The sequence below is a fragment of the Bolinopsis microptera genome, chromosome 7 (genome assembly GCF_026151205.1).
Source record: "Bolinopsis microptera isolate Bmic1 chromosome 7, MBARI_Bmic_1.0, whole genome shotgun sequence".
Classification (NCBI taxonomy): Eukaryota; Metazoa; Ctenophora; class Tentaculata; order Lobata; family Bolinopsidae; genus Bolinopsis; species Bolinopsis microptera.
Window position 1 is genome coordinate 233,086 of NC_087078.1, and position 144,179 is coordinate 377,264.

At 39.4% G+C, this 144,179-nt stretch overlaps 7 protein-coding genes across 13 annotated transcripts in view; 5 read left to right on the plus strand and 2 right to left on the minus strand.

Moving 5' to 3' along the window:
* Positions 1-3,276, plus strand: part of LOC134818061 (adenosine receptor A2a-like) — a 4,837-nt gene extending 1,561 nt beyond the window's left edge. The window contains exons 3-7 of the mRNA XM_063827474.1: positions 195-396; positions 573-645; positions 875-977; positions 1,750-1,991; positions 3,162-3,276. Coding sequence (XP_063683544.1) covers positions 195-396; positions 573-645; positions 875-977; positions 1,750-1,991; positions 3,162-3,276 — 735 coding nt within the window. The remainder of the gene's footprint in view (positions 1-194; positions 397-572; positions 646-874; positions 978-1,749; positions 1,992-3,161) is intronic.
* A 15,467-nt stretch (positions 3,277-18,743) lies between these two features.
* On the plus strand, positions 18,744-59,896 carry LOC134817892 (rho GTPase-activating protein 6-like). Of its 4 annotated transcripts, XM_063827255.1 has the most exons (20): positions 18,744-18,846; positions 20,523-20,612; positions 24,252-24,381; positions 24,634-24,707; positions 25,263-25,407; positions 43,519-43,678; positions 46,655-46,723; positions 46,881-47,072; positions 47,279-47,368; positions 47,608-47,784; positions 47,956-48,048; positions 48,664-48,870; positions 49,689-49,840; positions 50,341-50,520; positions 53,296-53,427; positions 55,254-55,417; positions 55,678-55,786; positions 56,160-56,289; positions 57,613-57,737; positions 58,079-59,895. In XM_063827255.1, exons 3-20 carry the CDS (start codon positions 24,331-24,333, stop codon positions 58,226-58,228), a joined length of 2,400 nt encoding a protein of 799 aa, XP_063683325.1. In that variant the 5' UTR covers positions 18,744-18,846; positions 20,523-20,612; positions 24,252-24,330; the 3' UTR covers positions 58,229-59,895. The 4 variants fall into 4 exon arrangements, with proteins under 4 accessions (XP_063683325.1, XP_063683326.1, XP_063683328.1 ...); XM_063827256.1 differs by lacking the exons at positions 18,744-18,846; positions 20,523-20,612; positions 24,252-24,381; positions 24,634-24,707; positions 25,263-25,407 and adding an exon at positions 43,027-43,185; XM_063827258.1 differs by lacking the exons at positions 18,744-18,846; positions 20,523-20,612; positions 24,252-24,381; positions 24,634-24,707; positions 25,263-25,407 and adding an exon at positions 43,031-43,185 and having other exon boundaries at positions 57,622-57,737; positions 58,079-59,896.
* On the plus strand, positions 35,683-80,689 carry LOC134817894 (uncharacterized). 2 transcript variants are annotated; one of them, XM_063827261.1, is made up of 4 exons: positions 35,683-35,700; positions 77,395-77,458; positions 78,335-78,463; positions 79,225-79,430. In XM_063827261.1, the coding sequence occupies exons 2-4, from the start codon at positions 77,413-77,415 to the stop codon at positions 79,386-79,388; spliced, it is 339 nt and encodes a 112-aa protein (XP_063683331.1). In that variant the 5' UTR covers positions 35,683-35,700; positions 77,395-77,412; the 3' UTR covers positions 79,389-79,430. The 2 variants fall into 2 exon arrangements, with proteins under 2 accessions (XP_063683331.1, XP_063683332.1); XM_063827262.1 differs by lacking the exons at positions 35,683-35,700; positions 77,395-77,458 and adding an exon at positions 68,147-68,257 and having other exon boundaries at positions 79,225-80,689.
* LOC134817893 (uncharacterized) lies at positions 80,222-90,648 on the minus strand. Of its 2 annotated transcripts, none has more exons than XM_063827260.1 (6): positions 90,385-90,648; positions 85,640-85,723; positions 85,369-85,472; positions 81,744-81,937; positions 81,427-81,594; positions 80,222-81,157 (listed from the first exon to the last, which is right to left on the minus strand). In XM_063827260.1, the coding sequence occupies exons 1-6, from the start codon at positions 90,523-90,525 to the stop codon at positions 80,991-80,993; spliced, it is 858 nt and encodes a 285-aa protein (XP_063683330.1). In that variant the 5' UTR covers positions 90,526-90,648; the 3' UTR covers positions 80,222-80,990. The 2 variants fall into 2 exon arrangements, 1 of the variants encoding a protein (XP_063683330.1); XR_010160580.1 differs by having other exon boundaries at positions 81,086-81,157; positions 81,333-81,594; positions 90,385-90,568.
* A 25,697-nt stretch (positions 90,649-116,345) lies between these two features.
* On the plus strand, positions 116,346-121,169 carry LOC134818317 (uncharacterized). Of its 2 annotated transcripts, XR_010160626.1 has the most exons (7): positions 116,346-116,645; positions 117,659-117,908; positions 118,047-118,183; positions 118,379-118,799; positions 119,628-119,896; positions 120,102-120,204; positions 120,519-121,169. XR_010160626.1 is itself a non-coding variant. In XM_063827830.1 (4 exons), exons 1-4 carry the CDS (start codon positions 116,424-116,426, stop codon positions 118,898-118,900), a joined length of 1,131 nt encoding a protein of 376 aa, XP_063683900.1. In that variant the 5' UTR covers positions 116,346-116,423; the 3' UTR covers positions 118,901-118,989. The 2 variants fall into 2 exon arrangements, 1 of the variants encoding a protein (XP_063683900.1); XM_063827830.1 differs by lacking the exons at positions 119,628-119,896; positions 120,102-120,204; positions 120,519-121,169 and having other exon boundaries at positions 118,379-118,989.
* Positions 121,170-122,525: 1,356 nt separating this feature from the next.
* On the plus strand, positions 122,526-126,134 carry LOC134818246 (uncharacterized). Its single transcript, XM_063827732.1, has 5 exons — positions 122,526-122,652; positions 123,449-123,655; positions 123,924-124,046; positions 125,422-125,582; positions 125,683-126,134. The coding sequence occupies exons 1-5, from the start codon at positions 122,613-122,615 to the stop codon at positions 125,803-125,805; spliced, it is 654 nt and encodes a 217-aa protein (XP_063683802.1). The 5' UTR covers positions 122,526-122,612; the 3' UTR covers positions 125,806-126,134.
* Positions 126,135-126,922: 788 nt separating this feature from the next.
* On the minus strand, positions 126,923-139,250 carry LOC134818217 (G-protein coupled receptor family C group 6 member A-like). Its single transcript, XM_063827664.1, has 17 exons — positions 139,044-139,250; positions 135,210-135,326; positions 134,748-134,907; positions 134,194-134,316; positions 133,662-133,828; positions 133,170-133,325; positions 132,285-132,543; positions 131,944-132,174; positions 131,704-131,766; positions 131,383-131,504; positions 131,071-131,256; positions 130,825-130,947; positions 129,791-129,923; positions 129,467-129,562; positions 128,003-128,177; positions 127,602-127,694; positions 126,923-127,284 (listed from the first exon to the last, which is right to left on the minus strand). Exons 1-17 carry the CDS (start codon positions 139,138-139,140, stop codon positions 127,093-127,095), a joined length of 2,493 nt encoding a protein of 830 aa, XP_063683734.1. The 5' UTR covers positions 139,141-139,250; the 3' UTR covers positions 126,923-127,092.
* Positions 139,251-144,179: the final 4,929 nt, after the last annotated feature.

Sequence of the window (144,179 nt, forward strand, 5' to 3'; positions counted from 1 at the left end):
CAATTGATAATTTGGCTATAGCTTGCAGGTAACCTAGTAACAATTAATAATTTGGCTATAGCTTGCAGGTAACCTAGCAACAATTGATAATTTGGCTATAGCTTGCAGGTAACCTAGTAACCAGTCAAAAACCTTGTTACTGGTTAGTTACTTACAATCACTATGTTATTACCATGGTAGCTTACTGAATACAGTTAGATATGGAGAACTTAGAGCAGCAAATTATTGAATGTTTTACCCTCAGTTTGTGGACACTGGCAGCCTCCGCAGTTGACCGGTGTTTTGCGATACTCCGCCCCTTTAAATACAACAGATTAATGAACAAGAACAAAGCCAGGTGCATGTTGGGGGCGGTATGGTTACTGTCTCTAGGACTTGCTCTCTGTCCTGTCATAGGTACTGTTACAGTGTTACCTAGCAACGTTCCCTTACTTAGCAACCCACAGTCTTTAAACTTGTAACCTAGCAACTATAGCTAGTTACTAGCTAAAAAACCTAGCAACCAGGTATGTACCAACTGCTAACTAAATAAAACTAAATAAAACTGTAAACATTAAAACGGCTTCCCTCAGGTTGGGACAGCTATGTTTACTCTTGGTTCAGTTTTAGTTGTGGAATTAACCCAGCAGCTCAAGGCCGAGATAGGTAGTAACCTAGCAACCTATATACTTAGCAACCTATATACCTAGCATCTTGCTTAGTGATAGACTGAGAGATACAAAACAAGTTGTTGAAGTTTATAAATAACACAATATGTTTTATCACTGTGAATATAACACTACTAGGCTAGTACTACTAGAGTACTAGGGGGAGTACTACACTATAACACTACTTCCCAGTTAATACAGCTATAATAACAGTGTACAACTGTCAGGTACTTCTTCTTGTTCTACACCCTACTAGCGCTGATAATGCCACTGGTAGTAGTTGTAGCCTGCTACATTCCCATCTACATAGTCTCCCGCCGTGCTAACAAGGTGAGAACTTAACCAGGTAACCAGGTAACCAGATAACCAGGTAACCAGGTAACCAGGTGACCAGGTAATCAGGTGACCAAGTAACCAGGTGACCAGGTAACCAGGTAACCAGGTAACCAGGTAACCAGGTGACCAGGTAACCAGGTAACCAGGTAACCAGGTGACCAGGTAACCAGGTAACCAGGTAACCAGGTAACCAGGTATCCAGGTAACCAGGTAACCAGGTAACCAGGTATCCAGGTAACCAGGTGACCAGGTAATCAGGTGACCAGGTGACCAGGTGACCAGGTGACCAGGTAACCAGGTAACCAGGTAACCAGGTAACCAGGTATCCAGGTGACCAGGTAACCAGGTAACCAGGTAACCAGGTAACCAGGTAACCAGGTATCCAGGTAACCAGGTAACCAGGTAACCAGGTGACCAGGTAACCAGGTAACCAGGTAACCAGGTAACCAGGTATCCAGGTGACCAGGTGACCAGGTAACCAGGTGACCAGGTGACCAGGTGACCAGGTAACCAGGTGACCAGGTAACCAGGTAACCAGGTAACCAGGTAACCAGGTAACCAGGTAACCAGGTAACCAGGTAACCAGGTAACCAGGTAACCAGCTAACCAGGTAACCAGGTAACCAGGTAACCATGTAACCAGGTAACCAGGTAACCAGGTGACCAGGTAACCAGGTAACCAGGTGACCAGGTAACCAGGTAACCAGGTAACCAGGTAACCAGGAAACCAGGTAACCAGGTAACCAGGTAACCAGGTAATTCCGCAGATACACGCCTCTCAGACACAGCCAGGTCACTCCAAACGACAGATGCAGGCAGCGTTCCTAGTGATAATAATAGTGAGCGTGTTCACTCTAACTACCCTCCCCATCATGACTGTGGGTATGTTGAACTGGCTGAGAGTTATTGACTCTATTCCTCTCCTCGCTGCTATCGTGTTCCATATTATGCTCTACTCCAACTCAGCTCTCAACCCTATCTTGTATGGGGTCTTCAATACTAGTTTTAGGTGAGTAACCAGGTAACCAGGTAACCAGGCTCGAAATTGCTTGAAAGTAATGGACTTTGTTCAGGGAGGTGTATAAAAGTAATGGACTTTGTTCAGGGAGGTGTATAAAAGTATGCTGAACTGTGAGTGGGGGGAAAAGAGACGGACACTAATGGCGAGACGTCGAGCTAGCAGCCTCAGGTACAGTTTCCGTGACAACAGTTTCCGGAGCTGAAATTCAACATCTAGCGTCATTTAGCGTCATCTAGCGTCATTTAGCGTCATCTAGCGTCATCTAGCGTCATATAGCGTCATGTAGCGTCATCTAGCGTCATCTAGCGTCATCTAGCGTCATTTAGCGTCATCTAGCGTCATCTAGCGTCATTTAGCGTCATCTAGCGTCATCTAGCGTCATTTAGCGTCATTTAGCGTCATTTAGCGTCATCTAGCGTCATCTAGCGTCATTTAGCGTCATCTAGCGTCATCTAGCGTCATATAGCGTCATGTAGCGTCATGTAGCGTAATCTAGCGTCATTTAGCGTCATTTAGCGTCATCTAGCGTCATCTAGCGTGAAATGACGCTAGATGACGTGAAATGACGCTAGATGACGCTAGATGACGCTAAATGACGCTAGATGACTCTAGATGTCGAATTTCAACAATCGGTAAAGGTTCCAGTTTCCATGATAGCATGATATGGATATTTACAATCTCAATTTGAGTCCAAATCACCAATATGTATATTTGTATTGGATATGATCTTTCTATCTTTCGGTAAAGTCTACATTACTCAGGGACCCCTCGTTTGTAAGCAATTGTAAAAGGAAAGATAAGCTGACTGAGAGGTAAGTTATAAGAATATTGTAACAATATCATTACCATGGTTACTAGAGTAACTTTACCACTCTAGCTCTAACCCTAACACGTCTCTAGGTTCTGAACCGTTCGTGGCCCAGATGCCAAAATTATCCAAAATTGCCTTTCTTTGCAAAGATTTCCAAAATTAATGTATAAAATGTATAACTTTGTTTTGCAAATAACCTTGTTTTACTGGCGAACAGTTGACAACAAAATTTTGATTTACCACTATATATAATTCTTAAATATCAACAAAATATAACTGCTTCGGAATATATAGGCTTCAATACAACAGTTTGTACAGCAGTAAACTAATAATTTAATTCCATTCAGGCGGATGTTTTCATTAAAACGAACATCGAGCAAAGAGCAGAACAGACGAAGTGTGCTAACCCTTCCGATACAAGAAGAGAGTAGACCTCCCAGTACTAACGGGAGTATGCTGTAAAACTACCATATAAGGTTATGTTACCATGACAACACTACCATATAAGGTTATGTTACCATGACAACATAGTATTAACTACGATGCAGAAAGTAGATCTTCCTTTACTGATGTGAGATACAAGTCTGAGAACCTGTAAGGGGCCTCCTGATGAGGTTAACATTTCTCATTAGTAATGAGTTGTAGTAGTAATTAGTAATGATACCAGGACTTTAAAACAATAAGACTTTTCTCGTGTTTTGAAACAAACAATCGATAATTCATGGACTGTGAACCTCATGTAGAAAATCTTATTTTATGTCTATTCAAATTGATGCTTCTGTTATCAACGGAAATTCAAATTACATAACGTTATTTTTAACATCAAAATCAATGTTTCCCGCAATCAAAGAACGAATGAGTTCTAAAAATTTCCAACAAAATCTTTACAGCATCGGTAAAATATTTTCGCCCATCCTCAGTACCTATAAAGATAATATGAGGTTAAAACTCCAATAAAAATTTAAACCATGAAACTTTTAACATGTTTGAGTAAAAAATTATAAAGTTATAGCACAACACAAAACTGGGATATAAAGCTTAAATATAAAATATTATATTTAATAAAACACCCTCATTTTTAGAAAATAATCACTACAATCAATATCAATAGCATGTGACAAACACGGATCATCAAATCTTTGATGTACGTGACAACTTGTTTTGGTAATTTGTCGATGAAAGAATTTAATTTCCTCCTCGCTTGCGTTGTGCCAAGTAATAGTTAATTTGTGCTGATGTGATTGTTCATCAGCACAAATACACGTTATACACACATCATATTTATAGTAATTGTTTGTAGTAATGAGTGTGTGTGTCAATATACCATGTACACTTTCTGATTAACAGTATTAACGATATATTTGTTTGTTTCACTGTATTTTGCAATGTGAATCTGTTTATTGAGACAAAACTAGTTAAAGATGGAATTCTGTGTTTAAATTTTTTGATATAATGTACATTCAACTTTTCAAAGAGTAAGAATGATACAATTTTACAAAATAAATGCATTGCTACGAGAATATTTATCAATGTTAGTTTATTCACCAAAATAATAAATCAATAGTTCTGGAGTGTTATAAAGTTGTTGTAAACAAGTTTATTTAATCTTTTTATATCCTTTAAGCGTTTCGATCGTTGCTTGGAGTGCGGACGTACAGCTCCGTTAGAATTGCCGGCTCTTGTTTTAATATACTGGTAATCTGGTAACCTGGTAACCTGGTAACCTGGTTACCTGGTTACCTGGTTACCTGGTTACCTGGTTACCTGGTTACCTGGTTACCTGGTTACATTGACTAGAGTCTAGACCATATTTACGAGAGATTAGTATCGTTTATTTCATTTTATATTTCAAAATGATCCTAAAGATACAAACAATTCATGCAGCAATTTACTTAATACTGAAGTGCTCAACTGGATATAGGACACGTGATGCCCATATAAGGATATAAGACACGTGATGCCCATATAAGGATATAAGACAATTTTAGTGCTGCAATCATTTGATGTTCAAAATTTGGAAGGGTTAAAATGATCACGGTGATCATATCACGGTTAAAGTTATGCACGTTTTTTTATTTTATTGAAATCTTTTAAATCAATCAATTACTATACATACAAATTACACAATGGAATAAGCTACAAAATATACCTTGAGAGAAAGTGTAAATTTGCAAGCTAATTTACTATGCAAAATACTTAAAATGTATGTAATCAAATGACTTGTGGGTCACCAAAACACAAATATCGAGTGCAGATGCAACTCCTGTACAAGCATCAAGCATGGGCCCACCCAAAATCAGAATATACCCCACAATAAATTACTAATCAAGTTAACCATCAATAAAATAAATTACCAATCCAGTCAATTAACAATCAAATCTTATGATATTTATTATTATTATTAAGAAACTGTTTCAAAACCCCTAAAAGAAATCAAGTCATCCTAAAATGGTGATCAGTACAGATCAATACAGCTAGAGTTAAAATTTGTTTCTCCAAGCAACTCTATCATCGGCTAATATCTTAAGCTTATTAAGATCATGGATGATATTTATGAATTATGAAAATAATGGAATGAGATGAGATGAAATGCAGCTAAAATTTTTAAGTTTAGTACAAAATGTTTTGTTTTGCAAATTATAGTCATGTAAGATGGTTTAAACGACCAACGGACCAAATGTTCAGTGAACGCCTTTGTGAGGTAATAACTACAATTAATAGTAGTACTGTGAATATCTAAGAAGCTGGTAAGTGTAAGTTCATAGTTTTAAACGCTTTGTCCCACGTAAAGCTCTGTTCTCTAATAATCATCCTTTGAAACTGCACCCGAAACAAATTATCCGGTAAGATATTTAGGGTTTCGTGAAAAGGTGTCCTAATGATAACCTATTTAAAGCAAGGCTTGTTGAAATGGCAACAACTGTCCGAATATGTTTTTTGACGTATGTCGATTGTCGGGGGTTTATAAATAAAGTGTTTATAAGTAAAGAGTTCATAAGTAAAGTTTACTTATAAACACTTAACTTATAAACACTTTACTTATAAACACTTTACTTATAAACACTTAACTTATAAACACCTTAATTATAAACACTTTACTTATAAACACTTTACTTATAAACGCCTTACTTATAAACGCCTTACTTATATAAAGTAAAGTGTTTATAAGTTAAGTGTTTATAAGTAAGGTGTTTATAAGTAAGGTGTTTATAAGTAAAGTGTTTATAAGTAAAGTGTTTATAAGTAAAGTGTTTATAAGTAAGGTGTTTATAAGTAAAGTTTTTATAAGTAAGGTGTTTATAAGTAAGGTGTTTATAAGTAAAGTGTTTATAAGTAAAGTGTTTATAAGTAAAGTGTTTATAAGTAAAGTGTTTATAAGTAAAGTGTTTATAAGTAAAGTGTTTATAAGTAAAGTGTTTATAAGTAAAGTGTTTATAAGTAAAGTGTTTATAAGTAAGGTGTTTATAAGTAAGGTGTTTATAAGTAAAGTGATGACATGTTCTTAAATAATCGGAACCATCAGAAGTAGAACATATTTCCCATTATTATTTCGTTTTCAATAGCCTCTTATGACACATCTCATGTATTAATATTTGCCATGCTCTATGACTCTATTTAGCCTTCAATATTGTGTTGAGAGCACTGAGCATGTGATCTATATTTGGAGTGAAATAAGTACTCATGTAATACGTATAAAATCATCGTTAACTGAAACTACGAAACCTTACAGTTGCATTTTTGATTCTTTAACCGTCTCAGTTCTCACGGCGGGAGATAATGAACAAATAGAAGAGACGAAAAAAAGTTAGCTAGTCAGTTAGTCAGTAAATAATACAGCGAGCGGGAGATTAAATCAGTCAGTCATTCCCTCTCTGTTCGGGAGATTAAATCAGTCAGTCATTCCCTCTCTGTTCGGGAGATTAAATCAGTCAGTCATTCCCTCTCTGTTCGGGAGATTAAATCAGTCAGTCATTCCCTCTCTGCTCGGGAGATTAAATCAGTCAGTCATTCCCTCTCTGTTCGGGAGATTAAATCAGTCAGTCATTCCCTCTCTGTTCGGGAGATTAAATCAGTCAGTCATTCCCTCTCTGTTCGGGAGATTAAATCAGTCAGTCATTCCCTCTCTGTTCGGGAGATTAAATCAGTCAGTCATTCCCTCTCTGTTCGGGAGATTAAATCAGTCAGTCATTCCCTCTCTGTTCGGGAGATTAAATCAGTCAGTCATTCCCTCTCTGTTCGGGAGATTAAATCAGTCAGTCATTCCCTCTCTGTTCGGGAGATTAAATCAGTCAGTCATTCCCTCTCTGTTCGGGAGATTAAATCAGTCAGTCATTCCCTTTCTGTTCGGGAGATTAAATCAGTCAGTCATTCCATCTCTGTTCGGGAGATTAAATCAGTCAGTCATTCCCTCTCTGTTCGGGAGATTAAATCAGTCAGTCATTCCCTCTCTGTTCGGGAGATTAAATCAGTCAGTCATTCCATATCTGTTCGGGAGATTAAATCAGTCAGTCATTCCCTCTCTGTTCGGGAGATTAAATTAGTCAGTCATTCCCTCTCTGTTCGGGAGATTAAATCAGTCAGTCATTCCCTCTCTGTTCGGGAGATTAAATCAGTCAGTCATTCCCTCTCTGTTCGGGAGATTAAATCAGTCAGTCATTCCCTCTCTGTTCGGGAGATTAAATCAGTCAGTCATTCCCTCTCTGTTCGGGAGATTAAATCAGTCAGTCATTCCTTCTCTGTTCGGGAGATTAAATCAGTCAGTCATTCCCTCTCTGTTCGGGAGATTAAATCAGACAGTCATTCCCTCTCTGTTCAGGAGATTAAATCAGTCAGTCATTCCCTCTCTGTTCGGGAGATTAAATCAGTCAGTCATTCCCTCTCTGTTCGGGAGATTAAATCAGTCAGTCATTCCCTCTCTGTTCGGGAGATTAAATCAGTCAGTCATTCCCTCTCTGTTCGGGAGATTAAATCAGTCAGTCATTCCCTCTCTGTTCGGGAGATTAAATCAGTCAGTCATTCCCTCTCTGTTCGGGAGATTAAATCAGTCAGTCATTCCCTTTCTGTTCGGGAGATTAAATCAGTCAGTCATTCCATCTCTGTTCGGGAGATTAAATCAGTCAGTCATTCCCTCTCTGTTCGGGAGATTAAATCAGTCAGTCATTCCCTCTCTGTTCGGGAGATTAAATCAGTCAGTCATTCCCTCTCTGTTCGGGAGATTAAATCAGTCAGTCATTCCATATCTGTTCGGGAGATTAAATCAGTCAGTCATTCCCTCTCTGTTCGGGAGATTAAATTAGTCAGTCATTCCCTCTCTGTTCGGGAGATTAAATCAGTCAGTCATTCCCTCTCTGTTCGGGAGATTAAATCAGTCAGTCATTCCCTCTCTGTTCGGGAGATTAAATCAGTCAGTCATTCCCTCTCTGTTCGGGAGATTAAATCAGTCAGTCATTCCCTTTCTGTTCGGGAGGTTAAATCAGTCAGTCATTCCCTCTCTGTTCGGGAGATTAAATCAGACAGTCATTCCCTCTCTGTTCAGGAGATTAAATCAGTCAGTCATTCCCTCTCTGTTCGGGAAATTAAATCAGTCAGTCATTCCCTCTCTGTTCGGGAGATTAAATCAGTCAGTCATTCCCTCTCTGTTCGGGAGATTAAATCAGTCAGTCATTCCCTCTCTGTTCGGGAGATTAAATCAGACAGTCATTCCCTCTCTGTTCAGGAGATTAAATCAGTCAGTCATTCCCTCTCTGTTCGGGAAATTAAATCAGTCAGTCATTCCCTCTCTGTTCGGGAGATTAAATCAGTCAGTCATTCCCTCTCTGTTCGGGAGATTAAATCAGTCAGTCATTCCCTCTCTGTTCGGGAGATTAAATCAGTCAGTCATTCCCTCTCTGTTCGGGAGATTAAATCAGTCAGTCATTCCATATCTGTTCGGGAGATTAAATCAGTCAGTCATTCCCTCTCTGTTCGGGAGATTAAATTAGTCAGTCATTCCCTCTCTGTTCGGGAGATTAAATCAGTCAGTCATTCCCTCTCTGTTCGGGAGATTAAATCAGTCAGTCATTCCCTCTCTGTTCGGGAGATTAAATCAGTCAGTCATTCCCTCTCTGTTCGGGAGATTAAATCAGTCAGTCATTCCCTTTCTGTTCGGGAGGTTAAATCAGTCAGTCATTCCCTCTCTGTTCGGGAGATTAAATCAGACAGTCATTCCCTCTCTGTTCAGGAGATTAAATCAGTCAGTCATTCCCTCTCTGTTCGGGAAATTAAATCAGTCAGTCATTCCCTCTCTGTTCGGGAGATTAAATCAGTTAGTCATTCCCTCTCTGTTCGGGAGATTAAATCAGTCAGTCATTCCCTCTCTGTTCGGGAGATTAAATCAGACAGTCATTCCCTCTCTGTTCAGGAGATTAAATCAGTCAGTCATTCCCTCTCTGTTCGGGAAATTAAATCAGTCAGTCATTCCCTCTCTGTTCGGGAGATTAAATCAGTCAGTCATTCCCTCTCTGTTCGGGAGATTAAATCAGTCAGTCATTCCCTCTCTGTTCGGGAGATTAAATCAGTCAATCATTCCCTCTCTGTTCGGGAGATTAAATCAGTCAGTCATTCCCTCTCTGTTCGGGAGATTAAATCAGTCAGTCATTCCCTATCTGTTCGGGAGATTAAATTAGTCAGTCATTCCCTCTCTGTTCGGGAGATTAAATCAGTCAGTCATTCCCTCTCTGTTCGGGAGATTAAATCAGTCAGTCATTCCCTCTCTGTTCGGGAGATTAAATCAGTCAGTCATTCCTTCTCTGTTCGGGAGATTAAATCAGTCAGTCATTCCCTCTCTGTTCGGGAGATTAAATCAGTCAGTCATTCCCTCTCTGTTCGGGAGATTAAATCAGTCAGTCATTCCCTCTCTGTTCGGGAGATTAAATCAGTCAGTCATTCCCTCTCTGTTCGGGAGATTAAATCAGTCAGTCATTCCCTCTCTGTTCGGGAGATTAAATCAGTCAGTCATTCCATATCTGTTCGGGAGATTAAATCAGTCAGTCATTCCCTCTCTGTTCGGGAGATTAAATTAGTCAGTCATTCCCTCTCTGTTCGGGAGATTAAATCAGTCAGTCATTCCCTCTCTGTTCGGGAGATTAAATCAGTCAGTCATTCCCTCTCTGTTCGGGAGATTAAATCAGTCAGTCATTCCCTCTCTGTTCGGGAGATTAAATCAGTCAGTCATTCCCTTTCTGTTCGGGAGGTTAAATCAGTCAGTCATTCCCTCTCTGTTCGGGAGATTAAATCAGACAGTCATTCCCTCTCTGTTCAGGAGATTAAATCAGTCAGTCATTCCCTCTCTGTTCGGGAAATTAAATCAGTCAGTCATTCCCTCTCTGTTCGGGAGATTAAATCAGTCAGTCATTCCCTCTCTGTTCGGGAGATTAAATCAGTCAGTCATTCCCTCTCTGTTCGGGAGATTAAATCAGACAGTCATTCCCTCTCTGTTCAGGAGATTAAATCAGTCAGTCATTCCCTCTCTGTTCGGGAAATTAAATCAGTCAGTCATTCCCTATCTGTTCGGGAGATTAAATCAGTCAGTCATTCCCTCTCTATTCGGGAGATTAAATCAGTCAATCATTCCCTCTCTGTTCGGGAGATTAAATCAGTCAATCATTCCCTCTCTGTTCGGGAGATTAAATCAGTCAGTCATTCCCTCTCTGTTCGGGAGATTAAATCAGTCAGTCATTCCCTCTCTGTTCGGGAGATTAAATTAGTCAGTCATTCCCTCTCTGTTCGGGAGATTAAATCAGTCAGTCATTCCCTCTCTGTTCGGGAGATTAAATCAGTCAGTCATTCCCTCTCTGTTCGGGAGATTAAATCAGTCAATCATTCCCTCTCTGTTCGGGAAATTAAATCAGTCAGTCATTCCCTATCTGTTCGGGAGATTAAATCAGTCAGTCATTCCCTCTCTGTTCGGGAGATTAAATCAGTCAGTCATTCCCTCTCTGTTCGGGAGATTAAATCAGTCAGTCATTCCCTCTCTGTTCGGGAGATTAAATCAGTCAATCATTCCCTCTCTGTTCGGGAGATTAAATCAGTCAGTCATTCCCTCTCTGTTCGGGAGATTAAATCAGTCAGTCATTCCCTATCTGTTCGGGAGATTAAATTAGTCAGTCATTCCCTCTCTGTTCGGGAGATTAAATCAGTCAGTCATTCCCTCTCTGTTCGGGAGATTAAATCAGTCAGTCATTCCCTCTCTGTTCGGGAGATTAAATCAGTCAATCATTCCCTCTCTGTTCGGGAGATTAAATCAGTCAGTCATTCCCTCTCTGTTCGGGAGATTAAATCAGTCAGTCATTCCCTCTCTGTTCGGGAGATTAAATCAGTCAGTCATTCCCTCTCTGTTCGGGAGATTAAATCAGTCAGTCATTCCCTCTCTGTTCGGGAGATTAAATCAGTCAGCCATTCCCTCTCTGTTCGGGAGATTAAATCAGTCAGTCATTCCCTCTCTGTTCGGGAGATTAAATCAGTCAGTCATTCCCTCTCTGTTCGGGAGATTAAATCAGTCAGTCATTCCCTCTCTGTTCGGGAGATTAAATCAGTCAGTCATTCCCTCTCTGTTCGGGAGATTAAATCAGTCAGTCATTCCCTATCTGTTCGGGAGATTAAATTAGTCAGTCATTCCCTCTCTGTTCGGGAGATTAAATCAGTCAGTCATTCCCTCTCTGTTCGGGAGATTAAATCAGTCAGTCATTCCCTCTCTGTTCGGGAGATTAAATCAGTCAATCATTCCCTCTCTAATCGGGAGATTAAATCAGTCAGTCATTCCCTCTCTGTTCGGGAGATTAAATCAGTCAGTCATTCCCTATCTGTTCGGGAGATTAAATCAGTCAGTCATTCCCTCTCTGTTCGGGAGATTAAATCAGTCAGTCATTCCCTCTCTGTTCGGGAGATTAAATCAGTCAGTCATTCCCTCTCTGTTCGGGAGATTAAATCAGTCAGCCATTCCCTCTCTGTTCGGGAGATTAAATCAGTCAGTCATTCCCTCTCTGTTCGGGAGATTAAATCAGTCAGTCATTCCCTCTCTGTTCGGGAGATTAAATCAGTCAGTCATTCCCTCTCTGTTCGGGAGATTAAATCAGTCAGTCATTCCCTCTCTGTTCGGGAGATTAAATCAGTCAGTCATTCCCTCTCTGTTCGGGAGATTAAATCAGTCAGTCATTCCCTCTCTGTTCGGGAGATTAAATCAGTCAGTCATTCCCTCTCTGTTCGGGAGATTAAATCAGTCAGTCATTCCCTATCTGTTCGGGAGATTAAATTAGTCAGTCATTCCCTCTCTGTTCGGGAGATTAAATCAGTCAGTCATTCCCTCTCTGTTCGGGAGATTAAATCAGTCAGTCATTCCCTCTCTGTTCGGGAGATTAAATCAGTCAATCATTCCCTCTCTGTTCGGGAGATTAAATCAGTCAGTCATTCCCTCTCTGTTCGGGAGATTAAATCAGTCAGTCATTCCCTATCTGTTCGGGAGATTAAATCAGTCAGTCATTCCCTCTCTGTTCGGGAGATTAAATCAGTCAGTCATTCCCTCTCTGTTCGGGAGATTAAATCAGTCAGTCATTCCCTCTCTGTTCGGGAGATTAAATCAGTCAGCCATTCCCTCTCTGTTCGGGAGATTAAATCAGTCAGTCATTCCCTCTCTGTTCGGGAGATTAAATCAGTCAGTCATTCCCTCTCTGTTCGGGAGATTAAATCAGTCAGTCATTCCCTCTCTGTTCGGGAGATTAAATCAGTCAGTCATTCCCTCTCTGTTCGGGAGATTAAATCAGTCAGTCATTCCCTCTCTGTTCGGACGATCAGTCGATCAATAAGTCACTGTCACTCCGTCAATCCTATATTAGTGAGTAATCGCAGCAGACGAAATCAGAAATAGAGCCACTGTGTGATAAAAGTCTCCCATCTAATTCTTCCCTTTTTGAACGGCTTCTAGGACTTGTCACTTTACTGCTATATAACGTTCAGTGTATACTATATATACAGTGATCTACATCCCTAGACAGAAGCTGCAGTTTAAGATTTATTTTTTGTTGCTCTCACAAACTTTTATAGACACAGTTGAACTACTCCGGTAGCAGGGAGGGGTTTCGTGTGCAGTTCAGCATGGTGTGGCATTTAACCACTGGCAGTATTCTTGGAGTATGAATTTTAACCGTTTGACTGTGCTCCTTCTTAAGTTCACTGAATTAGCACCTGAGGCCCTTATTAACACAGCATTGATAATATTAAACTTTATTGCAAGTATTATTGATCTAACTGATCTTTTAACCTTGTTCATGTGTTTGTTATAACTTCATCATTGTGTCCCTGATTCGTCCACCTTTCTACGTTCATATGAGTTCACATTTTTATTTTGGTTCTATCATAATACACATTATTAACAGCTGTAAACTTTTTTTTATTCGTCATAGTAGCCACAAAAACAACTTCATTATATATATGCCCATGTGTTACCATGACAACACTACCACACATGCCCATATGTAGGCGTTTTGTTTAGCAGAGTTCAGATTGGGGCCAATCAGGTTATTGCTCCGTTTTGTAAATTTCAAATATGAATTGAAAATGTTACCATGAGTGGTTGCATCTGCAGTGGTTACTTAGATAAAGTTGTATACAGGCAGCACTGAGTTGCTAGGTTACTTAGATAAAGTTGTATACAGGCAGCACTGAGTTGCTAGGTAACTTAGATAAAGTTGTATACAGGCAGCACTGAGTTGCTAGGTTACTTAGATAAAGTAGTATACAGGCAGCACTGAGTGGTTGCACCTACACTAGTTACTTAGATAAAGTTGTATACAGGCAGCACTGAGTTGCTAGGTTACTAGGTAGTTGCTAGGTTACTAGAGAGAGTGGGTAGACGTGCTATATAACACTTAGCAATTCAGGGTTATTCAATTATACTATTTTTGACGAAGCACTTCACAGAAGGCTGCTGGCGCCAGTGGTCAGCCAAAACAGCGGATACGACTAGTGGGCAACTAGTAGTATACACTACACTGATGTCTAGCTTGTGTCGATATTAGCTGGTGTGAAATACTGTAGTGCGGACCAAAGGACCCATTACACAGCGTTGCTTTTCAACACGACTATTTTTATCCTATTTCTTCATCTGATCCAATTTTCTTTGAATAATGTCATTAAACTCTAAATAGTGAATTGCCGCTGCTTTTTGACAATGTTACCTGTAGTATACAACTTTACAACGTGCGCTGCGTATCTTATTTTACATTTCTTTGTTGTTTTCGCCGAACGAGAAGACTGCCTTGCACCAAATTTTACTTCGATTTTTATTTTTAGACTTGGATTAAAGCATTTTTACTGATTAACTAAAGTTCTTACCTAAGTAGTAGTACTAGTAGTAGTTAACCCACCTTACCCTGAGTGATACCTGTTTTTACCTAAATAGTAGTACTAGTAGTAGTTAACCCACCTTACCCTGAGTGATACCTGTTTTTACCTAAATAGTAGTACTAGTAGTAGTTAACCCACCTTACCCTGAGTGATACCTGTTCTTACCTAAGTATAGATAAGGTAAGTAAACTCTGCCCTGCTACTAAAGTAAGTAAAGTTGCCTTTAACACGACTAAATCCTCCACTTCGAAACTCGCTATTATTTAACGGTCCCTATAGTTATTATAGGCCTTGTATAGGTAGGTGTTGTATAGTTACTAGCAGGAACCCGTCTAATCCTATAGTTATTACTACTTACACTTGAAGGAGTTTCTGCAAATAGACAATTGAAAACCTTTTTTTTGCTCTATAGAATCTAAGTCGTTTATGATTCTATTCTTCAGATGGTGCGGTCTTTTTAGTTCTTGACTTGTATCATTATTCATTAATGTACGAATTTATGAATTTACTTATTTAAGCTTTTATTTTTAAGGACTGCCAGTACAGCATGATATAATAGTAGGTTTAAAAAATAACTCAGCATTAATACCGTGTACATTATCGAGTATTTATTTAGATTAGCAAGGTAATTAGCTAATTAGCAAGGTAATTAGCAAGGTAATTAGCTAATTAGGTAATTAGTTTTACTGTCATTGATTTGTATTCGACAAGTCCACATATTTTTGAGAAAGTAATTATATTTCTTGGAATTTGTACCCCTAGTCGTACAAGTAAGAAATTTGAAGGGTTTGAATTTGATTTGTTCCTTTTATTCTAAAATATCATCATCAAGAGGATAAGAATTGAAAATAGAGTAATGGTTATTTCGTTTTTGGGTGTCCCCATTTTCATGTCTGTGAACTTTGGTATCCTTGAAGTTGGTTAAGGTATAATTACCCAAACCAACAGTATATTTGAAGATGACTAATTTTGTAATATTATATCAGTACCTTTAGTTGTTTGAGATTGAGTCATATTATCTTCATGCATACGGTATATGTCGTTAAAAAAAGCGTCTATTTCGAGTTTGGGGAACGAGTGTTAAGACAAACTATTTATACCAGTGATTCCAAATACTAATTAAACGTCTCTGATGGCCCCTGTTTCCTCCAGAATAAGGGAGAACGGGCCGACAAGTTTGACAAGTATGACCCTCTGTGATCTTTGCTTCTCTTTGCTCCAAAGTCTGGCTATGAGACAAAGGCCCGTTTGGTAGGCGGCAAATGAAAAATCACACGATCCCCTTACTTTTGAACTGTTATCAAATTTAAAGTCTACTGAAGTCTAGTGATGACTAGTTAACACTAGTAGGCTAGTGGAGAATCTTTGATCGGCGTTTTATTGAAGATACAGATTGCTCTAACCTACATAATTATACATAATTATACATAATTATACTGCATTATATAATGAGCTCGTAGTAGAAAGACTGCTGCTCCATTGATCACTAAAGGGAGGGAGTTAGTAGTAACGCTCCTGAGATGCAAATAGGGCTAGTTAGTTTTGATAAAAGGAGAAAACAATTACTTTGAGGCGTTCAGGTGACCTGAGGATTAAGATTCAGTTATAAGTGAAAGTAACATAACACACATAACGCCGGTACGCACAGAGATTATATTTCTTGAACTTATCCCGAATTAGTGGATAACAAGCTGAAGTGCGAAGGGTTATTTGTGTGGCGTTTTTTATACTTTTATAACATAGAGTTTATAAACTCCTCCGGGATATATATATGGGTAAACTAGACCTGCAGAAGCCAGGGGAACGGCCCATAGCAGGGTAACCAGGATGGCCCGGTTCCCAAAAACCTGATTAACTAGCAAAGATAAAAAATAACAATAGGTAATAAATAGATACCAATACTATACCGATATAAGATGCATAGTTCAGAAAGATCAAACCGGGATGTTCCTTCTGTTAGTCTTTTGTAAGAGTCCATGGCTGTCGTAATCTTGTCTCTATTTCTTTTCTTCTCCGTGTTGTATTAGTCTTGCTGTAACGAGGAGTTAAAGAAATGTCTAGTATGGTATACTATGGTCCTGGGAGGTATCATGTTAAAGATATAGAGGGCTGGGGAAGTCACTGAATCATGTGATTGAGAAATAAAAGGAAACTGTGTAAGTAACGTGGTTGTCCCTTCCACAATCAAGAAAGAAGAGGGGAGGGAGAGAGAGAGACACGCATTGGGTCAAGCTAGAAGTGCCGACTGTCCTGTGGACTAATGAGCCCTTAGAACTGGCTGGCTAGCAGGACCTGTTGCAAGTCTGGGAACAATCTGGGGAGGGGAGGGTGATCGTGTAAGAGGGACAATTACGAATACTAAGGCTAATATAAAAGAGACTAAGGAGGTTCTTAGAAATCTAGATACTTGGTAGCTCTAGCGATCCCCACAGTGTTACTGATAGAGAAGGTGTGATGGAAGGTATCCTCTCTGATGGTATAGTTACCAACGTAGTATTTCCTGTGTAAGGAGAATGCTGCTCCGGGATACTACTAGGATTAATTCATTTCAAAATTTGCCTTTCATTATCGTTATTTGGGATCCTATGGCAAATGGAATTGGAGAAGTAAGAAAAGTTTGAAGTTTGAAGTTACAGGCGTTCTATTTCAAAATAGTTCCTCGATCTGAACGTTGAATGAAGATGGGGCAAGAAAAACAAATCAACTGAAGTTGATCGACGTACTAAATACGACGATACGCGGCGGCTCATATTAAACTGGGCATTTATAATATAAAAATCTTACCCTAGGTGTGTTATCACATGATCGGGAGAGACAATAAGTTGAAATGTTGCCATGGTAACATGGTAGTAAGATAGCATGTCGGGAGAGAGGAAGAAGCAGCCCCTGCAGTCCAGAAAGAGTGTGAGAGATCTTCAGAACTCTCAGCGTGTCCGGGACCTCAGGAGAACATTCAGTGCAGGAGCACCTCATGAGTTAGTGCTTATTTTCCTTTTATATCAATATCATGGTAACAATTCCTTGTTGTCATGGTAACAATTCCTTATACAGTTATGTAATATGTTATCATGGTAACAATTCCTTATACAGTTATGTAATATGTTATCAAGGTAATATTACCTTGGCCTTAACAATAAACAAGCTCGAAATATCAAGACTTTTTGGCGAAAACTATCAGCAGTTGTGTTGTTCATGATTTTGTTCCAGAAAAGGTATTATTTGTCAGTTGCTATGGTAACATTAGAAAAGGTATTATTTGTTCCAGGAGTGACTGTAACCACAGAAAAGTAGGAAATCCAAAAAAAGAAACTTACAGTTACCATAGCTACAGGAGGGCTAGTTACGATCATGGGTCTGTTTCAAAATACTGTTTTTAATATGCAATAATAGCTGCATGTGTTGATGCACTGATCGTCATCGATGAGTCTATTTAAGCTTTTAAGCGGATCATACAAAAGGAAATTCGAGAATAATGGTACATTCTTCGATAACCTACGTTTAAAGCCATAAATCCATAAGATCCTATCCTGGTGTGGCAACAATGTTTTGTAAAATTCCACAACTCCGTGAACTGAGAGATTGTTGAGTCATAAAAAGTTTATATTGTCACAACTTATACCAACCAAACAGCATGAATAGATTTCCATACGATATATCCTTGCATTATCATTTCAACTTTATTATTCTGATCATCAATAAAGGAAAAATGTAAGATTAAGAAAACTTTTTTCAAAAGTATTTGATAAAAATATATAACCTTAAAGAAAATTGTTTCACCATGAAAACAGGATATGCCCGCTTAAAAATGTGTGATACCGAGTGTTCTCCTGGTTAAGAATTTGCAAACTAAAATAATACTTTGGACAATATGTCATTCTAAGCAAATAGCGAAACAGTAGTCGGGGTGGCCGTAAATATTTAGATAATTCAACCAATGAATATTCAAATCAATAAATTTTTATTATTCTTTAAGAGTTTAAGGACTGCTATTAGTTCAATATTTATTTGTTCGCCGTAATTTACAGAGTACAAAGATTCGCATTTCGCATTTCGATTTTAGCATGTTTTATCATTTATAATAATATTGCAATATTAAAACATTAATTTTTATTCGAAATGGAATGTTTTACCAAGAAATACTCAAAAAAACAGTTTATCCCTATCATTAAAGCTGATGATCGAGAGGACAATCATTACGTAATCATAAACAGAGGGCCATTCACATTTTTCGTTGCACAAATTTGTGGGAACTAAGGTATGTTTAAAGCTGTTAGTTACGGAATTACTCATACCCTCCCTCAAACAGAGCGGCGACCAGAGTGAAGAGCAGCGAGACCAGGTAACCAGGTAACCAGGTAACCAGGTAACCAGGTAACCAGGTAACCAGGTAACCAGGTAACCAGGTAACCAGGTAACCAGGTAACCGATACCCTCCCTCAAACAGAGCGGCGACCAGAGTGAAGAGCAGCGAGACCAGGTAACCAGGTAACCAGGTAACCAGGTAACCAGGTAACCAGGTAACCAGGTAACTGATACCCTCCCTCAAACAGAGCGGCGACCAGAGTGAAGAGCAGCGAGACCCCAACTCCTGATGATGTGTTAGAGGAACTCGCAAAACACAAACAGCTCAGCGCTAGTGATTCTCAGATAGAGGTACCTGACATACGTATATAACCTGGTAACTAGGTAGTAACCTAGTAACTACCTAGTAACCTAGCAACTCAGCGCTAGTGACTCTCAGATAGAGGTACCTGACATATATATATAACCTGGTAACTAGGTAGTAACCTAGTAAGTACATAGTAACCTAGCAACTCAGCGCTAGTGACTCTCAGATAGAGGTACCTGACATATATACGTATATAACCTGGTAACTAGGTAGTAACCTAGTAACTAAATAGTAACCTAGCAACTCAGCGCTAGTGACTCTCAGATAGAGGTACCTGACATATATATATATTTTTTTTTTATATTTTTTTAAAAATTTTTTATATATATAACCTGGTAACTAGGTAGTAACCTAGTAACCTAGTGACAATACTACAGCTGTCCAATAAAACCGTAAAAGGCTGTGGTGTGTTATATTTAATATTTATGTTGTTAGTTTTTTCAATCTCGCAGTCTCTGACGACAGGTTTCTCAACAATCCCCTCTATTCTGTAGCCATGGTAGCCATATTCAACTAAACTTCCCCATTAAATTCAATAAACCTGTGAACGTCAACATTCCGGATTCTCCTTCGGCTAGTATTTTAACGGCCAAACGGGTCTTTGGCGAAGCAATTATCGTAGTCGCCCATATTACTAAGAATAACATTTTAGGTAGAATAAAAACTGAAAGTCCCGATGATTTACAAAAATGAGGGGATTTGTAAAAATCGTTTTTTTGATTTTTTTCGCCACGGAATCTCAATATCCCAGCGCAGTTATAAGTTTTCAAAATTCGGTGGTAAAAATGCCAACATGTTTTATCAGGCCACAACAGGATAATCGCTTTGGCAGCTGATACGATTGGTAATGGGAGATTGGGAACCAATTGAATTAAATTTAATACTTGTACTTAACTTTTTGTTTGTATTCAGATCACAATAATCACGTAAAAGGTCTCGCACTTTCTAGAAAATATATTATTGAGCATTCTATATCTTTCAAGAAGCCCTCTATGAAGGTTTCAACCACCATATAAATATATATCCCTTCCCTTATCTAATTATCATATAAATATGTAATTAGATAAGGATAATCCACTCAAACGCTGTAACTGTTATCATGTGAGAATAATCTGTCCGCTTCCTACCCCGGCCCTGGACCGAGTCCAGCAAGTTGTAAACATTTAGTGATTTAATCAGAGTGTTATAATTGTACTTTTTAACGCTTAACAGCTTGTTAAACCTCACAACCAAAACAATCCCGGCTTTTAAGAAAACCGATCTTCTTTAAACAAAATCATCTGCTGATTCACAAATCCAAATTCTTTCCGTTTTTAGTATGCAACTTACTTTTTAAAAAGTTGACTGAATAACAAAAAAGATAAAGAATTAACGTGTTCCTAAAAAGTATATAATACAGATTGCTTACTTGAACTGCTAACCGTTAGGTCACGTTAAATAACACAACTAGAAACGTAGTAACCAGACAGTAACCAGACAGTAACCAGACAGTTACTCAGTAACCAGACAGTAACTCAGTAACCAGCTTAGTAACCAGATAGTAACTCAGTAACCAGCTTAGTAACCAGATAGTAACTCAGTAACCAGCTTAATAACCAGTCAGTAACTCAGTAACCAGCTTAATAACCAGATAGTAACTTATTAACAATTAATAATACAGGTAGACGGCAGACGCGATGAACGTGGCTCGAGTAAGAAAGGTCGAAAAGGAAAAAGTCTGCGGAGCACGTACAAGAAACTCAAAGAGGAGGTTTGTATTAAGTTATAGTTAACCTGGTAACTAGCTAGTAACATAGTACATAGTAACCTGGTAACTAGCTAGTAACCTAGTAACTAGCTAGTAACCTAACAGCAAGCTAGTAACCTAGTAATTAGCTAGTAACCTACTACATAGTAACCTAGTAACTAGCTAATAACCTAGTAATCTAGTAACTAGCTAGTAACCTAGTAACCAGCTAGTTACCTAGTAAACAGTTAGTTACCTAGTAACCAGTAAGTACCTAAGTACCTAATAACTATACAAAAGGGTCAACAAAGTTCCATGTTACCGGCTAACTTAGACTTGAGACTATTTCGTTACCTAGCCACCACCCAGTAACCTAGCCACCACCCAGTAACCTAGCCACCACCCAGTAACCTAGCCACCACCCAGTAACCTAGCCACCACCCAGTAACCTAGCCACCACCCAGTAACCTAGCCACCACCCAGTAACCTAGCCACCACCCAGTAACCTAGCCACCACCCAGTAACCTAGCCACCACCCAGTAACCTAGCCACCACCCAGTAACCTAGCCACCACCCAGTAACCTAGCCACCACCCAGTAACCTAGCCACCACCCAGTAACCTAGCCACCACCCAGTAACCTATCCACCACACAGTAACCTAGCCACCACCCAGTAACCTAGCCACCACCCAGTAACCTAGCCACCACCCAGTAACCTAGCCACCGTTAGTAAGTCATTTTGTAGAATATCTCTAGTTGTAGGTACTAGTAATGCAGTTACCCTGGAGGTAGAACGTAGGAACCTCGCTTCTTAAATAGTAACTTAAGAGCCATTCACGGAGTCATGGCAACCGGATAGTATCCAGTAAGACTGAAATCAAGGATTTGAAATATGTAGGTAGCCCGAATATTCAACAGGTTCAGCCTTATGTTACTAGCTAGTTATATGCAGGTACCTTATGCTGGAGCCTTATGTTACTAGTTGTATGGAGGAGACGTTAAAAGAACGCGCTGTTCTGCATGATGAATTAATATTACGCTCTCAGAACACCGCGGACACTTCTAGAGTTCTAGAACAAAGCGCCCTCTCTCTCACGTCTACTACTCACTGTCAAATAATTGCTCTGTCCTAAGCTGCTCAGTGCTCTTATCCCCTCTTTACCGTCCGTCCTGTGTCTTTTTCCTTGTTTAATATGTAATATCTTTTATTTATTATTTGTTTAATATTTAAAAAACATATTGCTTTAAATATATTGCTTCTTATATTATCATTATATTTCACTACTCCCGCTACTAGTATCACGCTGCAGTAGTTTAGAGACCAATATAATAACGTTTGTTAGATTACATCAAGCATTAAACGTATAATCAAAGCCAATATTTACTATCAATCCATACGACACGAATTTTAATTTGTTCGATATTGCAATGGCTACGTATTAATTTTATTGATTTTTCACTTTTAGGACTTCTGCGAATTATTAGATTATAAGGTTTGGAATCAGGTGTGTTAGTACTAGGTACTACTAGTAGTGTGTGTGTGTTAGTACTAGGTACTACTAGTAGTGTGTGTGTGTTGCAGTTTTTACATTGTTTGAAAAATGCCTAGAAATCCACAGATTTAATTATTCGTTACTACTATACAGTTTATTAAAAAAGCAGTTTAAATCAATTAACATGGAATTAAGCGTTTGCATGGCCCTTGCCGCAATGAAAATTAACATCAGCAGATTCTACTATCTACCAGTAGTAATACCTACTAGTAGTACCTACTAGTAGTACTTACTAGTAGAACCTAGTAGTAGTATCTACTATCTACTAGTAGATATCTCACTTATACGGTAACACAATCTACTATGTTCTAGATACTCATACCATAATAATATGTCGCAATCGTAAAAGGAGGATGTCGTGTTTATGACAAATATATACAGCATATATATGATAGTAGTAGTACTAGTACTTACTAGTAGTATCCATAGCAACAAAGCGAATAAATTCAGGGTATTTTAAGCCGCCAAGATACGAAAGCCTTACTTCGTGGCGACTCAGCAACTGGCTGCGGTAGAAAGTAAAAAAGTATGAACATTAAAAACAGTAAATTTAGAGTTATATAAATATAATTTATAGCTAATATTTTAAATACTGTTAAAAGTTGGACGCTTTGATAAACTGATAAAGTACTACTAGTAATATTAATAGTAATAAGCTAATTATTTATATAACACAACTTATTATTACTTTATTGCTCAGCAAGTGATGTAGTACAACTGCTCAGCTTATTACATGTGATGATGTTTCCGGGCTGCCTAAATTTATTATCACACTTCTTCCAACAAGGTCCCGACACAAAATAAAGAATTTAGTTTATCACACTTTTATTAATATAGTCTCACGAAGCACTGCGTAGTTACTATTTTATTATTTTATTGCTGTTATTTATTCGTGCTCGGTTCTTAATTCGTTGTATCACGACTATCAAAACTCTTCGGTTCCAGAATTCTTCGATAGTTTTAATTCGTTATATCAGATTTGGCACCTTATTTGTCGATATTAAATATTTTGTATTAAAGAGCTGCAGCCCCCCTGGCTACGTGCCAGCATTTTATGTATTAAAGAGCTGCAGCCCCCCTGGCTACGTGCCAGCATTTTAAACACGCGCAGTACAGATCCAAGAGAAATAACATGTATTTATTTTTTTAAATGCACAAAATACGGTTTTCTAAACTTCGGTGTAGCTTCTATACTTTGGTGAAGCTGTTCTAAGTCAACATAAATCAACAATTATAAAGATTTTCTTTAAAATTGGTTAAGCGGTTGAATCATGGGATGAAATTTTAAAAATCTCGAACATTTATTTAACATTTAAGTATTTGCACGGGTATATTCATGAAATACGCCGAATAAGCGATATATCGTGAGAATAGATTTAAGAAAGGGTTATTCCCAAAAAGTTTAGAATAAATCTGACGAACTGAAAATCTAATTCTATAATGTGTAACCTTAGTAACCAGAATTAGGACCATGTGTATTGCTAAATGTGTAGGGACGGTTTCCGTTATACCAGCAGAGCATCAACCTCGCTCCAACTCCTGCTCACCCTCATTCCATGTTCCTTTCGTACCTGTAAGTATCCTAGTAAACTGCTAGTATCCTAGTAACCTGCTAGTATCCTAGTAACCTGATAGTATCCTAGTAACCTGCTAATATCCTAGTAACCTGCTAGTATCCTAGTAACCTGATAGTATCCTAGTAACCACCTAATATCCTAGTAACCTGCTAGTATCCTAGTAACCTGTAAGTAACCTAGTAACCTGCAGGTATCCTAGTAACCTGCAAGTATCCTAGTAACCTGCAAGTATCCTAGTAACCTGCTAATATCCTAGTAACCTGCAAGTATCCTAGTAACCTGCAAGTATCCTAGTAACATGCAAGTATCCTAGAAACCTGCAAGTATCCTAGTAACCTGCTAGTATCCTAGTAACCTGCAAGTATCCTAGTAACCTGCTAGTATCCTAATAACCTGCAAGTATCCTAGTAACCTGCAAGTATCCTAGTAACCTGTTAATATCCTAGTAACCTGATAATAACCTGCTAGTAACCAGATAGTAACCAGATAGTAACCGAGTAAAAACCTAGTAACTAACTTTGTCCCCCCTGTCAGGTATTTACTCCAGTGATGGAGAGAGCAAGACGCGTATCTAGGACCATGTCCCGACCGTTTGCGGAGGAGTGGGGGTCTGATGAAGATGAGGAGGAGGAGGATGATGCGGACCCGTTTCTCTCTTTTCTCGGTTACTATTAGTAATTACTAGTTATTAATAGTGTTTCGCTTGGTTTTGTTTTTACAACCAGCTGAATTACTCAAACTATTAGAGCTGAAACTAACAGTATAAGTATTAATATTGGCTGGTCGGTGGTCTCAATAGTAATGTTGCTATTGATCTTCAAACTAAAATACTTAATACCTTCCCGGAAGTAGCTATAATACTTAATACTTTGAAACAAGTCCTGCTCATAAGAAAATCAAGCTTTCTGTGTTTCAGAGTCAGCAGTATCCTAGCAACCTGAAGAAGAACTCGCTGTATTCCACCGACTCTGAAGAAGCTGTCAGTAAAAGGTAAGCGCGTTTCCATGGTTACCATACTGTGCCTCTCTATAGTTAAAATATTGAGGTTTCGCTGTACTTACCCTCGATAAATTATGAGAACTATTTGTCATATTGTTGGGATTGTTGAAGCAGTGCTAACGAACACTAAAATACTCAGTACCCCCGGCCCCCCCCTGTAGGTATTAATACTTAGTACCCCCCTGTAGGTATTAATACTCAGTACCCCCCCTGTATGTATTAATACTCAGTACCCCCCCCCCCCCCCCCTGTATGTATTATTACTCAGTACCCCCCCCCTGTATGTATTAATACTCAGTACCCCCCCCTGTAGGTATTAATACTCAGTACCCCCCCCCCCCCCCCCCCTGTATGTATTATTACTCAGTACCCCCCCCCCCCCCCCCTGTATGTATTAATACTCAGTACCCCGCCCCCCCACTGTAGGTATTAATATTCAGTACCCCAGCCCCCCCCCCTTGTATGTATTATTACTCAGTACCCCCCTCCCCCCTCTGTATGTATTATTCTCTCAACTGACCTGTACTCCAGACCCCCTCTATCCAGGAACCTAAGCGAAGAGAAAAGAAGTGATAGTCGGGGGAGAAGAAAGAGCGCAGCTGGGTTCCTGATGTCGTACGCTTCTCTGAAACTACACCAAATAAAACACGCCGGGTCCACTGAATCTCTTACTGACTGGGAGTATTGTGACGTGAGTTTTACTGAAGTTATTACTATTACTAATTACTGAGAATTATATTAGTTATTGATAATTATATTACTATTATTAATTACTGAGAATTATATTAGATATTAATAATTATATTATTATTATCAATTACTCAGAATTATATTAGTTATTAATGATTATATTATTATTATTAATTACTGAGAATTATATTAGTTATCAATGATTATATTATTATTACTAATTACTGAGAATCATATTAGTTATTAATGATTATATTATTATTACTAATTACTGAGAATTATATTAGTTATTAATAATTATATTACTATTACTAATTACTGAGACGTATATTAGTTATTAATAATTATATTATTATTACTAATTACTGAGAATCATATTAGTTAATAATGATTATATTATTATTATCAATTACTGAGAATTATATTAGTTATTAATGATTATATTATTATTATTAATTGCAGAGAATTATATTAGTTTTTAATGATTATATTACTATTATTAATTGCAGATGATTATATTAGTTATTAGGCATGGTATGGTGAAAAATGTCAGCCCTGTGACCCCCCCCCCACCTGTACCAGAACTAACACAATATAGCTACACAAGCTAGTGTACCTAGTGTACCTACTAGTATCTTATCTTTATGGCATCTGCAAAAGTCGACATGGTGTTCATTCTGCTATTCTGGCTAAAAGCGATACAGAAATAAACTTTTTATAAAAAGAAGTCAAACGTTCTCTGACGCCGCTTGAAAAGTTTCTCACAACGAACACCTTAACAACACCTTAACAACACCTTAACAACACCTTAACAACACCTTAACAACACCTTAACAACACCTTAACAACACCTTGACAACACCTTAACAACACCTTAGCAACACCTTAACAACACCTTAACAACACCTTAACAACACCTTAACAACACCTTAACAACACCTTAACAACACCTTAACAACACCTTAACAACACCTTGTTGTACCTAGTGTTCCTTGTTCGTTACTCTAGCGCATTCTTAGCAGGGAGTAGCATTCTATGAAAGTACAATATATAGGCTTTTCTATTTTTGTTCTAAATTCACAATCTTGGTTCAAAATTTGGCGAGTCAAATTGACGATGAGTAGACTAAAGTAGACTGAAGTAGACTGCAGTAGACTGCAGACAAGTTGCAGTGTTTTTAATAACCCACCTCGTTTGTTAAAGACTAGCAGCTTGTAGTGTTAAACTGTCTGGTTGAGCTGACAACAGTACAGTTACTATGACAACAGTACAGTTACTATAAAGTGTCGTAAGGGAGGCTCAGTAGCACGCATATTGAGACTAAAAACCCGTCACCACAGATAAAGAAGAGGTAAAGTAAGTAGTCGTAACGATAAAGCAGGCATCATCAGGATATTCTCCTGTCAGGATCACGGTTTAACACCTGCTACCTGTGAAACAGTAAAAACAAGGCAAACTCTTTTGTCTCAGACCTTATAACTATTGTATAACCTTTTGTCCTACCTCTTGTATCTTTCTAGTTAAAGTTAGTTAGTTTCATTCAACTCTTTCTTGTTAATGTTAGTTAGTATCACTCAACTCTTTCTAGTTAATGTTAGTTAGTATCACTCAACTCTTCCTAGTTAATGTTAGTTAGTTTCACTCAACTCTTTCTAGTTAATGTTAGTTAGTATCACTCAACTCTTTCTAGTTAATGTTAGTTAGTTTCACTCGACTCTTTCTAGTTAATGTTAGTTAGTTTCACTCAACTCTTTCTAGTTAATGTTAGTTAGTATCACTCAACTCTTTCTAGTTAATGTTAGTTAGTATCACTCAACTCTTTCTAGTTAATGTTAGTTAGTTTCACTCAACTCTTTCTAGTTAATGTTAGTTAGTATCACTCAACTCTTTCTAGTTAATGTTAGTTAGTTTCACTCAACTCTTTCTAGTTAATGTTAGTTAGTTTCACTCAACTCTTTCTAGTTAATGTTAGTTAGTTTCACTCAACTCTTTCTAGTTAATGTTAGTTAGTTTCACTCGACTCTTTCTAGTTAAAGTTAGTTAGTTTCACTCAACTCTTTCTAGTTAATGTTAGTTAGTATCACTCAACTCTTTCTAGTTAATGTTAGTTAGTATCACTCAACTCTTCCTAGTTAATGTTAGTTAGTTTCACTCAACTCTTTCTAGTTAATGTTAGTTAGTATCACTCAACTCTTTCTAGTTAATGTTAGTTAGTTTCACTCGACTCTTTCTAGTTAATGTTAGTTAGTTTCACTCAACTCTTTCTAGTTAATGTTAGTTAGTATCACTCAACTCTTTCTAGTTAATGTTAGTTAGTATCACTCAACTCTTTCTAGTTAATGTTAGTTAGTATCACTCAACTCTTTCTAGTTAATGTTAGTTAGTATCACTCAACTCTTTCTAGTTAATGTTAGTTAGTTTCACTCAACTCTTTCTAGTTAATGTTAGTTAGTTTCACTCAACTCTTTCTAGTTAATGTTAGTTAGTATCACTCAACTCTTTCTAGTTAATGTTAGTTAGTTTCACTCAACTCTTCCTAGTTAATGTTAGTTAGTATCACTCAACTCTTTCTAGTTAATGTTAGTTAGTATCACTCAACTCTTTCTAGTTAATGTTAGTTAGTTTCACTCGACTCTTTCTAGTTAATGTTAGTTAGTATCACTCAACTCTTTCTAGTTAATGTTAGTTAGTATCACTCAACTCTTTCTAGTTAATGTTAGTTAGTATCACTCAACTCTTCTAGTTAATGTTAGTTAGTTTCACTCGACTCTTCCTAGTTAATGTTAGTTAGTATCACTCAACTCTTTCTAGTTAATGTTAGTTATAGTATCACTCAACTCTTCCTAGTTAATGTTAGTTAGTATCACTCAACTCTTCCTAGTTAATGTTAGTTAGTTTCACTCAACTCTTTCTAGTTAATGTTAGTTAGTATCACTCAACTCTTTCTAGTTAATGTTAGTTAGTATCACTCAACTCTTCTAGTTAATGTTAGTTAGTTTCACTCGACTCTTCTAGTTAATGTTAGTTAGTATCACTCAACTCTTTCTAGTTAATGTTAGTTAGTATCACTCAACTCTTCTAGTTAATGTTAGTTAGTATCACTCAACTCTTCTAGTTAATGTTAGTTAGTTTCACTCAACTCTTTCTAGTTAATGTTAGTTAGTTTCACTCAACTCTTTCTAGTTAATGTTAGTTTGTTTCACTCAACTCCTTCTAGTTAATGTTAGTTAGTTTCACTCGACTCTTCTAGTTAATGTTAGTTAGTATCACTCAACTCTTTCTAGTTAATGTTAGTTAGTTTCACTCAACTCTTTCTAGTTAATGTTAGTTAGTATCACTCAACTCTTTCTAGTTAATGTTAGTTAGTTTCACTCAACTCTTCTAGTTAATGTTAGTTAGTTTCACTCAACTCTTTCTAGTTAATGTTAGTTAGTATCACTCAACTCTTTCTAGTTAATGTTAGTTAGTATCACTCAACTCTTTCTAGTTAATGTTAGTTAGTATCACTCAACTCTTCTAGTTAATGTTAGTTAGTTTCACTCAACTCTTTCTAGTTAATGTTAGTTAGTATCACTCAACTCTTTCTAGTTAATGTTAGTTAGTATCACTCAACTCTTTCTAGTTAATGTTAGTTAGTATCACTCAACTCTTTCTAGTTAATGTTAGTTAGTATCACTCAACTCTTTCTAGTTAATGTTAGTTAGTATCACTCAACTCTTTCTAGTTAATGTTAGTTAGTATCACTCAACTCTTTCTAGTTAATGTTAGTTAGTATCACTCAACTCTTTCTAGTTAATGTTAGTTAGTTTCACTCGACTCTCTCTAGTTAATGTTAGTTAGTATCACTCAACTCTTTCTAGTTAATGTTAGTTAGTATCACTCAACTCTTTCTAGTTAATGTTAGTTAGTATCACTCAACTCTTTCTAGTTAATGTTAGTTAGTTTCACTCAACTCTTTCTAGTTAATGTTAGTTAGTATCACTCAACTCTTTCTAGTTAATGTTAGTTAGTATCACTCGACTCTTTCTAGTTAATGTTAGTTAGTATCACTCAACTCTTCTAGTTAATGTTAGTTAGTATCACTCAACTCTTTCTAGTTAATGTTAGTTAGTTTCACTCGACTCTTTCTAGTTAATGTTAGTTAGTATCACTCAACTCTTTCTAGTTAATGTTAGTTAGTATCACTCAACTCTTTCTAGTTAATGTTAGTTAGTATCACTCAACTCTTTCTAGTTAATGTTAGTTAGTTTCACTCAACTCTTTCTAGTTAATGTTAGTTAGTATCACTCAACTCTTTCTAGTTAATGTTAGTTAGTATCACTCAACTCTTTCTAGTTAATGTTAGTTAGTATCACTCAACTCTTTCTAGTTAATGTTAGTTAGTATCACTCAACTCTTTCTAGTTAATGTTAGTTAGTATCACTCAACTCTTTCTAGTTAATGTTAGTTAGTATCACTCAACTCTTCTAGTTAATGTTAGTTAGTATCACTCAACTCTTTCTAGTTAATGTTAGTTAGTATCACTCGACTCTTTCTAGTTAATGTTAGTTAGTATCACTCAACTCTTCTAGTTAATGTTAGTTAGTTTCACTCAACTCTTTCTAGTTAATGTTAGTTAGTATCACTCAACTCTTTCTAGTTAATGTTAGTTAGTTTCACTCGACTCTTTCTAGTTAATGTTAGTTAGTTTCACTCAACTCTTTCTAGTTAATGTTAGTTAGTATCACTCAACTCTTTCTAGTTAATGTTAGTTAGTATCACTCAACTCTTTCTAGTTAATGTTAGTTAGTTTCACTCAACTCTTTCTAGTTAATGTTAGTTAGTTTCACTCAACTCTTTCTAGTTAATGTTAGTTAGTATCACTCAACTCTTCTAGTTAATGTTAGTTAGTTTCACTCGACTCTTCTAGTTAATGTTAGTTAGTATCACTCAACTCTTTCTAGTTAATGTTAGTTAGTATCACTCAACTCTTCTAGTTAATGTTAGTTAGTATCACTCAACTCTTCTAGTTAATGTTAGTTAGTATCACTCAACTCTTTCTAGTTAATGTTAGTTAGTATCACTCAACTCTTTCTAGTTAATGTTAGTTAGTTTCACTCGACTCTTTCTAGTTAATGTTAGTTAGTATCACTCGACTCTTCATAGTTAATGTTAGTTAGTATCACTCAACTCTTTCTAGTTAATGTTAGTTAGTATCACTCGACTCTTCATAGTTAATGTTAGTTAGTATCACTCAACTCTTCCTAGTTAATGTTAGTTAGTTTCACTCAACTCTTTCTAGTTAATGTTAGTTAGTATCACTCAACTCTTTCTAGTTAATGTTAGTTAGTATCACTCAACTCTTTCTAGTTAATGTTAGTTAGTTTCACTCGACTCTTTCTAGTTAATGTTAGTTAGTATCACTCAACTCTTTCTAGTTAATGTTAGTTAGTATCACTCAACTCTTTCTAGTTAATGTTAGTTAGTATCACTCAACTCTTTCTAGTTAATGTTAGTTAGTTTCACTCAACTCTTTCTAGTTAATGTTAGTTAGTTTCACTCAACTCTTTCTAGTTAATGTTAGTTAGTATCACTCAACTCTTTCTAGTTAATGTTAGTTAGTTTCACTCAACTCTTTCTAGTTAATGTTAGTTAGTTTCACTCAACTCTTTCTAGTTAATGTTAGTTAGTTTCACTCAACTCTTTCTAGTTAATGTTAGTTAGTATCACTCAACTCTTTCTAGTTAATGTTAGTTAGTTTCACTCAACTCTTTCTAGTTAATGTTAGTTAGTTTCACTCAACTCTTTCTAGTTAATGTTAGTTAGTTTCACTCAACTCTTTCTAGTTAATGTTAGTTAGTATCACTCAACTCTTTCTAGTTAATGTTAGTTAGTATCACTCAACTCTTTCTAGTTAATGTTAGTTAGTATCACTCAACTCTTTCTAGTTAATGTTAGTTAGTATCACTCAACTCTTTCTAGTTAATGTTAGTTAGTATCACTCAACTCTTTCTAGTTAATGTTAGTTAGTTTCACTCAACTCTTTCTAGTTAATGTTAGTTAGTTTCACTCAACTCTTTCTAGTTAATGTTAGTTAGTTTCACTCAACTCTTTCTAGTTAATGTTAGTTAGTATCACTCAACTCTTTCTAGTTAATGTTAGTTAGTTTCACTCAACTCTTTCTAGTTAATGTTAGTTAGTTTCACTCAACTCTTTCTAGTTAATGTTAGTTAGTTTCACTCGACTCTTTCTAGTTAATGTTAGTTAGTATCACTCAACTCTTTCTAGTTAATGTTAGTTAGTATCACTCAACTCTTTCTAGTTAATGTTAGTTAGTATCACTCAACTCTTTCTAGTTAATGTTAGTTAGTATCACTCAACTCTCTCTAGTTAATGTTAGTTAGTTTCACTCGACTCTTCCTAGTTAATGTTAGTCAGTATCACTCAACTCTTTCTAGTTAATGTTAGTCAGTATCACTCAACTCTTCCTAGTTAATGTTAGTTAGTATCACTCAACTCTTCCTAGTTAATGTTAGTTAGTATCACTCAACTCTTTCTAGTTAATGTTAGTTAGTATCACTCGACTCTTTCTAGTTAATGTTAGTTAGTATCACTCGACTCTTTCTAGTTAATGTTAGTTAGTATCACTCAACTCTTTCTAGTTAATGTTAGTAAGTTTCATAATTTAATTTCTCCACTTTCTACCGGACTCCAGATGTTTCCTTTGTTTGTTAACTTTATTCTAGACATGTGGGAAATTTGACAACTACTTGAATAATATGTGGTCTAAAATACGTTGTTTATATGAACAAGCTTGGAAGAGCACACGTTTAATGACAGTAAAAATTACATACATAAAACAGAATAAACAAGCGTACAATGCCGTGAGAAAAAGATGGTCTAACGATATAAGGACAGGATTTCTCAGAAAATTAACAAAATAATTACCATTTAACTCTTCTTCACCAGCTGAAGGTAATTAACACATGTGTTACCATGGCAATATTACCTTATATGGGAGGGTCACCATGGCAATATTACACATAATATGCATCCATGGTTTCTGTATCATTTATGTGTAATCATTCAACTTAATAACTATGTGCAGTTCATGAAAATGATTTATTAAGTTATTTGTGCGGTTAGATCGGATACATTAGTAGGTTTTAAGTAATGCTAAACACTACAAGAGTACAAGGATAATATGCAACAAGTTTAAGATCAGGTTGTTTGTTTTGAAACATAATGTTTTATCAGTTACTTTAGCTGCTGATCCTGTGCTTGAGTGCTTTTGCCGTCAACTTTTTATTTGGTACTGAAAAGTTAATGTTAAATATGATCCATATCTTAATACGCCCACATCTATCGCAAATATGCCTGCCTACCGGCCTACTGACCCTACCTAACCTGACTACCTGCCTACCCTGCCTACCCTGCCTACCCTGCCTACCCTGCCTACCCTGCCTACCCTGCCTACCCTGCCTACCCTGCCTACCTGAGTACCCTGCCTATTCGCAAATATAAACTTGGTTAGATCTATTCACTGGTTATGTAAAACTAGTTGATATGTCAGTGATTGAGGAGCACTACCGTGAGTGGGCCGGTAATAGAAGGAAATGTAATTGAATTAAAATGGGCGTAGTTAAGCCCCCTTTCTAATTTCTTTAGATTGAGGAGCACTACCGTGAGTGGGCCGGTAATAGAAGGAAATGTAATTGAATTAAAATGGGCGTAGTTAAGCCCCCTTTCTAATTTCTTTAGATTGAGGAGCACTACCGTGAGTGGGCCGGTAATAGAAGGAACTGTAATTGAATTAAAATGGGCGTAGTTAAGCCCCCTTTCTAATTTCTTTAGATTGAGGAGCACTACCGTGAGTGGGCCGGTAATAGAAGGAACTGTAATTGAATTAAAATGGGCGTAGTTAAGCCCCCTTTCTAATTTCTTTAGATTGAGGAGCACTACCGTGAGTGGGCCGGTAATAGAAGGAACTGTAATTGAATTAAAATGGGCGTAGTTAAGCCCCCTTTCTAATTTCTTTAGATTGAGGAGCACTACCGTGAGTGGGCCGGTAATAGAAGGAAATGTAATTGAATTAAAATGGGCGTAGTTAAGCCCCCTTTCTAATTTCTTTAGATTGAGGAGCACTACCGTGAGTGGGCCGGTAATAGAAGGAAATGTAATTGAATTAAAATGGGCGTAGTTAAGCCCCCTTTCTAATTTCTTTAGATTGAGGAGCACTACCGTGAGTGGGCCGGTAATAGAAGGAACTGTAATTGAATTAAAATGGGCGTAATTAAGCCCCCTTTCTAATTTCTTTAGATTGAGGAGCACTACCGTGAGTGGGCCGGTAATAGAAGGAAATGTAATTGAATTAAAATGGGCGTAGTTAAGCCCCCTTTCTAATTTCTTTAGATTGAGGAGCACTACCGTGAGTGGGCCGGTAATAGAAGGGAATGTAATTGAATTAAAATGGGCGTAGTTAAGCCCCCTTTCTAATTTCTTTAGATTGAGGAGCACTACCGTGAGTGGGCCGGTAATAGAAGGAACTGTAATTGAATTAAAATGGGCGTAGTTAAGCCCCCTTTCTAATTTCTTTAGATTGAGGAGCACTACCGTGAGTGGGCCGGTAATAGAAGGAAATGTAATTGAATTAAAATGGGCGTAGTTAAGCCCCCTTTCTAATTTCTTTAGATTGAGGAGCACTACCGTGAGTGGGCCGGTAATAGAAGGAACTGTAATTGAATTAAAATGGGCGTAGTTAAGCCCCCTTTCTAATTTCTTTAGATTGAGGAGCACTACCGTGAGTGGGCCGGTAATAGAAGGAACTGTAATTGAATTAAAATGGGCGTAGTTAAGCCCCCTTTCTAATTTCTTTAGATTGAGGAGCACTACCGTGAGTGGGCCGGTAATAGAAGGAACTGTAATTGAATTAAAATGGGCGTAGTTAAGCCCCCTTTCTAATTTCTTTAGATTGAGGAGCACTACCGTGAGTGGGCCGGTAATAGAAGGAAATGTAATTGAATTAAAATGGGCGTAGTTAAGCCCCCTTTCTAATTTCTTTAGATTGAGGAGCACTACCGTGAGTGGGCCGGTAATAGAAGGAAATGTAATTGAATTAAAATGGGCGTAGTTAAGCCCCCTTTCTAATTTCTTTAGATTGAGGAGCACTACCGTGAGTGGGCCGGTAATAGAAGGAACTGTAATTGAATTAAAATGGGCGTAGTTAAGCCCCCTTTCTAATTTCTTTAGATTGAGGAGCACTACCGTGAGTGGGCCGGTAATAGAAGGAAATGTAATTGAATTAAAATGGGCGTAGTTAAGCCCCCTTTCTAATTTCTTTAGATTGAGGAGCACTACCGTGAGTGGGCCGGTAATAGAAGGGAATGTAATTGAATTAAAATGGGCGTAGTTAAGCCCCCTTTCTAATTTCTTTAGATTGAGGAGCACTACCGTGAGTGGGCCGGTAATAGAAGGAACTGTAATTGAATTAAAATGGGCGTAGTTAAGCCCCCTTTCTAATTTCTTTAGATTGAGGAGCACTACCGTGAGTAGGCCGGTAATAGAAGGAAATGTAATTGAATTAAAATGGGCGTAGTTAAGCCCCCTTTCTAATTTCTTTAGATTGAGGAGCACTACCGTGAGTGGGCCGGTAATAGAAGGAAATGTAATTGAATTAAAATGGGCGTAGTTAAGCCCCCTTTCTAATTTCTTTAGATTGAGGAGCACTACCGTGAGTGGGCCGGTAATAGAAGGAAATGTAATTGAATTAAAATGGGCGTAGTTAAGCCCCCTTTCTAATTTCTTTAGATTGAGGAGCACTACCGTGAGTGGGCCGGTAATAGAAGGAAATGTTATTGAATTGAAATAGGCGTAGTTAAGCCCCCTTTCTAATTTCTTTAGATTGAGGAGCACTACCGTGAGTGGGCCGGTAATAGAAGGAAATGTAATTGAATTAAAATGGGCGTAGTTAAGCCCCCTTCCTAATTTCTTTAGATATGAAATTTGACCCTGTAGATATGGGCTCTCTTAAAATCATATTTCACTCCCGCTTAATTTTGATCAACACTTTCCATTGCCTGGCTTCAATACGTATTTGTAACCATGGTCTAACGTTTTCCTTTCCTACCGCTCCGTTTCTAACTTAATACTGAGACCCGCATTGTGGTTGTATGCTATTAGTTTAACTGTATCACTAGATAGTATGCAAAATCCGGATTGGAATATTATTTATGAGTCGCATAGTTGAAATGTTTTCTTGGGTAAATTTCTATTAATAATACTTTAAACACTACTATAATATATAACAAATAATTTGAGATCATGAATACGATGTTGTCACATTGAAACGTTGAATAATTCCTTTCCTGATAAGAGCCTTTCTCTAGATGTATAATAATTGCTAAAAACCGATAGAGCGTATCTGGTTCACATTAATATTATAAGAGGAACAAGAAACATGTAGACACTGTTGCCTAGCAACTAACCGTTACTTAGCAACGTGTAGACACTCCTATTGCTGCAGTGCACTAAAGAAACCTACAAACTATGTGTCGTAGTGTTATATTAGGGAATGTTTAATTAACACAGTTTAAACTAACATATCATTACATTAACCGTGGCTGGTTAGTTACCTGGTGCAGTGGTTTTCCTTAAACAGTGCCTTCTTAGTAATAGTACGTACTGTGGTTCATTGTCCTCTTAGTAATAGTACGTACTGCAGTGGTTACTAGGTTACTAGGACTGGTTACCACTTTACCATAGTAACTGCAGTGGTTCTGTTAGCGTTATTATAGTGAGAAAGGTTCATTAGTGCAACTCGTTTTCTTTTATATTTTCTCAGATCTCAAATTACTGCGATTGAGGCCAGCTCAGAAAATTCGGATGAAAACAATTTGAAATACTTAATAGTAATTATATCAATGAAGGTGAATTTGTAAAGCAACACTAGCTGCACTTAAGGAGGGGGAGGGGGTTCAGGGTGAACCCCCCCTCCTTAACCACTCCTCAATCTTTGAAAACTGCGTGTTCAAGTTTGGAGATTACTTGGTCTGCCTGTTATAGTGTCAAGTTCAGTTTAGCTAAATATCGTACCAGTCTTATTCATCTCACAATTGCAGTAATCTCCTTAAAACTGATTAGGTTACGGGTGTTCAGGTCTTTTAAATAAGTCAATACCCAGATCTGGGTTTATCTGATTCAATCTCATATTGTCTTATCAAGTTATCACGTCAACTCTCCTTTTTCACTCCTTTTTATTGAGTTTGCAAATGTTTTGCAACTGACGTCATTAGATTCTGATCTCGTACTCAGTTCAGATTTCACATTAATTCAATGTTTGCCGCTTTTTAGTTCTTGATACGTCTCTTTTACACTCAAAGTTGATTCATACGGCATTAATAACGAGGTTTAATGCTTAAATTGGTTGAGTTGAGAGCATATTAATGCTTAAATTGGTTGAGTTGGGAGCATATTCGAATTAGTTAGAGAAGATATGTAGCAGCTGGTTCTTCTTCCTTGGTTCTTAATAACTCGGCGAAGTGTAGCTACTACTCACTTTCTTGCCAAGAAATTACCTATCTATTAGATTGCTCCCAAAACTCCACTTCACTGGGTTTACTACAATTTGTTTCGCTTGTTACTGCCTTCTCCTTGTCCACTACACTGGGTTTACTACAATTTGTTTTGCTTGTTACTGCCTTCTCCTGCTCCACTTCACTGGGTTTACTACAATTTGTTTCGCTTGTTACTGTCTTCTCCTGCGTTTTTATAATTTAAAAGAGGCTGTTACATTGTTGGATTTAACTACTGGTACAGATTTGTGCTTGTTTGTGCAATGAGTAATACCTCAAGCTCAGCTTTGAATTGTTTAGCTGCATAAGAAAGCAGCAAGAAATTGAATATAGGAACATTATTTGTGAGTCGCATTGTTGTGATATAGCTACTTAGTTCCGACAAAGTAGTAGTATTGTTGTGATGTTTCTGATTAAAAAAGCTACATAACTTCAACAGATCCATTCGTTTAAAATTAATAAATTAAAATGTTTTTGAAAAAAGTAACCATAATTGGTCCTAGAATTAAACCTTGAGGTACACCGCATTGAATAATCTCACGAACAATATCTGGGAGTCTCACCATCGCGGGTTTACTACTCTTCTTTTCTAGAAGTATTGTTTGTTGCTTCTAAATTACATTATTGAGGAACTATTTCTACTTAACTACTAGCTTACTAGTAGTTACTACTAGCGTATTATTGAGACGTGCGTTATTTACTATCTACTGAGCAATTAGAGACAATAAAGAACGACAATCAGTTGTTCTATGTCTAGACCTCAACCAATATTACAGTGATACCTACTGTATAACACACGTATATTACAGTGATACCTACTGTATAACACACGTATATTACAGTGATACCTACTGTATAAAACACGTGCTGTATATTACAGTGATACCTACTGTATAACACACGTGCTGTATGACACACGTGCTGTATAACACACGTGCTGTATAACACACGTGCTGTATAACACACGTGCTGTATACCACACGTGCTGTATAGTACACGTGCTGTATAACACACGTGCTGTATAACACACGTGCTGTATAACACACGTGCTGTATAACACACGTGCTGTATAACACACGTGCTGTATAACACACGTGCTGTATAACACACGTGCTGTATAACACACGTGCTGTATAACACACGTGCTGTATAACACACGTGCTGTATAACACACGTGCTGTATACCACACGTGCTGTATAACACACGTGATATCTGGTGGGCGAGCAGAGGTCTCCATTATATTCACACTCCACCAGGTGGTGTTAGATACACAGTGTAGTAAGGTAGTAGTCACTAGATACACATTACACATTGCTAGTGATACTGAGAGAGGGAGATCCTTCCTCTCTCAAATCATTCCAGTCTTACACCTGCAGCATTCCTTTACCATACCCGCGTTACATCTGTTTCATACCTGTTATACCAGTGCCTGTATCATAGTTACATCTGTTTCACGCTTTACTTCTTTACTTGTTTTCTGTGATTCTTCACAACATTTAACTGGCAACCTTTACTTTAGTTAGTTGCTTGCTTTTGATAGAACCCGTCCCCAATCTCGTATCGGAAAATAACTAAACTCAATTCTGAGTGTGAACACGGGTGGTACCTGTTAGTATTTTAGTTAGTTAACAATATACGTATTGTTAACTGTTACCCCTCATGTAGATCTCCAACTGTTTGACTGTGCGTCACAAATTAACAATGTTACCCCCCCCTGTGGCCTTAACAATGTCTCTGTTCTCCCAACAGTTTATCGAGTGTGTAATTAGCGCATTAAGTGTTGTGTTTATGAAGGAGCATCAACCTGCAAGGGTCTCCGGTGTACACGTGATGCCCATATAAGGTATTAGTGCACACTATAATGAGAACCTTAGTCTACACAACGTTCAAATGAGTGTAGTAGTTGAGACATTATCGTAGGTTTGTGACATTGTGTTTATTACGTGTGTATCTAGCAGTACAGTTAGCAGTACAGTTAGCAGTACAGTTCTTATTCAGTTGCTTTGTTTAGGTCTTCTCTAGTTGATAAAAGCATCTAACACTAGTCACTACACTAGTGTGTCACTAGTAACATTAGTATAACTCTAGTGTGTCACACTAGTCACTACACTAGTGTGTCACTAGTAACATTAGTATAACTCTAGTGTGTCACACTAGTCACTTCTCCTTTAACGTATCGAATGACAAGTTGGCATACCTAATTCTTACTTTCTTAACACCACACAAAACGGCGCGGTAGTTATCAGCCTGGCACTGCGACCTTGTTTTGCATATTCTATTCTACTACTTATACTGTACTATTCGATATTTAGTATAGTTTACTATTATAGCTTGTTCCCTCGCGGGAAGCTATGGGCACTATCCGTCGCAGAGCCGCCGGACTCCGAGCGGACTCCGGCGGTGCTCCGCCAAAATGTATTTACAGTGGACTCGAGTACATTTTGGCGGACTCCGAGCGGAGCCGAGCGGACTCCGAGCGGACTTTAAAGTCCGCCGCGGACTCCGAGCGGCTCCGCGGCGGCTCGGCGGAGTGTCCGCCGCGGACTAAGCCACTAGGCGGACTCCGGTCCGCCGCGGACTCCGGCGGAGTGCTTGGCGGACTCCGCCGGACCTCTCCGCCAGACTTGAATCCGGCAGAGTCCGGCGGAGCTTGGCGGAGTCCGCCAGCTCGGCGGACTCCGCTCGGAGTCCGCCGGACTACAACACAGTCCACTGACTTCCGACCTCCGTCTTCCGACCCTCGGCTAAATTTGTCACGTGACATACAACATAGCATTTTGCAATGTTGTGGTCAGATGAAAAGGTCGCTAGTGATAAACCTTAACCATTACCCTCACAATGTCAATAGTGTACAACTCTAGTCCTAACTTTGACCCTATAATGTATAAACGTTGGCCCTAACCCTCCACCAAACCGTCCGCAGCGAAATATCAATGTCATTGACTGGTCACGTGACCAAAACAATTTTTGTCATATTATCTCATATGGGGAAGCGTTTTTAGTTTTACCCTACACGTTGCATGTGGCGTCATTCGGCCGGATCCCAGCAAGCAAAAATACGTCGACCATCACAGGACGACGCCAGCCAGCACTCTCTACGCTCTTCGAGCTCCGATCGTCCTGTGACGAAGTAAGGACGAAGCCTGAGGTCGTCAGGTAACATCGACCACCGATTGAAAATTCAAAGATTTTTTGACATAAAGGTCAAATGTAAAACTAAAATCTTGATGCTGATTGATTGACGACGTCAATTTTTGAGCACAGCGCGAGCGCATGCGGAAAAGGACCGCGTAGCTAGTCAAGATGTTGATAAATATTTGGCTTGTGGCGCGATGTGTTGCTCTAACTATAGCCCTCCCGCTTGCAGTAGCGCGCGACCGCCGGAAATGACTTGTGGAACAAGCGCGCCCGCAGCGGCGCGAAAGCACCTGGTTAGCTAAATGAACGCGATGTGCCTTGCATTGTAGGATGAAATCCTACTAGCTGACGCCACTCGCAGCTGTGATGTTCGCTGTACGTCAGCGATCGAAATTTATACGCGTATCACCCGTTAAGATGTGCCACCCGACGCGCCACACAATTTTTCTCGTTGCTCGTCGCACGTCGACGAACAATTTTTCTCGTTGCTCGTCGCACGTCGACGAACAACGAAGCTCGTTGCGACGCGCAATGAGCTGCCAGGCTAGGACATCGTCCTGGTCCAACAAATTTTGGCGAGCGCGAGCGATTTTCTCCAAAAATTTAATGAGGGCGCCGACTTCCATTCTGGATAGGTTTCTTCTTATAGGGGGTGCACGATAAAAATAAAGTTGCTTGGATTTAAAAAAATTTTGTACCACTGTTTTCTAGAGACTGTGAGAATTTTCACAATACCAAATTTGTTATACCTTTTTGGAAAGATCAGTGAGTTTCGTCTAGGTGCCATATTTGATGGTGCGCGGCTTTTGGAGCAAAAGTAGCTGTAAAAGTCGCGTAATTTGACCAAATTCGTCCAAATTTGACCATTTTTGTCGTATTATTCGGATTTATCTTCAGTTCCTTAAATGAGATCATTCTGGAAATTGGCGACGACCTTCCAATTGGGCTTTCACAACTGTCCGAAAAATTTGGTGGATATCGGAGTTGATATAGTAATAAAAATGGGGCAAAATACGCTGCTTTTAGCTGTAACATAATGTCTGATGGTTGGATATGCTTTAAATTTTTCGGACACTTTCCTTGTAAGTTTATGAGTAAGCTTACCAATTTTTGTTGCAATTGGAGGTCGGGAAGGATACTCTATATCTATTTGTTTGAAGAAAATTGTGCTGGCCGAAATTAGCGCTAAAAAACCATCCTTCAGTCGGTACGCGCGGCTCACTATCGATGGCGCACTACCTACTTCTTACCCAGCGCGCGTTCCTTAATGCTCGGTGAATTTTGCCGCGCCTCTGGTGAGAGAAACGACCTTGAGATTAGCTGGCTAAGTAACTGTAAGGTTTGTTCTATAACGCCCACTAGAGTCTAGTATAAACTAAACTCCACCGTACCAACTTGGCGTCGGGTGGCACATCTTAACGGGTGATACGCGTATAAATTTCGATCGCTGACGTACAGCGAACATCACAGCTGCGAGTGGCGTCAGCTAGTAGGATTTCATCCTACAATGCAAGGCACATCGCGTTCATTTAGCTAACCAGGTGCTTTCGCGCCGCTGCGGGCGCGCTTGTTCCACAAGTCATTTCCGGCGGTCGCGCGCTACTGCAAGCGAGAGGGCTATAGTTAGAGCAACACATCGCGCCACAAGCCAAATATTTATCAACATCTTGACTAGCTACGCGGTCCTTTTCCGCATGCGCTCGCGCTGTGCTCAAAAATTGACGTCGTCAATCAATCAGCATCAAGATTTTAGTTTTACATTTGACCTTTATGTCAAAAAATCTTTGAATTTTCAATCGGTGGTCGATGTTACCTGACGACCTCAGGCTTCGTCCTTACTTCGTCACAGGACAATCGGAGCTCGAAGAGCGTAGAGAGTGCTGGCTGGCGTCGTCCTGTGATGGTCGACGTATTTTTGCTTGCTGGGATCCGGCCGAATGACGCCACATGCAACGTGTAGGGTAAAACTAAAAACGCTTCCCCATATGAGATAATATGACAAAAATTGTTTTGGTCACGTGACCAGTCAATGACATTGATATTTCGCTGCGGACGGTTTGATGGAGGGTTAGGGTCAACGTTTATACATTATAGGGACAAATTTAGGACTAGAGTTGTACACTATTGACATTATGAGGGTAATGGTTAAGGTTTATCACTAGCGACCTTTTCATCTGACCACAATATTGCAAAATGCTATGTTGTATGTCACGTAACAAATTTAGCCGAGGGTCGGAAGACGGAGGTCGGAAGTCAGTGGACTGTGTTGGAGTCCGGCGGACTCCGAGCGGAGTCCGCCGAGCTGGCGGACTCCGCCAAGCTCCGCCGGACTCCGCCGGATTCAAGTCTGGCGGAGAGGTCCGGCGGAGTCCGCCAAGCACTCCGCCGGAGTCCGCGGCGGACCGGAGTCCGCCTAGTGGCTTAGTCCGCGGCGGACACTCCGCCGAGCCGCCGCGGAGCCGCTCGGAGTCCGCGGCGGACTTTAAAGTCCGCTCGGAGTCCGCTCGGCTCCGCTCGGAGTCCGCCAAAATGTACTCGAGTCCACTGTAAATACATTTTGGCGGAGCACCGCCGGAGTTCGCTCGGAGTCCGGCGGCTCCGCCGGAGTCCGCTCGGAGTCCGGCGGCTTCGCCGCGGACTCGACTCCGCGACGGATAGTGCCAAGCTATGTGCTCCTGTGACGACAGCAGTGAGCAGTTTGTCACTGACGATATATTCTGAGTAACCTTGTTTGGCAGTGTTACCATGATAACAGTTTGTCACTGACGATATATTCTGAGTAACCTTGTTTGGCAGTGTTACCATGATAACAGCTTGTCACTGACGATATATTCTGAGTAACCTTGTTTGGCAGTGTTACCATGATAACATGACCTTATAAATGCTTATAATATTATGTTTATATGGTGTTTTATGACTGACAGTATTAAAAGTTTAGTTTGCTACGAAATGGCGCAGATCACCCTCAAATACTGTGCTCTGATCGGTTAGAAATATGGTTCAGATAACCCTGACGAATGAGATGTGCGGGGTGAATGATAGTGTTCTCTGTTCATCTAGCCCTACAAAGGAAGTTTCTATTGTTATAGAGGTATTTTAGAGCTGCAACCCCCCCCCCCCCCCCTCCCACAAGCCAATCTAAATTGCGCTAAATTTGAAAGATAAAATAAAAAACCTGGCTGCCGCCTGAAACTTAACACAGTAACATTAGATAAATATTTATTAGTATTATTAATGATTCTTTCTAGCGTTTTAGTAGTTTTTATTGAGTAATTTTTACAGTCTGACAATAAAATTGTCAGACTTTTAGTAATGAGTAGGATATAAAGTCTGTCTCTTGACAAACTTAATCCGTTTAGTTTTGCAACATTGTAACAGAGTAACGCTGTAACCATGGTAACCCTGCAACATGTCACTCCTGCAGGATATTGAGCAGTACGAGAACAGCAGGACAGGAGAAAGATACGACCCGGAAACCACCGTCCTCTCAGAACTGCACCCCAAGGAGCTGGACTATCTCAGAACACTGTCTCTAGAGAGATACAACGAGAAGAATACAGGAGTTGTAGCTTCCATACCTAAAGGTAACCATAGTAACCATAGTAACCATAGTAACCATACCTAAAGGTGAGCCCCGCTCTTCATCTTAGCAGAACTTAGTGATTGTTCTAGAACATTCTAGATGGTGAGCTTCAGGTATTGGCGATCAAGTCTGTAACATTAGCTTCAGGTATTGGTGATCAAGTCTGTAACATTAGCTTCAGGTATTGGTGATCATGTCTGTAACATTAGCTTCAGGTATTGGTGATCAAGTCTGTAACATTAGCTTCAGGTATTGGTGATCAAGTCTGTAACATTAGCTTCAGGTATTGGTGATCAAGTCTGTAACATTAGCTTCAGGTATTGGTGATCAAGTCTGTAACATTAGCTTCAGGTATTGGTGATCAAGTCTGTAACATTAGCTTCAGGTATTGGTGATCAAGTCTGTAACATTAGCTTCAGGTATTGGTGATCAAGTCTGTAACATTAACTTCAGGTATTGGTGATCAAGTCTGTAACATTAGCTTCAGGTATTGGTGATCATGTCTGTAACATTAGCTTCAGGTATTGGTGATCAAGTCTGTAACATTAGCTTCAGGTATTGGTGATCAAGTCTGTAACATTAGCTTCAGGTATTGGTGATCAAGTCTGTAACATTAGCTTCAGGTATTGGTGATCAAGTCTGTAACATTAGCTTCAGGTATTGGTGATCAAGTCTGTAACATAAGCTTCAGGTATTGGTGATCAAGTCTGTAACATTAACTTCAGGTATTGGTGATTAAGTCTGTAACATTAGCTTCAGGTATTGGTGATCAAGTCTGTAACATTAGCTTCAGGTATTGGTGATCAAGTCTGTAACATTAGCTTCAGGTATTGGTGATCAAGTCTGTAACATTAGCTTCAGGTATTGGTGATCATGTCTGTAACATTAGCTTCAGGTATTGGTGATCAAGTCTGTAACATTAGCTTCAGGTATTGGTGATCAAGTCTGTAACATTAGCTTCAGGTATTGGTGATCAAGTCTGTAACATTAGCTTCAGGTATTGGTGATCAAGTCTGTAACATTAGCTTCAGGTATTGGTGATCAAGTCTGTAACATTAGCTTCAGGTATTGGTGAACAAGTCTGTAACATTAGCTTCAGGTATTGGTGATCAAGTTTGTAACATTAGCTTCAGGTATTGGTGATCAAGTCTGTAACATTAGCTTCAGGTATTGGTGATCAAGTCTGTAACATAAGCTTCAGGTATTGGTGATCAAGTCTGTAACATTAGCTTCAGGTATTGGTGATCAAGTCTGTAACATTAGCTTCAGGTATTGGTGATCAAGTCTGTAACATTAGCTTCAGGTATTGGTGATCAAGTCTGTAACATTAGCTTCAGGTATTGGTGATCATGTATGTAACATTAGCTTCAGGTATTGGTGATCAAGTCTGTAACATTAGCTTCAGGTATTGGTGATCAAGTCTGTAACATAAGCTTCAGGTATTGGTGATCAAGTCTGTAACATTAGCTTCAGGTATTGGTGATCAAGTCTGTAACATAAGCTTCAGGTATTGGTGATCAAGTCTGTAACATTAGCTTCAGGTATTGGTGATCAAGTCTGTAACATTAGCTTCAGGTATTGGTGATCAAGTCTGTAACATTAGCTTCAGGTATTGGTGATCAAGTCTGTAATATAAGCTTTAGTAAGATCGCTCACTTTTGTTATACCTGTAATCATTACTTCGTCTAAACCTTTATTAATAACACTATAACAGTCTATAACTATAGTTCTATTACCTGTATTCAATGCAACCGTAGTTTATCGCACATCATTCTCCAGTTTTACCATAGTTACACTACTAGTTACCATAGTAACATTCTCCAGTTTTACGTAATTCAGAGCAGAGAAGACATGTATATTTTCTAAACTGTCTATTTTCTTACTCCGTTGTGATAATTGAGTGAGATTATTACAGCTGTACAATACCGCAGCAGCTCTGTGTCAGGTATAGTAGCAAATCCCGGTAACAGATGAAATTAGTATTACAGATCCCATGGAAATAACGTATAAATAAATTGTTATAATTTAACCTACAGAAAGGTAGAACCTGATTAATATAATATAATATAAGTGATATTACAGTGAGGTATAACATTTACAGAGTGCACATACAGTATTACAGTACGTGCACTGTATTACAGTATTACAGCACGTGCACTGTATTACAGTATTACAGCGCGTGCACTGTATTACAGTATTGCAGCACGTGCACTGTATTACAGTATTACAGCACGTGCACTGTATTACAGTATTACAGCACGTGCACTGTATTACAGTATTGCAGTACGTGCACTGTATTACAGTATTGCAGCACGTGCACTGTATTACAGTATTACAGCACGTGCACTGTATTACAGTATTACAGCACGTGCACTGTATTACAGTATTGCAGTACGTGCACTGTATTACAGTATTGCAGTACGTGCACTGTATTAGTCTCTTGAAACTGGGTAATTACAATTCATATTCACAGTAGTACTTCCAGACAAGAATACATAGAAATGCTGTTGCTATGGTTACAGTTTGTACTGTAACCATAGTAACCAGTTTGGAGCACTGCAATTTTAGCTTGTTTTGTTTAGCACGTGTCGCACAGTGTAGGTTTCCAGTTTACGTATTTAATTCTCATCGCTCGTCTAAAAATGCGAGAGTACGACTGCATTGCCAATTTCTTAACCGGTAAACCTTAATTTCATTCAAAATTTCAAATGCTTGAGGTAGAAAAATATTTTACAGTGACATGACTATCAAAAACCCACTGCAACCTGAACCTATGTACCCTATAACCCTACAAAAATTGTTATTTGAATCCAAAGGTCCAAGAACGAGATTTGATTTTTGATAAAGAGGGGTATGGTAGTCCTAGCTAAGAGACTAAAATGATCACAGAAAAATCAATGTTTTCATAAATCTGGTGCAAAACTGGCTTCATCTAAAATAATAAAATAATAAGCAAATTTTAAAAGTAACATTTCAGACCCGGGAAGGAAGCTGAAAAGAACAAGTTCATATCGCGGAAAAAAGTCTGTAGAGAAAGAGAACCACAGTAAGTAACCATAGTAACCACAGTAAGTAATGTGTATAATGTGTATAATGTGTATAATGTGTATAATGTGTACAATGTGTATAATGTGTATAATGTGTATAATGTGTATAATGTGTATAATGTATAGTATTGTGCGCTAAATTCTATTTCCCCTCAGAGCTGCTGGCTGGAGGAATATTTGAAATGCCTCTACACGTGGTGCTACAGATAGACGCCATCAACACTAACAGAGATCAGGAACCCCCTACCTGTATACGAGATGTGAAGAGGAAGAACAAGGAGGAAGGAGGGATAAGTATGATCCGCTCTCTCACTCCCAGACTTGGCAGACGCTTCGGATCTCTTAAAGGTAAAGTTACTGTAAAATAGTGCTTAATCAGGGGTAATAAGCTCTGTAGTAAACGTAAAAACGTAACGTAACAACGTAACGTAACAACTGTCGTAGCAACACAATCTCAGCTCCCAACTCAGTCAAGCATACAGATGCAAATAATTCACCACACTGTTTGTTACACACTGATAACGAAGCCTCAAGTTAACCACTCTATTACTCAGCTCGCTCCATTTCTCCGATAAATCTATCCTCTCGCTTCCAAAACGGAGCAGTGGATGATAGCGATTGTCTCAAGGTCCCCAACAATTTAGGTACCATATCTCTTAATTCTGGACACGTCCTTTTCTCTTTTGATTCCGGAGTTTATTATTTCTTTGGTGTGTCTTTCATTTTTTGAAAGTATTTTATATGAATTTTTGATTATCTCATCATCAAACAAATTGTAATTTCCATCTGTATTATATCTTACTATATATAGGGTTATAACCGGTCCCCAAACAGAACAAATCATATATTATTATAAAGGAGTAATCATATAGTGTGTTTTCAGTGTGCCGCTCATTCTCCACTCCCAACACTCCTATGGATAGTCGGAAGAAGAGACCTGTTAGTCCCACCGCCTCTCTAACGTGTAACTATGGTAACCATGGTAACACCAACTCTAACAACACCCCTACTCTTGATGACCTCGTCTCCAAACTCAGCAACTTTAGTCGCGCTATAAACGGTACGTTCTTCTAGGCGGTCATAAGGTTGTCTTAATAGTGAAAGTTACAGAACTTACCGAAATTTCTGAGGTGAATGTTTTACCAATTACTTTAATCTAAATTCAAACAATGGACGGTTTCAATTCAAGCAACTCGCCTACAATTTGTATTCCTAAAGTTAATAATTCCAGGGAGCAGCAAATCTCTGTTCGATGACTCGGAGTTGAATAAGCACGAGATCCCTATAATACTGAAGAACTGCTGCCAATTCGTTTTACAGAACGGTACAGACATTTCTAACCATAGCTTCTGCTACCTTTAGACATGTTTTAAATATGTAGTAACCATGGTAACGCATAGTAACCATGGTAACGCATGTAGTTCTGGAGGTTAATCAAATGAGTTAATTTATCCTTTAAAATGTCATATAAAGTAACGGTTTGGCACGTATTATTTTTCAACTTATCCCGTACCGTAACCATGGTAACGCACCGCGCAGGTTAAGTGGGTAACATTACTATTATCAATCCAAAATGCGTAGCACGGGGGATTATTTTAATTTAACCTTAAGCGTGAGACGTTTTGTGTTGTAAACTCCTCCGGGAGATACTACTGGGAGTAATTTGTTTTGCAATTTACCTTTTATCCTTGTTATCTAAGATAAGTATGGAAAATGGAATTGGAGAAGTAAGGGCTGTAACCATGGTAACGTGTAACTATGGTAACGTATGGGAGTATATATAACTAAATAAATAAAACTAAGGTACTTTGATGGCTGAAGTTGGTGTTATGTTTTTAAGTAGTTCCTCAATCCGTACGACGACCTTGTGATGCGAATTATTTAATATTGAGGGCTTGAGTCCATTGATTTGGTAAGATTAACGTCACATTCTCCGCAGGTTTGGACCAGCAAGGAATATTCAGAGTATGTGGAGCTAAGAAGCAAGTGAGGACGCTGCGAGCAGAGTTCAACACTACCAGCAACATGAGCGTGCAGTCTGACACTAATGTACATGTTGTGGCGGGACTTATCAAGGAGTTTATAAAGGAACTACCAGAGGCTCTACTCACTAAAACCCTCTACCAACCTTTCATACACTGCAGACGTTAGTTTTACCTTTCATACACTGCAGACGTTAGTTTTACCTTTCATACACTGCAGACGTTAGTTTTACATTTCATACACTGCAGACGTTAGTTTTACCGTTCAGACGTTATTTTTTTCATCGACTTCTTTTTCTTTAAAAAAGCATCAGATGGTTAGAAGTGGTAGGAATTGAAAATGGGTATAGTAAGTAGGTAGGTTTTTCGTATGGTGTCACGTTCACAAAGGAAAACATGCATTACCCTCCGCATACGTTATTTTAATTTAATCCATATATATTCGCCGCGCGCGCAGAGCAGTTATGGTGTCGTCGCCATAGTTGCCCTCCGCATACGTTTGCACGATTTGACGATTGATTGAATTACACTTTCAAATGCGCGGCGCCAAGCATACAATTTGTATTGCAATCCCTACGGTTATTGGAAACCTAGCGTCCGCTAACCGGCACAATTCTTGTTACCGTTCATAGTCATATACTGCAGCATTGCACGCCGCCGCCAAACGCCGCCGCCGCCGCCGATGAATTTCCGGCCACGCTGCCGCCGCCGTTTTCAAACGGCGTACACGGCGTGAACCTGTTTATACTATATACTACTAGATATTACGAGCCTCGTGTCAAAATTCAAAACTGTTAAAAATTTCTCTCCGCGTGGAATTATTCTAGAGGAAAATGTAATCTGCGAAATCACGTAACCTCACGCCAATTACGCCGCCGTCGATTTTAACCATGCCGCCGCCGTTTTGAAAAAACGGCGGCGTGCAGCACTGCACTGCAGACGTTAGATTTACAAATATTTATTGAAACTCTCTCTTCCTCAGAGCTAGAAGCACTTGATGCGAGGTTAGAAGCGTACAGGGAACTGATAAGACTACTCCCCGACTCCAACAGAGACACTCTTCAGTTCCTGCTAAAGTTCTTCAGAGTTGTGGCCGACAACTCCGAGGATAGGGTCGACAATGACGGTCTTCCAGTGAGTTATTTAGTTTTTAGTAGTAGTGGTTACCTGGTTACCCGGTTACCTGGTTACCTGGTTACCTGGTTACCTGGTTACCTGGTTACCTGGTTACCTGGTTACCTGGTTACCTGGTTACCTGGTTACCTGGTTGTTCAGAGTTGTGGCCGACAACTCCGAGGATAGGGTCGACAATGACGGTCTTCCAGTGAGTTATTTAGTTTTTAGTAGTAGTGGTTAGTTATTTACCTGGAGTAAGCCTACCGTAAAGTAAAGTAACATGCTATAATTAACACAGTACACACATAGCAGGTGTTTATAATTCATACTGCGTTACAACTGTTACTAGTAACTACGTTACATGTTAGCATTGCAGTATCGCAAGTTTCTTTGTCGTGCAACAGGCTTTCTGATTATAATGTATTTTACCATTATCATTGGAAATCTAGACTATTGGGAAGATTGTAAGAATTCCAATTAACAAATTAAAAATAACAATTCAAACATATCTATTTCAGATCGAAGGAAACAGGATGGACATCTCGAATTTAGCAGTAGTGATCGGCCCGAACCTGCTTCACAGGCGGAAGAGAGGGGGTCCGGACAGTATCTCCCGACTAGCTCACGAGGCGTGGGAGGCCCCCATAGTTATAGAGGTCGTGAAGGAGCTACTGGAACATCATCAGCTACTCTTCACAGTCAGTCAACTCGTTCACTTACTTTACTTACTTACTTACTTACAGCTACTCTTCACAGTCAGTCAACTCGTTCACTTACTTTACTTACTTACTTACTTACAGCTACTCTTTACAGTCAGTCAACTCGTTTACTTACTTTACTTACTTACTTACAGCTACTCTTCACAGTCAGTCAACTCGTTCACTTACTTTACTTACTTACTTACTTACAGCTACTCTTTACAGTCAGTCAACTCGTTCACTTACTTTACTTACTTACTTACAGCTACTCTTTACAGTCAGTCAACTCGTTCACTTACTTTACTTACTTACTTACAGCTACTCTTCACAGTCAGTCAACTCGTTCACTTACTTTACTTACTTACTTACTTACAGCTACTCTTTACAGTCAGTCAACTCGTTTACTTACTTTACTTACTTACTTACAGCTACTCTTTACAGTCAGTCAACTCGTTCACTTACTTTACTTACTAACTTACAGCTACTCTTTACAGTCAGTCAACTCGTTCACTTACTTTACTTACTTACTTACAGCTACTCTTTACAGTCAGTCAACTCGTTCACTTACTTTACTTACTAACTTACAGCTACTCTTCACAGTCAGTCAACTCGTTCACTTACTTTACTTACTAACTTACAGCTACTCTTCACAGTCAGTCAACTCGTTCACTTACTTTACTTACTTACTTACAGCTACTCTTTACAGTCAGTCAACTCGTTCACTTACTTTACTTACTTACTTACAGCTACTCTTTACAGTCAGTCAACTCGTTCACTTACTTTACTTACTTACTTACAGCTACTCTTTACAGTCAGTCAACTCGTTCACTTACTTTACTTACTTACTTACAGCTACTCTTTACAGTCAGTCAACTCGTTCACTTACTTTACTTACTTACTTACAGCTACTCTTTACAGTCAGTCAACTCGTTCACTTACTTTACTTACTTACTTACAGCTACTCTTTACAGTCAGTCAACTCGTTCACTTACTTTACTTACTTACTTACAGCTACTCTTTACAGTCAGTCAACTCGTTCACTTACTTTACTTACTTACTTACAGCTACTCTTCACAGTCAGTCAACTCGTTCACTTACTTTACTTACTAACTTACAGCTACTCTTTACAGTCAGTCAACTCGTTCACTTACTTTACTTACTTACTTACAGCTACTCTTTACAGTCAGTCAACTCGTTCACTTACTTTACTTACTTACTTACAGCTACTCTTTACAGTCAGTCAACTCGTTCACTTACTTTACTTACTTACTTACTTACAGCTACTCTTCACAGTCAGTCAACTCGTTCACTTACTTTACTTACTTACTTACTTACAGCTACTCTTTACAGTCAGTCAACTCGTTTACTTACTTTACTTACTTACTTACAGCTACTCTTCACAGTCAGTCAACTCGTTCACTTACTTTACTTACTTACTTACTTACAGCTACTCTTTACAGTCAGTCAACTCGTTCACTTACTTTACTTACTTACTTACAGCTACTCTTTACAGTCAGTCAACTCGTTCACTTACTTTACTTACTTACTTACAGCTACTCTTCACAGTCAGTCAACTCGTTCACTTACTTTACTTACTTACTTACAGCTACTCTTTACAGTCAGTCAACTCGTTCACTTACTTTACTTACTTACTTACAGCTACTCTTTACAGTCAGTCAACTCGTTCACTTACTTTACTTACTAACTTACAGCTACTCTTTACAGTCAGTCAACTCGTTCACTTACTTTACTTACTTACTTACAGCTACTCTTTACAGTCAGTCAACTCGTTCACTTACTTTACTTACTAACTTACAGCTACTCTTTACAGTCAGTCAACTCGTTCACTTACTTTACTTACTTACTTACAGCTACTCTTTACAGTCAGTCAACTCGTTCACTTACTTTACTTACTTACTTACAGCTACTCTTTACAGTCAGTCAACTCGTTCACTTACTTTACTTACTTACTTACAGCTACTCTTTACAGTCAGTCAACTCGTTCACTTACTTTACTTACTTACTTACAGCTACTCTTTACAGTCAGTCAACTCGTTCACTTACTTTACTTACTTACTTACAGCTACTCTTCACAGTCAGTCAACTCGTTCACTTACTTTACTTACTTACTTACAGCTACTCTTTACAGTCAGTCAACTCGTTCACTTACTTTACTTACTAACTTACAGCTACTCTTTACAGTCAGTCAACTCGTTCACTTACTTTACTTACTTACTTACAGCTACTCTTTACAGTCAGTCAACTCGTTCACTTACTTTACTTACTTACTTACAGCTACTCTTTACAGTCAGTCAACTCGTTCACTTACTTTACTTACTTACTTACAGCTACTCTTTACAGTCAGTCAACTCGTTCACTTACTTTACTTACTTACTTACAGCTACTCTTTACAGTCAGTCAACTCGTTCACTTACTTTACTTACTTACTTACAGCTACTCTTTACAGTCAGTCAACTCGTTCACTTACTTTACTTACTAACTTACAGCTACTCATTACAGTTCATTGTTCAATTTTCCTCCAATTTAAGGGTCACCCTTAATTGCAGATTTGAGTCGTACCAAAGTGTTTACCTACCTTATATGTTACCTATGTTAATATCACCAAAGCAATTTCTTCCTTAATAAAATTGCTTAATAAAGGCCAGCTTACCCTTTAAAAACACGGTTAAGGGTGAACTTGTAACTGAAGAAGTTTTATAATCGTATCGCAGGTTACTACTAACAAGACACTACTAACTACTAACCATTACGCAGGTGGAATGTTATTTGAGAAAAGAAGTGCTGAGAAGGATGCAGGAAACTAAGCAGAGCCACTTTAACGATGTTTTGAACGGGTACACGGGCACTGAAGAGGACGGTAGAGGCCGCCTAACTCCTGATAACCAGGTAATCATAGTAACCAGGTAACCAGGTAACCAGGTAGCCAGGTAACCAGGTAACCAGGTAACTAGGTAACCAGGTAACCAGGTAACCAGGTAATCATAGTAACCAGGTAATCATAGTAACCAGGTAACCAGGTATCCAGGTAGCCAGGTAACCAGGTAACCAGGTAACTAGGTAACCAGGTAACCAGGTAACCAGGTAATCATAGTAACCAGGTAATCATAGTAACCAGGTAACCAGGTAACCAGGTAACCAGGTAAACAGCCTAACTCCTGATATCTCACTTGAAAGCAAGGTTTGAAGAGGCCGCCTAACTCCTGGTTACCTGGTAACCTGGTAACCTGGTAACCAGATAACCAGGTAACTAGGTAACCAGGTAACCAGGTAACCAGGTAACCAGGTAACCAGGTAACCAGGTAACCAGGTAACCAGCCTAACTCCTGATATCTCACTTGAAAGCAAGGTTTGTAATAATAATAAAAAATAAACGCTTGAAGGCATTCAAGACCGTTAAAAATCCGCAATTTTTTTCATCTTTTTTAACCTTTTTGCCAATGAGATTTATTTTGCCCAATTTGACCAGCTGGTGTAGGTCTCTCAATAATTATTTCACCGATTTCCTTTCGTGTGTAATAACGTCCAAAGCTGTGTTGCGAAAACTTACAAATGTGCAAGGTATCCAGGTAACCAGGTAACCAGGTAACCAGGCCTACGCGGTATCGTACCGTGTTTTAACTTGGGAGAATGACGTTACCATGGTAACACGTGACCAAGAGACAATTTTAACAAGTCTCACACCTCTCACAAACAAACTACACAGGACTACACTGTGGCGAGTAAGCGGAGAAGACTGCAGGACACAAGACTACAGGACACAAGACTACAGGACACAAGACTACAGGACACAAGACTTATACAGGACAGGCGAAATGAAGTGCAAAAACTCACACGAACTGACGAACAAACATACGCACGAGCTTACCAACAAACACAAACACGAGCTTATGACCAAACACAATGGATAGGAACTAGTGACAATGATTACACCGACCTTTACCCACAAATAATGCTCACTCCGACTGAATCACAAACTGAAATGTTTTCTTGCAATGTCCCGAAAGTTATTTTATCAAAACATGAACTTGAAGAAAATGTGTTGGAAGATGACACCTTTTACTACAAACCACAAACCGCCTACTTGAAAACATCTCATAGCACAAAAAGTTTAAATTCTAATAAATTGAACAATAACGTTGGGTATGAGTGTGAGAAGTGTGCAGGAAGCGGGGGTGAGAAGTGTGATAGTAACCTAAAATCAAGGATCAACACAATGTGGGGTGAGATGAGGAGACGAAGCAAGGAAAAGTGGGTGAGTTGGAAAACTGCCAATAAACTTAACTTGTCAAAGAGACTGACAAGATCTGTGTTTCTAAAACACTGGCGTGAGAATTATCATAGTTACCATGGTTACCGGCGTAAGAATCATCACTCTTCTTTACGTGATCTTTCTAACGTTGAAGTAAAAGCACTTTGTTACTGAGCACCTCCTTGACGATTTGTTATTTTTGAGACATTTCATAATTATATTTCTATGATCGTTTCTCTTGTTATAAAAGTTCAACGACGTGTCAAAAATTGTGTGAAATATATATTTCATAGTCATACAATTTTCTATATATAGAAAAATAAAGCGGGCTATTGCAAAAACGCTTAGTTCAGACCTTTTCTACAAGTTTACTACAAAAAATCTTTGAAAATGCTGACACTGCCATCACATAGCAGCTAAAACTGAATAACTATTGTAGAGAGTTTAAGAATGTATATTTCAGGGAGAGTCTAGGTCGAACTTGTCCTCCAGTCAGAACCTTTCCTCCAGTCAGAATCTGTCCTCCAACCAGCGCCACCTGATGAACGGGAGCAGCGGGTTTGTGAGTGGGGGATGCAGCAGTAATGGTAGCACTGAGAGTCTGCAATACAAACCCTGTTCTAACAAGTAAGCTACTCATTTAATTTCTTTCTTTTATCAAACATTTGAAACATTTCAAAGTGTGTTGTTGTCTAAATTCTATATTGACCATCTTATCGGACGTTATTTGACTGGATATTGTGTAAACGGACAAACACGCAAGGGGCCATCTACTTAGGACGTCCGCCAATATTTGAGCGCACATGAACGCTAGGGCCTCTATAAACAGTGTCTAATTGATGTCCGTTCGAATAAAGTTCTAGAAGGTATAGAATCTATACCTTCAGCAGAGACGAGTGCAGAATGGGATACTGTGAGAGACAGCACTCTTCACCAGAACTCAACAACCTCAACCTTGAAAAAGATAGTCGCAAACGTCTTAGCAGATCACTTGATGTAAGTGTAACACATGGTAACCGTTACGCCGCGCACTGGTCCATTGTCATGGTAACCGTTACGCTGCGCACTGGTCCATTGTCATGGTAACCGTTACGCTGCGCACTGGTCCATTGTCATGGTAACCGTTACGCCGCGCACTGGCCCATTGTCTTAGTTATAATCAAAGCATTTCTTAGCAAAGGGGTTAAATTTAATAAGTACTGCTATGCGATCCACACAGCGTCTGATGTACCAGTATGGAGACAAAATGGTACTGGTAGCAATGTTTGTCACTAAACGGAATTTAGATGTGCCGGGTTGGCATTGGCAAGTGAGTTACCATGGTAACAAGTGAGGATAGGTTCTCCTTATTTACAGCTTATGTTTGCAGAAGGACGACATCTGTGACAACTCAGTTAGTTACCATGACAACTCAGACATGCCCTTCGAGGTGGAAGATGCGACGAGTTCCAGCGAGGGACTATTTAGCAAAGACTCTGCATACGACCTGACTCCACCTTGTAAGTAAAAATTGTTCTTAGTTAGTTACCATGGTAACGTTACCTTGGCCAGTTGGTAGATCACCGACCGGCTATAAGCCGGCTACTAACCGGCTAATAGCCGTTTTCGCTGAATTACTTATAGCCGGCTCCTGACTATCGTTCAGTTTAGCTATAAAAATTGTAGCCGGCTATAAGCCGGCTTATAGCCGGTTAGTAGCCGCTTACATTTGTTGTTGAGCGACGGCTATTAGCCGGTTATAAGCCTGCTATTAGCCGTTTTGGTATTAAAAGTGGTTATAAGCCGGCTATAAGCCGGTTATAAGATATTAACTCAACTACATCGTACTGAACGATAGTCAGGAACCGGCTATAAGAAATTCAGTGAAAACGGCTATTAGCCGGTTATAAGCCGGCTATTAGCCGGCTACTAACCGGCTTATAGCCGGCTTATAGCCGGCTACAATTTTTATAGCCGGCTATAAGCCGGCTTATAGCCGGTTAGTAGCCGCTTACATTTGTTGTTGAGCGACGGCTATTAGCCGGTTATAAGCCTGCTATTAGCCGTTTTGGTATTAAAAGTGGTTATAAGCCGGCTATAAGCCGGTTATAAGATATTAACTCAACTACATCGTACTGAACGATAGTCAGGAGCCGGCTATAAGAAATTCAGTGAAAACGGCTATTAGCCGGTTATAAGCCGGTTATTAGCCGTTTAGGTATCGAAAGTGGTTATAAGCCGGTTATAAGATATTAACTCAGTTCAGTACGATGAAGTTAAGTTAATATCTTATAGCCGGCTTATAGCCGGCTTATAACCACTTTCGATACCTAAACGGCTAATAGCCGGCTTATAACCGGCTAATAGCCGTTTTCGCTGAATTACTTATAGCCGGCTCCTGACTATCGTTCAGTACGATGTAGTTGAGTTAATATCTTATAACCGGCTTATAGCCGGCTTATAACCACTTTCGATACCTAAACGGCTAATAGCCGGCTTATAACCGGCTGTAATAATTGTAGCCGGCTATAAGCCGGTTTATAGCCGGCTTTTAACCGGCTTATAGCCGGTCGGTGATCTACCAATTTCCCCGTTACCTTATATGGTAATGTAACCATGGTTAACATGACCTGACTCCACCTTGTAAGTAAGTTACCATGGTCAGCAATGTAACCATGATAGCGTGGTAGTTTGATTTATGTCAAACGGCCGTGATTTTGCCCAACTTTTCATTATATTCATACATTATGTGGACATATTATATAAATATATTCGTCCCTTCTGGGGCGCTAGTTTTAACGTAAGAAAGAGCTTACTTATCAACCCTCACCCTAATACTTTAGCGTCTCCAGTTTTCGAGAGAAACGCAAACGACAGAACACTGTTTTGCGCGAAACCAGGCAAGGCTTCTGCAAAATCTGGACTTGGAGCCCTCTCTCCCAACCAAACCTTCACCTCATTCCGTCTGGTTAGTAAATAGTATTACCTTATATGGCATTGTTACCATGGTGACACTCCCTTATATGGTATTGTTACCATGGTGACACTCCCTTATATGGTATTGTTACCGTGGTGACACTCCCTTATATGGTATTGTTACCATGGTGATACTCCCTTATATGGTAGTGTGGAGCTCTCTCTCTGATCAAAGCCCTATTTCATTCTGTTTAGTTCAGGTTAATAAAATAAATGGTTTTAAAGACTCTAACTGTAATGCTTGTTGTTCATTACCATGGTAACCACTGTAACCATAGCAACTAACTGATCTCCATCCATTAGTTGTTTGTACTAACTGTAATTCTATCCCAGGATAAGATGACTGTAGGAGGAAGTCAACAAGCTCCCGCTAGTCCCCGACTCGGTGAGTCCAGGAGAGCCGCCATGAAGAAAGGGAACCCCCGCAACTTGAGACCTCCGCGCAAAGTACTGGCAGAATCTCAGCGACAGAGTCAAGTGTAGCCATGGTAACCACTCTTACCTGAGTCAAGTGGTGTCCTTTTTTAGGCATCACGTGATAATTACTACATCACAGTTACTATGGTAACACAGCATCATGACATCACCCCGCGTGAAATGGCAGCTTGAGCCTTGAAGTGACGCCACAAATAGAAACATCTCGTCACGCATTGTCGAAGTGACGTCACAAATAGAAACATCTCGTCACGCATTGTTGAAGTGACGTCACAAATAGAAACATCTCGTCACGCATTGTTGATGTGACGTCACAAATAGAACCATCTCGTCACGCATTGTCGAAGTGACGTCACAAATAGAACCATCTCGTCACGCATTGTTGATGTGACGTTACAAATAGAAACATCTCGTCACGCATTGTCGAAGTGACGTTACAAATAGAACCATCTCGTCACGCATTGTTGATGTGACGTTACAAATAGAAACATCTCGTCACGCATTGTTGAAGTGACGTCACAAATAGAACCATCTCGTCACGCATTGTCGAAGTGACGTCACAAATAGAACCATCTCGTCACGCATTGTTGATGTGACGTTACAAATAGAAACATCTCGTCACGCATTGTTGAAGTGACGTCACAAATAGAACCATCTCGTCACGCATTGTCGAAGTGACGTTCTAGAAATACTCACTTTGACAGCTGTCTCCAAGGAAATCTTATTTCTTTGACCAAAAAACTAAAGTTTCGATATCAGTAAGAAGGTAACCGCCAAAAACAGGAAAATACTCAAATACAATGTGATCCGAGTTAAACTGACACAGTGGCTTTTCTATATCAAGCTACACAGAGTTACAGACTGTGTATAATAATGTTACAGACTGTATATAATACTATAACTGACTGTTATCGAAATGTTTATTAATTTAGCGTAGATTTTATCTTATTTTATTAAGATTTTAGTATCGATTTAATGCATGATATTTTTATACTGTAAGAATTTAAAACCATCTGACTCGTAAAATACTTTATTCACAGTAACCTTAAAATGTTGCACTGGCTTTTGTGAATTAAATGCATTATTTTTTCCAAACATTTGCATACCTTATCGGACATAATTGTCAAGGACAAGTTTTTCATAAACCAAATTTTCACGCTCATTACCGCCCAAAAATGAAAAATGTCCAACAAATTTTTGATGATTTTTAATAAGTGTTTTACTCCTTTTCTGAACTCTAGAATGTGACGGAGGAGTGATTATATTTGTTCTAGTATACTAATAAACTAATATAGTAATCGGCTACACAGTACACACATATCTACGCATATGTAGGGACACACACTAAAAAAAATAATTACCGGACTTTATTATTCACGGACCTTAATGCCACAGACATTATTTTCACGGACTTAATTATTCACGCTAAGGTCTTCAGCGTGAAAGTAATGTCCGCGCCGTGATAATTATGACCGATAAGGTAGTCATACATTTCAACATGCACCATGATATGAAATCATAAAATTTGCGGAAATTCGAATCAAAATGGTCCAGTATTAAAATGGTCCACGAATTCGGTGTTTAAATTTGAAGTAAAATGATAGTATTAGTGACAATAATCTGTATTGAATATTCCCACACTTCCGCTCTGTTTGGATTTCACTAGGTGCGGCCTATAAGTATATGAGGCTGCCTCTGCTCGACGGTGATTACGTTTAAATCTGATACAAATGAGTGCTGAAAAAGCTAAGTGAACATTTAAAACAGTGATGCACGCCGGTTCATTTTTCGCCAACCGGCAGCGGCGTGCCCAAAATGGCCCGGCGTGGCGGCGTTCGGCGGCGTGGAACATAATTTTGTCAAAATTTAGCTGAACTACAATTATCAATGCTACCATCAGAAAACTCTAGTTTGTACTTTCAACTTTCATGAGTATAATGACTTTAAGTGTTACAATACCTGGAATCAATGTTATTGTAATGTGACCTAATCACTGTTATTGTAATATGACCTAATTTTGTTAATTCCTGTTAATTCCTAATTCCTGTTATGTTTCAATAAATAGGAATGTTCATATTAAACGGCTAATACAAGAAAAAGGTCTTCCTTTTGTTAAAAGAAACATTGTATCGTCCAAAAAAATTTGCTTTGAAATTTTTTTAAATTTTCACGCCACGCCGACTTGAGAGGTATCGGCGTGGCGGCGTGTGAAAATGTGCCGGCGCGGCGGCGTCCGGCGGCGGCGTGCATCACTGATTTAAAACAAGAATTTCGCCGCGGCTAAACCACGCACGATCAATTTTCCCGGCCCTACGATGTACTTGTACCATTAATTCTTTTGAGTGAAAAGTGTGACTGGAAAAAAAGTGCAACATATTTACACACTATAATAAATGAATCCAGAAAATTGTGGAAAATAACTTTGCGAAGGAGGAACTTCACTGTAAGTGTAATTAATTAACACATAGCTAGCGTCGCGCGCAGCATAACAGATGCTTCCTATACACATAATTATAGGTTAGTGGTCTATATTGCGAAGGAGCAGACTTTTGTCGTCAACGTAGGACCGTCGGGCCACCTCATATATCCAAACCTGATTACTTATTCCCTACGATCTTTTTGTCTTCGGCAAGAGCAGGGAAAAAATCACTTCACATGTAGAGAGGAGGGGGTTGATTCTGGAGTTCAGTAAAATATTACATACACATATACGTGAATATTCCGGACTCAAACAGAAAATATACGTGAATATTCCGGACTCAAACAGTGAATATATGTGAATATTCCGGACTCAAACAGTGAATATACGTGAATATTCCGGACTCAAACAGAAAATATACGTGAATATTCCGGACTCAAACAGTGAATATACGTGAATATTCCGGACTCAAACAGTGAATATACGTGAATATTCCGGACTCAAACAGAGAATATGCGTGGTTATTCCGGACTCAAACAGTGAATATGCGTGAATATTCCGGACTCAAACAGAAAATATACGTGAATAATCCGGACTCAAACAGTGAATATACGTGAATATTCCGGACTCAAACAGAGAATATGCGTGGTTATTCCGGACTCAAACAGTGAATATACGTGAATATTCCGGACTCAAACAGAGAATATGCGTGGTTATTTCTGACTCAAACAGAGAATATACGTGAATATTCCGGACTCAAACAGTGATTATGCGTGGTTATTCCGGACTCAAACAGTGAATATACGTGAATATTCCGGACTCAAACAGAGAATATGCGTGAATATTCCGGACTCAAACAGAGAATATGCGTGAATATTCCGGACTCAAACAGTGAATATACGTGAATATTCCGGACTCAAACAGAGAATATACGTGAATATTCCGGACTCAAACAGTGAATATACGTGAATATTCCGGACTCAAACAGAGAATATACGTGAATATTCCGGACTCAAACAGTGAATATACGTGAATATTCCGGACTCAAACAGTGAATATACGTGAATATTCCGGACTCAAACAGAGAATATGCGTGGTTATTCCGGACTCAAACAGTGAATATGCGTGAATATTCCGGACTCAAACAGTGATTATGCGTGGTTATTCTGGACTCAAACACTCAAACAGTGAATATGCGTGGTTATTCCGGACTCAAACAGTGAATATACGTGAATATTCCGGACTCAAACAGTGAATATACGTGAATATTCCGGACTCAAACAGAGAATATACGTGGTTATTCTGGACTCAAACAGTGAATATGCGTGGTTATTTCTGACTCAAACAGAGAATATACGTGAATATTGCGGACTCAAACAGAGAATATACGTGGTTATTCCGGACTCAAACAGTGAATATACGTGGTTATTCTGGACTCAAACAGTGAATATGCGTGGTTATTCCGGACTCAAACAGTGAATATACGTGAATATTCCGGACTCAAACAGTGAATATACGTGAATATTCCGGACTCAAACAGTGAATATACGTGAATATTCCGGACTCAAACAGAGAATATGCGTGGTTATTCCGGACTCAAACAGTGAATATGCGTGAATATTCCGGACTCAAACAGTGATTATGCGTGGTTATTCTGGACTCAAACACTCAAACAGTGAATATGCGTGGTTATTCCGGACTCAAACAGTGAATATACGTGAATATTCCGGACTCAAACAGTGAATATACGTGAATATTCCGGACTCAAACAGAGAATATACGTGGTTATTCTGGACTCAAACAGTGAATATGCGTGGTTATTTCTGACTCAAACAGAGAATATACGTGAATATTCCGGACTCAAACAGAGAATATACGTGGTTATTCCGGACTCAAACAGTGAATATACGTGGTTATTCTGGACTCAAACAGTGAATATGCGTGGTTATTCCGGACTCAAACAGTGAATATACGTGAATATTCCGGACTCAAACAGAGATTATGCGTGGTTATTCCGGACTCAAACAGTGAATATGCGGGCGTCCATTATGACCAAATGCAGGATTTAACATATATGGATACTATTAAACAATTTATAGAGATGATATTTTTTAAATGTTGAGATGCTTTCTAAGAGTGGTGATTGAACCATTCTCTGTTATAGGTTCCCGTTCATGTACGTTGATTTCCGTAAACCTAAAAAGTTTAATTTGCGTTTAGCTGGCATGTCACGTGACCAAAGGCTCCTCAGACACTCAGAAAAGCATTTTTACTCTATGACATTCGGAATTTGAGCGTTCAGGTCCTTGTTACCATGGTAACGCTCAGGTCCCAGAGATATAAACGTTTAGTGGTGCAGAGTGGTACAATACTAATCACCATATTTTTGACTCAAAATTTGAGGAACCTTTGCTACACGTTGTATACCTCTCTTGCACGCGAAGCGTGCACGCCGGCCGGCCGGCCGCGCGCGCTTCGCGCGCGATCAAAATGGGTTGCAGCGTGTGTCAAAGAAACCTCAGGTTACAAATAATAGATGTAGCGCTCCTATAGTAATGTTACCATGGTAATGTCTTTTTATAGATGCATACTGGAATAATAACTGTGAACTGTCAACTGTGCAGGATAAATGTTTTTTCAAATTATTGATTCTCTAACAGTTCTAACAGATATAAGTGCTGATATTTTGAAACACGAAGGGCTTCTTTTTGCCAATTTTCATGAAGTGTTAAAATTATTATTTTCACCGTGAAACTGCAATGAAATTTGTGACTTTTTGGATATTCCTTTGGTCTTTTCATATTATAATGATCAATAATAATTTGTACAAAAATCTCAATATTGTTGTTCACTTTGTACCATTCAGTTGAAAAACTACACTAGGTAGTGTTACCATGGTAATATTACCATGGTCACATTTACCATGGTAACAGTTGATGCAGAGTCCTACAAAAAGTGTTCACACTTAACAAATGCAATTACAACACTCTCTACAGGGCTGTACCACTTACAATATATCACAAGCCCGGCTATCTTCCAGGCAACCTGGCTGACAGTGTCTTTCTGACAGTGTGAGTAGTTTCCGTATTATCGGAGTTCATAGTTGCAGTGCGTACTTTCGTTTCGGCTGCGATTATCAAATTAAAGTTGTGTTTTGATTGTATTTTTTTTCTTGAAATTTTCAAATTTTTGTTTTTTGTTAATTTTCTAAGTATACACTGCTATTTTACTTTTATAAAGCGAGTCCCTGCTAGTTATATTTTATATGTATTATACACGACTATTACTATTAGAGTGGTAGCTCGTCAACACAGCAGGTTTTGATGATAAATAATTGAGCGGAAAAACCTTGTCACGCCGGGATGCTTGTAGTTAAGCTAAAATTGGTGACATCTAATTCTAATTAAGTAATTAAGACCTCAAACTAACCCTAACCCCCCCCTCAAACTCTTTTATTCAGTACAGACTTGACGACTTGCCAGTACTGATTATATGAATAATTACACAGTTACCATGGTAACGTTATCTTATAATTACGCAGTTTGTACGTGAGCATCCTCATCATTTGCATGAATGTAAATTGTTAGATTGTACATGCATATTGGATAATGGATATTATATATTATATAATGGATATTATATATTGGGTTTTGGCTATAATTCTATAGTACAAAGACGAATATTATTGAAATTTTGCTTGCAATGAAGTTCTGACAAAATCCTCGTTTCTTCAATGCAGCGGAACAGGAAACTTATTTAAGATATAACTATAAGGAACCACAGAAAACAAACTCCATGCACGATTTCTATTTTCTTGATATTATTTGGAATGATCTCAATATAGAATTAAGTGAGCTATATACAGTATATAGTATACTATTACTATATACTATATACTGTATACTATATAATGTATAATATACTGTCTACTACTCTACTATATAATGTATATACTATATAGTATATACTATATAATGTATATACTGTCTACTATATAATGTATATACTGTCTACTACTCTACTATAATGTTATTTCCCTGCCACTCCTCAACACAGGCAGGAGACTGGACAAGAGGAATCAATTTCATAGGATCTGCTTCATAATTCAAGAAACCAATATTGATATGCTTCATTAGTAGTATATACTACTTTCATTCATGATAATCTATCTCTATATAATTACAAAAACTATACAGTATATCAATAAGGAAGGAACTGCAACAGTGACGAAAGGAGAAGTAAACCGGGAAACGAGATCTATAAGAGAGTGGAGCTAACTACTTCTAGCGAGCGTTGGTTACTTAGTAACCAACCAGTTATCTAGTAACTAGCCAGTTACCTAGTAACCAGCCAGTTACCTAGTAACCAACCAGTTATCTAGTAACTAGCCAGTTACCTAGTAACTAGCCAGTTACCTAGTGACCAGCCAGTTACCTAGTGACCTGCCAGTTACCTAGTAACAAGCCAGTTACCTAGTGACAAGCCAGTTACCTAGTGACCAGCCAGTTACCTAGTGACCTGCCAGTTACCTGGAAACCAGTCAGTTACCTAGTGACAAGCCAGTTACCTAGAAACCAGCCAGTTATCTAGAAACCAACCAGTTACCTAGTGACACGCCAGTTACCTAGTAACACGCCAGTTACCTAGTGACAAGCCAGTTACCAGGTACCAGCCAGTTACCTAGTAACACGCCAGTTACCAGGTACCAGCCAGTTACCTAGTAACACGCCAGTTACCTAGTAACCAGCCAGTTACCTAGAAACCAGCCAGTTACCTAGTAACACGCCAGTTACCTAGTGACAAGCCAGTTACCAGGTACCAGCCAGTTACCTAGTAACACGCCAGTTACCAGGTACCAGCCAGTTACCTAGTAACACGCCAGTTACCTAGTAACCAGCCAGTTACCTAGAAACCAGCCAGTTACCTAGTAACACGCCAGTTACCAGGTACCAGCCAGTTACCTAGTAACACGCCAGTTACCAATACCAGGTACCAGCCAGTTACCTAGCTTGCTGAATGGAATGGGGATCTTGCACAGCATCTATCTCACTATGTCTTCACCCGATCAGCCTATTTCAGGTATTACAAACAGAGATCATATCAAAAGTAGTGACATTTCTGTAGTGTGCGCTGTAGTATTGGGTAACAGGCTTGTCCGCAACCGCCGAACGCCGCCGCCGCTGGTCAATTTGACCACGCCGCACGCCGCCGGTACCACCCCCGGCGTACGACGGCGTCAGGCGCGGCGTGGCGTGAATTAAGTAAAATCGAATTTTTCCGTATGATCATTGCATGCATTTAAAAGTTTCACTCGAAATTCGATTTCAGATTGAAAAATAAAATAAATAGATAAATAAAATTAAAATCAAATTTTTGCACAGCTCAAATTTACTCAAATTTTCGGAAAAAAAAGCACAATAATAGACCACCTGTCTGTCTTACGCCGGCGTACACCGCCGCCGCCCGTAGGTTTCGGGCTCACGCCGCCGCCGACTGGTTTAGCCACGGCGGACAAGCCTGTTGGTTAATATTTCAATAATACACATTGTTTGTTTGGGCCACGTTCATCTGTTTATTTTACGGTGTGTTTGTTAAATGAAACAACCGAAGCGGGAATTTTTGGTAACCAAAAAGTTATTAAAAGTAGCACATTTTGTAAAATGTGTGGTGGGCTACGGTAAACCAAAAAGTTATTAAAAGTAGCACATTTTGTAAAATGTGTGGTGGGCTACGGTAAACCAAAAAGTTATTAAAAGTAGCACATTTTGTAAAATGTGTGGTGGGCTACGGTAAACCAAAAAGTTATTAAAAGTAGCACATTTTGTAAAATGTGTGGTGGGCTACGGTAAACCAAAAAGTTATTAAAAGTAGCACATTTTGTAAAATGTGTGGTGGGCTACGGTAAACCAAAAAGTTATTAAAAGTAGCACATTTTGTAAAATGTGTGGTGGGCTACGGTAAATAATCAATACATTTTTTATCTCATCGACATCTGCAGTAGTGTAAACCTTGTAAACCTTAATCTGGTGGATTCGTGTAGTGTTATTGAGTCCCATTTTGATAGTTCTTTTATTCAAATTTCTGATTGTTTCTGAATAGACTCAGTGAAGACAGATTCTAATGGAAATAAATAGCTGAATAACGTATCGACATTTCTACGTGATCACTATTTGATCTATAAAAATCGATCATGAGACTTGAGTGGAGGGAAAGGGAACCTTTGATGAAACTCTCGGAAAAGCTCGGTAGCGGCTTGATATTATACACCTCACATATATTGACATCCTTCGGATTCTACAGATTTGGAAAAAAAACTATCTCTGTTCGGACGTTGAAGCCGCCCTAAGTCGAGTAAGTCGAGTTTACTATGTGAATTACTGTACCATGTATATCTAGAGTATGCTAATGTTTATACCATACATACCACAGTAGATGTACTCTACAATACCTTACTCGGGAATATTATGACTGGGATAAAGTGGTGGGTTTTGGAAAATTCCGCCATATTTTTCCAAGTCATTAATTTTCCCAGTCATAAATTAACGCGCTATAATATTCCCGAGTAAGGTAAACTAATAGTAATACATTTTGATGCTTGGTGGGTTTTGGAAAATTCCGCCATATTTTTCCCGGTCATTAATTTTCCCAGTCATAAATTAACGCGCTATAATATTCCCGAGTAAGGTAAACTAATAGTAATACATTTTGATGCTTGGTGGGTTTTGGAAAATTCCGCCATATTTTTCCCGGTCGTTAATTTTCCCAGTCATAAATTAACCCGCTATAATATTCCCGAGTAAGGTATACATCACAGTAGATGTACTCTACAATACATGCCACAGTAGATGTACTCTACAATGCATACCACAGCTGTAGATGTACGTGCTTCATATTCATATTTTTTCAGAACAGCTAAGCTAGCCTCCAAACTCGAACCTCAATGTTTGTGGCACAACAAATTACTTTGTTGCGAACAGTACATTTCTCATTTCTCAAACTTGGTATTATTGCTACAAAATAGAGCAGCAATATTACAATAGTGACCGACACCTCCGCAAGCAATATTACAATAGTGACCGCTACCTCCGCGGAGCGTTCAGTAATAAGCAGTGAAGCAGTCAGGTGCATTGTGTCCGTCCGTCCGTTTTACAAGCACAGCTGATAAAATAGCTGATAAGGTGGCCTGTAAAACCAGATATCACCGAGCACTTCACGCTACTTTGTAACGCTGCGTTCAAATCAAGCTCTCTCTCTCTCTCTCTCTCCCACTGTATCTGTATAGGGTGTAATGAGTGCATGCCAGTGCGCGCTCTCTGCTTTATCACGCGTTATTCGTATTACTATCTGCAGCCTTTGTGATCCGCCTCTCTGGATCAGAGAAATGTAGCGCATCTCATCCTTTGTACTCTACTTGATATGATCCCTGCTTCCAGCTCTTTCTAGCACTCTTTTTAAACTGCCCTCGTCAAAGGAAACTACGTATACAGGTGAGTTTCTGCGTTTTGATAAGCAGGATGTTAAAACTGATAACGAGGGAGACTAGAGTCGAGATCAGTATTGAGCTATACTTTGTTTTGATGTAGGAAAATCGCTTTTAGTTTGAGCCAACTTATACTTAGATATGCAAAATAACAAATACTCCTTTCTGTCCAACTATGGTGAGTGTAAAGAATACAGCGTAGAATACCAATAAATTGTAAAATAGAGCTTTTATGATCAGTATTATAAATTCATTTTGTGGAATTTAATTATAAATCAAAAGAACCACTGTTACGTGCAGTTAGTGTAAACGTACAATAAAATAGTGACCGATTTTACAAGGATTGAAAGATTTGAATTATTGTTAAGCAATTGTAATGCCAGACTGAAAAAATAAATAAATAGCAAATAACAGAAAGAATCTATTCTTTAAAACCAGTAAATTTATGAAATAACCGGATATACAGTATCAATGTTAGCAAACAACTTTAGCGTTCCCTCCCAGTGCTTTAAAAAACTTTAGAAGCAATCTCCGTGTTGATTTGTCCGACGTATGGGTTTTCTAGATAGCGTCTATTTTTTCTTCATTCGTCGGAAAGGGGCGACAGTGAGCCTTGACAGGAAACTATTTCTTGAATCAGTTTTCAATTCATCAGAGAAACATGCATTTGCAGTTTTGCTGAGATTTTGCCTTTAATAAAATTGTATTTGTAAAGCATGTCAGTATCGTCAGTGGAGCAATGACGATAAGTATTCGCTTCACTACGTAGTACTGTAGCATCATTCTGCTTGTTTACTGCGTCCTGCTAGTAACCTAGTGACCAGCCAGTTACCTAGTGACACTACTCACGTGCTGTATTTAAGTGTCACTACTACTAAAACTAGAGCAGTTTCTTAGCCTAGGCTGTATCCGGATTGATTGACAAATATCCTTGTGACCGATGGTACTACTGAGTGCTGGTACCATCGGTACACATGCAGTTTGTTAGTTACCATGGTAACGTTACCATGGTAACGGCACGCATTTCAGAGGTGTTTATCCGGCTGAACGCTCACTGAGATCAACACAGTCAGCCTATCAGAAGTAGAGGAATAGCTTCTGTGTAGGTTCCGTGGGTTGGATTTTCTCAGTTCTTCATCTGCACGGCCAGGCGGATGTGTGATGATGCTGTGTTACCATAGTAACCTGGGTGTGTGATTGATATAATACATTGCCCCTGATTGTGGTTCATATCGTCCTATAGTGCAGCAAAGAGCAAGCCTTGATTATATCATTATTTTATTTAAAACCTGGTGAGTGGTGAGGTCTTATTCCAGGTCAATCAGTTTGACACAGAACCAGGTTACCATAGTAACACAGAACCAATCCAAATTGAAAAGTTTTCCGAGATTTGTATGAGTTGGGATTTGGGAAGAACCTCGATACCAAATTGAAAGCTGCTAAAGATTGTATACGGTTATTTGAGGTTATTTTGAACTTTTAGGAATTTTGCACTTCAGTAATATGCTCTGTCGACACTGCCTCGCTACATTTTCTTTTTTCAACAAGCCAATAATTACATCTTTCTGAGGACACGAATTTTAGAGCTTTTAAAAAGCCTAAATGTCTTTACAGAGGCCCTTAAAGTGCTTTTAACGCTTTTTAAATGTAACCAAGTTGAAATCAAACAGAAAGGTTTGAGCAAGTATTTACTAATTCAATGAGACCGTCCACCAGGGTAGGTAGGTATGGGGGTGGGGGGGAGCGCCACTAGGTAGGTGCAGTGGCGGGGGGGGGGGGGGGGGGCGCCACTAGGTAGGTGCAGTGGCGGGGTGGGGGGGAGCGCCACTAGGTAGGTGCAGTGGCGGGGGGGGGGGGGGGGGGGGGCGCCACTAGGTAGGTGCAGTGGCGGGGGGGGGGGGCGCCACTAGGTAGGTGCAGTGGCGGGGGGCGCCACTAGGTAGGTACAGTATGGGGGGGGGGGGGGGCCACTAGGTAGGTGCAGTGGGGGGGGGGCGCCACTAGGTAGGTGCAGTGAGGGGGGCGCCAATAAGTAGGTGCAGTGGGGGGGGGGGCGCCACTAGGTAGGTGCAGTGAGTGAAATGTCAAAGGTTGCCAAGGTTATTCACACTCCCGTAGAATTGGAATTCTAGCACCAAAAATGAAAGAATTAAAACTTCTTATCCACTTATCTGATCGCTTAAAATGGAGGAAGCAATGGGCCTGTAAAGGAGAATGGAATCTGTTGCACTGAGAGCTAGCTGTGTTGCACTAAGAGCTAGCTGTGTTGCACTAAGAGCTAGCTGTGTTGCACTAAGAGCTAGCTGTGTTGCACTGAGAGCTAGCTGTGTTGCACTAAGAGCTAGCTGTGTTGCACTAAGAGCTAGCTGTGTTGCACTAAGAGCTAGCTGTGTTGCACTACGAGCTAGCTGTGTTGCACTAAGAGCTAGCTGTGTTGCACTAAGAGCTAGCTGTGTTGCACTAAGAGTTAGCTGTGTTGCACTAAGAGCTAGCTGTGTTGCACTAAGAGCTAGCTGTGTTGCACTAAGAGCTAGCTGTGTTGCACTAAGAGCTAGATGTGTTGCACTAAGAGCTAGATGTGTTGCACTAAGAGCTAGCTGTGTTGCACTTAGAGCTAGCTGTGTTGCACTAAGATCTAGCTGTGTTGAACTAAGAGCTAGCTGTGTTGCACTAAGAGCTAGCTGTGTTGCACTAAGAGTTACCTGTGTTGCACTGAGAGCTAGCTGTGTTGCACTAAGAGCTAGCTGTGTTGCACTAAGAGCTAGCTGTGTTGCAATAAGAGCTAGCTGTGTTGCACTAAGAGCTAGCTGTGTTGCACTAAGAGCTAGCTGTGTTGCACTAAGAGCTAACTGTGTTGTACTAAGAGCTAGCTGTGTTGCACTGAGAGCTAGCTGTGTTGCACTAAGAGCTAGCTGTGTTGCACTAAGAGCTAGCTGTGTTGCACTAAGAGCTAGCTGTGTTGCACTAAGAGCTAGCTGTGTTGCACTAAGAGCTAGCTGTGTTGCACTAAGAGCTAGCTGTGTTGCACTAAGAGCTAGCTGTGTTGCACTAAGAACTAGCTGTGTTGCACTAAGACCTAGCTGTGTTGCACTAAGAGCTAGCTGTGTTGCTCTAAGAGCTAGCTGTGTTGCACTAAGAGCTAGCTGTGTTGCACTAAGAGCTAGCTGTGTTGCACTAAGAGCTAGCTGTGTTGCACTAAGAACTAGCTGTGTTGCACTAAGACCTAGCTGTGTTGCACTAAGAGCTAGCTGTGTTGCACTGAGAGCTAGCTGTGTTGCACTAAGAGCTAGCTGTGTTGCACTAAGAGCTAACTGTGTTGCACTAAGAGCTAGCTGTGTTGCACTAAGAGCTAGCTGTGTTGCACTAAGAGCTAGTTGTGTTGCACTAAGAGCTAGCTGTGTTGCACTAAGAGCTAGCTGTGTTGCACTAAGAGCTAGCTGTGTTGCACTAAGAGCTAGCTGTGTTGCACTAAGAGCTAGCTGTGTTGCACTAAGAGCTAGCTGTGTTGCACTAAGAGCTAGCTGTGTTGCACTAAGAGCTAGCTGTGTTGCACTAAAAGCTAGCTGTGTTGCACTAAGAGCTAGCTGTGTTGCACTAAGAGCTAGCTGTGTTGCACTAAGAGCTAGCTGTGTTGCACTAAGAGCTAGCTGTGTTGCACTAAAAGCTAGCTGTGTTGCACTAAGAGCTAGCTGTGTTGCACTAAGAGCTAGCTGTGTTGCACTAAGAGCTAGCTGTGTTGCACTAAGAGCTAGCTGTGTTGCACTAAGAGCTAGCTGTGTTGCACTAAGAGCTAGCTGTGTTGCACTAAAAGCTAGCTGTGTTGCACTAAGAGCTAGCTGTGTTGCACTAAAAGCTAGCTGTGTTGCACTAAGAGCTAGCTGTGTTGCACTAAGAGCTAGCTGTGTTGCACTAAGAGGTAGTTGTGTTGCACTAAGAGCTAGCTGTGTTGCACTAAGAGCTAGCTGTGTTGCACTAAGAGCTAGCTGTGTTGCACTAAGAGCTAGCTGTGTTGCACTAAGAGCTAGCTGTGTTGCACTAAGAGCTAGCTGTGTTGCACTAAAAGCTAGCTGTGTTGCACTAAGAGCTAGCTGTGTTGCACTAAAAGCTAGCTGTGTTGCACTAAGAGCTAGCTGTGTTGCACTAAGAGCTAGCTGTGTTGCACTAAGAGGTAGTTGTGTTGCACTAAGAGCTAGCTGTGTTGCACTAAGAGCTAGCTGTGTTGCACTAAGAGCTAGCTGTGTTGCACTAAGAGCTAGCTGTGTTGCACTAAGAGCTAGCTGTGTTGCACTAAGAGCTAGCTGTGTTGCACTAAGAGCTAGCTGTGTTGCATTAAGAGCTAGCTGTGTTGCACTAAGAGCTAGCTGTGTTGCACTAAGAGCTAGCTGTGTTGCACTAAGAGCTAGCTGTGATATAATCACTGTCACTGCTCGAAAACAATCCTCACACATTGGAATAAGAACTTAAGAATATTCTATCGTATATTTGATTTTCTGCGTTCTTTTCCATATAAGTTTTGGCATTATAAGCTGATTATCATGGCAAGTACTGTGTTACCTACTAACTAGCTGATTATCATGAATATTATATTCTTGACACGTCACAGGTTGTTCAATCCGAGAGTGATTAATTTCGGAGTGTAATTTTGGAAAAGGAATGGCTACCTCGCAATCAGGAGATTGACGTTGCTTGACATGTTGCACTAAGAACTAGCTGTGTTAATATAATAACGATCCGGCTACCACTTGTGCGGGTTTCTTGTCTATAAAAAGGTTCATAACAATCCATCCTAGTAGTACTAGTAGTAGTAGTAGCACCACTAGCTACTCAGTCTACACACTCGCTTACCACTAGATAACACAGTACTTGCCATGGTATCAGGGACTAGGAGCAGCTAAATGTTAAGGTTTGCAGTATATACGGTACATTGAATAATGATGAGTAAGCACCAAGCAGCTAGAAAGCTGCAGCTAGTAGCAGTAATACAGGTAGTAGTAGTAATAGTAATACAGTAGCAGGCAGCTAGTAGCAGTAATACAGGTAGTAGTAATAGTAATACAGTAGCAGGCAGCTAGTAGCAGTAATACAGGTAGTAGTAGTAGTAATAGTAATACAGTAGCAGGCAGCTAGTAGCAGTAATACAGGTAGTAGTAGTAGTAGTAATACAGTAGCAGGCAGCTAGTAGCAGTAATACAGGTAGTAGTAGTAGTAATAGTAATACAGTAGCAGGCAGCTAGTAGCAGTAATACAGGTAGTAGTAGTAGTAGTAATACAGTAGCAGGCAGCTAGTAGCAGTAATACAGGTAGTAGTAGTAGTAGTAATACAGTAGCAGGCAGCTAGTAGCAGTAATACAGGTAGTAGTAGTAATAGTAATACAGTAGCAGGCAGCTAGAAAGCTGTAGCTAGTAGCAGTAATACAGCTGGTAGTAGTAGTAGTAGTAATACAGTAGCAGGCAGCTAGTAGCAGTAATACAGGTAGTAGTAGTAATAGTAATACAGTAGCAGGCAGCTAGTAGCAGTAATACAGGTAGTAGTAGTAGTAATACAGTAGCAGGCAGCTAGTAGCAGTAATACAGGTAGTAGTAGTAATAGTAATACAGTAGCAGGCAGCTAGTAGCAGTAATACAGGTAGTAGTAGTAGTAGTAATACAGTAGCAGGCAGCTAGTAGCAGTAATACAGGTAGTAGTAGTAATAGTAATACAGTAGCAGGCAGCTAGTAGCAGTAATACAGGTAGTAGTAGTAGTAGTAATACAGTAGCAGGCAGCTAGTAGCAGTAATACAGGTAGTAGTAATAGTAATACAGTAGCAGGCAGCTAGTAGCAGTAATACAGGTATAGTAGTAGTAGTAGTAATACAGTAGCAGGCAGCTAGTAGCAGTAATACAGGTAGTAGTAGTAGTAGTAATACAGTAGCAGGCAGCTAGTAGCAGTAATACAGGTAGTAGTAGTAGTAATAGTAATACAGTAGCAGGCAGCTAGTAGCAGTAATACAGGTAGTAGTAATAGTAATACAGTAGCAGGCAGCTAGTAGCAGTAATACAGGTAGTAGTAGTAGTAGTAATACAGTAGCAGGCAGCTAGTAGCAGTAATACAGGTAGTAGTAATAGTAATACAGTAGCAGGCAGCTAGTAGCAGTAATACAGGTAGTAGTAGTAATAGTAATACAGTAGCAGGCAGCTAGTAGCAGTAATACAGGTAGTAGTAGTAATAGTAATACAGTAGCAGGCAGCTAGTAGCAGTAATACAGGTATAGTAGTAGTAGTAGTAATACAGTAGCAGGCAGCTAGTAGCAGTAATACAGGTAGTAGTAGTAATAGTAATACAGTAGCAGGCAGCTAGTAGCAGTAATACAGGTAGTAGTAGTAATACAGTAGCAGGCAGCTAGTAGCAGTAATACAGGTAGTAGTAGTAGTAGTAATACAGTAGCAGGCAGCTAGAAAGCTGCAGCTAGTAGCAGTAATACAGGTAGTAGTAGTAATACAGGTAGTAGTAGTAATAGTAATACAGTAGCAGGCAATCAGTCGGATGAGTCTGCTGGAAATGGATATTCCTGCACTGCAATTTATACAGGATAATCAGACAGACTCGCTCTGTGAGCTTACTCTAGTACATAGGCTGAGAGATCAGGCAGACTCAAGCTTACTGTGAGCTAGTTCTGTGTGCTTGTTAGCCAGCATCATTTTATCATTATACCTGATCAGCGAGCTGAGTTTGTACTGACATTATCCCTACACTACTAGTACTGTGTTGTTTGCGCTTCTTCCTCTCTCACTATTTAGCAGTGTCAAGAAGCATACTGCCTTTATTATAGCAAGTGTATTGTTTCTTATTCATCTATTCTTCTGTCACAAACAACCTGTACTTGTAACAAGTGGGAATACTTGACGTGATTGTGATTGACGTGTGACGTAGAATGTGCAGTGTATTACTCACTGTGTGTTAGCACGTGGGCTGTGTGTGTTAGCACGTGGGCTGTGTGTGTTAGCACGTGGGCTGTGTGTGTTAGCACGTGGTCTGTGTGTGTTAGCACGTGCAGCATTGTCCCCTCTATACTACAACTGTATTGTCTAAATACAATCTTCTGATCACTCTGATCCAGGGTTCTGTGTGTATCTTGTCTTTAGTAGAGGACAGGCACTAGCTCACTATGGGTGTTTACTGTTTACCTGCTACTACTACTGCAGCAGGGGGGGGGGGGGGAGGGGAGGGGGGCAGCAGGGGGGCAGCAGGGGGGGGGGGGCAACGTTATGCCTTTCACTCAGTACTGCAGGAGTGTATTCTCCAGTCTACTTTTCTAGTCCATGTCACATACTGTGCTCTACAAATGCTAATCGTCTTGGAGCAACAAGGGTTAGTTAAGGCTCACATGTCGCCAGCTTTTGTCTTGCTGATCACGTGATGCAATCCGCCCACGTGCTGATCACGTGATGTGCACGTGGGCGGATTAGTGAGGCTGCAGACTCCACTTAGAGTAGCTGTGTGATAGGCAGCTTTGTTATCTGCCTAATCTTAACGTGTACTCTCTACAATCCCATTCTTATCTGCATGTTAACTAATAGTTGCCCATTCTTTTCAGCTTTTGGCAGGACTCCAGGTATTTGTGATGAGAGGGGCGCTTAAGCTACTGTTTCTCAGCTGAATCCGGGTCCATTTATTAACTTCCAATTAAAAGTGTGCTGCTATAATATGATTATCGTTATTTATTTTTTAACTGGCTTTGATGGGTAACCAGGAGTTGCATATAAACATGAGCACAGGTCCGAGGAGTCTTCTCCTCGCGTTTAAGATAGCGTTTCTTTTGTCGCATATAGATGGGTAGAATTGAAGAGAATATATTGGACAAACTTTATATTGCTCTATTTTCCATTTAATGTGCTAAACAGTAATCTGCTGCATTTAGGTGCCTCTGTGATATGATTTTAATGCAGCCAATTAGTGGTCTATAGGATCCGAGAGGCTTATACTTATAGTAGTACATTAATGATACACAGTAGTATTACTAGCTACAGACTGTATATCTGCAGTAGTATTACTAGCAACTAGTAGCTTATAATCCTGCACCCACTGGTACAGACTGTACTACAGCTGCAGTAGCTGGGCTTGCTTCCTCCGATCCTACTATAATAAAGCCTAGTAGCTCTAGTACTAGTAGCAGCATCACTAATAGTATTGCAATCTCTGATAGATACTTCATTTAATGCAGTAAATGTAAAAGTGTAGATATTCGATATCGCATCGTCAGCTAGCTAGTTCGGCTCAGATCTTGTTCCACCCTTTAACAACGAATGATTTGGGTCACTAGGTAGGTGCAGTGTCAATACATTAGAGATACTAACTATATAATAGTGTGGTTGTTATAGCTCCATTAAGATAGCACCCTGCTGCAGGAATGTAGTTCCTGTTCAGAGCAGCACCTGAGTAGCTACCCCCATATTTCAGACCTTCTAGCTAGTTAGTAGCTACCTTCTTAACCAGGGTGATTTGTACTAATGAAGGGTGATTTGTACTAGGACTCAATTTACTAATGAAAGTTATTATAAAGGAGCACTAATGGTTGCTGACCACCAGGCTCCTCCCCTTTGCACTTGTGTTTAAACCGAAGACATTAATTCTAACTACTCTCCCAATGACTAACTAGTTTGAGCGCCATCAGTTCATCTAGGGTAACTTTCCGTGGTTGACTGAATTCTGCTCAGCTGTCTAAAACCGCATAAAAAAGCAGTTGTTATTTGTCTAGAGTCGGGAATTTGCAAGTCGCCGTACCTGTCATATGTTTGAACAACGATCCACTTCCAATCAATAACTCTGAACCATCGAACTTTTAACTGAGTTGTGGCCCAGAAATGATTTCGGTAAATATCAGATGCTTTATGTAATCTTTATTACCTACCAGCTGGTACTGTTCTAATTATTATCTAAGGTTGCATCCGTTTTTAGCAAGTTCAAAGTTCGGTGATTCAGTGAAATACGCTCATCAGCATAATATGGGTTTTATTAAAGTCTCGAAGCAACGCAGCCGTCTGTGCTTTATCTCTTCAGCAGCGCTCGATTTTACCGTCCGTCATAATTGCGCCTTCTAATCCAGTTCTAGTCCGCTCTAAGAACTGGTCACAGTAAACTTCAGTGCTTGATCTGTTGTAAAATCTTACAGCGTACACTCCTGTACTTTGAACAAGAGTGCTTTACTTTGAAGAAATAAGAGAGTTGTACTTTTTTGTTTTTATTGTTAGTTACTGCAGCGATTCGTACTGGATTGAGCCGGCATTGATTGCCATATCCAATTTTTCGTCATTTTATTGTCATTCTAATTTTTGTTAGCTGACCTGGTCTAAAGATGAGCTCATTTCTGGAGGCTGTTATTTTTGCAATGTCACTCAATGGTTAGTTAATAGGTTACTAGGTTACTAATACTGGTTACTAGGTTACTAATGCTGGTTACTAGGTTACTAATGCTGGTTACTAGGTTACTAACACTCAATGGTTAGTTCGGAGAATTGGAATAGTGAGATTACGTAATGCTCTAACAGAAAAGCACGTGGTACTATCATGTGGCTTGCGGCATGACAGAGCTCAAAATTATAAAACAAAGGAATAACATAACTTTAATGCCAGCTGCGACGTGTCCGGAATTTGTCGAGGAATTTTGTCTTATATTGCTATTGGGCGCATTAAAATGTGCTCCTTTATCAAAATAAGCGTTAAAAATGTGCGATTACTGCGAAATTTGTAATAGTAAAACATGTGACACTTGAATTTATTCCTTGTGAGACAGCGTGCCTTATAGCCATTAACCTGATAATACTAATCAGCCCTTAAGAGAAGAGTGAGGCTGAACAATTGCCCACCGTGATCCGTATTTACTGAACATTTGTAACGCTCATTTTGATAAAGGAGCAACATTTATTCGTTCATATTGCCCTGTCAGCCGTTGTTTTCCCGACCAGCTCTGAAGATTTTACATATTCCTCGTCTTAAGCATATTGGTACAATCTCAAACAAAATAACTTTGACAATTGTAATTACAAATTTGATTTACAGAATTGATTTCGTAATGTCGGAAATGAGTGGCAATTAGCATGAGTTGTCACTGCGTGGCACCTAATGCGTGGTTCCTAATGTTGCCCATAATAACAAACTTTCAATCATCTTCCTAATCTCCTGTACTAACTAGCTATAATTGGAAGACAGGATTATTATTAATAAATTACAGCGAGGTCAGGTTGTTGTTGCTGTTGTTTGAATTGTTGCTGTTTCAGCGGAGAAGAACGGAGGAAGCAGCTACAACATGAACAACAAATCCAGATCTACAGATGTCAAGTACACCCCTCCCAGCTCATCTAGCAACATGAACCAGCCAAACGGGGCAATTTCTAACATCAACACAGGTAAAATAACAACACACTCTTCGGTATCAATTTTATACCATACCGGCTTGTTGCGAATCGGTATTAAAAAGGTAAAGGATGGATAAAATTGATGAATAAGATGAATTTTTAAGAGTGGTGTAAAACTAAATGGACTATTTTTTGGTTATTTCCCGTTATTATACTTGGCCGTAAGAACGTCGAAAGTTATCCAACGCGAAATTTGACATTAATTTCAATCATTTTGTTTCTGTCAGCGCGCGGCGCATATACGCATTGTAATTGTATTACATACGTTGAATAAAATTATGTCGAATAGTTCGTGGATATGCATGAGCATAAATTATTTTGCAAATCAATAAAATTTAACACAAAAAGCAATGGTTTGAAATATAAATATAACTATACAGACAAATAATAATTTGGCTTTATCTTCAGTATCTCATCATGATCCTGATGATAATGTTTGATAATTATGATTAATTATCAAACATTAACTTTACTAACGGCATATAAATTTACTTTGGATTTTTATTTCATTTATGTCCTCATAGCCGTTTAATTATGTATTTCTAAGAAATTTGTTAGTTTTTATTCCACGTTTTTTCTTTAATTATTTGCCCTCTAGAGCCATGTAAAAAGTGTTTTAAAATTGGAATTTCATTTTTTAAACGATTTTTGAGAAGAAATTACTTTGCAACGTCAGAATACTATGCTTGCCTGATATGGTGACGTGTTTCAGGAGCGTATTGTGCTCCTTTATCAAAATAACCGTGTTTCAGGAGCGTATTGTGGTAACACAAGCAGAATGCCACATCTCTCCAAAGTTAACTTCGAGCGTGAGGTCCAGAGGAGATTCACAAACAAGCGGGAGAACATGAGCAGAGCTGAGCGGTACGAGATTGAGAAGAGGATCAATAAACCACTCGACCTGAAATACCAGTAAACAGCTTTGTGCGTGATGTCATGGCGCACTGTGACGGTGTCATGGCGCACTGTGACGGTGTTATGACGTCACTTTCAGCTCCAATGTCGTCACACTAATCTGCAGTGGTGTCAGATTATCCAAATGAATAATCTGCTTAACTTCTTAGCTGTTGCTACTTATAATTATAAATGTTGATGCAATAGTAAGAAGTTTTCAGGCATATATACTTTATACAGTGTTGTTTGTTTGCTCCTTTGTAAATTTTGTCGTTAGTTCCTATCTTGAATTATCGGTCCGGGTTGGGACAGAATACAAACGATTTGATTTTGAGGATAAGATGGCAAAATACAGTCACGACGCAGTTATATGGGTGTTTATAATTGTGGCATGAAATATCAAATTAGTTAAATTTTAATTAAGCGCCGTGGTTATATTTTGTCAAAAATACAAAAGTCTACAATAACCATTAAGTTTCCAATTTAAATATGCTTGTTTAGAAATGCGAGGCTGGTGTTATGTTTCACACTGGACAAATTGAAAGTATTAAAACATATTCAAAATTTGCAATTGATTCGATTAATTTGTATATATTGATCTGGCTTAGTATAAGATGAAAAGCAGGAAATATTGTGTATTACTATTTAGAACTTTGTGTTTACTATTTACATAATATTTCTTGTTATTACAGTAAAAATCTAACTCCGGTTCAGTCTCACGCCGTACAACTAAGTGTAAACATGTGTAACTAAGTGTAATCATATTAAGTTATTATGAGCACGAAAATCTGTATTGATCAGGTATTAATCAGGTATTAATCTGGTTCGACCTAATTTTTCGAACACTATTTGTCCCGGAGTAAGATTTTCACAGTATGTTATACAGTTTGCTAATAGTAATATCGAAGAGCGAATATTTTTACATTGCAGTAGATTTCACCCTCAATTCTTTTTAGTCAGTTTTATTTCTTTGAGTTTTTGGCTGGTTTCACGTTAATCAGAACCATAAAATTCAATTTTTAAGCAACTGCTTGATTGTGTTGTGCATTTTATTCAAATTCTTAATATTCATTATTCAAGTGAAAAAATTTTAAGTTTATTCTTCTGGAATATCAATAAAACGTGCTTATATTTTAAATTTTTCAACTGAATATTCATCTTTACAGCAAAGATTATTCGACTATTAATTTATAAAAATCTATTTATGCAATCAACAGTTACTTTTGAAGTTGAAATTTGTAATCATTTCACGTTCATATATTTGTTTCTGCTATTTGAAATGCATACGAAATAATCATCCTGCAATTGATAGTGGCTAATCTATCTCACATTGTCTAACTTGTCTTCTGAAATAGCTGTAAATAAAACCAATTCAAGCCTATTTTTCAGTTTTTGAGACACCTGATATTTCGCGTTGGATAACATATCTGACGAGTCTCTACTACTATTCTCTATCTGACTTGAGATGTCAAAAACACACCATTTGTCAAAACGTCAAGTTTTAACCGTCAAAGCACGTATTAAGACGTCACACCACATGCTATGACGTCACACCACATGCTATGACGTCACACCACATGCTATGACGTCACATAATGACGGAACATCACGTTATGTAGTTTCTTCAGCCTGTTCCTGATTCCTCTGCGAAATACTGATCGTAGAAGGGGAAGAATGTGAACATGACGGTGTATGTGGTCCAGAGTAGTGCAGGTAAAATAGAAACTCCTGAAAACACGCTGACTCTCGAGAAACACATTATACACATCACCAGTAGTAACCAGAGAGAACCTGAGAGAAAGAGGTTGTTAGCTGGGGGGGGGGGGGGGGGGGGTACAATATTTACTTGTTAGCTGGGGGGGGGGGGGGGTACGACATTTACTTGTGGCTGACTTAACCAGTGCCCCACTATAACTAACCTATGACTGCCATAGAAGGAAGGAACCAGTGCCCCACTATAACTAACCTATGACTGCCATACAAGGAAGGAACCAGTGCCCCACTATAACTAACCTATGACTGCCATAGAAGGAAGGAACCAGTGCCCCACATTAACTAACCTATGACTGCCATAGAAGGAAGGAACCAGTGCCCCACAATGAGGAGAGGAGGGTAGCTGAGTGCTATAAGAATGGCGGTGCAGCCCAGTAAGATGTAAGGAACCCCTCTTTTGAACCCCATCTGGTACCAGGACATGAACACTCCCAGTCCTAGGGTCCCGTATATACCTGAGAAGGTGTGTGGTAATGTAATCAGTTCAAACACAAGGAAATATTCAGTTCAGTGAACCTTATCAAGCTCTCTTCACTTGCTTGGTATTTAACGGGCAGTCAATAATAAATGTAAAGAGAGAAATTATAAATTATATCTCGCTCACCACACCATACCCCTCCGAAGATGTAGAACTCTAGTTTGAGAGGAGAGTCCAACACCACCTCGAACCAGGTCCGGGAGGAGTGGAGGAGACATCCCGCCCAGACCCCTACCCCCATTAGAGTAGGCAGGAACATGAAGATAAAACTAGTCACTATCTTCACTATCACTCTGTCATCTTCGTGTGCTGGGTGTCTCCTGGCAAGGGTAACCATGGTAACTAGTAGTGTACTACTTATCAAGGGTAACCATGGTAACTAGTAGTGTACTACTTATCAAGGGTAACCATGGTAACTAATAGTAGTCAAGGGTGGGCGAATGTGAGGGGACTCAATTAATTACATTTCACTATCAATTAATAACTTATTTCACTATTCATTATGAGCAAATTATTTCAAAGAATTTCACTCTTCCACCGAATGTAGTTTCCCCTAAAATGAAATGTTTTTACTTGATAAGCAGTACACATGGCTATGTGAAAGTAGAAATGGTAAAATATCAAAACTTTACCATTGTAACGGATAAGACGTTCAGATAAGCGGTAATAATTATAAAATAACCCTGTGTAGTTATTAACTACTGATACTGTTGTTGTAATGTGAGGGAAACCAAAGCTTAGTGCTTTAGTGATTAATGGTAAAAGGAGTTAATTAAGACTTGTAAATACTTGTGTTAGTCACGGAGATGCTGGTTGTTATTAGTAAACGCTACGTTAAAAATTATTTTTGGTCTGCGGAAATTAAATTGATGTACGTCGTGTTTGAAGGCGTTTGACGCATTTTACTACAATAAACGGATTAAGATACAATTATTTGTGTTTTCGTAAACATTTTCTCACTGATCTCAAGAATTAAACATCAGGCATGACAAAAATCTATAAATTATTACAAATTCCAGAACTATTAACACCCGGTACTGCACACAACAACACATAACAACATCGTATGACTGTATTGAATATAAGCAATAGTGTACACTAAACCAGCGCTTACCTGGGAATCACTTCCACTACTGGGAAGTTGAAATAAGGAGCAGTCATTCGATCATAAACCAGGCTTCCAACTTAACGGACCAATGAGGGCGAGTTCGCGACTACAAAAACAAAGGGCGGGTTTCAAACTAAAGGAAGCAGGGGCGGGTTTCCAAGTAAACAAAAATGCAGGTTCAAATTGCAGCTGTGCCGTGAGAAAAGTGCTGACAGCTAGCTATTAAACATGTCATTATCTGAGCACGCTTATCAGTGGCGTATAACTATGGTAACTAGTAGTGGCGTTAGTGACTATCAGTTCACAAACACAATCACACAATCAGACTCGCGAGATACTACCATATGTAGCATATATGTAGAATATAATATGTAGTGTTTACATAATATGCTGTTATATACTAAACAGAGGAAAACAAATCATCGGCCGGTCTTATTTTCTTGTTTATATTTAGCGGGAACTAATATAAACTATATATTTACGTGACCTGTGAGGGAAAAGTACGTTTTGCCACTACAATGCACGTGTGACCATGGGTTACTATAGTGACGCCACTCGACTCACTGGCTGGACTATATGAGGAGTTGAACGTTTAGTAATTTTAGTAATTTTAGTAATAAACACGAAATAAAAAGTAAACTTACATTGTGATACACAAGCTACGAAATGGTTAACGAGATCAACTTTGCACATTTATCATGAATATTGTAATGAAATCATTTACATTACCCTCCTGATTAATCTACAGGAGAGGGGGGGGGGGTCACATCGCTACTCAACTAGAGTTTTTGTTTATTAAGCTCCTTGAGTTAGGAATCATTACAGTAGCAATTCTGCAGAGTTTACTACTTCTACTACTGCTACTACTGCAGAGTTTAATATTAAAAAAGTTACACAGTTCTAAGTGTTTCAAATCTGATATCAGAAAATGAACAAAAACAAAGACATCTCAAAATACCAGGCATCGGACGATAACTAAAACAACTGTACAGCAACTTACTAAATACTAAGAAACGAACTCATTTAAATTTTGAGGCCAGCTTTCTTTAAATACATTAACCATATCATTGCTGATTAATCTTTAAAGTGAGCACTTTGAGCCGCTAGACTTTACAAGATAACACAAAACTTAAAATACCTGACGGCCAGTAAAGAAAACTTAAACGAGTTATTTTATAGGATTATAAGGGCTGGCGAGTGACTACTTTATCCTTAATAATGTTCGCATTAATTTGATAACTTACTGTACTGCAGCATACGACTATTAAACTAGTCTACAAACAAAGAGTTACTTCAAAAGTAAGTAAAATGCTAGCCGACTTTAGTTGCTCATTATAAGTGCATAATCTCTTCATAAAGACGATTCAAAATATCATATTACAATATAATCATACAGTTCACACACAATGATTAATTGATAAGCAAGAAGAAATCTCAAATCTATTAATTTAATCAATAAATTAACTAATTAATAAACTAATTAATTAACTTCTTACCTCAAATTCAAGTAAGATCCGGATCCGTACATAGCTCATTCAAGTTCAATGTCACTCGCTAGTAGACACTACTATGTACATGTTAACAAAGCTTTGAGCTAGGTAAGGAAAATCAGGAAATAGTAGCACAATTACAAAGATACTAGATTGTAGAGTTAGGAATAAGTGAATACAGAGGAAAATGTGATATAATATGATAACTGTAGTTTCCTATTGTTAGTAGAATGATAATACTAGTACTGATAATGGAGGAGTGGTAATGTATTCTGACACAAGAGGAATTGTTAATTATTACAGCTCCTACAATGCACGTGTGACCATGGGTTACTATAGTGACGCGCACAATACGAAACTGTCAGGAAACATGGCTAAAGTGAGACGATTGTTCAATGTTCAATCGTCTAAATACACAAATAGTAGAGTAAAAGAGGATAGAACATCTACGATATTAAACTTCAAGTTCTTGAGAGGTACAGAATAGTGTGAGCATGATTAGTTATTATAAAGGAGCACGCAGAGGGATAGCTCAATTTTACACTGCAACATAATTATGTAGTAGTAACAGTGTACACCACTCAAATACAGAACCCTAAAAGTTGCAGTTACAACTTACAGAAGCGGCTTATTGGCTAGAACGTCAAGTTTCGAGGGGGCTTCTTCAAAGTCGAAAGGAGCATGATTAGTTATTATAAAGGAGCATGATTTGGTGCACTAAATGGTATTGTGTCAGTACTTTCAACAGCGTTAGTCCACGATATCAGACTGTAATTTAAATTAGGGTAACTCCGTGACGAACTAAACTCCGTGACGCTGTTTACGTGTTTATTGACTAAACACCACTTTATGTTAAACAATATTATCCTTTCTGTTATAACAACAAGTAGTAACACTTTCTGTTTCGTTACATTTCCATCCATTGAAATATTAAAGCGAACCAGGCTACGTAAAGTGGCGTAACGTTGCCTGTTGGCGCCCCCCCCCCCCCCCCCCCCCCCCGCTACGTAAAGTGTCACTGTTTCGATTCTCGTTGCGATGCTTTAAAAAACATTACCTTTTCTCTTTTTCTTTTAGCACGCGGCAATATCTTACTATATATAAAGCAATATAATACTAGTGCAGTGAGTTGTAGTAGTAAACATTAAACTACCTGTTGAAGACCACTAGTTCCACATCAGAGGACCCCACACTCTTCACAACTCCGCTTACATCAAACGATCTGGTGCTGTGGGAGCTTTTATCTAGCTTAAGGGTCTGCGGAGAACTAGTAGTATTACTCAGTTGTTTTACTATGGTAACTAATTCTGTAACTATGGTAACTTACTCAGTTTCAGTCTTTATCTCTAAATAATGAGATGAAAAAGAAAACTTTCTGTGAAAATATAGCGAGGAGTATTATAAAGTATACAATATGTCCTCACATTGTTCTCTCTTTCAAGAAAGTGATTCCTTGTTTTTAGCTTCTTGTTCAGTTCTATCATAACTTTCATCTCTTCTTTCTTTTTCTGTGGGTTAATATTTTATTAGGTCATCATGATAGTAACACTAGACAAATATATTCAATTCATAACTTAACTCAATTAAAAAACTTGAATAGTTTATTAGCCGTAATCCCTTTGAGGAATATCGACTGCAAAAAATAAAATTCATTTCATAATGTTGTTCAGTTTTCTCCGCTCTATCAGTCGAAACTAAGCTCCTTATAAATAAGGTACACGTTAGTATAATACATAGTACATGTACACGTTGTAATGTAGAAGAGAATACAAATTCCGGGCCTGCTCACTTGTAAGCAAACCCTATAATAATATGGTTACCATAGTTACCAATAACCCTATAATAATCTAAATGAAGAAAACAGAGCTGTAAAACTCATTGCTGAGCAGGATAAGGTGTTCATCATTGTGACAATAAGCTAATAAGCACTGGTGTATTCAGTTTCCTTCTCAAACACTGTGAAACTAACCTCTAAATCCTGAGTCTGCTCCTCTAACACTGTGAAACTAACCTCTAAATCCTGAGTCTGCTCCTCTAACACTGTGAAACTAACCTCTAAATCCTGAGTCTGCTCCTCTAACACTGTGAAACTAACCTCTAAATCCTGAGTCTGTTCCTCTAACACTGTGAAACTAACCTCTAAATCCTGAGTCTGCTCCTCTAACACTGTGAAACTAACCTCTAAATCCTGAGTCTGCTCCTCTAACACTGTGAAACTAACCTCCAAATCCTGAGTCTGCTCCTCTAACACTGTGAAACTAACCTCTAAATCCTGAGTCTGCTCCTCTAACACTGTGAAACTAACCTCTAAATCCTGAGTCTGCTCCTCTAACACTGTGAAACTAACCTCTAAATCCTGAGTCTGTTCCTCTAACACTGTGAAACTAACCTCTAAATCCTGAGTCTGCTCCTCTAACACTGTGAAACTAACCTCTAAATCCTGAGTCTGCTCCTCAAACACTGTGAAACTAACCTCTAAATCCTGAGTGTGCTCCTCTAACACTGTGAAACTAACCTCTAAATCCTGAGTCTGCTCCTCTAACACTGTGAAACTAACCTCTAAATCCTGAGTCTGCTCCTCTAACACTGTGAAACTAACCTCTAAATCCTGAGTCTGCTCCTCTAACACTGTGAAACTAACCTCTAAATCCTGAGTCTGCTCCTCTAACACTGTGAAACTAACCTCTAAATCCTGAGTCTGCTCCTCTAACACTGTGAAACTAACCTCTAAATCCTGAGTCTGCTCCTCTAACACTGTGAAACTAACCTCTAAATCCTGAGTCTGCTCCTCAAACACTGTGAAACTAACCTCTAAATCCTGAGTCTGCTCCTCTAACACTGTGAAACTAACCTCTAAATCCTGAGTCTGCTCCTCTAAAACTGTGAAACTAACCTCTAAATCCTGAGTCTGCTCCTCTAAAACTGTGAAACTAACCTCTAAATCCTGAGTCTGCTCCTCTAACACTGTGAAACTAACCTCTAAATCCTGAGTCTGCTCCTCTAACACTGTGAAACTAACCTCTAAATCCTGAGTCTGTTCCTCTAACACTGTGAAACTAACCTCTAAATCCTGAGTCTGCTCCTCTAACACTGTGAAACTAACCTCTAAATCCTGAATCTGTTCCTCTAACACTGTGAAACTAACCTCTAAATCCTGAGTCTGCTCCTCTAACACTGTGAAACTAACCTCTAAATCCTGAGTCTGTTCCTCTAACACTGTGAAACTAACCTCTAAATCCTGAGTCTGCTCCTCTAACACTGTGAAACTAACCTCTAAATCCTGAGTCTGCTCCTCTAACACTGTGAAACTAACCTCTAAATCCTGAGTCTGCTCCTCAAACACTGTGAAACTAACCTCTAAATCCTGAGTCTGCTCCTCTAACACTGTGAAACTAACCTCTAAATCCTGAGTCTGCTCCTCTAACACTGTGAAACTAACCTCTAAATCCTGAGTCTGCTCCTCTAACACTGTGAAACTAACCTCTAAATCCTGAGTCTGCTCCTCTAACACTGTGAAACTAACCTCTAAATCCTGAGTCTGCTCCTCTAACACTGTGAAACTAACCTCTAAATCCTGAGTCTGCTCCTCTAACACTGTGAAACTAACCTCTAAATCCTGAGTCTGCTCCTCTAACCCTGTGAAACTAACCTCTAAATCCTGAGTCTGCTCCTCAAACACTGTGAAACTAACCTCTAAATCCTGAGTCTGCTCCTCTAACACTGTGAAACTAATCTCTAAATCCTGAGTCTGCTCCTCTAAAACTGTGAAACTAACCTCTAAATCCTGAGTCTGCTCCTCTAAAACTGTGAAACTAACCTCTAAATCCTGAGTCTGCTCCTCTAACACTGTGAAACTAACCTCTAAATCCTGAGTCTGCTCCTCTAACACTGTGAAACTAACCTCTAAATCCTGAGTCTGTTCCTCTAACACTGTGAAACTAACCTCTAAATCCTGAGTCTGCTCCTCTAACACTGTGAAACTAACCTCTAAATCCTGAGTCTGTTCCTCTAACACTGTGAAACTAACCTCTAAATCCTGAGTCTGCTCCTCTAACACTGTGAAACTAACCTCTAAATCCTGAGTCTGCTCCTCTAACACTGTGAAACTAACCTCTAAATCCTGAGTCTGCTCCTCTAACACTGTGAAACTAACCTCTAAATCCTGAGTCTGCTCCTCTAACACTGTGAAACTAACCTCTAAATCCTGAGTCTGCTCCTCTAACACTGTGAAACTAACCTCTAAATCCTGAGTCTGCTCCTCTAACACTGTGAAACTAACCTCTAAATCCTGAGTCTGTTCCTCTAACACTGTGAAACTAACCTCTAAATCCTGAGTCTGCTCCTCTAACACTGTGAAACTAACCTCTAAATCCTGAGTCTGCTCCTCTAACACTGTGAAACTAACCTCTAAATCCTGAGTCTGCTCCTCTAACACTGTGAAACTAACCTCTAAATCCTGAGTCTGTTCCTCTAACACTGTGAAACTAACCTCTAAATCCTGAGTCTGCTCCTCTAACACTGTGAAACTAACCTCTAAATCCTGAGTCTGCTCCTCTAACACTGTGAAACTAACCTCTAAATCCTGAGTCTGCTCCTCTAACACTGTGAAACTAACCTCTAAATCCTGAGTCTGCTCCTCTAACACTGTGAAACTAACCTCTAAATCCTGAGTCTGCTCCTCTAACACTGTGAAACTAACCTCTAAATCCTGAGTCTGTTCCTCTAACACTGTGAAACTAACCTCTAAATCCTGAGTCTGCTCCTCTAACACTGTGAAACTAACCTCTAAATCCTGAGTCTGCTCCTCTAACACTGTGAAACTAACCTCTAAATCCTGAGTCTGCTCCTCTAACACTGTGAAACTAACCTCTAAATCCTGAGTCTGTTCCTCTAACACTGTGAAACTAACCTCTAAATCCTGAGTCTGTTCCTCTAACACTGTGAAACTAACCTCTAAATCCTGAGTCTGCTCCTCTAACACTGTGAAACTAACCTCTAAATCCTGAGTCTGTTCCTCTAACACTGTGAAACTAACCTCTAAATCCTGAGTCTGCTCCTCTAACACTGTGAAACTAACCTCTAAATCCTGAATCTGTTCCTCTAACACTGTGAAACTAACCTCTAAATCCTGAGTCTGCTCCTCTAACACTGTGAAACTAACCTCTAAATCCTGAGTCTGCTCCTCTAACACTGTGAAACTAACCTCTAAATCCTGAGTCTGCTCCTCTAACACTGTGAAACTAACCTCTAAATCCTGAGTCTGTTCCTCTAACACTGTGAAACTAACCTCTAAATCCTGAGTCTGCTCCTCTAACACTGTGAAACTAACCTCTAAATCCTGAGTCTGCTCCTCTAACACTGTGAAACTAACCTCTAAATCCTGAGTCTGCTCCTCTAACACTGTGAAACTAACCTCTAAATCCTGAGTCTGCTCCTCTAACACTGTGAAACTAACCTCTAAATCCTGAGTCTGCTCCTCTAACACTGTGAAACTAACCTCTAAATCCTGAGTCTGTTCCTCTAACACTGTGAAACTAACCTCTAAATCCTGAGTCTGCTCCTCTAACACTGTGAAACTAATTTCTAAATCCTGAGTCTGTTCCTCTAACACTGTGAAACTAACCTCTAAATCCTGAGTCTGCTCCTCTAACACTGTGAAACTAACCTCTAAATCCTGAGTCTGCTCCTCTAACACTGTGAAACTAACCTCTAAATCCTGAGTCTGCTCCTCTAACACTGTGAAACTAACCTCTAAATCCTGAGTCTGCTCCTCTAACACTGTGAAACTAACCTCTAAATCCTGAGTCTGTTCCTCTAACACTGTGAAACTAACCTCTAAATCCTGAGTCTGCTCCTCTAACACTGTGAAACTAATTTCTAAATCCTGAGTCTGTTCCTCTAACACTGTGAAACTAACCTCTAAATCCTGAGTCTGCTCCTCTAACACTGTGAAACTAACCTCTAAATCCTGAGTCTGCTCCTCTAACACTGTGAAACTAACCTCTAAATCCTGAGTCTGCTCCTCTAACACTGTGAAACTAACCTCTAAATCCTGAATCTGCTCCTCTAACACTGTGAAACTAACCTCTAAATCCTGAGTCTGCTCCTCTAACACTGTGAAACTAACCTCTAAATCCTGAGTCTGTTCCTCTAACACTGCGAAACTAACCTCTAAATCCTGAGTCTGCTCCTCTAAGGATGCCATCTCCCCGAGCAGTCGCTCTAAAGTAGGTAAAGTTCCTGTCTTGGAGAAAGTGAAGGTTTTCTTGCCCTCATCCTTACTGTTACTGTCCTGCCTCCCGATAGTCATTATCCCTCTGTTAGCGAGGTTATTAATACTTCCTCACTTGTTGTAGTAGTGAGTAAGTGAGTAGTAGCTATAGGTTACTTCACTATAGGTTATTCCACTTAATACTTCCGCACTTGTTGTAATCTGGTGGATTCGTGTAGTGTTATTGAGTCTCATGATTTTATAGTTCTTTTATTCAAATTTCTGATTTTTTCTGAATAGAATTCTCAAATTATTTGTTATATAGTAGTGTTGAAAGTATTAAACTTCCTCACTTGTTGTAGTAATGAGTAGTGACTTAAGTAGTCTCACTTGTTGTAGTAGTGAGTGGTGACTTAGTGAGTAGTTGTACCTTCTTCAGTTGAAGTGATCTCCAGATAGCATCTGTGGGAACACTACATGATCGTTTTTAATACACCCTAGGTGGTATTTAATATATCAGTCAGACTTATTTTAATTAATCACTTAATCATTCCATTGCCTATTAAAGTATTAAAAAGTGACGGTAGCGGAAATAAACTGCCAGGTTTTTAGCATTATTAATTACTGATGATCAGCCTTGTCTAATGTTTACAAGTTTTACATTGTTTGCCCCCCCCCCCCCCCTTGTAGTTTCCTGACCGCTTCCTGATTTGCTGGAGAAATGCTTGTTAGTGGGAAGTTGATGTTTTCATTTTTAGTTTCTCTTAATTGGCTGACATGTAACTAGTAGTAGTAGTATAAGTAGACAGTAATTAACCACATACTGAGCTTTTTCATTTGAAAGAACGATTAAAGTTAATGAAAAGTACGGTCATCCTAGCAAAACATCATACTACTGAGCAAGGCGTGCTCAGTAGTAGTCTATTAGCGGTTAAATAGAGCGGTTAAACAGGCTCTTCTCAAGGGATGGTTTAAATTGCACTAGTGGAACAATTATCTCAGGAAGCGTATTAGGTCACCAGGTTAGGTAATACATGCAGTATAGGTAGTAATAGGTTAATATGCAGATAGTTATTCATTACTGTATTTTCAGAGTCTAGTTTAATCTTGTTTTCTTGTTGTTCACTAGTCGAAGCACTTGTTAAATGTTGGGATTTATAGTGAGAGGCAGTGTTTTGTACTGTTTCCTTCTCTTTCTCTCCTCTACTCTTAGTAACGAAATAAGACTGACAGAAGGGAGCACTGAGAGAGAAGGCTACTTGGAGATAAAGGTTAAAAACCAGTGGTTGAATGTCTGTGCTGGCAACAGAGCGCTTATTCAGGCTGCTTGTAAGTGGGGAGGATATGCAACTGGAGGGGAAGTTAGAAAAAAGAGCACCCTGCAAGAAAATAAAAGCTCCTGGTCCTTCAATGTCACGTGTCCGGATGATGCGCGCGATTTCAGCACGTGCACAGTTGGGAGATGTGTTGAGAGAAGACGACTGTATTTGGAGTGTTCTGGATATCCCCACTGTAGAATGGAGGACGGGACACTGATTCCTGGGAACAATTCCGTCTTTGTAGGCAATGATAAGGTAAAAACTAAGTATGAGATATTATAGAGACTACAACTAGATATAATAGAGACTACAACTAAATATAAAAGAGACTACAACTAGATATAATAGAGACTACAACTAGATATAATAGAGACTACAACTAGATATAATAGAGACTACAACTAGATATAATAGAGACTACAACAAGATATAATAGAGACTACAACTAGATATAATAGAGACTACAACTAGATATAATAGAGACTACAACTAGATATAATAGAGACTACAACTAGATATAATAGAGACTACAACTAGATATATTAGAGACTACAACTAGATATAATAGAGACTAAAACTAGATATAATAGAGACTACAACTAGATATAATAGAGACTACAACTAGACATAATAGAGACTACAACTAGATATATTAGAGACTACAACTAGATATAATAGAGACTACAACTAGATATAATGGAGACTACAACTAGATATAATGGAGACTACAACTAGATATAATGGAGACTACAACAAGATATAATAGAGACTACAACTAGATATATTAGAGACTACAACTAGATATAATAGAGACTAAAACTAGATATAATAGAGACTACAACTAGATATAATAGAGACTACAACTAGACATAATAGAGACTACAACTAGATATAATAGCGACTACAACTAGATATAATAGAGACCACAACTAGATATAATAGAGACTACAACTAGATATAATAGAGACTACAACTAGATATAATAGAGACCACAACTAGATATAATAGAGACTACAACTAGATATAATAGAGACTACAACTAGATATAATAGAGACTACAACTAGATATAATAGAGACTACAACTAGATATAATAGAGACTACAACTAGATATAATAGAGACTACAACTAGACATAATAGAGACTATAACTAGATATAATAGAGACTATAACTAGATATAATGGAGACTACAACTAGATATAATAGAGACTACAACTAGATATAATAGAGACTACAACTAGATATAATAGAGACTACAACTAGATATAATAGAGACTACAACTAGATATAATAGAGACTACAACTAGATATAATAGATACTAAAACTAGATATAATAGAGACTACAACTAGATATAATAGAGACTAAAACTAGATATAATAGAGACTAAAACTAGATATAATAGAGACTACAACTAGATATAATGGAGACTGCAACTAGATATAATAGAGACTACAACTAGATATAATAGAAACTACAACTAGATATAATATAGACTACAACTAGATATAATAGAGACTACAACTAGGTATAATAGAGACTACAACTAGATATAATAGAGACTGCAACTAGATATAATATAGACTACAACTAGACTACCCGTAACGATCAAGGTATCAGAGATATGGCTGATATTTATATTTTATTCGTAATGCTGTCATGCAGGGACAAAAGGAAATCGCGGCTTGTGCGGAATCGCGATTTTTCCCATTATTTGCGACAAATTTTATTTATAGTCTTATGTATAGTTTTTTTTAAATCGCTGTATCGCGATTTTTTGGTAAAATAATTGCGATTTTCATTTGTCCCTGCTGTCATGTAATTTTAAAATGAAAAAAGTATGTAATTTTGTTTTATTACATCGAATTAAATTGTTAATTTCATTTGGCGAATCTGTGTTATAAATTGAAAACAAGCACCTTTTTTGAAAGGTATGCAGATGCGACAAAGACAACGTGGTTGTGTGCGACTGCAGGAACATATCAATGAAGTGTAAAGACGGTACTGATGCCCAGATCGACAATCAGTGCAGGCCTAAATGTAGTGTTGACATGAGCTGCACCGATAAGCAGGTTAGCGAGGAACACGTGTAACATTCTATTTTCTAATAGATGCGAACTAAAATATAGCTTTGATATTGATTCAGTTTCCGTGAAAATGCATCACTACTATGGTAATGATATAGCTTAGTATATAGTGTAGAGGCTGTTATTAAAAGGATTCGAACTCCTTTGACGTTTGATATGCGTACGTTATTCAGTTTACCAAGTAAAAACTACTCAAGTACTGAGTGTCAACATACCAGGTGTACTCGCTGTGTAGCTACTATAAGAAAAACGGACAGTGTTCTAACAGGACAGTACAGGAGTTCTGCAGGAACACGTGTCAAATGTGCGCCTCTTCCCCGACCCCCAGCGCCTCTTCCTCCGAGTGTGAGGACCAATACGACCCTCAGATCTGTGGATCCTGGAGGGATCTGGGGGGCTGCAACAGAGACAATGTACTGGAAGTGTGCCAGAAGACTTGTGGGGCGTGCAATGGGGAGGAGGAGGAGGAGGAGAAGAAGGAGGAGGAAATAGAAAATGGATATGTGGCTAAGAAGGAATCTGCTAAGGGTGGGATAGAAGATAAGAAAGAAAGAGAAGATAAAGAAGAAACATGTGAAGATGAGTACGATTGGGCAAGCTGCCAGCTATGGAAAGATAAAGGCTACTGTTCACTAAACGAGTCAATAAGGAACTGGTGCAGGAAGACTTGTGAGGTGTGTCAGGAGAAGTGTAGGGACACTTTGGGGGCGAAAACTTGTGCAGCAGCTCACAGGTACAACACACACAACTCACACAACACACACACACACACACACACTGTATGTTGATTAATCTGCTTTCTTTTATTTTGCACCTATAACCCGGTACCACGGACATTTACCGCTAATACTCGAATATAACTCACATTCGTTTTCTCAGCCCAATTCGCTAATTCTCTATCGTACACTCACAGTCTCCTCTTCAGGTTCGAGAGTTGCAGCAGAAACATGAAGATACTGACTGGGTGTGCGGAAACCTGTGGTCTCTGTGAACCCATCACAGATGAGAACTGTGTAGACTTGTACAGGACAGAGAGTTGTCAGGAGTGGAGCTGGAGGTGCAGTTCTGATGAGGAGCTGCTCAAGTTACCTAGCAACCAGTTACCTAGCAACCAGTTACCTTCTGATGGGGAGCTGCTCAAGTACTGTGCTAAAACATGCGGGGTGTGCTCTCCTGCAGTTAACACCACTCTACCTGACTCCGCGGAGAAGACACTATGTATTGACAACTCGGCCAAGAGCTTGTGTAGTTACTACAAGTCTGCTGGGTACTGCAGTAAGACAGAGTATGTAACCGCAATGAGTACCCAGTGTAAGAGAACATGTGGGTTGTGTGGAGCTGAGTGCAGGGATCAGGAGAAGGATAGAGTCTGTAGGATATGGAAACAGAGAGGACACTGTCAGACTAACAAATACCTGAGGGAGAAAGTGTGTCCCCTTAGTTGTGGGACTTGTTAAATCTTATGTTAGAGACTACAGTACCCAGTGTTACTAGGGTAACTAGCAGTGTTACCATGGTAACGAGATCTTATGTTAGAGACTACAGTACCCGCGGTGCTTATAGTTATTATAACTGATAATACTCTCTCACTCTATCAGGCTGCGCAAACCCCCTCATTACGTTCGGGTGTTATCATGCGCAGCCCTCAGAGCGCGAGAGTATTATTGTGTTATAGTAGAACCGAAAGATTTTATCAAACTCATTGTTGTCAGGTAAAACTTTCTCGCTACTAATGTATTTACAATGCATTTACAATGTCAGTAGTATATAATGCATGTCGTATGACAGACACAACTAACTTCAATATGTAATTTATTATAATTAACACAACTTATTTCTGTTCGAAAATTATTTGTAACTATTTGTATTATGATATCATCTCTATGAAGCTTCCTTTTTTGACGAAAACAAAGAGTATTTACTGCGTATTGACTTTAGGATTTTTATTCCGATCTGATCACAGTGCTGGCATCAGAAGTCGTTTATTTTCTTAAAAAAGAAATTGAAGAACAACAAGATCACGTCTACAAGTATAACTCACAATATACCTAATGATAATATTATGAGCAATATGCTGTTATAATACGTTATCAAATACCATGTGATCATACGGATACAAGACACAAGTTGCATACGGATACCCCTGTGCAAGACACAAGTTGCATACGGATACCCCTGTACAAGACACACGTTGCATACGGATACCCCTGTACAAGACACAAGTTACATACGGATACCCCTGTACAAGACACAAGTTACATACGGATACCCCTGTGCAAGACACAAGTTGCATACGGATACCCCTGTACAAGACACAAGTTGCATACGGATACCCCTGTACAAGACACAAGTTACATACGGATACCCCTGTGCTAGTACATACGGATACCCCTGTGCAAGACACAAGTTGCATACGGATACCCCTGTACAAGACACAAGTTGCATACGGATACCCCTGTGCAAGACACAAGTTACATACGGATACCCCTGTACAAGACACAAGTTACATACGGATACCCCTGTGCAAGACACAAGTTGCATACGGATACCCCTGTGCAAGACACAAGTTGCATACGGATACCCCTGTACAAGACACAAGTTGCATACGGATACCCCTGTGCAAGACACAAGTTGCATACGGATACCCCTGTACAAGACACAAGTTGCATACGGATACCCCTGTGCAAGACACAAGTTGCAGACGGATACCCCTGTACAATACACAAGTTGCATACGGATACCCCTGTGCAAGACACAAGTTGCAGACGGATACCCCTGTACAATACACAAGTTGCATACGGATACCCCTGTGCAAGACACAAGTTGCATACGGATACCCCTGTACAATACACAAGTTACATACGGATACCCCTGTGCAAGACACAAGTTGCATACGGATACCCCTGTGCAAGACACAAGTTGCATACGGATACCCCTGTGCAAGACACAAGTTGCATACGGATACCCCTGTGCAAGACACAAGTTGCATACGGATACCCCTGTGCAAGACACAAGTTGCATACGGATACCCCTGTACAAGACACAAGTTACATACGGATACCCCTGTGCAAGACACAAGTTGCATACGGATACCCCTGTGCAAGACACAAGTTGCATACGGATACCCCTGTACAAGACACAAGTTGCATACGGATACCCCTGTGCAAGACACAAGTTGCATACGGATACCCCTGTACAAGACACAAGTTGCATACGGATACCCCTGTGCAAGACACAAGTTGCAGACGGATACCCCTGTACAATACACAAGTTGCATACGGATACCCCTGTACAAGACACAAGTTACATACGGATACCCCTGTGCAAGACACAAGTTGCATACGGATACCCCTGTACAATACACAAGTTACATACGGATACCCCTGTACAAGACACAAGTTGCATACGGATACCCCTGTGCAAGACACAAGTTGCATACGGATACCCCTGTACAAGACACAAGTTGCATACGGATACCCCTGTACAAGACACAAGTTACATACGGATACCCCTGTGCAAGACACAAGTTACATACGGATACCCCTGTGCAAGACACAAGTTACATACGGATACCCCTGTGCAAGACACAAGTTACATACGGATACCCCTGTACAAGACACAAGTTGCATACGGATACCCCTGTACAAGACACAAGTTGCATACGGATACCCCTGTACAAGACACAAGTTACATACGGATACCCCTGTACAAGACACAAGTTACATACGGATACCCCTGTACAAGACACAAGTTGCATACGGATACCCCTGTGTCCTAGTAGTGTAACTATGGTAACTAGTAGTGTAACTATGGTAACTAGTAGTGTAACTATGGTAACTAGTAGTGTACAAGACACAAGTTACAAGTTACAAGTGCAGCGCGAGTAAACAAGCCCAACACGAATCAAACACTGAATAAAGGAAATGCAGATGTACTTACACTTCTCCAGCCAAGATCTAGATTTCTAGATTTACTCTGGATCTAATTCATATTATTTTAAGTGAATTATAAGGATGTTTAATTTCTGTCTATGTCACAAGAACTACTGCCAAGCTAGGAACATCAGCAATCCCTCTTCTTTTACCTGTCTCATAAACTGGTTTAGTTATATCTTTAAATAGTTTCTCAGATATTTAGGAGGGGAGGTTTATTAATGATGATAAAGAGACACTGAAGATGGTGAATATTAATGAGATCTCTCAGATCGCTCTGACAACGTCACGATGACAAGTTCGACCAATCACAGTGCTCTATTTCGCGGCACCCTACGTCACCCTACGTCACGAGTCAGAAGTCTCCCCTCACTACGTCACGAGTCAGAGATCTCCTCTCACTCCTTCTTTCTAAACTGTACCGGACACTGTCAAGTACGTAAGTAGTTTTCCTCAGCGTGAAGTGGGACCCCTCCTTCTTCCTCAGCGTCATAAATAGAAACCTCCTTCTTTGCTGTCTGATCTAAATATAACATGCCAATGTCACTAGTGATATAGAGTATAACATGCCAATATAACGTTCCTAGTGTCACAAGTGATATCGTTAATGGGTGGATTTGTTTGTATTTCTAAATAGTGGCCTTAATAAAGCCTTTATGGTCACTTCTGTAAGTGTAATAAAGCGACCCAGCCATTCAGCCATTTACTGTATCCTTCGCAGTATCGTTTACTACTACTACTACTGTATCCTTCGCAGTATCGTTTACTACTACTACTACTGTATCCTTCGCAGTATCGTTTACTACTACTACTACTGTATCCTTCGCAGTATCGTTTACTACTACTACTACTGTATCCTTCGCAGTATCGTTTACTACTACTACTACTGTATCCTTCGCAGTATCGTTTACTACTACTACTACTGTATCCTTCGCAGTATCGTTTACTACTACTACTACTGTATCCTTCGCAGTATCGTTTACTACTACTACTACTGTATCCTTCGCAGTATCGTTTACTACTACTACTACTCTATTGAAGAGCCGACTAGTTTTCTAAAATCAGTTTCAGCCTTTTAATGATCGTTTAGTTTTTGATAGTGAAATTAAAATTAAACGAATTTAAGTCAGTTATTACAAAAGGCAATACTGGCGAAATTAGGCTTAATACTTTAATAGACAGTATCGTGAGGAAACAATTTAATTCAATCGGTTGCTCACTTTCGGTATTAGTGAATTGTTTGAAGATCTGAGTACAAATTGTAACAATTGAGAGAAGTAGTAGTGTAACTATGGTAACTAGTAGTGTAACTATGGTAACTAGTAGCGTGTTACTCGGCAGATAAATGAGCGCTATGAGATTGCTGAGCTTGACTGTTGTGTTGTTCGCCCTCCACGCCTGTTGCTGGTCCAGACGCAGGAGATCACCTGCTGATGATACTACAGCTAAACGCGCCAAAAAAGCTAAACGATCTGGTGATTATCTATAATGCTAGAACTATAGTTACCATGACAACTACACTAGTTACCATGACAACTATAGTGATACACTTATGCTATTATTGTTTAAAGATATTTTTTAAAAGCATGTCTAGTGGGTTTGACTAAGGTTGGAAGGTTAGAACCTCCTCTTTATAACCCTACTCTCCTCTAACAGCACCAAGTGAGCTGCACCGTGAGCTGCACAGTGCGACAGTGCGGGAACATTGTCTCTACACCAGGAAGCGGGAGATGTGCGGGATACAGCTCTCTTGTGCCTGCTGCACTGCTCCTACTTTCGGGTAATTCTCATACTTAACTACAGCTCTCTTGTGCCTGCTGCACTGCCTCTACTTTCGGGTAATTCTCATACTTAACTACAGCTCTCTTGTGCCTGCTGCACTGCCCCTACTTTCGGGTAATTCTCATACTTAACTACAGCTCTCTTGTGCCTGCTGTACTGCCCCTACTTTCGGGTAATTCTCATACTTAACTACAGCTCTCTTGTGCCTGCTCCTACTTTCGGGTAATTCTCATACTTAACTACAGCTCTCTTGTGCCTGCTGCACTGCCCCTACTTTCGGGTAATTCTCATACTTAACTACAGCTCTCTTGTGCTTGCTGCACTGCCCCTACTTTCGGGTAATTCTCATACTTAACTACAGCTCTCTTGTGCCTGCTGCACTGCCCCTACTTTCGGGTAATTCTCATACTTAACTACAGCTCTCTTGTGCCTGCCTCTACTTTCGGGTAATTCTCATACTTAACTACAGCTCTCTTGTGCCTGCTGTACTGCCCCTACTTTCGGGTAATTCTCATACTTAACTACAGCTCTCTTGTGCCTGCACTGCCCTACTTTCGGGTAATTCTCATACTTAACTACAGCTCTCTTGTGCCTGCTGCACTGCCCCTACTTTCGGGTAATTCTCATACTTAACTACAGCTCTCTTGTGCCTGCTGCACTGCCCCTACTTTCGGGTAATTCTCATACTTAACTACAGCTCTCTTGTGCCTGCTGCACTGCCCCTACTTTCGGGTAATTCTCATACTTAACTACAGCTCTCTTGTGCCTGCTGCACTGCCCCTACTTTCGGGTAATTCTCATACTTAACTACAGCTCTCTTGTGCCTGCTGCACTGCCCCTACTTTCGGGTAATTCTCATACTTAACTACAGCTCTCTTGTGCCTGCTGCACTGCCCCTACTTTCGGGTAATTCTCATACTTAACTACAGCTCTCTTGTGCCTGCTGCACTGCCCCTACTTTCGGGTAATTCTCATACTTAACTACAGCTCTCTTGTGCCTGCTGCACTGCCCCTACTTTCGGGTAATTCTCATACTTAACTACAGCTCTCTTGTGCCTGCTGCACTGCCCCTACTTTCGGGTAATTCTCATACTTAACTACAGCTCTCTTGTGCCTGCTGCACTGCCCCTACTTTCGGGTAATTCTCATACTTAACTACAGCTCTCTTGTGCCTGCTGCACTGCCCCTACTTTCGGGTAATTCTCATACTTAACTACAGCTCTCTTGTGCCTGCTGCACTGCCCCTACTTTCGGGTAATTCTCATACTTAACTACAGCTCTCTTGTGCCTGCTGCACTGCCCCTACTTTCGGGTAATTCTCATACTTAACTACAGCTCTCTTGTGCCTGCTGCACTGCTCCTACTTTCGGGTAATTCTCATACTTAACTACAGCTCTCTTGTGCCTGCTGCACTGCCCCTACTTTCGGGTAATTCTCATACTTAACTACAGCTCTCTTGTGCCTGCTGCACTGCCCCTACTTTCGGGTAATTCTCATACTTAACTACAGCTCTCTTGTGCCTGCTGCACTGCCCCTACTTTCGGGTAATTCTCATACTTAACTACAGCTCTCTTGTGCCTGCTGCACTGCCCCTACTTTCGGGTAATTCTCATACTTAACTACAGCTCTCTTGTGCCTGCTGCACTGCCCCTACTTTCGGGTAATTCTCATACTTAACTACAGCTCTCTTGTGCCTGCTGCACTGCCCCTACTTTCGGGTAATTCTCATACTTAACTACAGCTCTCTTGTGCCTGCTGCACTGCCCCTACTTTCGGGTAATTCTCATACTTAACTACAGCTCTCTTGTGCCTGCTGCACTGCCCCTACTTTCGGGTAATTCTCATACTTAACTACAGCTCTCTTGTGCCTGCTGCACTGCCCCTACTTTCGGGTAATTCTCATACTTAACTACAGCTCTCTTGTGCCTGCTGCACTGCCCCTACTTTCGGGTAATTCTCATACTTAACTACAGCTCTCTTGTGCCTGCTGCACTGCCCCTACTTTCGGGTAATTCTCATACTTAACTACAGCTCTCTTGTGCCTGCTGCACTGCCCCTACTTTCGGGTAATTCTCATACTTAACTACAGCTCTCTTGTGCCTGCTGCACTGCCCCTACTTTCGGGTAATTCTCATACTTAACTACAGCTCTCTTGTGCCTGCTGCACTGCCCCTACTTTCGGGTAATTCTCATACTTAACTACAGCTCTCTTGTGCCTGCTGCACTGCCCCTACTTTCGGGTAATTCTCATACTTAACTACAGCTCTCTTGTGCCTGCTGCACTGCCCCTACTTTCGGGTAATTCTCATACTTAACTACAGCTCTCTTGTGCCTGCTGCACTGCCCCTACTTTCGGGTAATTCTCATACTTAACTACAGCTCTCTTGTGCCTGCTGCACTGCCCCTACTTTCGGGTAATTCTCATACTTAACTACAGCTCTCTTGTGCCTGCTGCACTGCCCCTACTTTCGGGTAATTCTCATACTTAACTACAGCTCTCTTGTGCCTGCTGCACTGCCCCTACTTTCGGGTAATTCTCATACTTAACTACAGCTCTCTTGTGCCTGCTGCACTGCCCCTACTTTCGGGTAATTCTCATACTTAACTACAGCTCTCTTGTGCCTGCTGCACTGCCCTACTTTCGGGTAATTCTCATACTTAACTACAGCTCTCTTGTGCCTGCTGCACTGCCCCTACTTTCGGGTAATTCTCATACTTAACTACAGCTCTCTTGTGCCTGCTGCACTGCCCCTACTTTCGGGTAATTCTCATACTTAACTACAGCTCTCTTGTGCCTGCTGCACTGCCCCTACTTTCGGGTAATTCTCATACTTAACTACAGCTCTCTTGTGCCTGCTGCACTGCCCCTACTTTCGGGTAATTCTCATATTTAACTACAGCTCTCTTGTGCCTGCTGCACTGCCCCTACTTTCGGGTAATTCTCATACTTAACTACAGCTCTCTTGTGCCTGCTGCACTGCCCCTACTTTCGGGTAATTCTCATACTTAACTACAGCTCTCTTGTGCCTGCTGCACTGCCCCTACTTTCGGGTAATTCTCATACTTAACTACAGCTCTCTTGTGCCTGCTGCACTGCCCCTACTTTCGGGTAATTCTCATACTTAACTACAGCTCTCTTGTGCCTGCTGCACTGCCCCTACTTTCGGGTAATTCTCATATTTAACTACAGCTCTCTTGTGCCTGCTGCACTGCTCCTACTTTCGGGTAATTCTCATACTTAACTACAGCTCTCTTGTGCCTGCTGCACTGCCCCTACTTTCGGGTAATTCTCATACTTTTTAAATGCTGCAGGGGTTTATTTCTAATATTTCTAGGTTTTTGAATTCTGTTACTAGAAACTTTGCCTATAAGTAACGTAAACTAAGCCAAGGTGTTATTTGTTACAATTATCTCCGGGAATTATATCCCCGAAAAGTCGTGAACACTGAGCACTGATACAAGCTAACCATGATTTCAGTAATTACTAGTAACCTACTCTAGTAACCTAGTAACCTAGTAACCTAGTAACCTAGTAACCTAGTAACCCAGTAACCCAGTAACTTAGTAACCTAGTAACCTGGTAACCTGGTAACCCAGTAATCCAGTAACTTAGTAACCTAGTAACCTAGTAACCTAGTAACCAGAACACATATGATTTCAGAGGCTGCTACGACGGACACTTGATCGGTTACACAGACCAGAACACAAATGATTTCAAACAAGACTCTCAAAAGGAATACCTTAACGTCTTGGGTTAGTCAATTGTACAGGGGGAGGGAGGGGGGTTTGGACTTGTAGTTTATTCATAATTAGAACTTGTTGAGCATCCCTTCAAGCCTGATGAGCTTAGCTGATCATCTCAAATAGAGTCCAAGCGTGATTTTTCATCATCTTCCAGCTGATGAATAATTTAAATTTAAATTCCAACATTTTCAAATACTTCTTTAAAACTGCTTGATGGTCTATGAGACAGCATTTATCTGAATTGGGAATTCTTCGAAAATGTCTCAGCAATTACTTGGAAACTTAAGAAGCAATATTTTAAGACGTCCGAAAAGCATCATCAATCCTTTATCTTACTTTGTGCGACCTTGTTGCTTGACAATCAGTCCAATAACCCACTTAAAAAAGTTAAAATGCTAATGAGCCACTACGCTGAGTTAAATACGGTTAAGTAGTTAGTTATACCTAAATACGCTGAGTCTGGGTTAAGTCAAACACATCTTACTATATATAAAGTTCCTGCTAGTTATACCTAAATAATACTACTAGTATAATACCCAGGTATTTTTAGTGTATATTATTATTACTCTGCAGTGGACGAGGTGGAGCACGAGCTATCTGACGAGGTAATAGGCTCACAAGACGAGGACGGTAACCATGGTTACAAAGAATGCAGTCTGTACCGGACTTACTTCTTAGGAGCCTACATCTGCCTTCCCTGGAACTTCCTTGCTATCACAGACATCATTGACGTTACGAGTTAGTCATTCTATAAGTATAATTGTAGGCTAGGTTAGCTTTACCTCCTACTAGAGCTAGATGGGGAGGTAAAGTTGGAGGCTGATAATTTACAAACACTCAAAAATCTTAGTTCCCACTTCCCACCTAGTAATAGTAGTGAAGTCACGTAAATTTGAGAACCAGACCTTAAAGCTATAAGGACAGTTAGCTGCGTGTACATGCTTGAATCAAGTGATAAACTGTTTAGTTGTGCAGACTATTAACTGCAATAATTAGCCGTCAACAGTGTCTAACAATTACATGTCAATGTTTTTAACCCCTACATTGTACAACTAGTTATTTTTGCATTTTTTAATTTTAAATTTACAAAAATTTACAAAAGTTGTATTTCAGCTGACGGGGAGTGCTCAGTAGTGTTGCCCAACAAGTGTTACTATGACAACTACACTAGTTACCATGACAACAAGTGTAGTTGTCATGGTAACTAGTGTAGTTGTCATGGTACTTAGTAGTGTAACCATGATAACCAATGTATTTCAGCTGACGGGGAGTGCTCAGTAGTGTTGCCCAACAAGTGTGACAGTGAATTGGATCCTTATATGGAGTATTGGGCTTCCTTCATCATAGGTAAATAGTTTGCGGTCCTCAGGTTAAGGTAAATTGTCTGGGATCCCCAGGTAAAGGTAAATTTGGGAAACAAAACGTTTATTGTCGGGGTTTATTATTATTATGGTTAATCTCCATTCCCATTCAAAATACGGCATTTTGGTTACTGACCATTGAAGTGTTTCTTCAACCTTCCGATCTATAAAAAAAACTTTAAAAACTAACAAACTAAACCTAGGTTCAATTATGCATTTGGAGTGAAAAAGATCTTTACAATTTAACACTTGTGTCAGATCAAAACTGAAGTTTAAACAAGAATTTCGCCGCGGTTAAACCACGCACGATCAATTTTCCCTACGATGTACTTGTACCATTAATTCTTTTGAGTGAAAAGTGTGACTGGAAAAAAATGCAACATATTTACATACTATGTTTTTAACAAATTAGTGAGAATCGTGCATGGTAAAAATTGACGATTTATTTGACCAATGTAGCGCCGCGCATCAACAATAAATGAATCCAGAAAATTGCGGAAAATAACTTTGCGAAGGAGGAATTTCACTGTAATTTATTAACACATGGCTAGCGTCGCGCGCAGCATAACAGACGCTTCCTATACGCATAATTATTATAGGGGAGTGGTCTATATTGCGAAGGAGCAGACTTTTGTCATCACCGTAGGACCGTCAGGCCACCTCATATATCCAAATTCCAAACCCGATTACTTATTCCCTATGATCTTTTTGCCTTCGGCAAGAGTAGGGGAAAAAATCAATTATTCAACCAAAATTAGAAAACATACCAAAAATAAAGAATGATTTTAAAATGAGCATCAATTATGATCGACAATACGACCAACCTCTTTGAAGATGACTTCAATGACTCCCGTGACTTCTACCATGTTTATTTCTTCGTATACTAATAGTAATACTCTAGTTCTTCTTCTTCATTCTCTGCTGTTAGATCTAGACTCAAGTTATTCCAGGCTTTTTAGTTATCAACACTACTCAGCCTCAATTTTTGCAAAATTAATTTAACTGAAGCTGCAAAAGGTATATTCCAAGTCTAGTAAGGATTCTGCCTTGTTCGCACACGATAGTTGTCATGGTAACTAGTGTACTTGTCATGGTAACTAGTGTAGTTGTCATGGTAACTAGTTCACGATAGCTCCTGAATATCTCGACACTTGATATTTCATTATTTTAGGGATTCATTATCTTCTTAAGTGTTCTGTAATAGTTTGAATGAAATGTATTGGAAGTAATATTCTGATTTTGTTATCTCCGCAGATTCAGAGAGCGCAGAAGAAGCAGAGAGATTGTTGCATCTTGCAGGGCACCAGTGTTCTTTTGAGGAGGCCAGATCTGAGATACAGTGCGTCTTGTGAACTGTTACCATGACAACTTACTAAGACAACTGATTATGGAAAATTACCAAGACAACTGATTATGGAAACTTGACAAGAAAATTAACGCGAGTTCAACAGTACTGAACACGTGTTATATTGCCATGGTTGCCAACAAGCTCCTGCCCAACTACCTTATCGGCCCTTTTATGGACTGCCCTTATTTGGGCAATCCCAGCTATTCATAAATTTGGGCTGCTCACTATTATGGCTGCAGCTCACTCATCAACTTACAAATATTTTTGAAAACATACAATTTACAAAATATTCCTTTTGAAAAGCTTGCTCTTTTATGTGCACAATTAGGACCGTTTACACTTGGCACGCTCACAATTTGGTCTAGCTGAATTAGGGCAATATAACTACCAATCACATTGCTCGAAAGTGAACATAAACTAACTTCAAGCTCTAGTAAAAGCATTGTTTTATGACGCTTAAAAGCCAAGAGAATAAATGAGCAAAACGAGAAGTGTGCGTTTTTGGGAGTTATAAATGATTTCCCCTATCTGGGGGTGTTCAGCAAGCTCATTCCTTCTGAAAATGTGGAACACTTATTTTTAACATGTGTGTCTCAATCATGCATCATGGAGATGAAGTTGCCTCAAAAATGTCTTCTCCGCGGTTTTAACTTGAACTTTTGCTTGCCAACTTAAATATGTTATCTATGTTTAATTTACTTTAACTTATCAAGCTGTTCAGTTATATTTTTGTTTGTGTAAGTTTATTTGATCAGATAGATTACGAAGAAGTGTTAAATGCGAGTACGTTTTACAGCTATTATTGAATCTGAAATAAAATACAATACGTTTGTCTTATCTTATCTAAGACTTGTCTTCAAGTCTTTAGTGAGTTTTGAACAATAATATAGACAGTAACTATAGCAATGTGCGACATTTTGAATTGTGTACCTTTTTGTTTAGTTGCTGTTGTGCTATAATTATTGTAGTACGTATATCTCTATATCACTATTATAGTTATCATTTTACTTAGTTTGTGGTACGATGGCATATTGTCAACTCAGTTGATAAAAACAAGCACACCAAGAGAAAGGTCCAGTGTAGTGGAATAGTGGCGTAACAAACGCCCCGCAGGGGGGGGGGGGGGGGCAATGGTAACGTTACGCCACCAGGGGGGGGGGGGGGGGGCAATGGTAACGTTACGCCCCGCAGGAGGGGGGCAATGGTAACGTTACGCCACCAGGGGGGGGGGGGCAATGGTAACGTTACGCCCCACAGGAGGGGGCAATGGTAACGTTACGCCACCAGGGGGGGGGGGGGGGGGGGCAATGGTAACGTTACGCCACCAGGTTCAATGTTCCATCTTACTATATATAAAGCGAGACGATATATATATATATTTGAGACATTCAGTGAAACAGTAAAACACGAAATTCACATTAAGCTATCGATTGTGTAATCTTTACATGTCTCATTCTGAAAGCAAGTTTATTAAAATAACTGTTCTATGAAGTAAATTAAAAACATGACAAAAATAGATCAATACTGAGATGGGAAATTTGTGAGTAAGTCTCATTCAATCATAAGATATAAACAAAAGATGCAGAGGTGAAAGTAAACATCAAAATGCAAGTGTCTGTGGAAAGATTAATATTAAAGCATATCATATAAAGGTCAATTTTTTATTTCATTAAGAGCACTACGTTTATTAAGTCCTCCAAAATCACTGAGGGTCATAAGCTGGTTTTGCCAAAATGATTCTCTTTCTTTAGCAACCCTACTTCTATCTTCTAAGGTTAAACATTTTATAAAATCTAGCTTTTCAAAAATAATAACCTCTATCTGATCGGATAACTCATTGTCAAACGTTTTTAAGGGCTCTTTGGTAAGATTATGGAACTGGTTATCGTTAAAATGACAAGAAATTTCACAACTCCTAACCGCTTTCCTAATATGTGATTTGTGGTTCTGCCATCTGGTCTTAAAATTGTTAACTGTGCTTCCTACTGAAGCACGTCTGCAGACTTTATCCCTTACTAGATAGCACACCCCTACTGTGTTGCAGTCTAGTTGTCCAATGATGTTAACAGTGTACCCCGAGTGGTAGCTCTGAGCTGTTTTTGATTCACAAATATACATTCTACAGGCTTTACATCTGGAGTTACAATGATAACATCCCCCCTCTTCTATACTAGTAGGCAGAGCCACATTTTCAGTGTTAGAGTTTAAAGCTATAACATTACTATCTTCATGATACTTACGATCTTCTGAAAGTTTACTCGGAACTAAAGTTTCTTTGATAGTTTTATTACCACGATATGAAACAAATACTTTACTAGGCTGGATCACAGACTTTAAAAGGGGGTCTAGGCCAAGGATAAATTTATTCTTGTTAACTATTTTACCAATTGGAGGTAAGTTAGGGTCAAAATCACAAACTAAAGGAAAACATCTTTCACTCTTCTTACTATTAGAGCTTGTAAGGTTTTTTGAAATCAGATCATCCCGTTTAAGTAACTCAACTTTCTCAAAGGATTTATGGATAAGATCTTTATTGTAATTCCTATCTTCTAGATATTCACTAAATTCAATTTTACATTTCAAATACATATATATATATATATATATATATATATATATATATTTATTTATCCGTGCCATTTTACTGACACCACGGCATCAACTTTAACACGACTTTCCGCAAAAACCGTAAAAGATATACAACTGAAACTTTTTTGACTGGGTCAAATGCTTGAATGGCCTTCAAATCAGCATGAAAAAATAAAAATTGGCCAAGAAATAGGAGTTTTAGAGCCCAAAATTTGGACCCCCAAGTGGTGTCAAAAACGCGAATTAAATAGGTAATGATTATTTAAGGGCAATTCCACCGTGACGGACACCACGATTTTGCTGTTTTTTAAAGTTCAAACGAATGTTGTACTCGAGATGTTGTTTATTTATCAGCTCCAACTGTTTATTAGTCCACATTTGACCTTTCTACAGGTTGTGTGAAAATTTCAGACCCCTACCATTATTACTTTCTGAGATAGCACCCCTGTGACGGACGTGACGTAAATATGACACTTTTTTTGGGTGTCTACTCAGATGGTACCCAAATTTATCTCAAAAAGTTATCTATTGTATCTAATTTGGAATTACAATGATAGAAGAAGGTTTAGGGATTTCTGAGATGCCATTTTCTTAGAGATTGCTCAATTTTTGTTTGCGTGGCACCATTTTCAAATTGTGACAGACGTGACTGTGACGGACACACGTTTTTTTTTCAATTTTTCCAAATCTTCCACTTGACACTTTTATCTTGTTCAGTGACATCTACTCTGTATTCATGCCAATTTTTAGGCCTCAAATACCCCCAAGAGGTCTGCAACAGCCAAAATCGTCCATTTTGGGCATACGCTAGGGTATCAGTCTAGGGGCATCAATTATTTCTCTACTTGAACAAATTTATAACTCTGGTAAAACATTCATCACTGTTCAACGCATCATACTGTTGAGACCATCTCCTAAAAGTTTCATTACTTTAGTGTTTAAAATGTGGAAGATATTGAATTTTTACTTCAAAAATATGCGAAAATAGGGTTAAGTCCAAATGATTGAGAACATCAGTAATAAGGTCCTTAACACAGCAAGATCACTGTCACGCAAAGTTCAGGCTCCTGATGACCAGACATCATTACATCTTCCAATCAGGGTCATATCTACTTATGGTAGTGATGATGATCTGGTGTCTGTGACTAAGAAGTATGAAGAACACCTCTCAAGAACGAGGAGTTTCAGTGAAAGTGACACTGCTGAAACATCCCAAGAGACCTCCACAACATCCGCCACGCCTAGGAAGACAATTTTCAGTTACACAAAGAAAACAGGGCCAAGCCTAAAATCTCGCCTCGTCAAATTGAAAGAACTTGCTTTAGGAGCTCAACATGGCCCAACCAGCAAATGCAATGTGCCAAGATGCAAATGTTGTGAACTTGTCAAAGGCACCCGTGAATTCAAAGTGAACGGCAAGAAGGTTAAAGCTTCCCCTGGAAACTGCCAGAGCTACAACATCATTTATCTATTCCAATGTAGTGTCTGTGGAAAGGCTTACGTCGGTCGCACAACTCGATCTCTACGGGTTAGGACTGGAGAACATAGGGTCAAATATTATAAACTTTTAAATGGTGATAAGGTAGATGAAACAAGTGATGAATATAGTTTGGGTTTACATTTGTTGGATCATGGTTTTAGACAAAGGGAAGATTTTAACAAAATTTTTAATGTGTCAATTATTGATAATTCTAGTCCTAAAACTTTGGATGTCCGTGAACATAAATATATTCAACTACTCAAGACTTTAAAACCTTTGGGAATTAACACTATAAATCCTTTTGGCCTTCCTTTACTCCTAACATCTTAATTTTAACTTTATTACCGTTTTAAGAGTGTTCAGATTTTTAAAGGAATTTTGGGTTTTACTAACTTTTTACAATTTCTAGGGCTTATGTCACTGAAGATGACGCCTTGCAACATGTTTGACGATAGCCTGTAGATTGATAGTTTGATCTCAGTATTTACAACAATTCATCTAGTTTGATTGATTCAAAGGGAAACAAATTCCTCTGTAAGTCCATTTTTTGTGCCTTTTACCTCTGAAAAAGTTGTAAGCAAATAAAATGGCAAAAAATCAGTAAATTAAATTATTGAATTGCATATGATGTTATTTGATAGTCTAGTCAACATAGTCAACACAATCCAACCTTATTTGACTTCTATTTGTCTTGGTTTTAGTCAAAATAATGGAAATATGGATAAAAATGGCTAAAAGTGAGCCGTATGCCCATATATGGGCATATACAAAATTATACATAACTCGGTCATTTTCTGTCCAATTTTTGATTTGACGACATAGTTTTGTTGAGGACGGCCTCAGCTTTAAGAAAAATGCCTTTAAAGTCTGTTTAAAGATTTTTTGGAGCATTTTCAAAAAAATGTGACGGACGCGACAAGTTGGGACCCCCCTTACAAAATTTTTTTCTTAAAAGATACAAGCCTGATAATTTCTACGGTACTCCCTTACCTTCAGAAGAGATAGGTTACAGTGGTTTTTTGAATATAAATAGCACTATGTGGCTCTGAAAAAACTTTTTTGCTTAATTTTGTGACGGACGTGACACCATCTTTGTGGAAATTTTTTAGAAAAAGTATTTGAGTCACGGTTTTGAAACTTTGCATAGCTCTCATTCTTATGCATATGCCTAAGTGTATGGAATTTCATAGAGAAATATTGCTGCATACCCAAACTATGGCCCTTTGAAAATTTGAACGATTTTTTTCATTTCCGAGTAGTGTTCCTTTGAATGAGAAAAATCAAAAGTTAACGCAATATGAAACAAAAAACTTTTGTTGACTTGTAAGGTTAAGAGTCTAATGAACATATTTTAACCAAAATTAGGTGCCTATCTTAACATTTTTCATTTTCACCAAGTGGAACCTTACCGTGGAATTGCCCTTAAGTCTCTTGAGTCTTGACACCACTTTAGGGTTAGACGGGTTCCTGCTAGTTTACATAAAGAGCTAAAGGTTTTACTTAATGCAGATTATAGGATTATAGATGCTTTGAAATCGAATTAAAACAATATTTAAAAAAATATTGTCTTATTAACCTTAGCATTGAAATTAAAGCAAAGCACATGTACTCAATTAGGGTAATGTATCATTATTAATAGAGTTTTCGTTTTTTCCCGACGATCTGAACAATATATAGCTATGGTTACAAATTTTAATTTGTATCATTGAATCTTGAGATTTAAATCTTGAATCGGCCCTGCAGGTAGGTAATCAAGGTGCTGTATACAGATTACATGACGTGTTCGTGTCAAGCTCAGTAAATTACCTCATTACAGCAGAAAGACATTATGTAGATGAGTTGTCTCCCACACAGTTACCTTGGTTACTACCTTGGTTAGTGGTTACTACCTTGCTCCTGGTTGCCTTGGTAATACTACCTTCATATTATAAGGGCTGCAATTAAACAGGCAGTATAATGTGTCTCATGGATCTGCGTTATAAGTGGGTAAGTGGTCATCATGACAACACTAGTGGTCACTATTATAATGTGGGGAGGTAGTGACACCAGTTATACTGTGTGCCTCTAATCTTGAGTCGTGTCACCATGACAACATTGAAGACCTCACAACCACATAAACAGTGGCTGTTCTTTAAAATAGCAGGGTTAGTATTCACCACCGCCTATTTTACATCACCGTAATTATCATGCGAGGGATTAGAGAAGGGAGGAGAAGGATTGAGTGCCTTGCACCTTGCATAATGGTTTCCATGGTTACTGGCATGTATAAGCCACATTAGACTACGACCCAGAGGGTAATTAGAACACGTTTGCAGCAACCCTCTAGTGTTGTCATGGTGAAACTACTCTAGTGTTGTCATGGTGACACTACTCTAGTGGCCTCCACTCTTGCAGGTGGTTTGGTTGGTTTGTAGTGTTTAGTTCTGTATTGAAAATTGTTAACACTTTGTTAGCAGTGTATATTGTTTATTGTTGTAGGTGGAACTGTCGCGGAAGCTACGTCTGCTTGCAACTCTACTAGGCCTTTAATACTTTAATAGGTTCCTGGTCGCAGCTGCTAGTAACTACTTAACTATTGAGCTATTGGGTGCAGTGATCCTCTCTCTCATACCCTGGGTTCTACTGCAGATTAGGCAGGGTGCAGGCCGCAGGCCGCAGGGGTGCTAGAAGGGTTGCTAGGCATGGTGCAGGGGTGCTAGGAGGGTTGCTAGGCAGGGTGCAGGGGTGCTAGGAGGGTTGCTAGGCAGGGTGCAGGGGTGCTAGGAGGGTTGCTAGGAGGGTTGCTAGGCAGGGTACAGGGGTGCTAGGAGGGTTGCTAGGTGCAGGGTTGCTAGGAGGGTTGCTAGGAGGGTTGCTAGGCAGGGTTGCTAGGCAGGGTTGCTAGGCAGGGTTGCTAGGATATAGGACACACCACGACAGGATTAGCTTCTTCTTTACTGATCAGTACTTTGTTTCTTGTCTTACTCGCTCTTCTCGTCACATTAACGTGTGTTTTCAGTACTGCTCCTTGATTGTACGGTATTTCCTGATTATTAGTCAAACAGAGCTTGTTTCCATGGTTACTGTAGTTGCTCCATCACAGAGCTTGTTTCCATGGTTACTGTAGTTTCTCCATCACAGAGCTTGTTTCCATGGTTACTGTAGTTTCTCCATCACAGAGCTTGTTTCCATGGTTACTGTAGTTGCTCCATCACAGAGCTTGTTTCCATGGTTACTGTAGTTTCTCCATCACAGAGCTTGTTTCCATGGTTACTGTAGTTTCTCCATCACAGAGCTTGTTTCACAGCTCCATGTTGCGGTGTAGTTGGTCCATGTTGCACTGTAACAGAGTATAAGCTCATCACGTGACACTATAACTCCTTATATGGGCATCACGTGACAACAGTGTAGTGAAGTAGTGTTATCCCTTCATATAAACTTGTTAGCGAGTGTCTCACTTTAGGTTAACAGGCAATGGTAACCCTGGTTACGCCACCGTTAGCATGCAATGGTAACCCTGGTTACGCCACTGTTAGCATGCAATGGTAACCCTGGTTACGCCACTGTTAGCATGCAATAGTAACCCTGGTTACGCTACTGTTAGCATGCGATGGTAACCCTGGTTACGCCACTGTTAGCATGCAATGGTAACCCTGGTTACGCCACTGTTAGCATGCAATAGTAACCCTGGTTACGCCACTGTTAGCATGCAATAGTAACCCTGGTTACGCCACTGTTAGCATGCGATGGTAACCCTGGTTACGCCACTGTTAGCATGCAATGGTAACCCTGGTTACGCTACTGTTAGCATGCGATGGTAACCCTGGTTACGCCCACTGTTAGCAGGGTGTTTGCAGTAGTAGTGGTATTAGTTGTGTAGGTTAGGTAGGTTATGCCACAGCTGTAGTAGGGTACTAGTTACTACAGTGTCACCTCTATATAAGTCTATAGATACTGTTTCATTGTTTTAGTGTGTAATTAGGATCATTTGATGATGATGTAAGCTCACCTGGAGTCTGGAATACACTTGGTGACCTACCACTGCTTGGTAGATTCGCAGTTTTAATTTTAGCGTTGTTAGAACTTTCCTTGTGTTCTATTTCCCGCACTTCTAGACAGCATATTGTTTTATAAGTTAATAAGTGATATCCAGTAAAACAGATGCTGTACATACAAATATGTACAATTGTCAGCATTGTTGTAGATATACTTATTATGTTGACACATTTTTCAGCTGCGATATCACCATGACAACCTGTATCCTTAATTACCTACACTTTCAACACCTCCGCACTGATAGGGTTGTCATGCAGTTGTCATGGTGACTCCCTGAAGTTACCCTGAAATTAGATTTCCCAGTTTAAACGTGTCTAATGAGGTTTAACTCTTTAGAGTGTTTGGGGAACTCACATCACGTGTGTTAGGTTGCTTGTTTGCTTGTTTGCATGTATGTTTTCTCTTAGTGGTAGTAGAGACGTATAGAGTGTAAACTTTACAGCTCTGGACTTGTTACCACTGTTATACTGTTGTAGTGGCGGTTTGTTATTTACTTGTTGTTCTGCAGACAATATTCTCAACTTGGCACCTCTCCAAGTCTACACTTATTCATGCTGTACGTTAATACAATTTCTAACTAGTTGCTAAGGAACGCACGTGTTCAAGCGTGCCCAGAAAAGTGCACAGTTGCACATGTTTTACAGGGTTCTACTGTTACTCTGTTGCTCTGTTAGTAGTGATACTCTGATAATATATACTACTGGTAATATATACTACTACTATATACACTGGTAATATAATTACCAGTGTAACTGAGGGCTGCAAACTTAATACCCATCAGATAACCAGATTATCGTATTATTGGAAGCGAACTGGAATTTGATAAAAACACGCCCACTGCATTGCTAAAATACCAACTGTTGTCTGTTCTTTCGTTGTTGCTTGCAGTCACAGTACTAAGTTCTCACATAGCAACACATGAACACAATGTCACTAAGTAATAGTAAATTTATTCTCATATGATTCCTCAGAACTAGTTATACAACTATCCGACTATCCTACTGTTCAACACCCACACACTGACACTCGGGTACGGGTGTGTTAGTCACCCACACGAGCCTCATGAGCCGCCCCTAGCCTACTGTTATGCTGAATAATATTTGTCACTTAGTTTAGCTGAACTTGTAGTGCATTGTAGCAGGATATCTCTAATTTCACGTTAGGTACTTCTAAGGTTTTAATCCTTTAATTGCTCTATTCGTCATACCTTAATCAAATTCCATTTAATTAGCTTTACTTGTTTATTTGACGGACCAGCTATTCTGTAGAGCTGTGTCGATGCAACGTTAAGCTACTGTCTCGTGTCGTTGTTAATTGTTGATCAAGCTATTTACTCTAGTAGCAGAGTGTAGTCGAGCTATTCTAAAGCTCAACACGTTTTTTCAATTTAATGTTACTTGTTAGTATTAAAGTGTAAACAGTGCATGTTTTAGTTTAACATGTAAAGCTAAGTCATTTTGTCCAACCAAGCGTTAAATAGAGAGTCCATGAGGGCTCCCCCTATATCCAGAGCAAAAGAGTTCTCTCCCTATATCCAGAGCAAAGGAGTTCGTATTTAAACCCTACTGAGTATTGAAGCACGTTAGTTTGATGAAGGAGTTGTTTATTTCTCATCGTGTTTCTGATCCGACGTTTTAGCGAATACTCAATTTAACCTACCGACTCTTACAGACAGCACTTATTTGAGCAGTTAGCCATCTTGGTTAGTTAGTTGCTCATAATCTGGGCTGCTTACTGTGTCCGAAACGTTTTTGATAGAAAATTAAATTTCCATATTTCTGATTGCGTTTTCATTTATAGCCACGTTAATATGATACTTCCCTGTAAGTATTTCTTTGTGTGTTGTTCTGAATTCTGACTGTTATTTACGTGGTAGCCAAGACAATCATGAGAACCAATATTATACTGCCTTATATGGGTATCACGTGGTTCTTAATTTCCTTATATGGTAGTGTTGTCAAGGTTACATACTAAGATTTATATTCGATGATTGTTAAAAAATTGTCAAAATAAACTTTAGAGTGGCTCTTAATTGAACAATTAACTATTTTCTGCTCATAATCTGGGGTCACATTTCATTTGATGCTCTAGTAACTTAGTAATGCCACCTTGCTACCTAATAGCGGTCTAATTTTTCGGATTTTCATTACTTCAATTGATATTTGAGTTACATCTATGACGTTTTGATGACAAAATGCCAATAACCCTCTCTCGGATGACGCTGCCTTAACTAGATAAAATTCAGGTAAATGTGACGATTACCGTGATGTCATGATGCTGTGTTACCATAGTAACCGTGATGTATAACAGTAGTGTGTCAGATGCGTGATGTTGTAGTGTTAGACACAGGAACACACTCTACAAAAGCCGGTTTCAGCGGTGAGAGTGTTCCCCGCCTTATCACGCCTACTGTAGTAGGACATGATTACACAGGAGACTCGGTAAGGTATGTGGGGAGCGAAGCGTTGAAGAGAAGGAGCAAGGTAAAGATAGTACAACCAGTCAGAAGAGGCAGAATACACAACTGGGACGACATTGAGCAGGTAAATCGGACTACATAGTGCATGGTCCGCATATGTATTTATACATAATATAATAACATAAAGTACCCTCCCTCACTGTAGACTATAACATAAAGTACCCTCCCTCACTGTAGACTATAACGTAAAGTACCCTCCCTCACTGTAGACTATAACACAAAGTACCCTCCCTCACTGTAGACTATAACACAAAGTACCCTCCCTCACTGTAGACTATAACACAAAGTACCCTCCCTCACTGTAGACTATAACATAAAGTACCCTCCTTCAGTGTAGACTATAACATAAAGTACCAGCTCCCTCACTGTAGACTATAACACAAAGTACCCTCCCATACTGTAGACTATAACATAAAGTACCCTCCTTCAGTGTAGACTATAACATAAAGTACCCTCCCTCACTGTAGACTATAACATAAAGTACCTTCCCCTCACTGTAGACTATAACCTAAAGTACCCTCCCTCACTGTAGACTATAACATAAAGTACCCTCACTCACTGTAGACTATAACATAAAGTACCCTCCTTCAGTGTAGACTATAACATAAAGTACCCTCCCTCACTGTAGAGTATAACATAAAGTACCCTCCTATCAGTGCAGACTATAACATAAAGTACGCTCCCTCACTGTAGACTATAACATAAAGTACCCTCCCTCACTGTAGACTATAACATAAAGTACCCTCCCTCACTGTAGACTATAACATAAAGTACCTTCCCCTCACTGTAGACTATAACATAATGTACCCTCCCTCACTGTAGACTATAACATAAAGTACCCTCACTCACTGTAGACTATAACATAAAGTACCCTCCTTCAGTGTAGACTATAACATAAAGTACCCTCCCTCACTGTAGAGTATAACATAAAGTACCCTCCTATCAGTGCAGACTATAACATAAAGTACGCTCCCTCACTGTAGACTATAACATAAAGTACCAGCTCCCTCACTGTAGACTATAACATAAAGTACCCTCCTTCAGTGTAGACTATAGCATAAAGTACCCTCCTATCAGGTGTGGCAACATACACTAGAGGTGGAGTTAAGTGTAGATCCTGAGCTACACCCAGTCCTCCTTACTGAGTCTACTCAGGAACCGGTTAGGCACAGGGAGAGGAAGACTGAGATCTTCTTCGAGACCCTGAGAGTTCCTCAGTTCTCCCTAGCAACCCAGTCTGTCCTGGCATTGCATGCGGAGGGGTGCACGTCGGGTGTTGTGGTGGATATTGGAGCTGGACATGCTGCCGTGGTTCCTGTGCTGGAGGGTGAGTGTCTATTACTAATAGTATTACTTCTACTGTTACTAATACCCTAGCTAGTTAGCTGGAGTATCAGGCTATCTCTTTCTCATTGTCAAACCAAAAATAGAGACCTCCATGTCTAACGAAGTATCATATTTTCAGGTAAGCTGATTCCGTACGCTCTCGAGCCGATGTCAAGAAGTGGAGAGGATCTGACTAAACGACTTTTAGTCTCTCTGAAACAGTATGGATTTAGAAACGATCTCCACACCCACTGGGATATTGCTAATCACATTAAAGTTAGTTTAGTTATGAAAATGTAACCTCAGTTTAATCACGAGGGTTTCCTTAGTTATACGGTCGAGCCTGTGAAACGGAAATAAATTTCTTTGTCTCGTACATACTTTATTTTCGGTCGAACAGGGCGTCTAAATCAGGAAGTTTTAGGAAGAGTGATTTAAAATTCAAGCCCAGTTATCACTCCATTATCTCAGGAGACGATGAGTTGTTTAGATCCGCCCTGCTCCGGACACTACACCCTGCCTGACCTGTCAGAGATCACCCTGTCCCCCTCCCAACGGTCCCTCCCCGGCACCCTGCTGGAGGGTCCTGGTTACCATGGTAACACCCTGATGGAGGGTCCTGACTCAGTGCAATCCTCCTTCTCATCCGCTATATCCCGGCTTGACCAGGATATGAGCGCCATGTTGTGCCGCCATGTGGTGCTAGCGGGCGGAACTACAGACTGTCCCGGCTTCAGAGCGCACTTGTTACGGAGTCTGGAGGCGGCCGGCGCCATGGTAACAATGACTCAGGGGGCAGGGAGCAGAGCAAGTAGTGGGAGGTACAAATCCTGGGTTGGAGGGTCCGTGCTCGCCTCCCTCTCTACCTTCTCTAGAATGAGTGTGTTGAGAAGTGAGTATGAGGAGGCTGGGTCCGGCCTCATCAATAGACGGTGTAGAATGGAGGATGGGTCGGACGATATATACGGACTATATGGGTTCAGTGGTTCTTAGGGTTCAGATAACTAAATTTATGTTGCGTGAAGTGTATATTTACTCCTGATGTTATAATGTTATGATGGTATTTATTTGATCACTAATTTAAGAGAAATGTCCGGCTCTATCTCGATCATTAGCGGCTGTATCCCGCGACTTTTAGTCTATACTATATCAAAACATCAACCCAGCCCGCCTCCGATCAGTCACATCCCCAGTGCACATGTAGCTAGCACTCACTCACTACACGCTCCAGATAGTCGCCCTGTCGCAGTGAGTGCTGAGTGCACTGGGGATTGTAATAACAAATAGCAGGGAACCGCTGGAAACGCCAGACTGCGGGTAAAGAGCCGTACTTGTCACCCAGCTCCTTTAAGAGGGGGGTTCACAGAGGGCTCCTGTTGCAAATCATTAGAGCTTAAGTACTCCGGCGACGAACTGATTCCTACCTGCCCGGTATGAGTCATTGTTCTCCAACTGCTATTCAATTTCAAATCAATGTGGCCATCTTGAGAGCCCTGATCTGATTAAGATAAATTCTGTAACGTAGTCTTCATACCCATAAAGCATACCAGCCAATACGTTACTCCTTCATAAACGTTAGCGTCAGTCTCTCACTTCGCACATTTCTTATTATCCGCTCAAACATGTTTTTGTCAAGTTTCCTTCAGTTTCTAGTGTTTGTCACCCTCCAGTGGGCCTCTCTCTCTAAACCCACCACCAGATCCATTACCGGGACCTTCAGTACGAGCCGGAGTCCTCCTGCAGCTACACGCTCCTCAACGGAGGCGACGAGAGGAAACGAGGGAACCAACGGCGGCTACACCACCACCACCCCAGTAGGGGATAAGAAGATAAAAACCAACAAGATGGAAGATACGACCTCTACCTCCTGGGTCACCGGACCCTCTACTTCAGAGAACGGGGTGGTTCCCGGGGTAACCAGCTCACCTAACTACAACCAACAAGTCAACAGACCTTACTGCATCATCAACGGACAGTTCTATTACGCAGGTTAGTGTTACCATAGTTACACCACTAGAGCAGGTTAGTGTTCATTGTTGATTTGGTTTATTAAAATGTTTCAGTAAGAAAAGGGTAATAATTGTTTAGAATTATTAAGTAATTTGTTTGCACTGCTAAGGTCGTGTAAGTATAAAGTTTAACGGCGTTATGAATAAATAATAAATACATTTTTACAATTATCCACTTTCATTAGGTCCACAGAAGATCTACTTTGGTTGTTTCTTCGTGTGCGAGTGTTTGGGATACGGAGAGTTCGCTTGCTCGCCTCTCTGCAAGCCGGTAAGAACATTTTCAGGGTATTTCACTTTTAATACGTTAGTGAACGTTCGACGGATTTATATCATAAACTTTTTCCGGCTTTATCTGTTTAACATTTTAAACCTGTGAAGATTTAGGTTTTTAGTTATAAGTCTGGGAGTGCTATGAGTATCAAATGATGGTTACTATGGTTACTGTAGTACCCCGAATGCTCATGCGGATTGCAGAGGTTGATTTTATAATATCTGCTGAGACGATCAATTGCATGATTTTAAAGTTATTCCAATTACTCGCGACTTTGCACGATTAAACAATAAGTACCAACTGTAAGAATTATAACAGAATCTATCAGAAAAGTGTGATCAAAAGTGATTTAAGTAATTTTATGATTCCTCTCTCGAATTCCGAGTTCATTAGAATTGATTGATTGTCCTCAATAACAGCCCCCAACCTCAATTCTGGTGTTCCTTTTACCTAACATTCCCCTAAGCGCTCATTTCAGGAGAATAAGCCGTGTCCCAGTAACAGGTGGATGAAGGAAAGGAGGGGGTGTTGCGACGAGTACATCTGCCTGGGATGAGAGGGTTTCCTGTTACGGTGACGTCACTCATGATAACACTTCCTGTTACAGTGACGTCACTCATGAGAGCACTTCCTGTTACGGTGATGTCACTGATTAGCTGCAAAAACCCTGCAGAGAAAGAGCAGACAAATATGTTCATGGGATGAGCGCAAACAATGACTTGGTGTCGTTTAAATCAGTTGTAACTGTTGGATGGCTGATAATCCCCAGTTCAAACAAGGACTTCAGGCACTGAGGGGCTAAGTGTGAGACACTAATTCAACACTGACTCCGAGTTGTTTAATTTAATAAGTTTATTTTTGTAGTAATTTAATGATTCATAGGTTTTTCATATGATCAAATGTTTTGTTTTTATACGAATAGTGGTGCGGTTGATGAGCTAGCAAATTTGTTTCTGCATCAGATGATTTAATAACGATGAAAAGTGACATAGTCTTACTTGTTGATATCTCCTCACGTCCTAAAATGGCGTCTCTCTCGTCTCTTATATTGGACAACTATAACTCTAATTATTCAACAATAACTCCATTCGCAAGCGACCCTGAATTTAAAGTTATTTCGTATTCCAACAATCTTTAGACAAAGGTGTCCTGAATTAATAAAGTTCAAAAATAGCACATAATTTTATATTTCCAAAATGGAACGAGCGAGAGATTTAAGACTAAGAGCTGCTTGAGAATTCGACAAGCTAATTTTATACAAACTTTTGCAGGCAGTTTTTGCTTGACTGCTATAACAAGCTGAATTGTACTTGTTCTCGCTGACATACAGCGTTCTCGCACTGCTGACACTCTAACTCTACTGCTCTTACGTGGTGCTCTTACAGAGTGTAATGCTCGGCCTCGCCTCATTTGTACACTCGGCCTCGCCTCATTTGTACACTCGGCCTCGCCTCATTTGTACACTCGGCCTCGCCTCATTTCTTTATGTCAAGCTCGTGTATCGCGTAACGTTTTACTTTTCGTTGCGTTCAAACTGTTTATCTTTTTGTTTCGTTATTACCTGAAACTTTGAAAATCAAACAGTTCCAGAGTTAACAATTATCTTTTTTATTTTGTGTTCCTCTTTTTGAGCACTATACTCATTGGTGCTGTAAAATCTAGCAAGCCTACCTCATTGGTGCTGTAAAATCTAGCAAGCCTACCTCATTGGTGCTGTAAAATCTAGCAAGCCTACCTCATTGGTGCTGTAAAATCTAGCAAGCCTACCTCATTGGTGCTGTAAAATCTAGCAAGCATTTAAGAGCTAATAAATGGGCATAGTACTAATACTGCGAGAGAATTGCGTCTGTTTGTCCTCAGAATATCTAGTTACTAGGCAACTAGTTACTAGGCAACTGGTTACTAGGCAACTGGTTACTAGGTATCAGATCTAGCACAGTTTTACTTTTGCCTTTGTTTTGAAATTAACTAGTAAGATTATAAATATGGACTTTGGTTTGTGCGGCCGATAATACTAATATAACGAAACCTTTACTTGGGACCTTTACTTTGGACTGTCGCTAAATAACTTCTGCCGATCACAACCTTGTATTCTTCCAGTCTAATCGTGAGATTTATTCCTTCATTCATTCCTTCATCAAGATGAAACGTTATTGGTCAACGGTAAAAACTAAAAACGTCCTTTGCTTACCAGATGAGCAGATGGCATTCGAAGACGTATCACCAGCTTATCACCAATATAAACAGACAATTAACTAATATCTGCGTCATTGTGTTGCCTAGTAACCAGTTGCCTAGTAACCATTGTGCCACCCTGATATCTTAATTCCTTCACAGTTCATAGTTTATACCTCGACCAGATGTAAATAAGAGAAGGGAAGAGAAGAAGTGCAACTTTAAATATAAGAGAAGAGAGTTAGCAATGTCAAAGCCAGGAACCCCAGCACCGCCTACATCGCCAGGTACGATAATATTCCACTACTTACTTTTAGTTACCATGGTTACAGTTACTATTACTAGTAATACTACTACTACTACATAAATAGCCAAACAATACTACTTACTATTACTATTACTACTATCTAGCTAAACAGTAATAATATTCCACTACTTACTATTAGTATTACTACTACTACATATCTAGCTAAACAATGATTCATATTACAAATGAGTTGTGTCTGCACATGCTGCTTCTGTTGTAGCTGAGGAATTATTTCATAGCACTAGATATAAAGGGTAAAACTGAAATAAGGACAACGGACAACGGACATGACACTTATGATAGCATTTGTCATGGTAACGGACATGATACTTATGATAGCAGTTGTGTCCAGGCATCAGATTGGTTGATCCGTTGCCACTTGAGGGAGTGGTTGTTCCGTAATGCCATGCAATCTCTGAAGGCGAGCCTCCCCTATGCCATGGGGAGAGGTACGTATCGAGAATGACTTGGAGGTAAAATTTGTAAAGTCAAAAACGTCTTTTCTCTACGTTGCATGCTACCCTGATTATTATGAGCCGAAAATGTTTCTCCGTACCCACCCTAGCTATGATCTTCGAATGGCCAAAAAAGTGCCGACGTAATAGAAAAACGTAAAATTTGGCCCTTAGATTTTAAATAAATGAGTGATTTGTTGCGGAGAACTGAGAAAATCGCGATTTCTCATTTCGCACATGCCGCGATTAATGTTTTACCACTCGAGACAGTGGTTGCTTGGTTACGACTATAAAATGCAACTAACACACTAGTCTCCACAGTCCCGGTACAAGTAGCTCCAGTATCAGCTCCAGCTCCAGCTCCAGCTCCAGTAGCAGCAGTCCCAGTCCCTCCCGGGACTGGAGTACCGGCAGTAGAGACAGTAGAGCAGAACCACGTCCTGGATGGGAATGTTAATGGAGCTGTAGATGGAGCCCCTATCTCACTACAACCCATGGATTCAACTGCAGCTGGGACTCCCGGACCAGGTACAGTTGCCTAGTAACCAGGTACTTAGTAACCAGTTGCCTAGTAACCAGTTGCCTTGTAACTAGTTGTCTAGTAACCAGTTGCCTAGTAACCAGGTGTCTAGTAACCAGTTGCCTAGTAACCAGTTGCCTAGTAACCAGTTGCCTAGTTACCAGTTGCCTAGTAACCAGTTGTATGTAATGCTCAAAACATAGCCTCAATCAGACTCATTAGTCAATAGAGGTTAATCTTTACTTTACTTATTGTAAAATTATAGCTCACTCTCAGAGTTCACAACGTTGCCAAGTTCGACCCCAGTACCGGAGCCAGCTCCGGAGCCTGAAGAGGAAATTCCCAAACCAACCTGGTCTCACAGCCTTTTTGGCTGCTTCGATATGGACATGAAACTGCGTAAGTTGTATTGTCAATAGCAAGCTAGCGTATTTAAATATGCAGTAAATATTGCCTCTTAATAGGTAGTGCGCCATCGACAGTGAGCCGCGCGTGCCGACTGTAGGATGGTTTTTTAGCGCTAATTTCGGCCAGCACAATTTTCTTCAAACAAATAGATATTGAGTATCCTTCCCGATCTCCAATTGCAACAAAAATTGGTAAGCTTACTCATAGACTTACAAGAAAAGTGTCCGAAAAATTTAAAGCATATCCAACCATTAGACATTATGTTACAGCTAAAAGCAGCGTATTTTGCCCCATTTTGATCACTATATCAACTCCGATATCCACCAAATTTTTGGGACAGTTGTGAAAGCCCTATTGGAAGGTCGTCGCAAATTTCCAGAATGATCTCATTTAAGGAACTGAAGATAAATCCGAATAATACGACAAAAATGGTCAAATTTGGACGAATTTGGTCAAATTACGCGACTTTTACAGCTACTTTTGCTCCAAAAGCCGCGCACCATCAAATATGGCACCTAGGCGAAACTCACTGATCTTTCCAAAAAGGTATGACAAATTTGGTATTGTGAAAATTCTCACAGTCTCTAGAAAACAGTGGTACAAAAATTTTTAAAATCCGAGCAAGTTTATCCTACTCTTAAGTAAATGGATAGCAATTGCAATAGCAATTAAATAAATAGCAAGCTAACGCATTTATTAAACATGCAGTAAATAATAATATATGGACAAACCATAGCGATGATTTTGACGTTGATGGACCAACATGGCCTACTTGGTGCTCAGACACAACAGGCTGGATAGCTTGTGAAGATGAGTGTTAAGAGAGTTTAACATGTGCTAGTGTAGTGGTGGAATAACAGTGTTACACTACTACAGTGGTGGTGTAATAATGCTTATTTGTGGCGTGTGATACTTGTTACCGGCTCACAGCACGCAGATCAAACAAAGTACTGGTCGCAGTACATTGGATGATACCTCTCTGTTGTTTACTACATCACTATTAGTACTAGCCGCAACGCACTTTAATTCTGATACATACATGCGAAAAATGTGCGCCAAGAATACGATAGTTGAGACGAAATGTGAAGAAAATACGCAAATTGGAAAGCTTCCAAGATTTCAAGATTTTAGGCAGTTTATTTTCGCTACTTGGGTCCGGGACTCTACGGCGTAAGACTCTACGGCGTAAGACTCTAATCCTAACCCTAACCCGCCGTAGAGTCTTACGCCGTATAGTAGAGTCCGGACCCCCACGGTGACCACTAACTGATAACCTCTCCTTTAGTTGGGTTGACTAGTTGCTTAGTAAACAGCTAGTAGGCACGGTGACCACTAACTAATAAGTATAACCTCTTCTTTACCTTAGTTGGGTTGACAATGTGCTGTCCCTGCATAACATTCGGAGCGAACGCGGAGCTTCTAGGAGAGGACTGGATGTTGTACTGTTTGTTCTGCATCTTACCGGGACCTATGTGCTACTTCGGACCTTTCATCAGAAACAAGATCCGCAAAACTTTCGAAATAGAGGTTCGTTCAGATCAATTACTTCTCGACTTCTTTATATTCATTAGATATTTAACTTTTGTCAATAAAGATTCACATTACCATGACAACCGTGTAACCCTAGGGGACAGATAACGAGGACGTACTGTCTTACTTGCTGTGTCCGTGCCTGGCAATTGTCCAAGAAACTCAACAGTTGAAATCAGCGGGCATGAAGCCTGGAGGGGAAGCTATGAACAGAGGATAGACTCTTTTAGTGATCTGAGAGCAGGTTACTAGGTTACTAGCTGGTTAATAAGTTACTAGCAGGTTGCTTGGTAACTAGCTGGTAACTAAGTGATTTTGCTTAAGATATGTTTTGAAAAGATATAGTTTTGTCAGAGGTTTGATGATTTCGCTTCAGGCAATGATCTGCTAACATCGTTTGACAGTGAATGCGTTTCTGTCACACTCTTTATAATTCAGCTTCTTATCCAGGGGTGTAACCATGGTTACACTACCTGTTCTTATCGTTACACTATATGCTGATTATTCTTCTTATTCTCTTATTCTCTTACAAGTGGATTCATGATGATACGACAACTTAGTTTTATTTCTTGATGTGGCGTTTCTGAATTATTCGCTCCCCAAATGGGTTCTTTTCAAATTTTGAACCATCACAAGAAATTATACAACAAAAATAAACATAAAATAATAGTTATCGAAATTGAACAAAACATTGAACTAAAATCGCATGCACATAAATTGAACCCATAGCATATTAAGAGTAAGATTTCAGCGTTACCATGGTTACACAACATTTACATTAAAATTGGAACAGACTATACTAGTCTGAGAAACAAATTTCCTTTGATTGTCCAGTGTCCAACCCTTTTCGACATCTAAAACCTTATTATTTTATCTCAACACTAGAGAAAATTGATTCGATTATATAATAAGTGCTGATCCGGGAACTGATAAACAAATCCCCCTGATTATATGATAAGTGCTGATCCGGGAAGTGATAAGCAAATCCCCCTCCAAAATAGGATTACATTTTAAGCCTATTCGATTATATGATAAGTGCTGATCCGGGAAGTGATAAGCAAATCCCCCTCCAAAATAGGATTACATTTTAAGCCTATTCGATTATATGATAAGTGCTGATCCGGGAAGTGATAAGCAAATCCCCCTCCAAAATAGGATTACATTTTAAGCCTATTCGATTATATGATAAGTGCTGATCCGGGAAGTGATAAGCAAATCCCCCTCCAAAATAGGATTACATTTTAAGCCTATTCGATTATATGATAAGTGCTGATCCGGGAAGTGATAAGCAAATCCCCCTCCAAAATAGGATTACATTTTAAGCCTATTCGATTATATGATAAGTGCTGATCCGGGAACTGATAAACAAATCCCCCTCCAAAATAGGATTACATTTTAAGCATGATCTCAGATTTTCAAATAGCAGTTATTTCCTACTCGATTAAACTGGAAGTAGTTCACTGTTCTTCAATTTTCTATTTAAATTCACCTATTAATCGTAGTAAATTTATAAAGGAGCACTTTTATAGTCCCTAGATTCGAAGTTAGTGTTGGAAACCCTGCTTTGTTCACTCCTGAGGGATTTAGCTTTACGTTTCCGCAGCTCGGGGTTCTTTATACACATAATGATTTTAGGGAGGAATATCGTAGTGTTTACCATGAGAGAAAGTATTGCCACTATAACAGAAAGCGAGAACACCTGAAGGTTAGAGTGCTGTTAAGGACTTCTCAAGACACAATACTACTACTGCTACCTAGTAATGATGAATCATTAACTCTTTAACTGTTACCCAAACTGTTCTACATCAAACTGCTACAGAGCTATAAGTATGGTGGTTACTAGACGGTAACTAGACGTAAAGCTGGTTACTAGGCAACTAGCTGGTAACTAGATTACTAAGTAGCTGGTTACTAAGTTACTAACTAGCTGGTAACTAGATTACTAACTATCTGGTTACTAAGTTACTAACTAGCTGGTTACTAATTTACTAACTAGCTGGTTGCTAAGTTACTCACCTGTTTCTCCCCGGGTATAAGTATCATAGCAGGAACGTAGCACAACACTAATGCTAGTGTTATCAGAGAACACATGAATATGTGTAGAGACTCCTGGATTGAGACATCGTTACTATGGTAACTATGGTAACTATGGTAACTATGGTAACTATGGTAAGTATGGTAGCTATGGTAACTATGGTAACTATGGTAACTATGGTAACTATGGTAACTATGGTAACTATGGTAAGTATGGTAACCATGGAGTGAGACATCGTTACTATGGTAACTATGGAGTGAGACATCGTTATCAGATTATGTCCAGATAAATTTGTTTTACTGAATAAGAATTAGTTAGATTAAATGGCATCAAATCAACTGGTTCACATTTCCACATTATTAAATCAAATGAATCTTCTTACCTTGTAATTTTCGGGCAGTTTTCTAGTTTTGAAGCCCATAACAGTAGCAATAAGAAGTATGGTGAGCACGTAGCCTATAAGAAAGTACACTAGGGTGAAGTGTGCAGGAGCACAGGATGACGTTACTTTGTAGATGTTGTCATAGTAACCCTCCTCTGTTACACGCTTTGTGAACCTGGCAACAGGTAAATTATAAACCCCTCCGGGATAGAATAAGATTCTGATAATCCCGGCTCCCGCTAAATAGATTCTGATAATCCCGGCTCCCGCTGTTAGTTTTTTCCCGCTGAATAAATAACCCCGGCACAGCTTTTATAATCCCGCCCCGCTAATTTGGCTCAACAAGATTTGTTTTGTTTTGATATTCCATGAGAATTTAAACCGCGTACTGTCACGTGTTTTGATGACGTGTATCACGTGACTAACTACTACGACGCGCATTGGTAAAAAATGTCACGTGACCTATGGCTTAACGTAAGAACTATAAATACACTCGATCTACGTATCGGTCTAATTGCAGGCGCTGGCAAAACTCCAGCACACTACATTACTTAAACTCTTACATTAATTGGACCAGTTCCAAAACTTGTCTCGACGGTTACATTTGATTTTGTCCGGTTCGGTTAATTTTGTCGAGTTTGATATAAGCCATGTATTATAGTCGTCTACTTTGATGAACTTCATGACACGATATTATTATTAGCTTTTATCGCTTGCCAGGCTTAACTCGACGCCCCTTATCGATATTCATATTCATTCAACGTTCTGACTGAGGAATAATGTTTAGATATAACGCCAATTTCAAAAGTCATAGTACCTTAGTTGTATTTATTTGGAAGTCCCCAATTCCATTTCATATTTTCCATAATGATCTCATATAGCTAGAATTAAGAGTAAAATGTCAAATTTGTTGGTCCTAGCACTAACCCGGAGGGGTTTATAACACATAACACCGGCACGCTTAAGTTATATTAAAATAACCCCTCGTGCTAAAGCACGTCGGGGTTATTTTCATAATAATCCCTCGTGCTCCGCACTCGAAATTATTATAAATTTTTCCCGCGCGTCGCGGGAAAAATTGAAATATAATCCCTGCGCATGCCGGGGTTATGTGTGTTATAACGCTTTAACAGGTTATATAACAAACAGGTGATAACGAATAAAAAAGCTAATTATTGTTAGTTAAAATCAATGGCAATACCTTTTGATCCCTGTAAGCCTTACAAAATCAAAATATCAGGGAATAATAAGAAAATTTGGCAATTCTTATCCTGGTCCAGTGCAAGCCGGCCGCAGACTGACCCCGCTGTGCGCCACTGGGCCGGCCGCAGACTGACCCCGCTGTGCGCCATTGGGCCGGCGTACACTAAAGAGATATGCAACGTGTACCAAGTGACCGCTTTTCTTATAGAAATCAAGAATGTATATTATATATATTTATTGTTAAATAATCTGAAGGTATACCTGTAGTTGGGTTCCAACAAGCCGTAGACAAGAGAGAATAAGACAGGTAACATTACTGCAACCATGTGTACGTACACATAGTTCTTGGTCACATACCTGCACGTTACTATGGTAACTACACTGTTACTATGGTAACTACACTGTTACTATGGTAACTACACTGTTACTATGGTAACTATGTTACTGCCTGCACGACACAGAATCACAACTTGTTGATTCAGGGCATGAATTATTGGGGTTTTAATTATTTATCTAACTATCTTACTAATAATAAAAACCAATTATCCTCATCACTATTTTCGCTACAGAAAGTGAATAACTCACTGAACAAGTGTCTTGTTAGAGACGGAGAAGTTGAAGACTACAAGTATTCGGAGTGTTCGTACGAAGAGAGGAGGGACTATCAGTACAATGAAGAGGTGGGAGAGCACCTGAACAGAGACGCAGACTTCAGCTCCTGGAGGGGTTATTTAGTTTAGTCGTTACTATGGTAACTATGGTAACTATGGTAACTATGGTAACTATGGTAACTATGGTAACTATGGTAACTATGGTAACTATGGTAACTATGGTAACTATGGAGTGAGACATCGTTACTATGGTAACTATGGTAACTATGGTAACTATGGTAACTATGGTAACTATGGTAACTATGGTAACTATGGTAACTATGGAGTGAGACATCGTTACTATGGTAACTATGGTAACTATGGTAACTATAGTAACTATGGTAACTATGGTAACTATGGTAACTATGGTAACTATGGTAACTATGGTAACTATGGTAACTATGGTAACTATGGTAATTATGGTAACTATGGTAACTATGGTAACTATGGTAACTATGGTAACTATGGTAACTATGGGAGAGCACCTGAACAGAGACGAAGATTTCAGCTCCTAGAGGGGTTACTTAGTTTAGTTTGTTTTTGTGTTATTGTTTTGTAGACAAACGAGCGAATACAGACTTCTGAGACGAACACTGTAACTTAATAAATTAATACTGGAATTGTACGAGATATTAATAATAATTTATTTAATTTGTAAAGTTCGTAGATTCCTCTACAGGGTCATCGAATATTTCGACCGCCCTTATTTTACAGTACACTACATTGTAGATGTTCTGAAGGAGTATCCTAAGATTCTTGATCTTTTTGGCACAGGCACCCCTCCTCATTTAACCCTCAATCAAGTTTCCTATCATTCGGCTGAGTCGACCGAGGAGATCGAATAGATCTGATGAATCCTTAGCTACTCCCTAGACTGAGTGACACTGGGATTCGAACCCTGAACCTTCTGTACAGAAGGCGGAAGCTCTAACCACTAGGCCACCCAGCCGTTAGGATATAAATAGTTACCTGGTTTTGAAGCTAAGAGAGCAGCGTCCACTAGTCCACACAACATGCCAGGAAACATGAACGTAGCGAGATCTCTTCCCGAGGCAACTACTACTATACTGTTCCACAAACACAAGTAAAGCGCTGAAAATACCCGCTGTTAATGTAAAGCATAGAATAGTTACACAATAGGTATACCACCCAACAGCGAAAGTGAAAGCGAAAGTACCGAACTAGTGAAAGCGAAAGTACCGAAAGTGAAAGTACCGAAAGTTACGATGACAATGATGAGGGAGATGAGCACGACAGCGAGCACAATACTTCCGTAGCGGTGGTTTATCAGATGTAGACTTGTAGTGTCACTTGAGCAACTAGTCTTGTCACTGTTCGACCAGCTACCTTCCCCACACTGCTCACACTTTGAAGCGTTACCAGTGTCAGAGTAACTATTACCTGTGGTTACTATGGTTACTATGGTTACTATGGGTACCTGGTTAGCAGGGTCAGAGTAACTATTACCTATGGTTACTATGGTTACTATGGTTACCTTGAACCCTGCACCTTGAACCCTGCACCTACCATGACATTTGACGCAATCCCAACAGTTCTTCGCTAGTTGCAGAGGATCTTTAAACATATAGTGTCCCGGAGCACAGGATAAACTACACGATATCCTTTTATCCAAATGTTTAGATAGGAACCTGCAGGTACAACAGTTACCATGACAACACCCTGATAAGATAACATAGTTACCATAACAACTATTATAAGAGATAACACAGTTGGATTTGGAGGGGAACTCGTTCCCAGCTTAGTTCTTGAGACCAACGTTGTGAATTGAAAACCAAAAACCTTATAGAATAACTTACAGTTGCCATGGTAACTGATTGATATACTTACAGTTGAAGGTATTCTGAACTTTTAACGTTAGAACTATCTTCTCTCCACTCCACTGCTTCGTTTCTGTTGAAGATCAGACCCACATTAAGATAAGGAACTGATCTGGTCTGGTTCTATGGTAACTATGATAACTATGGTAACTATGGTAACTATGGTAACTATGGTAACTATGGTAACTATGGTAACTATTGTAACTATGGTAACTATGGTAACTATGGTAACTATGGTAACTATGATTACCTGTTGAAGATCAGACCCACATTTAGATAAGGAACTGATCTGGTCTGGTTCTGACCAAACTGTAGCCCGGACTGGAACAGACTTGACTTCTGTTTAAATAGTCTCACAAGTGAGTCACTAAGGTTACTTTGGAACGGTGCCAAACCATCAGCACGTGCTGCGTGTTCCCTCAGTAGGTCTGGATCTGAACTCTCCAGCGCCAGAAGTAGCGCTCTCAAAGCGTACATTATCCTGTGATTGTAAGAGGAATAAGGTCTGCCTGCATCCGCGTATAACAACACTGTTACTATGGTTACTATGGTTACTACGGTTACTATGGTTACTACGGTTACTACGGTTACCTGTGATTGTAAGAGGAATAAGGTCTGCCTGCAGCCGCGTATAGCAACAACAAGTCTCTGAAGCAAGTGTTGTTGTGACAGTCACCCTGCCCCTCCACCTTCTCCAGCAGGAGAGGGTTAACCACCTCCTCCCCCTCCCACAAAGTAGCAGTGTTCTGGAAGTACTCCTGCAGCTCAACCTCAATATTATACGTCTGACAGGTCTTGATAACGTTAACACCCCTCTCACTCCACGTCTCATTGATACTCAGCACGCAGCCTGAACTACTGGTAATTAGCAGTGTGTTTGTAACTACACTGTTACTATGGTTACTACACTGTTACTATGGTTACTACACTGCTACTATGGTTACTATGTTACCTAGTTTACCTGAACTACTGGTTATTAGCAGTGTGTTTGTAACTACACTGTTACTATGGTTACTACACTGTTACTATGGTTACTACACTGTTACTATGGTTACTATGTTACCTAGTTTACCTGAACTACTGGTAATTAGCAGTGTGTTTGTAACTACACTGTTACTATGGTTACTACACTGTTACTATGGTTACTACACTGTTACTATGGTTACTACACTGTTACTATGGTTACTACACTGTTACTATGGTTACTATGTTACCTAGTTTACCTGAACTACTGGTAATTAGCAGTGTGTTTGTAACTACACTGTTACTATGGTTACTACATTGTTACTATGGTTACTACACTGTTACTATGGTTACTACACTGTTACTATGTTACCTAGTTTACCTGAACTACTGGTTATAAGCAGTGTGTTTGTAACTACACTGTTACTATGGTTACTACACTGTTACTATGGTTACTACACTGTTAATATGGTTACTACACTGTTACTATGGTTACTATGTTACCTAGTTTACCTGAACTACTGGTAATTAGCAGTGTGTTTGCTGGCTCTTCTACTAACTCAGATAGCAACCAGTTTATAGTGCCCTCTATCCTCCTGTAGGACGCTAGAGTCACTATCACTAGTGTTCTGTTGTAAAGCTTAGCTTCCTTCAAGTCCTCTAATACACCTGATAGAGAGACACTTAGTTAGTCGTTACTATGGTAACTATAAGAGACACTACCTTGTTACAGGGACAAAAGAAAATCGCGATTATTTTGCCCAAAAATCGCGATACCGCGATTTTTAACAGACTATACATAAAACTATACATAAAATTTGTCGCAAATAATGGGAAAAATCGCGATTCCGCACATGCAGCGATTTCCTTTTGACCCTGCCTTGTTATAATTATCTCCGGGTTATCAAGTTCAGAGCTGGGTTAGGCTGATAATACTTTAAATGATAATAATGATACAAGATCATCATCATCATTATCTACTGGCTTACTCCGCAAGCAACTAACCTGATAAAGTAGACTGATCAGTTATCTTGTCGGTAAGCAAAGTGCTACGTTTAATATCTATCCCGTGGTTCTTCAGAGACTTTAACAGAATTGGGAGTTGGGGGCGAGCGTAGTCCGTATCATCATATACCACTGATACGATATCAGAGCCAATATTCTTCAGCACTCTGCAACAGATATTAGTCGTAACTATGGTTACTATGGTTACTATGGTTACTATCACCACTGATACTATATCAGAGCCAATATTCTTCAGCACTCTGCAACACTTATTAGTCGTTACTATGGTTACTATGGTTACAATGGTTACTATCACCACTGATACTATATCAGCGCCAATATTCTTCAGCACTCTGCAACACATATTATACTAATATAAAAGTCATTTTCTTATAAGGCAAATATTCAACAGTTACCATGAAAATAATTAATTTCGAAAACTAGCTTGGACTCCATTATCCATATGAATACCCTTTCCTAATTTCAGTTGTACACTGTGTACTGTAAACATGTAAACATGTGTACTGTGTACCTGGGCAGGGTCGTGGTGGCTTGTCCGGTAGCAGTTGCAGTCATCGGTAGAACGTACTTCCAAGCCAAAGACTCCAACATGTAGTCACTCAGAATAGAGGACCCGTATACAAACGTGGGAATTCTGAGATAATGGTAACTATGGTAACTATGGTAACTATGGTAACTATGGTAACTATGGTAACTATGGTTACCTCCAACATGTAGTCACTCAGAATAGAATACAAACGTGGGAATTCTGAGATAATGGTAACTATGGTAACTATGGTAACTATGGTAACTATGGTAACTATGGTTACCTCCAACATGTAGTCACTCAGAATAGAGGACCCGTATACAAACGTGGGGATTCTGAGATGGAGCATGTTATTCTTGTGATGTAGTCAACTGTAACATAAACTACTAACTGTAAGTTCATCCTTCTAAACTATTATACTTAACGAGTAGAAGTATTTGGGCATTAGTGTTGACTTACTATTAAAGCTTCTCACCTGAAGGCTGATGACAGGGATTAGTGTTGGTAACTATGGTAACTATAATGGTAACTATGGTTACCTGAAGGCAGATAACAGGGATGACATAGACATGACGTAGTAAGACGTTCTGGGTCCGACGAATGCTATGATGTTGGGGTGTTGCTGTAAGACATATAACATGTCAATCAAACAGTGCTCCTTATCCGTCAGAAACATCACATAGCCTACATCCAGCTCACCTGATGAATCATGGGTTAATAAACACGAGTTATTAAACCCCGGAGATATGAACAGTGGCGTAACGTTGCCTGTTGGGCCCCCCAGTGGCGTAACGTTGCCTGTTGGCGCCCCCCCCCACACCCCCGCACAGCGGGGCCCTTCGTTACGCCACTGGATATGGAGATATTCTTGTCAATATGTTCATTTGTTTTACTTTCTAGAAAATGGATAGGATAAGTTTCAAATAAAACCGTTAAGATTGTTCCGAACTGTCGCAGAAAAGCTTGTTTTATCATTTTGTTTAGCTAAAAATAATACTCACCGTCCAATAGGGGCTTTGCAAACTGTTGGATTGTTCGCTGGAAAGTCAAGATGTTCTGCATCTGATGTGGGCTTATCTTGCTGGGGTAATTATCTACAAACCCCAGCATCAGCTTACCTGCACAGTTACATTAGAGTGGTACATGAATTACACTAATTACACTAAGTACACAGTATTGTTTTGGTGGCAAGAGATTATTTATAATCTCAGGGAATAGTGATCGTGAAGGCGGTGAAGCCAATAACCTCTCCTATTCCAATGACCATAGTGCGTGATGAAGAATCACATCCTTTTCGAGGTGCTACTATTAAGCATTGTAATCTGTCCTGGGTGACTCCAGTATAAACAGATGACGTGCAACAAAAGACTATGGATCTAGACAGGCAAAGGTCGATAAAAAACCGGGTGCGAGATGCTGGCAACTTCTCCTCTCTAAAAGTTTGCTACTGAAACATTACACACAAATCAAGGACGTTGTGCTTCTACCTCTGCGAGGTCGGGTGAGACCAGGATGACGGCAACTGGGCAAAGCCTCAGGGACCCCAGTGGCCTGATGAGAAGAGTGGTTGCTCGTCATAACAACAGAGTAATTAGTCAACAGATCGCTCATGTTGACACTGATTTCAGCAAGTCCAATCCTATCAACTACAGCAAACACTCAATGTACTTTGGAACCTGGAATGTTTTATCTTTAGTCAGCTAATCTTCACAGCTTTATCAACTCAGTCAGAACATTGATCACTACAGTCTTGATATTTTGGGTATTACTGAAACTCATATGCCAGGATCTGGAAGTACACTTTTGGACAATGGTAGTCTACTTATTCATTCTGGTAGGGGAGATGGTATCAAAAGGCAAGGGGTTGGCCTATGTCTTTCCAAAAAGGTCAGGAACTCACTGATCTCTTATGTACCTACATCAGAGCGGGTCTTAACAGCTAGGTTACACGGCAAACACCTCAACATATCTGTTGTTGTAACCTACGCTCCGACTGACGGTGCTGATGACGGAGAGAAAGATCGTTTTTACAACGTTTTATCAGACACGTTTGGTGAACTGCCCCGACATGATCTGAAACTGCTACTGGGTGACTTCAATGGAAAAGTTACTTCAAACAGATATGGATTCGAGGGAGTTATTGGTGGAGAATCTCTCCATAGTTCATCAAGCGACAATGGGACCAGGCTCATGGATTTCTGTGCAGCCAATCAACTTGTTATTGGTGGAACTCTGTTCCAGCATAGAGACATCCACAAGGGTACATGGCGGTCTCCCAACGGGTTAACTGTGAATCAAATAGATCATATTTGTATTAGTGGACGATTCCAACACTCGCTACTCGATGTTAAGGTATGTCGTGGGGCGGACATTGGTTCAGACCACTATCTTGTTCGTGGACGGCTGCAAATCAAACTGCAGTCGTTAGCTAAGATCACTGCTAAAAGGCACGATGTGCCTGCTATCGAACATTTGCGAAACTCGTCTAAGGTTCAAGAGTACAACGTGGCTCTTCAGAACCGTTTTGATTGTCTGGCTAATGAGGTCAACCTTGAGGACATGTGGGATAATTTCAAGCAGACAGTCACTGATGTCTCGATGGAAGTGCTTGGAAAGCGTCCCCGGAAGGTTAAAGAACAACACCTTTCGCAAACCTCTAAGAACTTGATAGAGCAACGGGGAATGTTCAAACGGAGGGATCCCACTTCAAACGTCAATAGATCAGCCTACTCTAAACTTAATAAATTAGTTAAAAAAAGTTGTAAAATTGACGACAACAACTGTGCTACTAAAATAGCGACTGATCTAGAGGAGGCTTCTAAGAAAGGCCAGCAAAGGGAAGTTTGGGATAAGATTAAGAAGATTTCTGGGAAAAAGAAGAAGAAAGTGGGTATGTCAGTTAGGGATAAGGATGGTCATTTTATTACAGACCCGGACAGTCAGAAGGAAAGGTGGAAGGAGCACTTTACTGAGCTCTTAAATCCTCCACTATCGGATGCCAATCTTGATGACCTCGATGGTGTGCCCTCACAACCGAGTTTTGACTACCTTTCTTGTTCTGATGGACCTCCTTCTAGAGATGAGATTAGTTATGCTCTAAAGAAACTGAAGAACTGCAAAAGTGCAGGGGTTGATGAGATAATTAATGAACAACTTAAGTATGGTGGAAGTGCTCTTGTTGGCCAACTAGAGCTACTGTTTAAAAAGGTATGGGAGGAAGAGGTGATCCCTGAGGATTGGCTTAAAGGTGTTATAGTGGTTATCGGAAAGAAGGGAGACACCTCATACTGCTGCAATAATAGGGGTATAACTCTTAGGGCAACGTCTTCTAAGGTTCTTCAAATGGTTCTTCTTAAGAGGCTGGATGTTGGAATGGAGTGTCTTCTTAGGGAAAATCAGTGTGGGTTCAGACGGAACCGCTCATGTATTGATCAGATTTATTCCATCCGCACCATTATTCACAACTGCATTGAGTTTAACATTCCACTTTATGTTAATTTCATTGATTTTAAGGCAGCGTTTGATTCCATCAGAAGAGAGTTTATTTGGTCAAGCATGAGACACTATGGACTTCCTGAGAAATATGTTAGAATCTTTCAGGCATTCTTCAACGGAACCATGAGTGCTGTCAGGGTTAATGGTGAAATGTCTGATTGGTTCTCTGTTAATTCGGGCACTGGACAGGGTGATATCCAGGGCCCTCCTGTATTTAATTTCTGTCTGAACTTTGGAATCTTTTTGGCCGAGGTTCAGAAGGCAATCAGTCATGGTGCTGTACTGCAAAAGGAACTAAAGGGTGCAGATGAAAAAGTTATCATGGATAGTGACTACGCTGATGATCTGGCAGTGATGGACAATACTGAAGAAGGGCTGCAAGAGTCCACTGATCTTATAGCTTATTACACCTCTTATGCTGGGTTGAAGATCAACGCTAAAAAGACACAATGCATGGCGATCAGCAAGTGTGCGTCCCAGCGACCTTACACCGAAAGAGACAGTATAAAGCTAACAGTGGAGGGAGAACCTGTTGAACAGGTCAGCAACTTTGTTTATCTTGGTGCCAACATCAGTGGGGATGGTACCATTGACCGAGATCTTGACATCAGGATCCAGCGTGCTAATGGTGCGTTCCATCAGCTTTGGAAGATATGGAACAGTCGAACTATAAGAACGCCCACCAAGATCTGTATCTACAAGGCTGCTGTTATTACTATTCTGTTATATGGAGCTGAAGTGTGGAACACAACAAAGAAGCAGATGAAACGGTTTGAGGTCTTCCATCTGACCTCCCTGAGAAGAATCTTGAAGATAAAGTGGTTCTTCCATGTCTCCAATGAAGAAGTTCTCAGGCGTGCTGGAATTAAGTCTATCGAAACTTTCATCGGTGCGGCTAGACTAAGGTGGTACGGACATGTTGTCAGAATGCCAGAGACGCGGTTCCCCAATTTCTTACTGGATTGGAAACCAAACTATGGAAATAGACTGAGAGGACGACCCCGCAAAGGCTGGATGGCCTGTGTACTCGAGGATGCGGCTGAATTTACAGGTGTCGATAACATCAGCAGAGATGCAGTAAAACAGTTGGCTCTAAAGCGAGTGGAATGGAGGAACATGTTACACCGTAGAAGAGATGTGTGTGATGCAGGCCACTCCAACGACTAGGAGGAGACCTCTTCATGTATGTATGTATGTATGTATGTATGTAACACAGTATTGTGTATGGATAAGGGGGGGGGGGGATAACTACACTTTCAATAAAATTCAAGTAAAATCGAAACGCTTTAATTGACTATGATTATCCTAAAACAAATTGAATTTATTTTTGAAAAACAAACCTTTCTTATAGAAGTAAGTAGTGTCATTTAGAGTACTCTGACTGGAACTAAGAAGTGCTGTACAGGCTAGGCCTGCCAACATTGTGAGGAGCGACATAATGCTTTATGAAGGAGCAACGTATTGGCTACGTTACATAACAACAATCACTGTAACTATGGTTACAGGGAGTGTAACAACGATGACTGGACTGACTGGACCATGACTGTCATTCTACGTAGGAGAGGTTCGGTTACTATTTGATTACTAAATGTTATGTAATATGTTATATAATAGAAACATATCAGTGCATTATTACCCTGACAGCAATCCTGGACGGCTGGTATATAACAAAATAGTTAGTTATTGAAATTAATTCGGAGTTTTGAGGTTTAATTCAAGTTTATAGAGACAATTCAGGGTGTCGAAAAAGTACGCTTGGTACGCAATGGGCACTGTCTAAAAATACAGTTATAAAAATAAACATTTAAAATGTCGAAGTTGGGGGAAATACCACTTTCAGTAAATGGGTATAACAAAAGTGAATTTCTGAGAGCTGCTTCAATACTAAATGGGAAATAAGGTCGGTTGATATTTGTTCAAAAAGTGGAGCGTTTTGAAATCTTAGGGACTAGGTCAAGAGAAATTTCTGTCAGAATGGTAGCAATAAAGGTGCATTTGCAAATCATGCCGTATGAGAACTTTCTATGAAGAACTGTGGACGGCTACGGGGGATAAATTAAGTGTCACGTGATTCGAACTAATAAAACAATTATTTAATATTAATAAAACAATTATTTTAATAAACAACTGTGATTGGTTGCTGTTGGGTAAGTATGAAGGTTGCTACTTTGAAAGTTCATTGGAATTTGTGCGGGTGGTGCTATAAACAAACTGGTTTGACGTTATAGCGAGGAAAGCTGTGGAAAATGTCAAATTGTGGTTTAGATAGAGCTATCACGGAATACCAAATTATTTATCACAACGAAAGGTATAAACACTGTTCGTAAGTGTTTGTTACTCACTTTAACTAGCTACTGTAACTTAAACTGCATGATGACTTATTAGTGAATTGTAAGAGTTATATAGCTTATATAAGTGTTTAAAAGTGACAACTTGCTGCATACTCTCGACTACTGATCATTTGTTAAAAGAAAAAAATGTGACTTATAAATCGAATTTTATCCAGCAATCTGTCAAAGTACAGTTACTGTACTACTACTATAGCTATAAACTGATGAGAATAAATCGGTAAGAGTAAGTTTAAACGTTTTACTGCGAGGGCCCCACGTACCGATTGGAGCTAAGTGGAGACGAATTAAAACATAACTGATTTTGGAATTTCCTCGAACAAAGCTTAAAACTAGCGGCCGGTTTCTAGTCTGTATTTTAATCAAAAAATGGTATTTTAATCAATACGAGGACAAGTCGTGACTCCAATAATAAGGGTTGAAGATACTGCAAACAAATAATGACCACGTGTCGCAATAATGGACAAGATATATTGTTATATATTATTCTATTTGTTTTCCAACAAAATAATGGACAAGATCCTCATGCTGCCTCGTGCTGCCTTATCATTACTCCTTGACACAACAACACGAAATTAATAATATAACATATTAACTAGTAAAATAACAAGTATTATTTTAACCAATGACCACGGAACAATTCTATTGAGGATAACAATACAGTTTATGAGAGTTATAAATAATTATATCAATTTTAGTACTAATATGAGTATTCTCAAAATATACCCACATTTCCATTAAAACAAAAGAATAACCGAGGATAAAATGATATTTTAATTACTTACCGCACTCTCGTAATAATACGAGTTAGGCTATAATATAAGACATTTCACTCAATCAAACGTTGACAAAGACTATTTAATAGGGTTTCATTGGTTCATTGTCGCTCAATGTGCGGACTAAGGAGCTATTGTAATCGTACTGAGAACTGTATTGTAACCATGGTAACCAGTGAAACTCCATTCAGTTTGCCTCGTTTAGGGTACCAACAAAAGTAAAAAATAAAAGCAAACGAATAAAAACTAATATGAATAGAAAATGAGAGCAGCCACAGGTACAATCTTGAAAAAGATAAGAATTTACTGCAAAAATGACAAAATAGAACACGGAGGGGTTTATAACGCTATATTAGAGTCATTATTGTAATGGTATATTATATTTAGAATATAAATTTTGGTCTTTTAGGCATGGCCTTTTCTGTGGAAAACTTTGTTTTAAAATACTGAATGAGAACACCGTCGCAAAATAAAATTTGTATACCAAGTGCTAACAGATTTTTCCAGGCACATGCGATATATATACTGTATTAGAGTTTTAAAAATAAAAGCCGGCTCCGAGAGAGGAGTATCAAACTGCAATACAGTTTACTGGTTACCATAGTTACAAGGCGTTAACAGTAAAAGAAGTTCACAGGTTAATTGTTAACATTCTCATGATGAGAAATATCAATAAAACACGTGCACCTCACTTACCATGGTTATTGGTTACCATGGTTACACGTGCAACTAACCTTGTACTTTTTTCATATAAAGTCCGGTTGAAATGAATATAGCGGCAAAAGTGATCACTTTCTTCACTGCAACAAAACCAGTGTTATTAACTTTCATCCCAACCTAAACCAACCTTGCCGCGCACAAGTGCATTTCATTACCTGAAATCGCGAAAAAAAAAACCAACCTACAAACCTTGCAACCTATAGACATAGTTACGATGGTAACAACCTACAAACCTTGCAACCTATAGACATAGTTACGATGGTAACAACCTACAAACCTTGCAACCTATAGACATAGTTACGATGGTAACAACCTACAAACCTTGCAACCTATAGACATAGTTACGATGGTTACAAACCTTGCAACCTATAGACATAGTTACGATGGTTACAAACCTTGCAACCTATAGACATAGTTACGATGGTAACAACCTACAAACCTTGCAACCTATAGACATAGTTACGATGGTTACAAACCTTGCAACCTATAGACATAGTTACGATGGTTACAAACCTTGCAACCTATAGACATAGTTACCATGGTTACAACCTAAAAACCTTGCAACCTATAGACATAGTTACCATGGTTACAAACCTTGCAACCTATAGACATAGTTACCATGGTTACAGATGAGACACAGTTGCGCAGAAATAGGGACACATCTCTACTTTATTAACAGTTCCCAGAAAGTCAGACTAAGAGGTGTTCTATTTAAAGAATAAATACTTAGTACTTAGACCTAGAGACAGTCTCTGAGCAGGGTATTAACTATTATTACGAACTACAATGGTTGCACAGAAATAGACTAGAGATCATATTACCCTTGGTACTACTTAAACAAGAATTTCGCCGCGGTTAAACAACGCACGATCAATTTTCCCTACGATGTACATGTAGTTGTACCATTAATTCTTTTGTGTGAAAAGTGTGACTGGAAAAATTGCAACATATTTACAAATTGTTTTTTATAAATGAGTGGGATTTGTGCAAGGTAAAAACAAAAATTGACGATTTATTTGATCACTGTAGCGCTGCGCATTAACAATAAATAAATCCAGACAATTTTAGAAAATAACTTTGCGAAGGAGGAATTTCACTGTAATTAATAAACACATGGCTAGCGTCGCGCGCAGCATAACAAACGCTTTCTATACACATAATTATAGGGGAGTGGTCTAAATTGCGAAGGAGCAGCCGAGCAGACTTTTGTCATCAACGCAGGGCCGTCGGGCCACCTCATATATCCAAACCCGATTACTTATTCCCTACGATCTTTTTGACTTCGGCAAAAGTAGGAAAAAATCTAGCAGCGCTGGTAAAAACCTCTCAGTCAAAACATAACACTTTAACACGATTACGAATCATCAAATAATCATCGTAATGAAGAAACTGAACATAGAAGCATGTAGTACGATAGAACTGCCCTAAAAAAGTGCGTTATTAGTGGGTTCTGAATGTCTAATACAATTTGTATGTCTAATACAATGAGATTTTTTGTTTCATCGTGTGTTACACCTCATTGTATTACAATGAGGTGTAACACTTACATGAGGTTAATAAAAGAGTAATTGTGGGAGATATACTGATCTGCACTCATCAGAACAGTTTAGCTGATCTACACTGAACACTAGAACACGTCATGAGAAAATGTATTGCGCATTATTATTATGGAAAGAGACTGAGAGGACAACCTTGTAGGTTTATAACCTACCAGGACGCGCGCCGAGTTGGACTCGTCGACGGTCCAATATTTGGAACAAATATTTTACGAGTATCACCCGTTAAGGACGACCCCGCAAAGGCTGGATGGCCTGTGTACTCGAGGATGCGGCTGCCTTTACAGGTGTCGATATCATCAGCAGAGACGCAGTAAAACAGTTAGCTCTAAAACGAGTGGCATGGAGGAACATGTTACACCGTAGAAGAGATAGATGTGTGTGATGCAGGCCACTTCCAACGACTAGGAGGAGACCTCTTCGTGTAGCACCTACGTAACTTGATGGGTGGAGCTCATGAAGAGTTCTAGCTAAACTCTTCTGAGGCAAAATAATAAACTTGCAGGATACACAAGTCGCAGTAGATGAACAAATAAAAGATTAAAAAGTGTGCCTCTAATCTGATCATGTAAGATAAGGGACGAATGAGCGTCGGATCTTGTCGACATGTCAGTTACACGTCTCCGTTTTTATATTTTAGTTTTAATAATTTGAGTATTATAATTTGAGTATTATTATGTTATGGGATGAAAGTGCTTAAACCAGGTGCAGCCTAGCTCAATAATATGACGGACTTGTTTTAATTCCAAATGAAAAGTTCGAACAGACAAGCCTCTATATATATATAGTTAATGCCTTCTTATCAAAATAATTACCGACCCACTCAAAAGAGTGAATATTGACAATGATGTTAGGATTACGCTCTAGTTACACCTCAGTGCGGGATTACAGATAGAGTGTAGATTAACGAGGTGATAATGGAATTAACCGGGTACTTACTTGTACTCGAAAAGAGAGACCTCTCAGCAGCTTCCATTGACTAGGCTTCAAACAAAATAATAATAAATTATAGCTTGTTAGTGTGAATAACTGGATATAGAAAGTAACACTATTTTATAAGTTTTTCAACAGACACA

What these genes read in the sequence shown, in the direction of transcription:
- LOC134817892 (XM_063827255.1), top strand. Translation starts at nt 24,331, where the DNA reads ATGAAGATGAGGAGGAGGAGGATGATGCGGACCCGTTTCTCTCTTTTC. An exon ending in TCGACAATGACGGTCTTCCA is followed by an intron (nt 49,841 to 50,340) that starts GTGAGTTATTTA and finishes TATCTATTTCAG; the next exon opens with ATCGAAGGAAACAGGATGGA. An exon ending in GTCTTAGCAGATCACTTGAT is followed by an intron (nt 55,787 to 56,159) that starts GTAAGTGTAACA and finishes TTATGTTTGCAG; the next exon opens with AAGGACGACATCTGTGACAA.
- LOC134817894 (XM_063827261.1), top strand. Translation starts at nt 77,413, where the DNA reads ATGAGCTCATTTCTGGAGGCTGTTATTTTTGCAATGTCACTCAATG. An exon ending in TTTTGCAATGTCACTCAATG is followed by an intron (nt 77,459 to 78,334) that starts GTTAGTTAATAG and finishes TTGCTGTTTCAG; the next exon opens with CGGAGAAGAACGGAGGAAGC. An exon ending in AATTTCTAACATCAACACAG is followed by an intron (nt 78,464 to 79,224) that starts GTAAAATAACAA and finishes ACCGTGTTTCAG; the next exon opens with GAGCGTATTGTGGTAACACA.
- LOC134817893 (XM_063827260.1), bottom strand. Translation starts at nt 90,525, where the DNA reads ATGACTATCGGGAGGCAGGACAGTAACAGTAAGGATGAGGGCAAGAAA. An exon ending in GAACTAGTGGTCTTCAACAG is followed by an intron (nt 81,938 to 85,368) that starts GTAGTTTAATGT and finishes TACCCTTGCCAG; the next exon opens with GAGACACCCAGCACACGAAG. An exon ending in CTTCGGAGGGGTATGGTGTG is followed by an intron (nt 81,595 to 81,743) that starts GTGAGCGAGATA and finishes ACACCTTCTCAG; the next exon opens with GTATATACGGGACCCTAGGA.
- LOC134818317 (XM_063827830.1), top strand. Translation starts at nt 116,424, where the DNA reads ATGCGTGATGTTGTAGTGTTAGACACAGGAACACACTCTACAAAAGCC. An exon ending in ACTGGGACGACATTGAGCAG is followed by an intron (nt 116,646 to 117,658) that starts GTAAATCGGACT and finishes CCCTCCTATCAG; the next exon opens with GTGTGGCAACATACACTAGA. An exon ending in CGTGGTTCCTGTGCTGGAGG is followed by an intron (nt 117,909 to 118,046) that starts GTGAGTGTCTAT and finishes TCATATTTTCAG; the next exon opens with GTAAGCTGATTCCGTACGCT.
- LOC134818246 (XM_063827732.1), top strand. Translation starts at nt 122,613, where the DNA reads ATGTCAAAGCCAGGAACCCCAGCACCGCCTACATCGCCAG. An exon ending in AGCACCGCCTACATCGCCAG is followed by an intron (nt 122,653 to 123,448) that starts GTACGATAATAT and finishes TAGTCTCCACAG; the next exon opens with TCCCGGTACAAGTAGCTCCA. An exon ending in GCAAAACTTTCGAAATAGAG is followed by an intron (nt 125,583 to 125,682) that starts GTTCGTTCAGAT and finishes GTGTAACCCTAG; the next exon opens with GGGACAGATAACGAGGACGT.
- LOC134818217 (XM_063827664.1), bottom strand. Translation starts at nt 139,140, where the DNA reads ATGTCGCTCCTCACAATGTTGGCAGGCCTAGCCTGTACAGCACTTCTT. An exon ending in TCTCTTAGCTTCAAAACCAG is followed by an intron (nt 129,924 to 130,824) that starts GTAACTATTTAT and finishes TAACCCCTCCAG; the next exon opens with GAGCTGAAGTCTGCGTCTCT. An exon ending in TTATACCCGGGGAGAAACAG is followed by an intron (nt 127,285 to 127,601) that starts GTGAGTAACTTA and finishes TCTAACCTTCAG; the next exon opens with GTGTTCTCGCTTTCTGTTAT.